We start from the raw sequence: 144179 nt of genomic DNA on the forward strand, positions 1-144179 counted from the left end.
TCGCGGAAAAGGACCTCCCTCAAACTACCAACACATCAGAGAGAATAATCCTGAATAGCACAAAAACTAAGGAAAACGAAAAGAATAACGCCCCACCTGATGATTCGGCAGATTGGAATATGTCAACAAGCTCTGATTCGAGAAAACATCTAAATCCCAATCCTAAAACAAACCAGCTGAGGAAAACAAACCTAACTAACTGCAAACCTAATCTTCCGTTTCCTTGGACCAAAGAGTAGTCATAGCCAAAAAGTTCAATACACACAAATGCCTCATTGTGCATGATGCTTAATTTGACAAATTCGAGCAAGACAAATTCTCACGAGTCTTTGACAATTGACATCAGCCGTCTAAAAGAAAAATCTGCTGAATCTACCATCAAGAACGGAAATCTGATTTCACGGATCAAGTCAGTCAAACCAGAAACTGTAGTTATTCACGTTGGTTTCGGTGATTCTACGTGAGCTCATCACATCTTCCTTCCATGGAAAACACCTGCTTGCTCTTGATACTTCTTTATACTATTTTCTCTGCCGGATGAAAGGGGGGGAATCTACAAACTCACTGACAGTCACACTTACAACTATACAACTTCCAGCTTTTGGCCGTCTTTGGATCTTTGGGAAACTTGAAAAAAGAAATTTCCTACCCTCCACTTTACTTTGAGATTTACCTTGATTATTCTTGCACCACTGCACTGCACAATACACCATGATATAGGCTTTTGTGTAGTTAATAATGATAAGGTTAATAAGTAAGTTTATTTGTGATTATATTCTAAAAGTTGTACATTGATTGTAAGTTATTTACTCCTATTTAGTAATCATGTCTGACAGCGAGAGCGGAACAGAAAATGATGTTACAACTGATGAGGAATGGTTGCTAAAACATTAACAGAGGTATCTGATCAAAGAGTTTTACAAGACATCAGTTTTGATCCTAAAATTCAAGTAAGTGATCATGAGGATGATGCAGAACTCAGCACCAATGGATATGCATCTTGCGACACAGATGAAGATGAAGAAGTTAAAAAGGAAGAATTCAACCTTAGACTAGTCGATATGGACACGTTCATTGAAGTTTGAGGATATTGGTAAATATTAGTGACCCTACTAAATGGCACGATGATGTAAAATGTGTCACACTATAAAACTATATAAACCATCAATGGTTAGGATAATCGTTTCATCCTCTAGATAAACTTTGTCGCATAACGATATCTTTATCAGACGACAATATATCGCTAAAATCCGGCCGGCAGTGAGTTGTAAACTTTGTCACACTATAAAAATGTGACAGAGTTTATATGGACCCCTTGTTGCCGTGTTTGACCAAATTTTCGAATTTCAAATTTATAGGATAGTTGCATATGACTATTATCTACATATTTAGCGACTTTTTTCGTTAAATGGTAGCACCATGTAAACTCAGTCACACATTTAAGAAATTTATATGAGGGATGTTTATGACATCCTGACAAGAAATGCCGAAGAGTCTAGCATTATTTTGTGAGCTGAATGTGTTTGGAATTGTTCACATATTTCATTGTTATAGGCAAATACAAATACAGAAGGCAGAAATAGGTAAATTTAGTCACATAAATTTGTATGATATCTCAACATGTGTGAAATTGAGTAAATATTAGTATACCAACTTAAACACCCTATATTACGTACTATGGATCAATTAACAATATTTTAACCATACGCCGGTCATATAAATTATTATATGGCAGTGATATGTTAACATTGGCAAAATTTCAACACCTGAACAGGGTAAAAATTTGTAAATTTCGTCACAAAAAAAATATTATAACTTTATTTGCTCCGTGTTGGCAAAATAACTAATTTATCGACATAGTGATGGTGATAAAGTAACATTATATACTAATTGAGGTATGATTCTTCAAAATAGGGGCAAGAAATGTAAATTTTGTCACATCAGCCATAGCATTAGTTAGATAGATTTTCTTTCATATCAACTGATCTTATTATAGCTAGAATGGATTTATACAGGAAATATAGAAACCCATGCCCATTTTTCATTACATTGAAATTATACTGTTGGGGCAGGAAAAGTAAATTTCGTCACATTTCGGTAAATTAGTGATATCAAACTCAGTATTGTTAAACTTGGGTTCTGATTTGCTGAAAAATAACCAACCAATAATTCCTGGAAGAAAATTGAATTTTAACTGAGGTATGGTTCTTTAAAATAGGGGCAAGAAATGTAAATTTCGTCACATACGTAATTTTAAAATTTAGATAGATTTTATTTCCTACCAATAGTCCTTATTATAGTCGGAATGGATTTATACAAGAAATGTAGAAACCCATGCCAATTTTTCATCACATTGAAACTATACTGTTGGGGCAGGAAAAGTGAATTTCGTCACATTTTAATAACTTAGTAAAATTAAACTCAGCATTGTTAAACTTGAGTTCTAATTTGCTGAACAATAACCAACCAATAATTCCTGGAAGAAAATTGAATTTTAACCGAGGTATGGTTCTTCAAAATAGGGGCAAGAAATGTAAATTTTGTCACATACGTCATTTTAAAATTTAGATAGATTTTCTTTCATATCAATAGTCCTTATTATAGTTAGAATGGATTTATACAGGAAATATAGAAACCCATGCCAATTTTTCATCACATTGAAATTATACTGTTGGGGCAGGAAAAGTAAATTTCGTCACATTTCAGTAACTTAGTAAAATTAAACTCAGCATTGTTAAACTTGAGTTCTATTTTGCTAAACAATAACCAACCAATAATTCCTGGAAGAACATTGAATTCTAACCGAGGTATGGTTCTTCAAAATAGGGTCAAGAAATGTAAATTTCGTCACATACGAGTACGTCATTGTAAAATTTAGATACAATTTCTTTCACGTGAACAGTCCTAATTACAGTCCGAAATGATTAATACAGAGATACAGGAAATATAAAAACCCCTGCCCATTTTATAATGTATGTAATATGTTAATCACAGACTATTTCATTCTATAATCATTGCTTCCAAATTTAACCTATTTATGATGTCTTATCATTTTGTGACGATGTTTACATCAACTGCCCTATACTTGAATCAACTGTATCCGTGTATCGTCCTTATATAGAGTTTTCCCGCAAAATTTAACTTATTTACGATGTCGTATCATTTTGTGACGATGTTTACATCAACTGCCCTATACTTGAATCAACTGTATCCGTGTATCGTCCTTATATAGAGTTTTCCCGCAAAATGTAACCTATTTACGATGTCGTATCATTTTGTGACGATGTTTACAACAACTGCCCTATACTTGAATAAACTGTATCCGTGTATCGTCCTTATATAGATTTTCCCCGCAAAATGTAACCTATTTACGATGTCGTATCATTTTGTGACGATGTTTACATCAACTGCCCTATACTTGAATCAACTGTATCCGTGTATCGTCCTTATATAGAGTTTTCCCGCCTTCCACACCAAAATCAGATATAAATGATTTCGGAAATTCACCCAGAATTTCAAATTCCATATAATGTGACAGAATTTACATCATTTCCCAATAACCAAGTGCATGTATTAGCTAACTTTTCAAAACAACATATTTTAGGGCTATGATTGGCAGAAGAACCATCAAATAATGAGTTGAAGGGGTTTTGAGGACACCTCACAGTAGAAAAGAGGTCTCGTATTCTGAGTGTGACAAAGTTTACGAAATATTGCCTTAACGCCGTTCGATCCGTGCCCTATAACTAATGTTGTATCATAATTGTTAGATTGACCTAATCTACTATATTTCAGACCAAGGAATGATTATTGGGCAGCTATGGTAAACAATGTCACAAAAATGTGACATTTTTTACATTATAGTGCCTAAAAGCAATACATTTTATTTCTGAGCAGTGCATATGGGAGTATGGGTCACGTGGCTAATGTTCAGAACTTATGAACACGCTAGATTAATAGATGCTAAAATAAAGCCACTATCGTCGAAAACGCTATTTTAGAAATTTACCAATATCCTCAAACTTCAATGAACGTGTCCATATAAGTTAGCTTGGTGCAAGTGTGGTAATTGTGCTGTATCGGGCACGGAGATAGAATGTTATTGCTGCCAAGAAAGTACGCATATCAGCGAAATTATTTTGGATATTGAAAAAGTTTCATGTGTTACAGATTGCGAACTTTTCTCAGCTGGAATCAGTAACCGAAAGATGCTACAAATGTGCTCTTTCGGTATGATGCAGAAAAGTATTCCCGTCGACAAAGAAGGGAACATAAAACCGGAAGGACTCCGTTATGCAGCCTACAGAAACTTTTTGAACATGTGCGAACTACGGTTCATCGGGAAAAATCGGAGATATGTCCTTCCAGCATGTGCTATTATGAAGATTAGATCTCTATACCCGTCAGACGACGGAAAATACAAAGCATTTGTAGCGTCGGAATTTTTTATGAGGATTCAAGTTGTTGGATTTTGATATATAGATTTATTTCCATATGTCAATTTAAATATTATTTCCTATGTCAATATAAACGCAGAAACTAAGGCCTTTTAAGAGTTAACAATCCGATGAGATCTGCAAAAAATATCGAATTTCCACAAATTTTCATGAACTGTCTATATAAATATAAACAATAGTATCTTTCCCCATTATCTTATACTTACTGTTACACTAACTGTTAATTAATTGCCTTATATATTCAATATAAACTATTATAATTCTTACTCAAGAAGTAAGTACATTCGGGTGTGTCAGTTGTACACATCGGACCAGTGGCGTAACGTTGCCTGTTGGCGCCCCCCTGCCGAAAATCATCGTGTAACAAAAACAAAACGTGAACAAGCACTGTCCAAATAACAAATACCAATTCACCAGAGGCGGCTATTGAGGCCAGGGCGTCCAGGCGTCCGTGGACGCCTTAAAATTATTATCTGGTGGCTGGTGCTTAAAATAGAAATAGTAATTAGTAATAGTGTTAGGAAATAACAAATCGCAATATAAAGGTCTTCATTTACTATCATACGTTTTAATGTAAGCGCACGCATGATCTTCGTGAAATTTTGTGTTGTAGGGAGTCCAATTCTACCTCTGGACTACTCAGCCGCGCAGTTTTAACACATAGTTAATTGTAAACGTTACAAAGCACATCGTGCGCATCCCACTACAGGTAATCTATTATGATTTGCCTCGATTTGGGGGTCCAGGACCCTTTGCAATTTGACTGCTATATGATACTGCGCGGCTGAGATCGTACACGTGTGGTGTCCTGTTTCACCCATGTTATAAGTTTTTGTTTTCGTTTGCTGTCGCCTGTATATAAAGTGTTACACATAACATTTACAAGGCCCTGTGTGTAATGTAATCGGTAGTTTGGAGGGATCAGCTTGAGCCGGCTCCCAAGCCCCCCTCCCCCCCCCCCCCCCCCCAGTCCATCGATTGGACCCCAACAAAACTGCCAGCCAGCTCCCACGAGCCGCCTCTGCAATTCACACGCATCATTCTTACTGTAGTATTGTCTACGTCACAAGCTTGTCCCTAAGCCGTAATTAGATCAGCACCTAACTTAGAGTGTGAGTGAGCTAGAATGTTCGGAATTTCACTAAATGATACCATTTAACGAACCAAACAACTGGTTAAAAGCTTAGATAGCAAGTACGTACGGTACAGGGCTTTAAGTACGTACGGTACAGCTACTTTTAAAGTTACGTACCGTACAGGCACTGTAAGGTACAATTTTTTTTCAAATTTTTAGAATCAACTTCAGTGAATTACTTGCAATTTCTGATTAGTATTATCATCATAATTTTTAAGATAGAAGTCGAAAATTAACACAGTGGTTAAAACAATAAAAGATTTAAGAGGAAAATTTGTGTACCGGATCGCTCTTAACCGGTACTACACTACTACTACTTGTAATTATCGTTAAACTCAAAGCTTCATCCTTTTGTTGCAGTATACGAACACCAGCTTTTCAGCTAGCTCAGGTCGCAACCTTAATCTACGCTTGTCCATAATATATTCGTAATCTCTAAAATTGGTCTCACAAATTGACGAAAACACTGAATACTATTTGGGCCAACTGTTTAAGCAGAAAAAGTTCTCCTCCAAAATATTTCCAGTATATTGACGGATTAATAAGCTTCATAGGTTCTGATTCCGCATCAGTGTAGGGTTTTACCCCTTCTCTGTCGCACGTACCGTCTAGTTTTTGTTTCCATTGCTATCAACTGGATTCAACCTTTCAGCCTATTTTATTAAGTACGTACCGTACAGTTAATTTAAAGGTACGTACCGTACGAACTTAAACCATCTTAGGTTAAAAGCTCATGGCATTCTAGGTGTGTCGTTGTGACCCTTCAAAGATAATAAAGTACGATATTGAATCATGTAAAAAGTTTAAATAGATTATCTTTAGGGATAATGTTATTTATTTATGAAACGTATTTCGTTGACAAAACAAGTTTACAAAAATTTCCCTTAACCCTTAGGATACATTTTTACTGAAGGTAAAATGTAAATAGAATTGTAAAATATGAATTAGTATCAGATGTGAAAAGTTTTGAGAGTTCAAGTTGAACAACTATACATGCAATATGCATACGTTGTTGCTTATTTCTCAGTCAAATTAGTGCCCGATTGAAATATTTCTTTCTGGTATGAGTGGTGGTGGGGGGGGGATTTTCCGCACCATCGGCCGATATTTTTCAATCAGATTTGTGCACCTTATGCTGCTGTGTATAATTATAGACCTCAAAGGGGTAAAGTACATATTATTACGTAAATTTAAAAGTACGACTAATACCACGTACTTTTTGGTACCAACATTTTATACGTTTATTGAATTTTTGTACTATGAAATATTGGACACAATATTTTGGAACATCAAGTTTTTAGCCGATTTACAAATCAAAACTCGTATTTTTAAAAAGGTAAATATCAAGGTACTAAACAATCAAGATAATAATAAAAGTCAACTTAGCTCGTATTTTTATTTTCAAACAGTCCTATATCTATTTTCAATCAGTCGCAACTTTTGAATTAGTCGCAACTTTTCAATAAAAATTTAAAAAATTAAAAGTATACGTGTGAGACTAGTCTGTACTTCTCATCTTAGACAATAACTCAACATTAAACTCTACATGAAACAACCACTATATTGAGAATGCGAGCTAATAAGTTATCTGTTGTGCTAAACTCAACAATCTTGTAAAGCAAAGTTATACTACGCTGTTGAATAATCCAACCTGAAATTGCCTAAAGGGTGCACATTTTTGCGAATTGGTCAGCCCGATTGTGGTATTTTTGTCTCCAAATTTGCAGCATATACAAAATCTAAACATGCGCGGAATTGCACTACCTTACGAGACACGTGGACCTAGAGGAATGCGCGATGCTTTTCAGGACACTGAACAGTTTGTAAGAGTGTGAGCTGAGCTGAGCAGGACAACAGTGTTGGCCCCTGCACCAACCAGGAAACGCTATACAATTCTCTGCTTGTCAGTGTGTTTTGTACAATCTTCTATCTTTCTCTCGCTTTGGATAATTTCATTCCGAACTTTGAGTGATTGCCATTTCACCGTGTCTTTAAATTATTTCGGTATACTTAATATAATAATCTCAGTCCTCAGTAGATAGATTTTATACTATTATATACTAGGTTAATAGCCTATGAATTTAAAAGAATAAACTAATAGTATAAATAGCTCGACAGAGAGAGAGATTTTTCACGGTTTTAGCCATGTCCAAGGCGGATATGAACGCCTACTGGAAAAAAATTCTCGGTGGAAAGAAAGAACCCGCCCCTGAAGCCGTTAGTCCTTTTTTGTACAAGAAGTTTCCTTTTAAAATAAATCAATAGAATTATTTTTGGCTAACCTTTAAAGCTTTAAGAAAAAGGAGCCGATATTCAGATATTGCATAATGAACTATATTAATACTTATCGATCGTTGACCATATTGATAATCGAGTACATGTTCCGATTGTTTCAGATTAAAAAGAGTGTAGTACAACAAGACGATATCGAAGAAATAATTGTAAGTTTCTTTAAACAGGCTGGAGTCCTGTTATTTAATAACGTTGATGTTGGTTATTTATTATAAGTAACTGCCAACCATGGTACTTACAATCAGCATCATCGTGTGCGGCTCAAACCTTCTTTTAACATTTTTTCTCCGTCCTCCACTGTAACTTTATTTTCATACCTTACCCAGCAGCCATTCTTTCGTAATAATGTTTATATAAATATGATTATAAAAATAATCGATCACACCGTTTACATTTATAATTCTGGTTCAGTTCGCTTTTAACATTACAAATGGTTTTTAATCGTCTGCATTCATTTTTTGATTGATGTAATTAATGATATGACAACATTGACCCCTCCATATTAAAGATAATGTGTATTGATAATAATTAATAATATGTCCATCATATATTAGATAACGAACTACGATCAACGCGAAAGTAAATGTGAATTGGGTAAGCCAAACACGTAACCTCTAAATGGGCTTGCAGCTATTTGGTTGATTTGTATGCCTCACAAAGTATTTTTGTGATCGAATTGGCATTTTTCTAGTTTTAAATTACCACTACTTTGCTTTAGAGCTCCACAATTAGCCTGTTTTCATATAGAGTTGTAGTTGTTTGCTGAAGTGGAGAATGAAGTGATGTCCTCCGGACGTCATACGATGAATAAAGAGAGTTATGAGTCTTTTGAGACGTCTGAGACAGTAGCTGAGGAAGAGTTTAGTTACCGGTCGGAGAGACGCGCTGTAAGAGAAGTACAATATAGTTTTTAAACGTATAGCTGCATATTCAAGTTCTTATTGAATGACTGCTGTCGATGAAGACGTCAGTGGAATTTGTTTGTCTTCTATTATAGTGACCGTGCTATTGCGCGATTGCAAAGCTATATCGTTCCTACATTTAATTGCAGCTCCATATGTGGACGTGGTGCTGTTTGATTCGCTGCTAAGCACTTATACCACATCGAAATTACTTTTTTTATTTTTCAGATTGAAATCTTGTTGAGCGTGTAAACTCATCATCTATTTTGTAATTTGTACAATATAAGGTGGTAGGTCCCTCAGGATATGCTCTTGGATCTATCACCGATCATACTCCCGGGATAATTAGTTTGACAAGCTCTCTCTCTTTCTCCCAGGAGATCCAGGAGAGCTTAGAGCAACTAAGCTGGAACATGGCTGAGATGATGAAGAGCATGGCAAAACAGCAGAAAGAGATAGCAAAACAGTCCCAACAGCATGGTTGTAACAGATGTGCTAGTAATGCTCATTGTCATTGTAACGGTTCGGACAATGTCCTGCTTGTTCAGCCGGCTCAGGTGAAATAATTTGTAGATTTGAAGGATTTAGGATAAATTCTGAGGCAGACTATAGAGTAAAGGCCTTTTTAGTTCATTTGATGAGTTGATAAGTATATTATTGGTTGTCACAATATCTAAAAAACTACTTCACAGAAAAACGTTCGAATTGCATCACCGGTAGAAACGGTTCATGTTGCCTCTCCAGTGCAGCATGTTAGGACAGCATCTCCAGTGCAGCATGTTCGAGTTGCTTCTCCAGTGCAGCATGTGCGAGTTGCTTCTCCAGTGCAGCATGTGCGAGTTGCTTCTCCAGTGCAGCATGTGCGAGTTGCTTCACCTGTCCAGTTAGTAGCTCCTTGTTCACACCACTGCAGTACTGGCTGCACTCAGAACACTGATACAGCGCCAGCTTCTAAACCTACAACTTGTGGACAATCTAAGGTACAGTTTATATGTTTTAGAGACATTGTGATTTATGGCTTAGGGGGATCGTTCACATATTACGTAATCACTTTTTGAACAATTTTCACCCCCCCCCCCCCCCCCTTCCCCCATATGCTATTCACCAAAGTTCCTTATTTCAGTGCCCTTTACACAGTTGTAACTGTATGATGCCAAAAGAGAAGGAACCAGAGCCTGTATGGGTAGGTCCACAGAATCATGGTTGTCAGCAACAAGGTAATGGAATTTTTGTAAACTTATTTACTTACTTATTAACTTATTTATTAACTCTTACGATATTGACTTTTAAATTCTAGATAAAACTACCCAAGATTATATTATCACATCACTCAGAAAACATTGATCGTGACCGCTAATTTCATTGTGTTACATGGTATTAGTGCTATCTGAATTACTAAAGGAGTGGCTCCATTTCAGCTCCTTGTCAACAACACACACCCTGCTGCAGACCCAAATCACCTCTCTACGTCCTGCAGGAGTAAGTTAACCAGACACGTTTTAATGTGTCGCTCAAATCTTAAATAATTCTTCGGTTTTGTAGATTTTTCGGTATTATATATATATCCCTGCCACTCTGTCAGTCTGTCATTTGTCAATGGATGATTTCACAATGACAAAGAGAATGTCATGAAACTGTATATAAATGTAACTCCCACCAACTAACAGCTCTATCGTCAGCAGCCCAGGGTTAATATCAGAGGATCTACCAGACGATGAGATTTCTGCCCTCAAGGAACGTGTCAAAAAACTTGAAGATCCTGACAACGAGTTAGTTTTTGATTTGAGAAAAGTTATTGCGCATATTTTTGTGAGTTTTTTTTTAAAGAATTTTGTGATGCCATAATTGAGTCTATTTATAATATGGACTATTTAATATACATATAATATGGCCGGATAAATTAATATGTAAATTAAATTTTCCTCAGGCCACTAGGAAAGCTGATGGACGGCATTGAAGATATTAAAAACCAACTGTTGGCCACTGCAGAGGCGCTCAACGACCGGATGAATCAAATAAATGAGAAATGTGACAAGGGAGACATCAACTCAAACAACATCATCAATCGAGTAAGTGGACCCTTCTTCAGCTTGATGTAAACTTGAAACAGTGAATAATTTGATTTGGACATTCAGTGATTACCATGAGACCGAATTTTAAAATCAAAATTATCAACCCAGAAATAACCAGCATTATGAACATCAATAATATCAAGGATTAAAGTTATGTGGTTATATCTCTAGTTAATATAATATAACTATTAGATGTTTAAGTAATGACACAACTTTTCAAAGGTACAAAACAACGAAAACAACATCAATGGTCTCTGCAACGACATTAAAAATCTCAAAGATCTTATATCCAATGGTGGAAAGATTGATTCAGACTTCTTTCAGAGGTTCTATTTTATATTTTAAATTTAAATTCTATTTATCGATCTCTTGAACCATTGTCTTGACATAAAGAAAATTGAAAAACCCCAAATTGACATCCAAGATATTGTTGCAAGGAATACTGTTTAATTCAATTTTCCGAAGGTTGAAGGATATAAGCGAAGTCCATGAGTTCATAAAGCAGGAGCTGCAGAACATCACAATGAAAATGGCAACCATGAATAACCTCGATAACATCGTAAGTACACCATCATTCAGTATCCAAAGTTCCAATTATTTAGAGTAACAATTTTACAATGAATTTTTCCATAGAATCTGCCGTACCACAGCGTTTTTTATTCTTATCTGGGACTTAGGGGTTGCTTGGAACCTGTTATCAGAAATAATGAAACAGAAACCGCAAAATGAAAATATCTAATCGATGATCACAGTGCTGGCAAGCACGACCGTTGCATTTATTGTGGGTATACTATGTTCCCCATTTACTATTATACCCCCTTTACTATTATACCCCCTTTACTATTATACCCCCTTTGGTACACGTTACAAGCCTCTTTTGTGCACGCGAAGCGTGCACTCCGGCCGGAGGCGGCGGCCGAAGGCCGCCGCCTCCGGCAGGAGTTTTCCAGGCATTAAGACTCATCGGAAGTCGTTAAGCAGAATTATTTTTAGTTCAAAACATTCTAATTTGATGTCAAAGATGACAGGAATAAAAAATAGTTATGTTGAGATTTTTAAGAAATTTGCATAAAATACTCGCCAGCACTGTTATACGAAATTCGGTAAAAAACCCAAAATCGCCATATTCAGGTGCCTTAAAAACCATGTTAAAATTGAGTTAGAGATCTGAAATTTTTCAGGGCGTCTAGACGTTGATCAAATCGACTGCAAAAAAAGTTTCAGGTTTCAGGAGTATCGGGAAATGGGTTTTCTAGAACCCCTGTTTTACGACAGATTGTCGTGATATATATATATATATATATATACATACATATTCAGGGATAGACGCTTTGCCAGTCAATTGTAGCCTGTATTTAATTGTCCATAGATTCAAAAGTATAAAAGATAAAGCCATTTCCGACCACAGGTCTTGCAAATAATTGTTTACACTTTAGTTTACATTGTATAAAAAAATTATTTGACGTCATAAACACCCCTTGATGACGTCATCAAGTTAACCGTTTTTAAAACTTGATTTTTGACAAAGTAATAACTTTTAAAATTAATTTTAAACCATTAAGGAGTAATTTTATTCAAAATCTGAGGAGATTTTTATCTTAGATAATTGTTCAAGCATTCTGAAAATCTACCGGAAAGTTTTTCTAGCTTGCTCCTTCATAAAGATATTCGTGATTGAAGTTTGTGCTTTTTTGAAGAATTATTTTATAAAAACGTCAATTTTGCGATTTAGTATTCTCTGGTGTTGGGCCATGCCTTGAGTTGAGGAGCTCAGTTCTGCTTCCTATAGGTATAAATTGTGCATTAGGCTAGTTTTGAAGTTGAAAATCGAAAAGTTGCACACGTGGGGACACGCCCAAATTGATAGAAAATTGCTAAAATCACTGAAAATTGCTGTTTTCGTCATTTTCTGTCAACTTTAGAGTGCCGTTGTGATTACAGTTCTTCTTGAAATACTTTGAAACTTTGCATGCTTATCAAGCTATATATAAAACAATTACATGAAAAAATTTACGGCGATTCAATATTGGATGCGCACGCAACGTCCGCTCAAAGTTTGCACGTGCGAAAGGTGAGAATTTTGCTCATTCGTGATTTCCAACAAATTCTGCTTTGCCACGACAGTTTAATGTCATTATATATGAATTTAATGCCAACTTGAATGAGTATTAGGTGGCATATTCAGTCAGTGATCGACCGATATGCTTACCTAAACACAAGGAAATGTTTTTAAAGGAAAATTTCGAAATCGTTGAAACTTCCTCCTTATTAATTAATGAAGATATCAGTTTATATTTCGACTTTATAAAGTACCCTGACATTATAATCAAAAAGAGATGATATTTTACCAAAACCCATATTCATGGGTAGAGTGGACCGCTGCCAGTGGAAAAAGCGAGCGACCGATTTCATTCTCGGTATCATTTTGCATTTGAGAACGGTCAATCAAATTAATATCATTTCCTTTTGTTTGGGAAAGAGAGACACTGGCAGCGGTCCACTCTACCCATGAATATGGGTTTTGGTAAAATATCATATATGAATAAAAGAAAAGAATGCTTAGATGCTAACTGTTCAAATTATTTATTATTGCTGATAAGATATCCCACTCCCTACTCTTCTCCACCAGGTAGACGTGCAACGTGAGAGGCTGAGTGAAGCAGAAGATACTCTTCGTCAGCACTGTGATGAGGAGACCACTGCTAGAAATCAGTTAGCTCTCCTTCTTATCAGTTTCTTATCTATTGGAGTATTGGTGGTTTTATTGATCGTTTGCGTTCAAACACGATAAACGAGCCAAGCTTGATCATGCCAAGAGATCAAAGTTATCTGCCAGGTACGAATATCGTATTAATATAGATCAATTGACCCAAATCAATTATTTGTAGGTTCCTTCAAAAGCTGCAGGATATTGAGAACGCACTGAAGAAGTTAGAGCAAAATAAATCCGACTCTGACAGACGAACGGATAAGCTAACAGATAGACTCGATAGTCTGGCGAGGTCTATTCAGGTTTGTCAAAATTCTTACATTTTACCGAATAGAAAAAGAAGAAAAAAACCCGATTAACCGTAAACTTAATACTACATATTATAACAGTATAACCGCAGGATCACTGATTTTGAGAACTATCAGCGATTTCTATTTATAGTTATATTTCTGAACGAAGCTCTCACGTTCGATTTCGATCCGTCTCCGTTACAGGAACAAAACTCAAAAGTTGACAGGATGAACTCTGATATTTCAACTGCTATAAAAGACTTTGACAAGCAAATAAACAAACTAGAACCACAATTGGACAGACAACGAGACTTGATAGATGGTAGGTGCTTGCAGCTGCTCGGCAGAGCCTCAAATGTAGTATCAGAACTGTAACAGTACTGATAGGTTGGCATTTTATGGGGGTCACCTCGTTATTTTCACTTACACGATGCCTTCCACTAAACCGGAAGAAAAATAAACAGTAAAATAATGTTATTGATTTTAACTCAGGTTTGAAAAATGAACGAGACAACAACAAAAGTGATCTACAAAGATTGAGAGACAAGTTAGAAGGATTGGAGAAAGTTTTACGACAGTAATAATCTTTAATAACTTTGTTTTAATTTCACTCATATCTGTTTGTTTTTTAAAATCATGCTACAGAAATCCATTGTTCATTCGACCTCTTTTTGAATCTCACAAATTCTCCGTAGATTGAGCGAACTACCTAGTTCAAGTAAGCGGAGAGTTAGTACTAACAACATTGAGGAGATAACAGTAACAGAGGTGGCCACAACTGAATCAGGTAAAAGATAACTGTAACAGTGATACAGTGGTAACTGTAACAGTGGTAACTGTAACAGTGGTAACTGTAACAGTGGTAACTGTAACAGTGGTAACTGTAACAGTGGTAACTGTAACAGTGGTAACTGTAACAGTGGTAACTGTAACAGTGGTAACTGTAACAGTGGTAACTGTAACAGTGGTAACTGTAACAGTGGTAACTGTAACAGTGGTAACTGTAACAGTGGTAACTGTAACAGTGGTAACTGTAACAGTGGTAACTGTAACAGTGGTAACTGTAACAGTGGTAACTGTAACAGTGGTAACTGTAACAGTGGTAACTGTAACAGTGGTAACTGTAACAGTGGTAACTCTAACAGTGGTAACTCTAACAGTGGTAACTCTAACAGTGGTAACTCTAACAGTGGTAACTCTAACAGTGGTAACTCTAACAGTGGTAACTTAGTGGTAACGCGTAAAATAACCCTATGTTCACTCATGGTGACCATTCCACTTATATGGGTCAGTCAAATAATGAGCTTGTTAACATACTTTATTCCCAGCAAGAGGAGGAGGCGGAGGAACTGGAGGAGGCGGAGGAGCTTCCAGTTCATCTGCCCAACAACAAAGCAGCTCCTCTAGCGGCAACTTAAAGGGATTCCTCCGTGAGTAGTCTGATAGTCCATGGATCTAAGGAATCTGATTTTGGGCTCTGTAAATCTACTTTACTAATCATTTTAATCGTCATTAACTCGTCATTAACCGTCATTAATTCTGCTAATCCTATTTTCCCACTCAGAGAACGTCAACAGTGGCAAAGAAAATGATGCTCTGAAATCAGGCGCTATCACCCCTAAAAGTAGACGAAGCTCGGTTCTTGTGATGACCACGTAGAAATGTTACTAACTGATTATTTAGTTAATTGTTACTAACAGCTGCAACGAATCTAGAAACTTCTCTGACATCCTTAAAATAATCTCTACCGAAATCTTTCATTGGCCATGATTTATAGTCGGAACCTAGATGCTGTTGACATGTTAAAGTATCAAGAACACCATATTGACTTTGAGTAATGAGTTACGGACTCTCCTCACGTTTTGAAAAACTTGGTTAAAATTCGGATTTTTAAAACTTGTATCTTTTACTTACTTAATTATGCTATTAAATTTTGACTTATGGAGCAGATCTGATAATTAGGTATACTTATATTTGATAGATTTTAAGTCTAATTCGAATAATTATAACTCGTGCAAGTCCGAAATGGGCCGTGTGCTGCTTCTAGGAAGTACATATGACAGTGCATATCAGCACACTGTTGGCTTTCTTAGAGACCTGATGAGTACCAAGCGGAAATCATGATTGCCTGGTAAGCAAGTTCACACTCATTCCGAATGGCGGTAGACTATTACAGCTACACTGCAGCTTACACTGTAGTGGGAATCGCGTCACTGATATCCTCCGAGCATAATTACCAGGATAAATCCTGTACCAATCACAGCTTGGTGACCTGGCCTGCCTGCCTCAGACGGGGTTTGAACCCCGGTCTTCCGCTTGGGAGGCGAGTGAAATACCACTACACCACCCGGCCCAAAAAATTCGAATACAATTTTGATGTGATATACTCAACATTTTTGTCACTTTGAGCTGTATATCGCATAATTTTATCACGTAAAAATATTAGAACAATGAGGCAAACGATTACAAATTAAATAACAAATAAAAATCATGAAAAACTAGAGACAGGGTGATCTTGGATATAGTCTACCAAAAAAAAGAAACAGTTAAAGAACGTTATGACCGTGCTTTCAAATCAAAATCTAACAAATAACTGGAAAATGGACAGATAGGTCCTGTAACTGGGGCATCGGGCAGGAGTTCAAAACAAGCAACTCCATTAAATTTGACCAATCAAAATACTGGAAGTGCACTGACACGTGGCAAACAACGTGTGTAATAACGTGGCAAACCACGTGTGTTTTAACTCCCTGACGACAGAACCATTAATTCAACAATGCATCAACTGAGCCCTGACTGGGCTAATTTTACCGTTATTGTAATAACTCAAATATTTATCAAATAAGAAGTTTACGACATTATCTAAATTAAATGGCTATTACAGAGCTACAATTATAGCCTTATTATTGATATTAGCATATTCATTCGTCAAAAGATATAAAAACAAAAGTAAAGTTAGAAATTCATGAGGTCCGCTTAATTCTTGCTTCTTTTTAGAAAATAAAACACTACATTAAAAACTTGGATACATTGTTGTTTCTCTAAGGTTTTAAAAACATCTGATTAATCGATAAGTATGATGTTTTCCTAAGTAATGTTAACAGACCCTAATTCTAATATCATTTTCTCGTTGTTCTGCAAGCATCTAGAACAGTTTAAATCAGTCCCACGGACGTATAATGGATGTTCTGATGCTAGTAAATGAATTGCTCCTTGCATTTCCATTGTGAACCTGCCATTTGGTTCCACCGAAAAAGTAAAAATACGTAAATCTATTTTAGTAGAATTCATCTCATTTGTAAATAAGATGACCAGGATATGAGCATCTATTCCTAAGCTGGCTGCCAAGCTGCCAGGCTGCTGGCATGGCAGACTGCCAGGCTGGTTCACCTAGCCGCACACGACATCTCAATATAGCTCCTCAGTCAAACGCGCGTCATCAACTAAAACTGGCCACGGCCAATGATCACACAACTAGTGCAATTAGTTGCTAATTGTGCAATCAGTTGCTAATTGTGCAATTAGTTTCCTAATTGTGCAATTGTTTGCTAATTGTTTGATAGTTTAAAATACTCCGGGTGCAGAGTAAGGTGAGAAAGAGAAAGTGGAGAGGAGGCGTGCTAACCATACTGCAGAGATATAAACATTGTGATTATCAGGACGAGGAGAGAGGAGCTGGTGGTAGTTCCACTGTTTTGCGTGTTGTTGCCCTGAAAGGATGTGAGTTGTTAGTTGGTTAAATAACAACTAATTGATAGACGTTTACTTGATTAATTACTGTGTTTCTTCAGAAATTGATCGTTGTGATCTGGAGTAATACTAACAAGAGGTATAAATGAACGTTTAAATTTTGAACGGCAGATTTAAATCTTGCACGGTCAAACTTAAATGATTGTGTGGCTGTGTGCTTACATTGAGGCGAGCGTTGACGGTAACGGTAATTTCGTTAACGTCCACCACATTAGGAATCTCAGTGGGTAGAAGTGGTGGGGGAGCCCAGTCAGAGGGGGGTATCAGCAAACACCCCTCCCAAACACCTCTACTGATCGCTATACGCTCGTCTTTTGGCTTAGGGCGAGAACCTGAGTTGGAGCAGCGTTACAGAGATTAGACAGGGTTCAAAAAAAGGGGGTTCAAGAAGGAAGTTGTTGAGAAATTGATAAATGGAGGGGAAAAAAACAATGATGATCGCATGAGGACATGATGACAATTACAATATCAGATCAGCATTAAACATACCCATGGCCATGTCAAGTGTTCTGACATCGTTGTAGTTGAAGTCTGAGATGCACCCTCTGAAGCCATTTGTTCCGTACGGAGACTTTCCAATGTAGATGTTCTCTAAGGAGATGATGTGATTAGCAAGTCGTGTCAGTCACACACAATATTTTCATTAAACTCATTACTTTACAGTATTGTATATGATTAAGCCACTAGGTGTCCAGCTGCTTTCCCCAAAACGTGGTGTATAAATAATAAAACAATTGCACACCTGGAGCTGCAAATATTCCGTCTGATGTTACGGATTCTCTGATTACTGTTGAATAATCTTCTCCGTTTACTCTCATCGTTAAATTTCTTCCTTCTCTGTAACGAAACAAACGTAATGGTATTGTTATTGCAACAGGTATTTGTTTACAGATTTGTTTCATTAAAGCATAATTTGTAATAAAAGAGTTACAAATGTGCATCATGTCTGTTGCTGAATCAAGTCTACCTTCAGTTTAACCACCACCTGATATATCAACTTATCAACTCAACAAGATAAGAAGATAAAATAAGAGAGTATAGAATGTTTACCTGATGACTTGTACTCTGACAATATCTCCAGTGGCTGCCATATCTGGGCGAGATGTTACCAGAACTTGTGGATTGTTTCGGCTGAATCTCCACTGAGAACAGAGACAAGGGTTAGATAAGGGGGTACATTTAAAAGCAACATTATGCATTATATTCACAGCAAACCTTTAAAAATGTAGTCAGACGTTTCGTAAGATCGAAAATTCGGGAACATCTTAAATGGTTCTTTTGCGATAGTCAAAACGCGACAACTAGCGCTGGATGGCGACAACTAGCGCTGGATGGCGACAACTAGCGCTGGATAGCGACAATTATCGAACAAATATATTTTGCGCTGGCCAGCGTTATCCAGCGCTGGATAGCGACAACTAGCGCTGGATGGCGACAACTAGCGCTGGATAGCGCTAGTTGTCGCCATCCAGCGCTAGTTGTCGCGTTTTGACTATCGCAAAAGAACCTCTTAAATATCCCAACCTGTAGTTTTATGACGTCGTTGACACCTTTCTCAGATTGGATCTTAATGTCGAGCAGCTGGCCACTCTTCCAAGTGTTTACAGTCAGGAGGGTGGCGTCATTCTGACCCCGCCTAAAATCAGTCATGTTATATTTATGTTATAATTCCGCAATCATGATAAAATCATAATCGAGTTATAACTAATATCATGATCATGATCGGGGCTACAGAGAATGATTTTAAACCCCAGTAATATTCATTTAGCTTTTAACTTTTTTTGTCATCACAGAAGGTGGATGGTTCTATTTTCGAATTTAATAGTGCAGCTTAGGTCGATGATATTATAAATATGGCAAACAAGTATACAAATATTACTTACTGATTCGTGTAAAAAGCGAAGGATATATTTTCTGACATGGTACTATTTAAACTATACAGATCGTGTTCTATGTTTCCCGTACCATCAAACATCGCTGATGAGGCTGAAAGGGAACTTTTAGAACAATCAAATTTAGGTTCACATGAAATTGAAGAGATAAAATTAGGTCTTTATGAGGTGATATTATAATTTATATGGATTGACAATGTAATGGAATCTCAAAACATTTTCTCACGTAATGGTTGGTATTCTAATTTTTTTAAACTTACCACATTTGGGAATGTTGCAGTATCGTCTCCTGCCATTTCTCGTTATACACCAAGGCCCTTTCATGTCCTTGTCGGGGTTCCGACAGAAGTTGTTCTCCATCGTACCGTCAACTGGTTATTGATGTGGGATTAACTTGAGTGGACAAGATACGCAGTTATTAGTAGAGATTAATTAATTAATTCAAGTAATAACAAACAAAGCGTATATACGCGTTCCTTAGTTTGTGGGTACGCGGTGGGCCACAATAAAGTTTCCGTTGTCAGTTTAGTTCACTATCCGCATGGGTCATGGAACACATGTAATTTATGTATAACGGTAAGGTTTGTCAATCTTTGTTTAACTGTTTAAGTTAGATATTACATGATATTTAATAACAGTATACTAATACAGCAATTCTGAGCAAACAAATTTCCTCGTAGTTTTCACCCAAGTCGAAACAGGAGTAAGTGAAACAAAAGTAAAACTTACAGTCTCTGGAGGCCCAGGAAGTGTCCTGCCAGTTGAGACATCCTGCTCCTGTCTCCGTCATGTTCTCACTACCCAAGTAGTCTATGTTATACCCAACCGAAACATAGCAGGTCTTCGCTGAGGTGATTGTGTGTGTTAGTGTGTGTCACGTGCTGTGGATATTGTGCTGTGATTGGTTAGTGTGTGTCGCGTGTTGTGGATATTGTGCTCTGATTGGTTAGTGTGGTCGCGTGTTGTGGATATTGTGCTATGATTGGTTAGTGTGTGTCGCGTGTTGTGGATAATGTGCTCTGATTGGTTAGTTTGAGTCACGTGTTGTGGGAATTGTGCTCTGATTGGTTATATTGTGTACTATGCGTTACCTTACCGGAATTTATTTGGTCGGGCATTACGTGAGCGCTTGAGGACTCAGCGTCCACATCATGTCTGCCCAAATAAGGTTCAATAAGGTAGTACGTGTATTATAACTATACTTATAGTAGGTGAGACTAAAAACCCCATGTAACCTTGTTTGTATTGTTTAATAAAGCTAATAATTTGGATGATAAATGTTTATATTTAAGATTCGAGAATAAAATGAATGTAAAACTATTGTTTCAAATTAAAGTTGGGAAATATTCTGTGAGATTAAATCCATTTAATCTGAGGCTTTGTATTTACAAAATTTGGCGGTAAAAGAAATGCTAAACGCTAAAAGAAGTAATAGTTTAGTTGACTAACCTTTTTTAAAATCTGGATTTGTAGCAAGCACACACATAAAACACACTGAAAATGAGAAATTATTAATTTTTTAAGATTTTTTAAAATTTTATAGTTCACCACGATTATCAAGGTTCTATGCTTTTATTTCAGGTCATAGTTACGATAAAAATCACAGAATAAGTAAGTTTCAAGCATTGAAATTTATAATTTAGATTATCGGATTGGGGGCCCTTAGATATAAGTTTGTAAAGAATATCTCAGAGGAATCACAGGAATGGGGCATTCCTATCAGATACTTACTCAATAAAAAGAAGAGGGATTCCATATCAGGGTGGGTTCACATCTTTAAGTCTTTGCTTCTCCATTGTCAACTACAAGTCATTTTCACTGGAAAATTGGCACTGCTTAATTTATTGTTCTACTTTCAGATCTGAAAGGCAAATCTCGATAGCCGCCAGATAATTTTCAAATATCAATCACATCGGCTGAAAAATCAATAGAAGAGATAGAGGATCAGAAGAAACAAATGAAGCGATCTTTAGATCAGATACACTTCTAATAATTAGCCATCTTTGTATATATTGTCTGGAAGAAGTAAGATTCATAATTTACAAGTAATTATGTGATCTGGATAATGCAAATTAATGGCGAGCGGTTACGAAAGATAGTCATGGAGTAGAAACCCAAATACCGGGTGACCCTCTGCAAAGATATTTTCTCAATCTGCTCACAGAAATATCTCTGTCGAGGACTTATATTCAATTGAAATTTGGTACGAGGCACCGGTCTTATAGTGTATGTCTCGCAAACTCTAGATCTCCAAATTAATGACGTTTAGTAAACTAAAACAATTGTTTGAAGAATGAAAGCTCATTACCAAATTCTTGATATTAATGAGACTTAAGGATTTACTAGTAACCTAAATTATACATGATTAGTAGCTGTAATTAGTGATCAGAATATTCTAAACGCTTGGAATACAGCTGAACCCCCAATAGGGCGCGGTCAGCTACCACACAGGAGGGAGGAGAGAGAGAGAGGGTCCGAAATTAACATGATAATTTTGTTTCTTCACAGTGAGTAAAATTAAAGGGGTATAAAATGACCCAAAACTGATTCCGGTTAAGATGGGAACGGCTCCAATATAAACGGTTTTCTTGATGGAAGATTTCAGACCGCTTAATCAGGTTCATTGAGAGACCTTGTAATTGTATGCAGTATAATTCTGGGGCCCACCTAAATCATTCATCTTTATACTAGTCTAACTTAAAATCATAATGTGAGTTTGATAAAATGGTTGAAAGCCCAATGTAAGATAGCACTTACAATTACATAATAAACCTATCGTAATGATCTCCAATGATGTCAGAACTATTAATAGCTAGTAAACTTCAATCATCTTCTTTTAATGATATTGCTGCTCAGTACTGACACATAACTCAAAGGAGTCGAATGATTCGAAACATGAATAGAGGGGGAAAACAAGAAGATGTTAGTACGATTTAAACTGACTAAGAAAGAGCCAAACGAAGGACACGCGTTGTTAATGTCGGTTTCATGTCTATGCCTAACAATTCCATTCGCTGTAAAACATAATGTTGAACCGCATAATAATTTTGAACCGTATCTGTATGAGGAACAGCTTGAAGTTGAATAAATATCATTGAAATGCTTAAAATGGAGTATGTAAATTCAAACACAATAAAATTTGAAGCGGAGCTTTTAACACTTCATCATCAAAGAAAGGTTATAAATTCAATGTGGACGAGGGACACCGTGTAAAAACATTATGATAACTGTTTGATGATATCAAATAATTATATAGGCTGACAGTATGCATATATACGTGGAAATGGAATAATTTGAGCTGAATGTGTTAGTTAAATGAGACTTGAGACGAGAAAACTTGATGCCTCGCTCATTTGACGGACTAATCAAGACAGGGAGAAAACTGATGTAAAAACTCTAATTGGGTGTCAGCTGAATGGCAATGTCGCAACTTGTATAAAACCTCTACACTAAAAGTTAAACTCTACTTGTAAACCCAGCGAATTAAAACACACAGTCTATTTTACGTGAACCTTGTGAAAATTCAACCAACCAATCATCATGAAGTTCCCATAGAAACCAGCTATCTGGTTGGTTGGTTGTGATAGTAACCAGCCAATGAATGGCCAGCTTCCACCCACCTGTTGAGTCCTAAACCAAAGAACACCTGGGTAAAGCTCTAATTTAGATGGTTACAGAGATTACCCGCAGCCGTCCGGCGAATGAATGAGATCTAACAGACGATGCATCAGCCAATCAAGTGGAGATATGTTGGCAGTGAGCCAATCAGTGGAAAAGGGGCGGCGGCAGGGTTAGCAACGAGGGTCCCGAGGACGGAAATAAGGGTCATATGAGGTTTGAGCAGTTTTCGATGGTGCAACAAATTCCGCGCGGTATCACTATCTGCGCAATCGAATTTTAGATGACTCCACAATAGTACAATGCTATTGACAGTGACTCCACCCAGTGGCTATGTCATTTATTCATTTTATCATCATCTATTGAACTATGTGGCGCTATTCAGCGATAGCCGTGGCTCCAATGAATCACTTCTTTGTTTCAAGTATACCATTAAGACGATGACCACATAGCTTCGTTGAATCTGTTTATTTTATTTAGTGGTACAAATGGAACCGCAAACGCCACAACTAAAATGATCTTAGTGCCATCTTAACATATCACCAAAGATATAGTCTCCCCTGGTTGCACTAACACTGTATTATGATCTATGTACTAAAAAGTCTCAAAATAGTGTCATCGGTCATCCTCGATTCAATATCAAAAATTAAAAGTATAAATATTGAAAATTAAAAGTTAATTAGCTTTGAAATTTAAGCCAGATGCGATATTAGCTCAAGAAACTCTCTTTGTGGCTGTTTAATTTGTTTTAGAGATACAACGTTTCCTTTTTAATCGGCAAAAGAAGAGTTCTCAAATTGCGAGATCAAAAGGCTTTGCAACTATGAACATTCTGTTACCTTGTCATTCGCAAACTAGAGCCGAAAGCTCTTAAAGTGCGCCAATGACAAGGTCATCGATATTTCCGAGTTCATAATCATAAAACCGTGATATGTGACGACTTGGCCAAAGTCTTGATACAGCTGAAAACATGATTGTAAACAGCTTAGGAGCTGTGCAACATCTTATTAAAAAATAGATTATTAAAAAATCTTATTAAAAATAAATGCTTTTTGGCAACATTTGTTCACAAAAATACCAAAATAACAATATAGTCGCGAACTAAAAAAGCGTGTTTCACACGTTGATTTAAGTAAGATTCACACCTCAACAAGTTTTATTAAACGTAACTTTGAGCGGTACAATACCCGCCACAAAGTGGCTTTGTTTCATTAGCAACTGGTAAGATAATTAATTGCAAAGACAGTTCTTGGCATATTATGGTCATTCGCAGATTGGATTTGTTTTTGTGTAATACGGAAAGATACTGCGTTTTTTTTTCGCGGAACTTTTTATTTGAAAACAACTTTAAAATTGAAAATAAACGTTGATTCTATAATGATAACACTAAGTTATCTCCTGACTTGATTATTCTAGAACTTATAAGAGAAAAAACGGGATCCTTACAAAATATATTGAAATTAATAAAATAATGACATAATCATTGGAAATGTTGGTTTAATTAAAGACTATCATAAGTTTTGAGGTTTGACATAATACAAAAATATAAATGTAATTAATAAGTGGGAGGGGCATGTCACAAGCCGCAAACTTCGATATAAGTTTAATCTATGCGATAATAAGTATAACTATTTATATAGCTCTTTAGGACGTCGAGGGAGAAAAAACACAATTTCCTGATCTAACATACAAATTTATGAAGAATAGCCCGACGAACTAAGTACAGCTAACAAAAGGAAGAGGAAAAACAAAGACCGTGAACAAATAACGGAATTACAGAATATCACCGAATATTGGTCGCCAGTTCACCCAGTTAACACATGCTAACACATGTTATGACTCTACTTGCCCGTATCATAACACCGGACATTAAACACTAACCCCCGGATACTCTATACGGGGTGATAACTAGTAAACATCCTCCTCCCCTCCAGTAGCGTGTCCGATATTAGGTATCCTTATTCTCACAGGCTCATTCAGCTGTTCAGGGGCCCTTCCCCGCTGTAAGGTTACAACTCTACAAAGAAAGGTAACAATAACAGATGTGTTCTGATCAATAGCTTTAATGACGCTGACCGTATCGAGAGATGACGTGAGTTGTTTCAAATAAGAGCAAGGGAGGTGCAAACTGCGATGGCTATATTCATCTTTGACTTAAAAGCAATTTAAGCTAAAGATAGATTCATATTTTAGTGTGATTGGTAACAGCTTTTAAAACAAATTCACGTCTCTTCTGGATGGGTGCCGTCATCAATATATGACAATTAGAAATAACACCACGAACTCGATCCATGAATGTAGATTGTAGAGAGTTCTGAATAGAAAACAATGAGATTAGAATAAACAAATAAAAACAAAGAGATCGGAAATTCTACAAAACTGGAGAGAGCTGGGAACTTGATCAGTCTACCACCACCTTATATTATAACGTTTAAAAATGTTATAGATACTGTTTTAAAACCTAACGTTTAACTTATTGTATTATATCGCTGTGATTAAAAAACAATCTGGTCCGTAGTATCACAACATCTAAGTATCGCAAACAACATCACTTATAAGTGGACAAAGTTGCGAAATTCGTGCAGTTATAACCGAGATATATTTATGAAGGAGTCAGATATAATATTGCACGTGTTTTGTATATAACTTAGAGCTGTTTCTTTGTCTACCACGTTACTTAACTCCTGATGAGGGTTCTAAAAACAAGTTAACTCTACAGCTCACAGACACTGCCAACCTATTATACCATATCAGAACGGTAGAAATTCTCTAACACATGTTTCATAACTTAGCTGAGCGAGCAACATAAAGTTAGCTGATGCATTTACTGAACCAATGTGTTAGTCAGCACAATGAATCTAATCGTCACTTACATTGACTTTAGCTTATTGTGGATCCTGCAGGACTACATGAATAATGAATATATGCAGGCCTGGGTATGGACCCATCATAATTTTTTCGTTTCAGTACGTTATTGTATCATGGTAGGGTGCACAAGTATAATTGCGGGTAGGGAAAAATGATAGACCATTACGTAGACTATGTTGTAGAGTATGCTGAATATGACAAGGTTATCATGTTGATTGTTGAGGTTCTCTAATTACTAATAGGGTGTTTATGTAAACACTGGTTTGTTTAATTATCTTTTACAAGTGTGCTGGATCATGCTGTAAAGTTATGTAAATAATGCCCCTTTAAAACCTGGTTAAGTTCTCATGATAGAGCTTAGTATTACTAGTACATAGTAAGGGGAACTTAAGACTCAAGAGTTCGAAGTGGTGGGCTAGTATTGAGTATTGAGTCAGTTACCAGCATGTCCACTCCGAGACTAGCGTGTACGACGTACGTCACAATGGAGATTTACCAGTTTCCTTCCAAAAACATTTATCGCAAGACGATGGACTAGGTACCAGAATAAAAATGTGCTACTAAGCTGTTCTTCAACAAATATACCAAGACAGAAGTATTTAGCAAGTGAAACAAATACTTTATTTTTGGGGACTGTCTCAAATCAGAATCCATACACAGGGTTTCCTAAATTCCAATACGGGTCGAGTGAACGTTCGTTAAATTACGCACGCACTTTTATGACAGTGTGATTACTATTACTCTTCTATAATCACCAATTTTAGAAAATACAAAGAAACTTGATCATTGTATAACAGCACTTATATTCAAATTGCTGAACAGCATAATAATTAGCGGAGATATTTTCTTTGTATTTATACAATCCTATTGTTGGAATTTAGCAAGGGTTCTAAAGGGTTATGTTTACTTCTACAAACTGTGGTTAGTTATTTAATCCAGCACTTGTTCAGTAGTGACGTAGTAGTGACGTAGTAGTGACGCAGTAGTGGAGTAGTAGTGACGTAGTAGTGACGTAGTCGTATTCGAATAGACCCTGTAGATCCTTTCAATAGCCTAGTCAGTAGATTCGTCAAGCAGTTGGGATGGAAAACATGAAGACATTTTCAACTTCGCTTTTCAATACTTTATTGCAGTTGCAAAGACCACAATCACCCTTTGCGTCAGTCTATGTCCAGATGCAATGCTAGAATCAGACATAAACTGGATCGGTCATTATTAAGTAACAAGCGTGTCCCTTTAGTTCGGTTCGGTAAAAGAAGATCGTGGTTCGGCAAAATATTCCTGGTTCGGTCGTTTCCAAACACGTAAGCAGTTTAAGACAAACGCATGCCGCATCCATACAAACTCGATTCAAATTAAGCGATTCAATAAATCAAGAAGTACCAAATCGTGTTAGTATAGCCTCAATTCTCCTCCAAAAGAAATCATAAGTTTTCTTCTAGTTCTGATAGGAAGTTATACGATTACAATTTATATAATGAGTATGATCTTCACACTATATAGATTATAGAGTTGTATCGTTATTTCTCCTGCCTTCTTTAGATATTTGAAACCCCGATGTCAATATAGATCTTAACTTCTAAACGCTTCTTAGGGGAGGTCAAATCCAACAATGTTCAACAACATTTAAATTATACTTACAAAAGTCTCGGACGTAAGATATCTAATCTCTAAAAGTGGAACAATAATTCTCGGTCGCGGTGGAAGGAAATATCAAACCTTGCAAGGTTCTTTGAAAATGGAAGTTACAAACTCTAAAGCGGAGATCTTAAATCTTGTCCATCCTTAGATTACAACTACCCACCAGGAGCTCCCTTGGTCTGACAGCAATGATTCGCATTAAGAAATGTGCACAGGAGACGTGACCAAAACCAGACGTCATCTCATAGTTATACAGAACAGAATTAACCGTCCGTAATCTAACCTGGACTATTGTCTACAAACTGTCTGGAAAGGGATTATAGCCAGTCGTGTATGTTTACAAAGAACAGGACGGTGAATACGAAATATAAAAGTTTTAAAAAGAGATCATCATAGCGGATGCAGCCCATCTTACTAGTACTACAGCTCGGTATGGAGAATGCAAACGTGCGCTTTTACTACTCGGCGTTTTGCTTGATTTAAGTAGGAAATTTAGACTCATCCTTGCTAATTTTATTTCCGTCATTAGGCATAAACATTAAACAAGCACCAGATTGTATAGATCACTAGGGGTTTTTTGCTATTTTGGCAATCAAAATTAGAAATTTAGTGATCGAAAACTTAATCAAAGACAATATTGCCTCCTAATCGAATTGCTAAAAATAGAACCAGAGGAATTACAACTTGTGACATGCTTCAAACAGTGCGTGAGCTAAGAATATCCTTAATTTGAGATTTACTGGTTTAGCCAGTCACTCGATTTGGACCAGGTTAATTATGTCTGTCTGATCTTCTGGGTAACTGCAAAAGTCCTGTCCATTCTTGACTCTCCGTCCAGCAACCGGATAACTGTCTTAAATCAGATCATCCACTGGGATGTGGCCTGGAAATTTTAACCCAACGCGAATGAACATCTGGAAGTAATGAAAATTATACTTATAGCAATTGAAATTGCCTGTTATTAGCTTGAAAACTTAAATATTGAGGCACATGCCACCCCATTTACTACTATAACTACGACTAAAGCTAAAATTCAGTGAAAATGTGAAAACGTTGATCCTCGCCTTCTTAAGTTATAGTGAAAGGATAATAACAAATCACCTCAGAGTGAGCCATATAATTAAGGGCGGTAAATAAAGTCGACTCAAATGAATTAGTGAATCTCAAACTCGCAAAGCAAAGGTAACAAAACCTTTATAAAAACACTCAAGATACGCACTAAACCTCCCTCTTCGCATGGTTCACCTTCTTGTAAACCGTGTCTGTTCCGTTCAAATAGGCTCGGATAAATTAACTGCCGATTGTAATTACTATTAGCCTAATTACTGGAACCGAGAGGACTACAAAAAATTAGCGGTGAAAAACTCGCGGAGCTTCTCAAGACAGTCGTAGGAGACTACACGTGGGCGCCAGGACACTACATGTGGGCGCAACCCTCCAATCAGTGCTGGAGTGAACAGTCGCGTGACCATCACGTGACGTGCCGGTGTAAGCTTTACGGAGCCGAGGTGCTATAACCAGGTGCTATCCCTACAAAGGCACATGACATAACTTTTAGCGGAACCGCAGGTAGTCAGGGCTCAGCCGGCTGATACTACAAATTATTCAAAACCAGATGGTATGAGAATATGGAAACAATTCCAGACGATTTATAGCAGCTGAGAGAGAAGACAGAATATGTAAAAACTAAAACGTGTAATGAGAAAAACCGGAACGTAGAATGAGTAAAACCGGAACGTTTAAACATCAGCTCCAAGGCACTTCAGCAACAGAACAATAAAACGTGCAATAACCCACATCTATTGAAACTAGCTTTGAAGTAAGACTAACGAAGTGCAGTTTTTGAGTGAAAGAAAATAGTGGAACAAAACATGAACACAAAGGGAAGCTCGTCACTTCGCAACCCGAGCTTGTTGGTGATGACCTCCGTCCAGATCGGAGCTACAGGGACAAGGAGTGTTTCATCTACTGTGTTTCCAGCAGCATAAGGGGTAAATATGGAATGCTGTGCGGCCGGGAGGCGACGTATACTTTATTTAAAAGTGGAAGATCTGAACATTATGCTTCAAAAATGAGCTGGAATTTGTTTCGATAACTCCTAGTTCCACCAGTTGTGAAGCTCAAATAACCGGAGGAGCGAAGGTAAGTATAGCTCCGAGAAACAAAGGAAACTTATTGTGTAGTTCCAAGTGTCGTGAGAAGGGTCAGCGTATACCTTTATTAAATGTAATGCAGCCCGTCTATAAGCGTACAAGCAATCCTCCGTGAACCCCGCTCCAACCGACCAATGGAACCCCCTGTACAAGTGAAATTAACCAATCAGAGAGCTCTATATCAATCACGTGACCCTCACGTGGGAAGAGGTGGCGGGAGCAGGATTGTGCTGGGTGCTACAGAGATTGGTACTTAATTTCTCTTACTTACCGGAAGTGATGGAGCAGATTAGCGACTTTATTTGCTGCCTCCCCAACACTCGCACCCTGTAATGGTAATACAGCACTGTGTAACCCACTCTGACACTGCTATACAACTCTGAGGGGCAACAAGCGGTACAGCAAGATTTTAGGAGTTTCTAGGAAAATTTTTTAGGATTCATAATTCATTATGCACCGAAGCGTTTATTTGCCTTCCCAAAGTCGAGATTTCCATATCGGAAGCAGTAGTCTTAGATGACATTGATTTGAAATTCTGGAGTTTTTCTTTATGAATTTCGCACTTGATGGGTTTGATTTCGTCGAAAATCCTCAAGTTTACCTATAGGAGCATAAATTAAACAAATATAAATGAATGAAGCTAACAATAATTAGTTTCCAACTCAAAGCCTCATGGCAGATTGAGTAATTTCGCTTTAAACAATGTAGCTATACTATTACTAGTTTAAAACAATAGGCAAAATAAAATAATAATTCGCGTCTAAAATATACACTTGTTGTTACACCATGAGTAATTAAACATTATAATTATTTATGTGTTGAGACTCTACACATATATTAACGATGCTTCACAGTTTGCACTTGGTAAAATTGTGGATGATTGGATAGTGGCATCGTATTTGAAACACAGCAAACGTTTCTACCACGCCAAATCATGAAGAACACGTACTATAGTTCCGCCCAACCCAATATGAAGATAAACAATTGATGCTAACAACTATCTGATAGTACGTTACTGTGAACAACTCCCTCTCTGAATCAAGGTGCTGCTTTAACTATAAACGTCGAGAAGAAGTACCATCTGAAGTGACATGTGCACCCCAACAGGTACTAATTCTATTGACCAGCCCCAGGTAACAAGCGTGGTCGGGCTTTGTCACCTAGTTTGAGGGCCGTTAATTGTACAGACAGTTCAGATAAATGACTGCAGAGAGGCAATGTAAGTCGCAGGTTCTGTAGTCGCAAAACTATTATAGCAGGCAATATCATAGTCGTTACTGTCGAGATATTGCACGGTAGTATGGGGTGCAAATTTGAAATAGAATTGTGTTCGCAGATAGGATATCCACATTGGTGCAGTTTGGACCGGGACATTTATAAGCAAAGTTGTATTAAACGATCAAGAAAACGATTCAAGCTGACTGATCAAATGTAAAATGAGATAAATCAAGAATTTGTATGCCGCCTGCATGTGACAGACGTTTCTTAAGAAAATAGTGACCAACGTTCTGCGCAGCCTCGCACGACATAAGATCTTACGTTTCAGAATCAGATCACACTAATTGGGCCGGGATCGTGTAACTGTGCTATAGTCTCAACAAATACGGACCATATGACGTCATGTCCACAAGATACATGTGCCTACAATCTACACACTACTACAGGTTCACACTACAGCAGTCAGTGGTCTCAATTCCACCTCCTAACCAGTAACCACGTACCGATCAGAGAGAAAGAGAAAGGGTCTGCAGACCTGCACTGCGAATGTTACATTGAGACCTCAACTCTGCACTATAATAAAGCACTAAGAGACAGTAAAACTATAGTGGGCTGCGATGAGTATAAATTGTCATGTAAAATTATCGTGAATATAGAATATAAATTTTGATTAACATTTACACATGGTGCCTCAATTCTCATTGTAATTTTATTAAACATTTGATAGCTTGACCATTTACGAAGCAAATCTTAATTATCAAGGGCAGGTTTCGAGACGCAAAAATACAAATTATCAAGTGTAATCTTATTTAGTTCTTATACCTTTATACCCTGTTTTCTTGTTTTACATAATTACTGATACCAGAACAGCTGTTTTATCGCAAGTACCGTTATGGTTGTAATGCTGCATAGTGCATATTGTAGAGTGGCTTTATGTTTAGCGTTAATAAAAATTATTCACTTTCATTGTAATTGTAGACGTAAAACCGATCATTTAATGTTTTCACCACAAAATCTTTACAGCGTCAAATATTTGTTTGGAGAATTAACTGGCTTTATTATATCACCATCTCCTCATCACCGGTAAACCATGAAAAAGGTTGCGATTTTCATTTGAGTCGAGTAAAAAATGGTGACCTTAAACAATCGACGTGTGAAACTGAACAAGTGAACACACTTGTGAGTGATTTTATACCCGCTTACGATAATTCTGTAGTCGAACATTTTAATTAGCAGAAATGTGACCCAGATAAAAATGAAGAAATGCAATATGTTTAGCTAACAAACAATATTACCATAGGAGATAAAGTTTTGATCTTCCTGGGTGAACTTTTGGAGTTGAAATATAAAAGTGAAATGTGCTGCTTGAGGCACCAACATGAACAAGCAGATGTGCAGACACAACACAGCTGACAGCTGTTTAGCGCAGAGCTGTCTTGCAGATGTAATGAATTAGTGTGAGTCTCACTGCGCAGCTTACTTCTAAAATTACGGCACTAAACATCACAGCTAATTGTTGGAACGACAAATTGGGTTGATGTTACCACTGTGATCATGTGCAATGTTCGAACTCTAGTTGGCTTGTCAGTGGCGGTGGTGGTGGTGGCACGCGGCGGGGGAATAGCTGTTATTCTGGTATTTGTCAGGGTCTGCAATCAGGGCTTGTGTGTGTCTGGTTTAAGTTAGATTAATAGTTCAATCTGTGGGATTGAGGCCGTTGCTGATTGTGGGAAGCGCTGCTGTGATTATTATTTGAGCCTTAAAACTCCATGTTTAAGCTATCATACAAATCTGTTATCAAGCTGAGCAATACTTGTTTTCATCAAATTATGGTACCCAATTTTTTTTAAATTCGTGATTTGAATTTAAATAAAACATTGCCGATAATGATTCATGAATATTTGTAAAACATTGCACGACAAATAACATTGTAAATCTCAACGAATAGCCAAAGCATGAACAATCAGAAAGCAAACCCTGGAGAAGAACTCCATTCAGGAAGGCTGTTGAAGCGTTCCCGACTTAGTTGGGTTATTGGACACGTGCTGAGAGAGACTGGATTGGGGAACACGCGCCCACGTGACACCGATAACGTGAACACGTGACCAGCACGTGGCACACAAAGTGAGCAGATCGTAGGATTAAATGTTAATATCCTAGTGTGCAAGGTTTGGGGACAATACCGCGCTCTTACTCGCTGAGAACGTTTGCACTTTAACCCTGGTCTGACAACACGAGAACCTTATATTGGACCTCGCAGGGCTATAACAACTTGTGTAATCACGTCACTGGACCTTGAAACAGCTGGTTTAAAGACCTTGATAACATCCCTGACACGATGCAATTAAAATATGGACTCTCCGCACATTGTAAATCCCATTAATATTAGGAAATAGCTTGTGGATTGTCTAAAGGCTGATTTAGTGGCCCCACTAATTATGGACTGAACAGGAATTTTAATCTGGGGATGTCTAAATTATCTCAACGCTCCCACATAATACTCCGTCAGCAATCGTGGATAATGAAGATTAACGAAAAAGCGAGGATGATTATGTTATAATGAAGAATAGCCGGGCTGAATATTACAGACTAATAAACGGGTCTAAGTCTAGGATTCTAGCAGGACCACGTGACGGAAATAAAGCTCTCTGATTGGCTAGTTTCACTTCCCTGATTGTCAAATGACACAGGAGAGTTGAGCTGGAACTGAGTTGAACCGCCTTGGACCGTCTCTCAGTCAACTCAGAACAGCCTGCCTCTATTGTTCCTTACAGACCGGAATATTTGAGCAACACCGGAATATTCGAGCAACACCGGAATCCCTAACAAAATATCCCAATTCTGAGTATCATGTTTATACGGAGAAGGCTTATCAAGATACAGGGTATGACCTAGGTATTATAGGCGACAGTTTCACTGCAAGTGTAAGTAATAGGGCGACAGTTTCACTGCAAGTGCAAGTAATAGGGCGACAGTTTACCTGTATGTGTATTGTGTATTGTGTGCTATGTAAATATAATTCAGCAACGGTTTGGATATAAATGTAAGCAGAATAGGTCGACAGGTTCATATATAATAGGAAATATTGGGAATCAACGAAAACTTGACCTAAAAGTAAAAATATGTTACTAACTACGGATCAATCAAACGTTTTTAACCTACATCATGATTAGAATTAACTTAACCTGTATATAGCTGGAGTCGAGTTTTGAACAAAATCTGAAATTAATCAATAACTAACATTCAAAAATCAACATTAATGATTAATTAATCGATCCCAATTAGTTTTCCCGCGTATCACAGACCACAGTACTGATTGGTCTGAAACAAGTCACATTTTGACACGTAACTTTTCATAAGGGTGCATATAACCTCATCATAATCTGCTTACTAACTATCGTAAATTGGTTTGCCAATCTTCATGTAATTAGCCAATGAAAACTGGTAGCTTGAGGTCACATCGTCCTCTACAGGACATTAATTTGTCAAGCTAAAACTAGACTTAATTTAAACTAGACGATTCAACATTTTACTAGCCTGAAATAAGACAATAAAACAAGATTTACAATGCTATAGAGTTTCCTCAACAACCGACATACAAAAAGCCACTAAATTCGGATCAATAGTTTCAGTGTAAACTTAATCCTGGTCCAGTCATTAGCCCAGACACTATAATTGCGGAACCGAAAAGTTTCAAACGCATCCCAGCGACCAACTGAAAATTTAAGTAGAAATAATTTTGTTGAATTCGCATCTTTTCGTGATGGATCAGTGTACTGTACATACTACATAACTTCAAATCAAATCTAATAAATTTCAATCAAAAGTAAATTAAAACCACAGACAATGACAACAGAAGATATTGCAATGCTATTTTAATATATACAATTACATTATAATTATAACCCGAAAGTACCTAGTACATATAGTACATTATAATTATGACACGAAAGAGAACCGGGCCATATTAAAAAGGGAAACAAATCGCTACTACGGAGACAGAGTGTTGGCCGGTGCGGCCCCGAGAACAACATTACAGAAAGAAGACTCCCAAATTCGAATTTTAATTTCGATAAAATGATATTAAAATCAATCGCAAAGATCATTAAGTAGGCAGACTATGTGGTGAACACAACGACTAGTGTTTTTTAGGCACGTGAAACAGATTTATAGTTTTATAATCTAAATAGTAAATACCACAAATATACTCTCACAGCTTCGCAACTTCAATATCATGATAATAGGCTGGGTATCATTAAACCCCTGTCAAGTCCAACTATACAGTAATAAGTCGGAGCAGGAGCCAATAAAATCACGACAATTCGTCACGTGACTCAAAGAATAAGCCAGAACGGGCCGGGATTTTAGTCCCGGAAACCTCGTGATAAAACACGTATTGTAGAGGGTCAACCTGCACCCAGTGTGCACACGCTGACATATATTAACCAAGTGGTCACGTACCATTGATCCACACGTTCTATGATCAGCAAATGGAAGCATATTGGATTGATCGTTGTATGATCGGTGAATTGAAGTCAAAATGCGCAAGTTTTACAAAAGAAGGAGCGGCTAAAACTATGACTGCAGTACAAGCGAATATTACGATTAAACTGCCGGCAAAATTAGAAATAAGGGTGGCAAACGGTTTAATTAGAGCTGATAAACCTAGATGGCAGTTAACCGAGGTGGACGTGATCGATTAGTGATAATCTCCTCATTTTAACGAGTGCAACTCACGGAAGATCGAAACGTGCAGAGCTAACCTCGCGTTCACGTTATATCGCTTTTAAATTCGAACGGTAAAACCTAATTGAAAAGCAATCGAGCGAATTGATATGATATGGATCTCACAAAAAACGGTGAGCTTGAGAGAAATTGCTAAAAATGTTGTAGCTAACTGAAATGGTAAGCTTATGATGGCGAGTTAGTTTCTTCTACTTTAAGGTATAATATCTTCTAAATCTAACATGTGACCTGTTAAAAGGCTCTAATCGATGCATCAAGTAGACAATTCACTTACCAGCGATCGGGATGACGGGTGATGACTTACATTTGTACGCCTCTAATTCGGTGGTTTCTCAATTTTCAGCATGACAAAACAGGTGAAAGTGATGTGTCGGTGTCAATAATTGTAGCGAGGTGGGTTATCTATTTTTGTTGCCATTTACGAGTAATCTATTTGTCAAAGTGCACTCCGGACTCCCATGAAAGTGAACAATTTCGAAATCTTATAGTGAACAAATTTCTTCATGGCAGTAAAATTACAGTGCGTAATAAAAGTTCAAGCTAATCAAGTACAAATGTATGAAATCAGCTGTGATCATTCGGCTACATCTATTTTATTATACATAAAGCGAGACGGTATATATCTCAATCTGTTGCCATTTTATTGCCAATTTACCGACATCAACTTAAACACGAATTTCCACGGAAACCGTGTAGTGAGAAAAATACCATCATGAAACATTTTTGGCTGGGCTGAATGCTTTTATGGCCTTTTGGCCAGTATGAAGAAATAACAAATGAGCCAAGAAAAAAGAACTTTAGGTCCTGAAATTTATACATAGTTATAAAAATCACAAAATAGACAAAAATGTTTGTCTCTTTCACCACTTTAAGCGGGTTAGCCGGGTGTCTAATAGTTTAAAGAGCTGACAAACATGAAGATAGTTGTACAAATGCGAAACATTACTTTTTCCTCAGCTCTAAATGATTGTTCAATATTCAGTTCAATAAGATAAAGCTAATGTTTCACTTGTACTATCATGACTTAGCTAATTGAAAAAATGTGTTATTATATCATAACCAACAGTAATTGAAAAACCCATTCATATAATTGTAAATTGTAGATAAATGTTTTTAGATTTTTCGAGCAAAACTGAAAATCGATCAAAACTAAAAAATGCGAACATGTTAAAATATGCATGTCACCGGTCGCGTGGCTAAAGTAAAAATGTTACTTGTAGCCCGAGTAACAATGTTACGTTTCCACATCAGTTGTTATGGTAACAAGGTTACTTTAGTCGCTATAGTAACACAGTGGGACCAGAACAAAAGTAAAACTGCAGCAGGGTAGACGTGCTAACATGTTTACAGCAAGGCAGCGGACACTGCACCTCAACTCAACTCTAATTGGTCAGTTGCCAAGTCACGTGACACACCAGATGTTACTTGATTGGCTAGTGTTGGAGTCACAGGACTAATGTTCAGTGCGGGTATTGGTCGGGACCAAATCCCTGGCTGCTGATTGGAGGAGAGGTATTTAGAAGTGAGCGCTATATTACCTGAGACGGGGAGGACAACAGTATTACGTGGTCACGTGACTAAACCCCCTTCCAGCCCTAACCTTAATGTTTCTCTAAGCGGCGTGTAAAATTGTCCCTTCTAACGGACTTTAACGTAATAAGCTCAAATAGATGAACATTACTTTTATATCAAATTCAGCAGATTATTTTTGTAACTCGAAACGAAACCACTGAAAATAGTATATGTTTGACAAGTTAAAAATTGAACAATATTAAGCATATATGACGTGATCACAATAACTTTTGATTAAGTTTTAGCAATTATGATAAGAATTGTCGTGAAGATTAAATTTTCATTAGATTTTTGAAAGAGCTATTTTTTGGGCAAAAACGGCAATGAAAAGGTACTCAGTGACGATTAACAATAACATACTTTAGTTCTAGAGGTTTTAAACTTCCGCGGAATATAACACTGTCACGAAGCTGATCTCCCAGACATAGCCTCACTAAACCAGAATGATAAAATCAAAACAATAAACTCAGAGCCATGAAATCAGGCAATAACTTCGGGGTCCTTTTAGGGTCCTTTACCTAAAAGATTATTGATTGTAATCATCAAAACTTTATGAGAGTATGAGGAAATTCTAATATTTGTTGCTTGCTTCCCCAGAAATGTGCTTAACTGACAAGCACTAGCAGAGATTAATATTGTTTGAAATGGGAGGATATTATATACTATATTATATTAATATACAACTCAAACGTGACTTGGAGATCGCAGGCGTTGATAAAAGCTCGGTTTAGTTTAGATCAAAGCAGATGATTATGATTGACAAATAACTAAATAATAGGGTGACGCATGTTGAAATTGGAGTCTAATTTTATAAAGTCGAATGTAATAAGTAATAAAGTAACCATATTTGTTGCAATCAAAGTACGTATAAAAACAAGCAGAGACTGTGAATGTTTGTGATTCTAGATTCAGACGCTGATTTCACCTGAAAACGTTACAATACGTTGAATTCTCCACAAATTAACTAAAATAAACTAAATCCAACTAAAGAACTAAAACGGGACATTTTAACAAGATTTAGAAGATGGTGGTCATGTAGGGAAAAAGATGGTGGTTAGGACTTAGGGAGGAGATTAGAAGACAATTCCGCGTAGTAACATTTGAGAAGTGAGTGTGTGAGCGCGTGGGTGGTATGTGTAGTTGCGTTAGAATATGTGTCAGCCTACCCGTTACTCCAACGAATAAGCTATCCTGTAATATGCTGTGTGGCAACATAGCTACAGAAACATGTCCTGATGTAGATTGTAGATATTATGGTCACGAGATCATATCATGGCTATTGGCTCGTTTATAAACTCTGTTTTATTATACCTCATACTGACTTTTTGTGGCGGACAAATAACTTTTATTAACATTAATTAATAATTACTGCGTTTATGATCCATCATTTTCATATCTTTAGATTAAAAAAACGGTACGCGATCTCAAGGATTCAAATCATAATGCTGATTTGCTATGCAAATACGGCATGCTCTATACAAGAAATTGACTAAACGTTAAAGTAATAAAGAAGAAAAAATCAATTGTTCAATGTTGATCTTATAGACGTTATTCAGACTTTTGCCGTGCCCTTAAAAAGTTAAAACACAATCTCATGCATCATCAAGTTTAACAAGCTTGAACACGGTCTGAAAACAATGCCTCGTTTGTCCTAAATGTCCCAGCATGGCTACTCAATGGAACTATAAAAATATGAACTAAAAGTCAATCAAACATCATAACAAGGCTAAAGAATGTGGGTGTTCAATACAAGGAGAGTTTAAATCAAAGATACTGCGTAAACTTCACTGCCCGAATTGATACAATGTTGAAATGTTCGGTACAGAGTTCAGGGGAATAACGAGAAAATAGCATTGTTTTCAGAGCACGTGTAGCTATCACGTGACTGTCTACTTGTCATGGTAACCGTACTATCCGGCACGCGTATGCGACAGATTGATACACTCAAATGACAGGAGAGGGGAAGTTTGGAATTCTCTAAAACAGAGGGCACACCGTACAAATTGATATTGAGTAATTATCCTAGGATACAGTGTATATTGAGTTGATACTTTCAGTACTACTTATTAGAATTAAACAATTAAATCGTTAGTCCAATTAGTGCTCCTGAAAATTACAGAGGATCTTTTGAAGAAGAAAATTCAAAATCGTCACAAAAGGTTTAAAGAATTGAAAAGTATGCAACTCAAACTCAAACGGTCCAAACAGACTGATGATGAAACTTAACATGGTTGAATGGTTCAGCGGGTCAGTAATTATTGGTTTATAATCGCGGCTACAACGTATAGCTCTAATCATACCGATCATTGTGTGAAATTTCAGGGGTCGAGGACACGTGACAGTTGACATATCTATAGTGGGTGAGATTGTATTGTGTTTGGATTAATTCATCAGCAATCAGTATAGTACTACACTCCTAGATTGGGTATCAATAGCTACTCCAGTTTAATTGCTATCATTCTAGTAGATACCATAATGTGTATTCGTGACTTTTAGTAAGAAGCTCAATTTCAACTTTTCCCATCTAAAATACCTTTTATAACAGAGAATCAGATAAACCACTTACTATAAGTATAACAGATCAAGGTATTTTATTCAAACTATAGCTTCCACTATTGACTATTTAAGCCATCCATGTTATTGCCTTGATTTTGATGGCTCAAATAATGGGAAGCTATAATACTGTTTGTCACGATCAAAATCTATAGCCCAAGAGAAGATGCGAAACAGGCCGCAGTGTTACGCCTATTATTCGCCGACCACCGGGCGCCGGACCACGCCGCCACCACCGACGTCGGTTGTGGTGGCGGCGTGCACTTGTCCCATGTAAGATTTACAACTTCAAAACCATTATCAAGAAATGCTAACTAGCGCTCACAAGGGGAGCGATCTGCAAGAGGTTAGAGTTTATGGAAGTCTATTGTTCTTAAAGTTGACAATTGTTGGTATGTCAGGAATTTGTCAAATTGTTGTTTGTCCATTACACATTAGCTGGGGTGCAGTGCGTTTTGAGCAGATATACTTGTGTAAGACTGCTCTCATCTCAATTCCTCACGGCTCCTCTATTCTGCAGTTATTTAACAGGGGCAATAGAAACAATGGTAGAGGTTGTCAATAAATCTACTGCCTGTTAACGATCATAATTGAGAAAAGGAAACAACAATTCCAATCATCAAATCCACGTATAATTATATGAGAACTCGTACGTAACCACAGCACTTTTCTTAAATAATGATCTTTCATTCACTCATGGATATGATAACTTTTGTTAGTTCATTTTGACTTATGTGCCTCAGTTGACCAAAACCCACTTTAAAATATTCAATATCGAACAATTTCAAACTATCAGTGAACACTGACAGGGACTGCAACATCAAAAGTAATGAATGAAAACAATTCACAAAAAGTAAAACAGATTGACCACGATGTAAAACCAAAGTTCCAACATAAAAGCAAAGCTAGTGATCAGCGAGGCGCAGGTGGTGGGAGACTTCACATAATAATCACTAAGCTAATTAGATAAGTAAACGGGAACAGGGTCTGTAATTGAAGTCAACGAGCACTCTTAGGACCTTGAGGGTCATTAATCGTAATACTGAGAATATACCTTTTCAGTGATCACTTTTAGATGCGGGTACTCTCACGGCTTACTTGTTGTAAAGTTGTAATTCTGTGATATAATCATGAAACTAGTTCACACTGAAGGAAGATAAAAGGCCTCAATAGAAGTGGATTCTGGTGGAGCGATCAGAGTTGAAATACAATATACTTGTTTTGACACGTGACAGTGATTCTGAGATTTGATTGGTCAATGTTGGAAGCTGATTGGTTAACTGCTGTCACGTTACAGGGAAAATATGTGTCACCAGTATTAAGTAAACAGATCTATTGATCATATTGAATTCATGACAGTTTGGGCTTTGGCCCTAACAAAAATACGTGTCATTGATTTCCGTTCTTGATGACCATATGTTTTTATCAAAATAAAACCCAAAATTGTAATAAAGTAAATTATGAACAGCAATGTTAAACTGCCACAATATTTTGAATTATAAACCTACACGTGATGACTGATGCATTCGTAATTGATCATTTTATAGATGTGGATACTGGCGGGGAGGTGATAATTGTTTGTTTACATTAATAGTGAGCACATGTTAAGCAGGCTGAGGAGGTGATAATTGTTTGTTTACATTTTAGGTCGAGCACATGTTAAGCAGGCTGAGGAGGTGATACATATTTTGTATTATAGAAGGTTTGTAACACTTGTAACGCCTTCTTGTTACCGCCCTTTGAGGACCCCGAATTATTTTCTGAACGAAAGCTCAAAAATAACCGAGAAATCGACCTTCTTATTAACTCATTTTGATGACTGTTTCTGACCTAAAATTGCACGAAAAATCGATTTAGCTAGGTTTCAGAACCTATAAACACTTCCTTATCCCTCAAAATTGCTTCAGATAGCCAATAGAGCGTTACACGTGGATGCGGGCGATGCTGACTTTCCTACTGGCTGCTACTTCTTCCGGCGTGAACTGAATCTTGCCCCACATCCCCGCTGGGATGTTTAGTGTAACTCCTGAAATTTAATTCGCTTTTTATTCCGCTTATTCTTAACTAACCGGACGATGATTAATCACTCTACACACAACTAGACTGTTAAGTGACGTTTCAACACGTTTTCTAGCTGGCTCTGAAACCTTAACCACCCAGAATGATCCTAACCCTAACACAAACCCGATTTCTAACTTAAGCGTATGCTGAAACCTTAACGAGAAGATGTGGTAGAGATAACAATGTGAACAGAGGGTCAAATAAAGATAAGGAAAGTAAACACACGATATCGATCTGCTCACTTTTCCTGTTTGTGATTGGACGGATCGGTGTCACATGACATAACACCTCTATTACAAGTGGTCGCTCGTTGAGGACCACGGAGCACATCAGGGCTGCCCGTCGTCAGAATACATTTAATTCAGTTGTCAGTATGATTGTTATATTGTGGTGTTGGTAACCTACCTTCATTGTGTTTCTTTTGACTTTGTTACCATGCTGTGCTCTGGAAATTGTGATAGTACCTGTTCGATTTGTTAAGGAGACGATCTCCCTGTTCATATGTTACAGGATCAGAATGTTCGTGAGGAACAGTCACCAAAAGTGAGTTGCTTACCTGCTGTGTGTTTTCGTACTCTGGTCTTCACTCAAGTTGCAAAGCTGCAATAAACGTATCGCAAAGAACATTTATATCTGAAAATTGTGTTAGTACCAGTTTGATCAGTTAAGGTGAGGATTGCCTCAATCTGTCGGGTTGAGCTTAACTGTCTAGGTCATGAGTAGAACCGAAGGATCAAAATATATGGGGGTCCGGACTCTAGGGCGTAAGACTCTAGGGCGTAAGACTCTAGGGTCTTAGGGTTAGGGTTAGGGTTAGGGTTAGGGTTTGGGTTTGGGTTAGGGTTAGGGTTAGGGTTAGGGTTAGGGTTAGGGTTAGGATAAGGGTTAGGGTTAGGGTTAGGGTGATGGTTAGGGTTAGGGCGCCGCCCTAAAGTCTCACGCCCTAGAGTCTTACGACCTAGTTGGTCGTATTAACTATAAAACATCAATTTTGAGGGATAAGGAAGTGTTTATAGGTTCTGAAACCTAGCTAAATCGATTTTTCGTGCAATTTTAGGTCAGAAAAAGTCATCAAAATGAGTTAATAAGAAGGTCGATTTCTCGGTTATTTTTGAGCTTTCGTTCAGAAAATAATTCGGGGTCCTCAAAGGGCGGTAACAAGAAGGCGTTACAAGTGTTACAAACCTTCTATAATACAAAATATGTATCACCTCCTCAGCCTGCTTAACATGTGCTCGACCTAAAATGTAAACAAACAATTATCACCTCCTCAGCCTGCTTAACATGTGCTCACTATTAATGTAAACAAACAATTATCACCTCCCCGCCAGTATCCACATCTATACTCTGGTACAATTATCCATTATCTAGTCAGATTTCTTTTAGATATTGCCTAATTGCCTGTTTTACTTTGAAAAACTTGATGAGGCGCTCAAATTAAATCAATCGAGATGGAAGCAACACAGAACTACAGAATATGTAATGACGTAATGTACCACTTTTTGTACGGTCAAGGTAGAATAAAGAATTCAGATACATTGATGGAGTAGCATCACCATAAGTGACGTAATTATGTTCCTTCTCCTTCTCCTTCTCCTTCTCCTTCTCCTTCTCCTTCTCCTTCTCCTTCTCCTTCTCCTTCTCCTTCTCCTTCTCCTTCTCCTTCTCCTTCTCCTTCTCCTTCTCCTTCTCCTTCTCCTTCTCCTTCTCCTTCTCCTTCTCCTTCTCCTTCTCCTTCTCCTTCTCCTTCTCCTTCTCCTTCTCCTTCTCCTTCTCCTTCTCCTTCTCCTTCTCCTTCTCCTTCTCCTTCTCCTTCTCCTTCTCCTTCTCCTTCTCCTTCTCCTTCTCCTTCTCCTTCTCCTTCTCCTTCTCCTTCTCCTTCTCCTTCTCCTTCTCCTTCTCCTTCTCCTTCTCCTTCTCCTTCTCCTTCTCCTTCTCCTTCTCCTTCTCCTTCTCCTTCTCCTTCTCCTTCTCCTTCTCCTTCTCCTTCTCCTTCTCCTTCTCCTTCTCCTTCTCCTTCTCCTTCTCCTTCTCCTTCTCCTTCTCCTTCTCCTTCTCCTTCTCCTTCTCCTTCTCCTTCTTCTCCTTCTCCTTCTCCTTCTCCTTCTCCTTCTCCTTCTCCTTCTCCTTCTCCTTCTCCTTCTCCTTCTCAGCTTCTCCTTCTCAGCTTCTCCTTCTCAGCTTCTCCTTCTCAGCTTCTCCTTCTCAGCTTCTCCTTCTCCTTCTCCTTCTCCTTCTCCTTCTCAGCTTCTCCTTCTCCTTCTCCTTCTCCTTCTCAGCTTCTCCTTCTCCTTCTCCTTCTCAGCTTCTCCTTCTCCTTCTCCTTCTCAGCTTCTCCTTCTCCTTCTCCTTCTCAGCTTCTCCTTCTCAGCTTCTCCTTCTCCTTCTCCTTCTCCTTCTCCTTCTCCTTCTCCTTCTCAGCTTCTCCTTCTCCTTCTCCTTCTCAGCTTCTCCTTCTCCTCCTTCTCCTTCTCAGCTTCTCCTTCTCAGCTTCTCCCTCTCAGCTTCTCCCTCTCAGCTTCTCCCTCTCAGCTTCTCCCTCTCAGCTTCTCCCTCTCAGCTTCTCCCTCTCAGCTTCTCCCTCTCAGCTTCTCCCTCTCAGCTTCTCCCTCTCAGCTTCTCCTTCTCAGCTTCTCCTTCTCAGCTTCTCCTTCTCAGCTTCTCCTTCTCAGCTTCTCCTTCTCAGCTTCTCCTTCTCAGCTTCTCCTTATCAGCTTCTCCTTCTCAGCTTCTCCTTCTCAGCTTCTCCTTCTCAGCTTCTCCTTCTCAGCTTCTCCTTCTCAGCTTCTCCTTCTCAGCTTCTCCTTCTCAGCTTCTCCTTCTCAGCTTCTCCTTCTCAGCTTCTCCTTCTCAGCTTCTCCTTCTCAGCTTCTCCTTCTCAGCTTCTCCTTCTCAGCTTCTCCTTCTCAGCTTCTCCTTCTCAGCTTCTCCTTCTCAGCTTCTCCTTCTCAGCTTCTCCTTCTCAGCTTCTCCTTCTCAGCTTATCCTTCTCAGCTTCTCCTTCTCAGCTTATCCTTCTCAGCTTCTCCTTCTCAGCTTCTCCTTCTCAGCTTCTCCTTCTCAGCTTCTCCTTCTCAGCTTCTCCTTCTCAGCTTCTCCTTCTCAGCTTCTCCTTCTCAGCTTCTCCTTCTCAGCTTCTCCTTCTCAGCTTCTCCTTCTCAGCTTCTCCTTGTCAGCTTCTCCTTCTCAGCTTCTCCTTCTCAGCTTCTCCTTCTCAGCTTATCCTTCTCAGCTTCTCCTTCTCAGCTTCTCCTTCTCAGCTTCTCCTTCTCAGCTTCTCCTTCTCAGCTTCTCCTTCTCAGCTTCTCCTTCTCAGCTTCTCCTTCTCAGCTTCTCCTTCTCAGCTTCTCCTTCTCAGCTTCTCCTTCAGCTTCTCCTTCTCCTTCTCAGCTTCTCCTTCTCAGCTTCTCCTTGTCCTTCTCAGCTTCTCCTTCTCCTTCTCAGCTAGGCTTCTCCTTTTCCTTCTCAGCTTCTCCGCACGATCAGTGCGCGGCCTTCCCCCTTTTGTCTGGTTCCGGGCAAAAGACCAGGTAGCTTCGATGAGGCCTGGCATGTGGGTCTGGATGTGCTGGTTGGTGGTTCCCAGTGTGGTGTGTGCTGAGACTGGGGTGGATGGCTGAAGCCAGGGGACCGCTGGGCTGAGTGGCGAAGCTGGTGGTCGTAACGGAGGCAGTCCACATTGAGCACCCAAGCGACGAAAGTCGCTAGGTAGCTCGTGGGGATAGCATCCGGGTCGATAGCTGGCGGCGTTGTCTTAGCATGGCGTGCCACTGGGTGTAGGCACTTTGTTCTGGGCTCGCATGCATCGCGTCAGGGGGGTTGTCGGCTGGGGCGTCTGTCACACGTGTAGGTACTTATTGATTTAAAGTACAGCGGCAGAGTCAATCCTGAGCACTAGAGCACCACTTATGACTCTGCCCATTTGCTCTGGAGTTACTGCCCAGGACCCAATCCTATCCTGTTTCTCTCACCTATAGTGATTGGTAATGGTGCTTTATCCAAAGCAAATGACCTTGCCGTGGTAAGGGGGCTTAATCGGCATCACAAGACCAGCCGAGACTAAGCTGTACTGTTCAGCTGAGCAAAACTGAACGTAGGTCGCACGTGCCAACCGTCTTCCTTTACCTCATTTGATCCCTTTTTCTTTTGGAGCTCTCACAGCCTTCACTCACACCTGAGCATATAGGGTTTTAGAAGTTCAGGGTGTGTACTTCAAGGTCGGGCCCTTAATACCGATCATTAGCACCCGTTTTACCTTTACCTTATTAGCGGCATATCATTACTGTCGCGGTAGTAAAACAAACATCTTTCTACGATACGCAGAAAGTGTTAAAACTCTCACTAATACACTTGGACTACAACACCGGATTACCAGTGGAGGAGGCAGGACTGAGCTGGCCTCGTGTGGGATTGGCACACTTGCGCAGGCTTCACAGCCTTGCTGCGATGGTGCTGGTTCCTATCGGGGCTGTGCTCGTTCAGCAACCACCAAGGAATCCACCACTACTACACCTACACTACAACACCGGATTACCAGTGGAGGAGGCGGGACTGAGCCGGCCTCGTGTGGGATTGGCACACTTGCGCAGGCTTCACTCAAATCAACCTTAAACGCAAGTACAACGCTTGGAAAACCCTGCTGGTGAACACTCATGGCAGGAAAAATCCTATTGTACTAGCGACTGAACCATACACTAATAACAAACACCTAATTCCACCAATAAGCAAAGAACTAACCGAGTATTATTACAAAGTTGGGGACATTAGGCCCCGTGCCGCCATAGTAATACACAAAAACCTAGCTGAAAAAAGTTGGGAACTATCGCAATTCACAACCCCGGATCAAGTTGCTATTAAGATTCAACTTAGCTCGACAGAAGTAATTCTGGCAGCTTCGTACATGGATATTAATGGACCAGCTCCATCCCACGAAACCACACCTCTAGCCAAATACGCTATAGACAACAAAATACCACTCATAATAGGCTCTGACACCAACTCCCAACACACTCTTTGGGGTAACAGGTTGTGCAATAGAAGAGGAGAGGAACTACTTGATTTCCTCTCGTCGCTAGGGCTCTCCTGTTCCAACAAAGGTTCAACTCCAACATTCCTCAACTCACGAGGTCATAATTCCATCATTGACCTCACTATTACCAACCAACTGGGGGCTGAACTGATCAGTAACTGGCACGTTAGTGATCTTTACTCAAACTCCGATCACAGATATATCATGTTCGACATTACTTCTGGTCCCAAAAAAGAACCAAGACAAATACGCCTAGTCAAGAACACTGACTGGGCGAAATTTGACGAGATTCTTTACAACAACAATGATCTCCACAACACCTGCGTTAACACACCACACGACATTGATCACAAAGTTAACACCATTAATACTGCTCTCCGAGCGGCCTTCGAGGAGGCATGTCCCATTACTTACATCTCCAGCGCTGTCAGAAAACCACCCTGGCTAACTCGAGAAGTTGAGGAAGCACAGAGGGGTATAAGACGCAAACTCATCACAGCTCGTCGAATCAAAACTGATGCTTCGTGGCTCGCTCTTAGAGAAAGCAACAAGCAATACAACAAGATCCTGTCCAACTCCCAGCGCAATGCGTGGCGGAAATTCTGCGCAGACACAGAATCGGTTAAGGAATCTGGAAGGATGAACAAGATTCTGAAAACCTGTACTGACACCAATAACAAACTTGAAGCCGTTTATAAACCAAATGGCGAACTCACCAAAAACGCAGAGGAGACACTGGAGGTCATGACACAAACCCACTTCAAGGAGAGTGTTACTGATCCGCCAGTTCCGCCTCTCTGCCCCTTACCCATCTCCACAGACTTACTAGACAAAATCTACAGCCTTGAAAGAATCGAAAAGGCTCTCCTATCCTTCGATCCCTTGAAGGCTGCAGGACCTGACACTCTAAAACCTATCATATTCCAGAAAGCCTGGGCTCATATCAAAGACATAACAAAAAACATTATGACAAAAAACCATGAAACGCAACACATCCCAACTTTGTGGAGGGACTCTCTTGGAATCTTTCTCCCTAAGCCTGGAAAAACCGACTACAACAAAGCTAAGTCATTTCGAACGATCACTCTTTCGCCTGTGATGTTAAAGTTGCAGGAGAAAGTGATCTTATGGCATATGCAACATGACCTCAACATAGCTAATGATATCAACAAACGACAATTCGGCTTTAAGAAGGGCTGCTCCACAGAAGCGGCACTTCATAAAGTTACTCACACCATTGAGCGCAGAATAGCCAAGAAAGGATATGTCCTAGGTGTCTTTCGAGATATAGAGGGCGCCTTCGACAATGTCTCGTTCAAGGCTATCTCTGAAGCAGTCAAGGCTACGAAAGTGGACTTGGCTACAGCACAGCGGATCATCAACATGGTAACCAATCGATTCATCACACTAAATCATAAGGATAAGTCGAGAAGGGTACGGATCAGGCGAGGTTGCCCCCAAGGAGGCATTCTCTCTCCTTTTCTCTGGAACCTGGTAGTCGACGATCTCCTTTCCTTTACCGCAAAAGACATCCCGGGTTACCTGCAAGCCTTTGCGGATGATCTGTTGTCTCTAGCGGAAGGGGATGATTTAGACATCATCTGGGACCGAACATGCAAAACTATTAAAACGATAGAAAATTGGTGCAGAACCAAAGAGCTATCTATTAGCGCCCTTAAAACTCAGATAGTCATGTTTACCTGGAATAGTAAGTGGACTCTAAGACCTATAACAGTTGGCAACAACATTATAGGTCTTTCCAAGTCTGCTAAATTTCTAGGAGTGACCTTGGACAGCAAACTCAACTTCAATGAACATATCATCAACACCACCAAAAAAGCCACGGCATCCCTCATGCAATGTCGAAGAGCTGTCGGCCCCACATGGGGTATGAGCCCCAAAACATGCAAATGGATGTACACGGCTGTCATCCGTCCAATCCTATCCTACTGCTGTAGTATATGGATCAGGGCCACTCAAACGGACTATAACGCGAAGAAACTCAAACGTGTTCAGGCATTGGCACTCAGAATGATGTCTGGTGCTATGCCAAGCACACCTTTTATCGCATTGAATCACCTCACCGACACTTCTGACATCATACTGTTCCTGCAAGGTGAAGCAGCAGAGGGTGCGGCCAGGCTACAAGCTTATGGCAGCCTCACTCTTGAAACTATCGCCTTCAGGAAGGGAACTATCAAAAATCATACCACTATCAACAAACAATTCATGGCAGACCTCATTATCCCACCTAGAGCAACAAGAGACCTAACAACACCAACCATGATGCTGGGACGGCACTTCACCGTCACAACTCCTGGAGCCGATACCACTGAATATAGAAATTCACTTCAAAACACCATTGACAACATTACCAGTGAAACAATCACCTGCTACACTGACGGGTCACTCACAGACTCAGGATGCGGGGCTGGCTATATCATCACAACTGACAACAATAACACCACCCTTGAAGAAAGATCATTCAAGCTCCCTGATTATTGCACTGTTTACCAAACAGAGCTCACCGCCATCATTGAAGCTTGCAAATATCTCTCTACCTATACCAACACACATATCATCATATGGTCTGACAGTCTCTCATCTATACAAGCTATCTCTGCGCTTTCAACGCGGAGTAGAACTACAAGAGACTGTTACGACTCTCTTAATGCACTCGGATCCAACAACACGCTAGAGATACGATGGATTCAAGCACACATCGGATTGTGGGGGAACGAAAAAGCAGATGAGCTGGCCAAGCTTGGTACAACCAGTGAATCCACTTTAAAGTGTCCAATTCCACAATCCTACATCAAGCGTCAAATCGACAACAAAGTCAACAGACTGAATCAGGAAACTTGGTTAACTGACGGTCCCAGACACACCAAACTGACACTCGGCCACAAGCATGCCAAAATCATCAAAAACCTCAACACTACACTCAGCAAAAACAGACAAGATTACAGAACTGCAGTTCACCTCATCACGGGTCACTGCGGCTTAAACAAACACCTTCACACCATTTGCAAATCAAACACCAGTGCTTGTCCTATGTGCGGCGACGGAGAGGAAACTGTCTCACACTTCCTTGGACAGTGTCCAGCTATTGCCCAAATTAGAGGTCAATATTTCCAGGACTACTACCTCTCTGTCAATGACATATTCGACAACCAACACATCACCACAATTGTCAATTTCGCAAACCGCACCAAACGCTTAATTGCGCCGGAAGAGCTGGATCAGACCGGGGTGACTTAAAGTATTATCTCATATGCTGTCTCGTCTCGTTTTACTTTTCCAAACCCAGCTGGCATTTAAGCGTATCATTTTGACTCATATATCATCTTACACCATCCTCCACCAATCACTCTGATTTCACCGGCAACCTTCCCCAAGGTTGCCACACCCCAGAGGTAGGCAGAGCATCTCAATGCTATCCTCTCGTGGGCTATCTTGGCCCAGCCTCTCTTAAAAAAAAAAAAAAAAAAAAAGTGCGCGGCCTTATCGCGACGGTTTATTAAATGAAATGACGATGAGGATCACGAAGTGAGAGAAGTCAATTTCATGTTTAAATGCTTGTACATAATTACTCGCAATGAGCTCATTGATTGACCGTGACGATGTCAATATTTTTAAAGTACATTATAATTACTACGATAAGGTGGTTAAACTTAATGCATCATATAATGCATCATATCCAATATCATGGTTGCATCGTTTGCGTTGCATGCATGTTGCAATAATCAATATTTTTGATGCGCGGCTCAATTATAGTGCAACAAGCTACATGTTGCATGCACAATTTGTTTTGGTTAGAAAAACAATTTGGTATTAAATTCAAGATAAAATGTTTGACATTTAATTAACGGGTGCCCAGAAAGCTTTACTGCGCTGGGCCGGGCCTAACTGCTAATTTGAATCGGATAGTCAAAAATATATACTTTCGGTTTTTCATGCAAAATGTTCACCGTGTAAAAATAACCCTTTCTCCCCAACAGAAAAATCATGGACATTGTAGATTTTGAGTTATTATAAAATCTCCAAAAGAGTCTCATTTTTGCCGATTAAACGTTTGCAACTTTAATTTTGCGGATTCCTGTTATGTCCTCTGCTTGGCTTGTTATACGTTGTATAGTATGACCTGCTGCGCACGAGTGCGCGACTCCCCCTATAGTGAAACGACCGTGGGGGTCACAACGTGATACAATGATTGGCTAAATTATGTTACGTGCTGGCTGCTTAAAAATTGGAATGTGCCACGCGTGCAAATAAATTAATGTCGCGCGAGAGCTCATTAAGCCATTTGCTTAAATTAAACCACTGCACCTTCTGTAACATGGCCAGCCAGTAAGGTTTGCTAAGTGAAACTTGTAAAGAATTTTCATACGTTGTATGACCCGCCGCGCATTTGTATCAGGTTGAGACCCCCACGGTTGTTTCACTATAGTGACGATACATGGGGAGCCGCGCACTCGTGCGCGGCGGGTCATACACACAGAAGTGCAAAGAAACTGCCACAAACTGCTACAAATTGCTACTAACTGGCACTCACTGCTACAAACTGGCACTGACTGCTACAAACTGCTACTAAATGCTGCAAACGGCGCGCGAATGCATGGGCGCGATTGCAGCAGTTAGTATGTAGTAGCAGTTTGTGGCAGTCTGTGCCAGTTTGTAGCAGTTAGTAGCAGTTTGTGGCAGTTAGTGCCAGTTTGTAACAGTTTGTAGCAGTTTGTAGCAATTTGTAGCAGTTTGTGGCAGTTTCTTTGCACTTTGCTCCTCCTGAGTACAACGTATGACAACCGCGCACGAGTGCGCGGCTCCCCTGCATCGTAAGAACGATAAACTTAGCGAAACGACCGTGGGGTTCACGACGTGAGACAAATACAATTTGCTTTCAAATATGCAAAACTGTTAACGAGTCCAACCCGGCGCGTGTTGACGGATGTTACTCGTCTAAATTTCTTCGAAGTAGCGCGCGCCGCTTTCTTCTCGAAATGTTATGGCAAGTGCTACGAAGTAGCGCGCGCCGGGTCAGACCATTAACATTGGTCAAGGCGTGTGGTTTGATTTACTGGGCCGCGCTCAGCCTGTCATTCCGCCTAATCTCTATTTATTGTTTACCAACATTAAAGCCTGGGGTCCTCAGGTAAGGTTTGATAGGTTTTATAAACCTACAAATTTTAAATTTACAGAAACCCAGGAAACATAATTTGACAAGGAGTTTGGCTCACCGGTCACTTAATGTCACTTGGCTTGTACTATCTCTAATTGGGTATTTCGTCACAAGTCATGCGACTCGATATACATAAAACCAATACAACGAGCAGTTTAAAGACTTTCGGTTTCATTTTTAAAAGCATCACTTTGACAAAGCATAACTCGCCATCAACCCCCCCTCCCCCCCCCTCCCCCCTCCCCCCCCCCCCTCTTTGCAGCTTCTCGGCTATCTCATCTACCCAGGAAACCTTACCGGCTAGCGATTTACTACAGGGTGATCGCCTTTTCACAGCTTGTTGATCTCCGCGCGCGCTCGTTAGTTCATTGCATTTGCACGCTTCAATTATTCCAAGAATGCAATTGTACCACGCACCACGTGATACGATTCAGCCAATCAGAGAACAAGAATCTGCAAAGTTAAAGCTGCGCAGTTTTATAATAAGGCCTAAAATATGACTTTTCGCGATAATTCAAAATCTACATTGTTTTGAATTTTCCTCCTGGGGGAAACTTTATTTTTACAAGGCGAACATTTTGTTGAAAACCAGACTTTTCTATCTCTTTTACTTCCGAAGTTAGGCCCCTACCGGTAAGAGTCCTGGGAATAAATGATATTGTAAATCAAGCAAAAAACTTTTTTAATGCAAATTTTGCACAAAAAACACGCGCAGCTACTTGATTCACGATTTCAATCATTTGCAACTCGGCGAGGTCCAGTAGTGCATTTCGCCGATCTACTGTGATCGCGAGAAAAATTATTTGATGCGCGGCGCGGTCCAGTAATGCATCACGCTACAAGCAGCGACCAATCACAAATAAAAGCAACGTGCAGCAGTTTTTCAAAAGGTACAAAATAAATTAAATTTGCTTCCCGGCGAATTTATGTTTATTACATTTTTAAATATTTTTGACATACCGATCGCGATTACCCAATATAAACTAATTTTTATTCTCCAAGTGAAGCATCATATTCCTTCGCGCTAGTAGCGATATACAGTCGATCTTCGAGATTGTTCTAAAAGGGCCCCCGACAGTTGATCGAAACCAACTTCAATCGATGTATTTTCGGGCGCTGATTCCGAATCACCCCCATGACATATCACATAAAGTTAAAATACTCCCTTGACGAGATATTGGCGAAAAACTGTTTCGATCACGTGGTATGACCGTATAAGAAAGTTGATATAATTTCTCGTTAGGGTTAGGGTTTCAGCTTATGCTTTTGTTAAGGCTAGGATTGAGTTAGGGTTAGGATTGGGATCAGATTAGAGGATTAGGGTTTCGAATAGTCGTTTAGGGCCAGCTAGAGAACAGGTTGAAAAAGTCATGTGACAGTCGAGTGTAGAGTGATTAATAATCATCCGCATGATGGTTGTAGGTTTATAACCTACCAGGACGCGCGCCGAGTTGGACTCGTCGACGGTCCTGATATATTTGAAGCAAATATTTTACGAGTATCACCCGTTAACATAATGGCCATGGTTATTATATATCAGATGATCTACTGATAGAAACTTTATGCTTGAAAATGGATATTAATCTCACAGCTCACTGCAGATCATAAATATATGACAACGGAAGAGAGAAGAAAACGTTCAATTTCAAAAATCAATTTATATAATTGGGATATTAATTTCAAACATGAGACCCCTCTATTAGAAGTCTCGTACAACCTCATCCCTGCCCCGATGATGGAGTAGATGTGTTTTGAAATTTTATGTGTATATAGCTGATTGTTTAAAGTTCAATACAAGATTAGCCTTGCTAAAAGTCGCCTGAAAAGGGCACTTCTAAAGCTGCAACATGCTTATAATGATTCAGCATGGACCTCAAGCGATTATGACATAATGCAGCTATCATTTGAAAACAATCCCCTTCATCAAATTTAATCCATTGTTCTCGGCCCACAGGTTCCTCCTATTAAACAATTTTTGATTTTGGTAAATGAGTGCTGACTCCACCACCTATGTATTTAACCTAATATTTAGTGTATTACAGGTAGACATTGACTTAGGTAGGTATTTTTTCTCTTAGGAAAGAAAAAATTTAGGAAAGAAAAATTTTTATTTACCACAAAACAATCAATACATAATGTTATATTCATAAATAAATTCAAATTTCAATTTCAAACACATATACAGTACGCCGCGCACACAGCCACAATTTAAAATTGTTCAGAAATTCGTAGGTCAGCTGTAGGCGCCGCGCACATGATCTATTTAATTGTTATCTTACAATACATGTCAATACATATCTTACAATTACATGTCACATTTCTTAATTTCTAGAGCCAAAATTTCAGAAGCAAAATAATTTAAAAGATATTTCTGTCGTTCACGCAGTACAGGCCGTGAACACTGCGACCTAATTAATATAATAATGGAGAGATTCCAAAAAACCGCGCGCTCGTTATTTGTGATTAAATTGAGTGCGCGCCACTGTCAACCGCAGTACCGCTCAAGCATGAGGTACTAAGCGGTACGCAGTTTTGCGTGAGGCGTAGACATTTGTAGCACACGTTTCATTCAACTAATCCATTATGTGACATGTAATTATATTAAAGCAAAAAGAATATTAATTTTAGTAATAATTGACGTAAACATATGTGTTTAAATAACATCTATAATCTAGCGAGTTACTAATACCATTTGTTTGTATTATTGATTATATATGTTTACACTAGCCTATATTATGATGGAGATATACATTGCATTATATAATTGCTCCAATATTCAACACTGCTAAACAACAAATACCTACTCGCCCATCGATAAAGCAGTCGCCAAAACAAAGCTCAAAGTTAATATATCCTCGTACTTCGTTTTGGAAACTGTAGAATTCCAATAAATAATTAGTGTTTCAATTGTGTATTCGATGGGCAAGCACTCGCCACTCGAGGCCGAGACAAACGGCACCAGCTCCGCCCTGCAACCATGAAGTAATGTAAGCAGTAAGGCGGGGCGGTGGTGTGCGCCGTTTATACGGCCCACAGCACGAGACATTTTGAGCTCCAAGACTTAAGACTATCAAAGTCCCGAATTAAACATAGCGACTTACCATCGTCAGCCATCAAAAATTTAGAATTTGTATGTTATAAACTCTACACCTGCTATCATATACACCTGCTAATCAGTATAACATGTAATTTAGTTTGTTATTGGCTAAATTTTCAACTCGATTAAGCGATGCAGACGGATGAACTAGGCTTCTCCTCCGTCAAAAACACAATGAGAGGGGGTTGTGGAAGGACACGAACACTATTCGTTAACTCGTACCCCGGGTACCCCCTAGAACCGTGTCCCATCAGAGAGAGCCCATCACCCGTCAGATCGAAAACAGTGTTTTAGTTTTGATATATGCTGTACCAATTACAATAAATGGTAAGTCAAGGCTGACGTTGGTAGCAAAATATAAAGTGACACGTCACAACAAAATAACCACTACACACTACACACTATATATACGCTATAACTATTGTACACAGTACACAGTATAACTTAAATATAAAATATAAACAAGTTACAAGAGACAAAAGGGTTTACAGAAGAGTTTTACATCGGCTCAGCACCGCCAGGACATTGGCTATACACGTGGATCAATTAGTTTGATTTGGTATGGCTCGACCGGGAAAGTGGTCGAAATTAGTGCTCTTAATGAGTCATCACTGTCGTCTGAATATTAGAGCGGGAACTTCCCAAGTTTCGGCCGACAACGCGCACAGCATCGGCGCGCAATGCTATGCGCGTGCCCATATTACTGTGTCATTCGGCGGTTGCGCTCAGCGTAACTGGGAATGAGTTGTATGTTGTTTACCTAAATTCAAGCATGGTATTCATAGATAAGCTTGTCAGTCAGTAAGTGCTTAAGTGGGAATAACGGGCAAATGAATATCACTTCATAATCAGAATTCAGTGAAATTTCTGTCACACCACTCAGTTCCATACCGGTTTTGAGCTCTTAGAAGTGACTGTTTAAGTAAATTCTTGACAGATCCGCATGTGGAGGTGAAATTTAACGGGCCAAATTTACGGAATTCGTTCCAAAGCCATGCAGATTTATAAATAAATTGATTAGTTGGAGAGGGTGTAATGAACAGATTATCTTTCCTATTTGATATGTTGAATAAGTAGTATAACGAAATTGGTACTCGTGACTTAATGATCTTGAAAAGTTCCATTAAACAACGGTATCGGTACAGGTTCTCTGTAACAAGTAATTCATGTTTTGTGAATAGAGGCTTAGTGGACTCTTTAACATAGAATTCAGATCCTAGACGTTGAGAATTAATTGGTCTTGCTCTAGCACATGTCTTGAATTTGTCTACATAAGCTTCAAAGTCTCCAAAGAGAATCCTGATACACTTCTTTTGAGTAATAAATAGCGGTTTTAACTGATTATTGGGAATACCTCCCCAGACAGAAATAGCATAACCTAGGTGTGATTCAAAGAGGGAATGATATATTTGCTTATATAGTGATTCTGGTAAGCATTTCTTAATACGGTAGATACGTCCACAAGCACTTCTTAAATTCTTGTTGAGGGATGATATATGTGGTTTCCAGCTCAATTTATCGTCCATGATTACTCCGAGAAATTTTGTCTGACTTACACGTTTAATTATTTTGTTATTAATGGACAAGTTTTGGCTATCTATATCGGCATCTAATTCGTTATTATTACGTTTAGAGGGAGAAAAATACATGTAACAACACTTCTTTACATTAATGTGCAGTAGGTTAACTCCCATATACTTGTTTACGGCCTGTAGTACTTCATTAGCCAATTCGTATACTTTATTTCTCGAATCGGCAGCGACAAATATATTAGTATCGTCTGCAAATAAGACAAATTTACCCTTTTTAGTTATATTGCATATGTCATTGATGTACAGTAGGAAAAGTAGAGGTCCTAATACACTACCCTGAGGGACCCCGAATTCAACCGGTAATTCATCAGATTTGGTATCCAAAACGTTTACAAATTGTTTCCTATTAGACAAATAACTAGAGATAAGATTCAGAGCATTTCCTCTTATGCCATAGTTGTTTAACTTTGTAGTTAGTTTACAGTGGTCTAGAGTGTCAAAGGCTTTTGAGAGATCGATAAAGACCCCTAGGACATGTTGCTTTTTACTAATTAACGATTCTATATGTTCTACAGAGTAGTTCAGTGCATGGCTGGTGGAGTGTCCTTTTCTAAAGCCGAACTGGTTTTCATGTATTATACCCTTGGAAGTAAGGAAACTATAGAGCCGCTTATATATTAACTTTTCTAGAATTTTCCCGAATACAGGTAGAGTTGATACTGGTCTATAGTTTTCTAAAAGCTGTTCGTCTTCTTTTTTGTAAATGGGGCTGATTCTCCCAGTTTTTAATTCATCGGGAAAGTGGCCTTCTTGCATGCATTTATTAAAGTATCTAGCTAAGTACGGTGCAGTAATTTGACACGACTTCTTGATCACATGAATAGGTATGTCACTAGATTTCCCGTTTTTTAGTTCGTTTATGATCTCTTTAATCTCAATACAGTCACAATCACAAAGAAAAATACTGGACGTAACTGATGTGGGCAGGTAATCAGTAAATGACGGCAGGGAATTTATTCTTAAGAAGTCACCAGAGTAAGCTTCGTTCAAGTTAGCTGCAATAGAGGCAAAGTATTTATTGAACTCATTTGCAATTACACGCCGATTAATCACACGCTCGTTATTTATCACAAAGTTAGGTTTAATCTCACGTCTCTTCTTACCACGCAGTTCATTAATTATCTGCCAAGTTTTCTTACTATCTCCAGCGCATTCTGTAATCTTAACACCATGATACTTACGTTTTGCAGAATTAATAAGGTGGTTTAATAACTTCCGGTGTGCCTTAAATTCTTCATGACGTGTTACTTTATTTGTACAATTAAAACAAAGGGTAAGACAGTCTGCATGGTTGGTTGAAGAGGCGTTGAGGCATTTCTTCTTAACTGCCTTTTTCCACAGGTCATAAAGCTCATGTTTTCTATTTATAGAGGCAATCAGGCCTGATGTAATCCATGGATTATTCTTAGCAGTACGTTTAGAACACTTAGGCTGGTTTAGTTTACATGCACTGTCTAGTTGATGATTAAATACAGTGAAAAAATTACTGAAGTCTTCTGGTGGATCACTAGTTAATTCATTGTCTAGTACTTCCACAAATTTGTCCACATTTTTTGCACAGTAGTCATAGTACTGGAAATAGTTTTGTTCATGAACCTCAGTAGTGACTAGGGGTGAGTTGAATATGTTAAATACAGCATGGTGGTGACTGATGCAGGTACTAATTGTTCCAGAGCAGATAGAGTTCTCTATGTTGTTGGTGAGTATGTTGTCAATGCATGATTCGTTACATCCTGGTTTATGATGCGTGGAAGTAGAAATAAGTGGTGATAAACCTAGACCTAGAATAAGGTTTTCAAAGTCTTGAACAAGTTTACTGTTTTCATCATGGAGATTAATGTTAAAGTCACCTAGTATGTAAACATTCTTTTTTGGGCATGATTCAATAATTTTTCTAAGTTCATTTAGTGCCTCTGAGGAGTCCCCACTAGGAGGACGGTACAGTACTCCTACATGTACAGGTTCATCATGTTGAATAGTAATAAATAGGGTTTCAAGATTTTTGGTTACCCATGATAATTCTTCGTTTACAACTCCGTTAAGTTCGTCCTTTAAGTACAATGCTACTCCACTTCCCTTTGCTTTATTGATATGTTTGTCCTGATAGAAACAATTGTACCCCTCTAGATGGTAGACAGTGCTTTCCTCTATTCCAATATTGGTTTCAGCAAGTCCAATAATTTTAAATTTTTCGGCTAATCGGTTTAGTTCCATGCTAAAGGCATCAAAATTTGTTTTATTACCATCTATGTTCTGGAAAATCGTGGAGCAGTTGCTTGCAAAACACGGTTTGATATGTGTGTTAAAGTCCTTAATTGTATAGGATCTACAGTTTTCCAAAGCATCGGACATCTTTTGGATACATGGGTCACAGTCATTAACTTCAGGATCGGTCATTACTTTAAAAGGATTATATTTTTTAGATATGGAATGTTTACACTCGTTGCAGTAAAAGTTGTCATTGATAACTTGCGCTTTGGAAGGATTAAAACATTTGGCATGGAGAATACTATTGCAGTTAAAACATTCAAAGTGGGGAAGCCCTAATCTAATATTCTTCAGACAGTGACTACAAATTTCCTTTTGAACACGATTAACCATACCTGTTAACCGTTCCGTCCCCTCCGCTGCAGTGCAGGCGGGCCACTAGCCACGTTGCTGTATAGCCGTCCATTGACTTTGCCGATGTGTTTTCTTCTGTCTTCTCCGCCATTTAACCTAATAAATACAGATTGTTTAATGAGTCCAGCAAGGACTCTTGCCCCTAACTTGTTAAGATGAAGTGTATCAAGTCGACCATGTCTGTCGAATTGTTTCGACCCGGTGATTATAAAGATATTAAGAATTTTGTAGATTTATTAATTGTATGACTATTTCCATTATTGAGACATTTTTAATATTTAATTTAAGAGGATTTTTGAAATTTTTATAGGACTGGTTCACAGTGTGAACAGATTCCACAATTTTTGATTTTGGTAAATGAGTGCTGACTCCACCACCTATGTATTTAACCTAATATTTAGTGTATTACAGGTAGACAGTGTGTACCATATGTGTACAGATACACGAGTATTCCATAATACTTGCACTTATCTCCCACCCCAGTATAAAAATTGATTCCAGATTTATATATTTTTAAACTGATATTTAATAAATGATTAAAAGAACCAATTTTAAAGTTGCCATACTAAAACCTTTAGGTCCAAAAATATACCCATTATGCTCACGGCTGTCACTATTAATGCACCACACCGCTACCTCCACTGCACTAAAAGTTATACAATAAATTCTACAATCCTAAATTTGTATCGTGATGGAGACCGGTGTCCATACAAAACATTTACTACGTTGCCGTTTGGTGTGAGCAATAGCGAACAGCACGCACACTCCTTTGCCCCGTCAACCTATATCTAATCTATTTAAAGAGTGACAACCATACTACACATTGAATTAGGATTCCTTTAAATATCAAATTGATTTATTGTAAACTTGTTTACTCTGTAATGAATGGCATAAAATTGAATTTTGTTAAACTGAATTTTTGTTTAACTGAATTGGTAGCAATGGACCATTGGTAGCTCTGGTTTGCCAATTTTGACTTTTTGAGTTAAATTGTGAATTTTCAGCAATTAGAAATCATCTCGTACTTATGTATCTAGAAGCAATTTTAGATAGTAGATAGTAGATACCCGTCTAATTACGGGTAAACCGCCCCTAAAATGTCACCCACCCCTAAAACGCCACTCTTGATTGACTGGATCCCATCTTCTTAGAAAGTATCTTACCTAATCATTTGTAACTCCTAAACATAAAAAAATATCATTCAGACCCTGCCACATCCTGAAATTGAATCTAAATGATGCCATAAGAGCACTTTTTTCACTTTGTACAAATTTTTTACTTTTGAAAAAAAAAGCGCACAATTTTATAACTCTGGAATTCATTAATATTAACTCAGTTTTGGTCTAGGATAGTGATATTTACATATTTTAGCAACTTTGTACATATGACTGGAGATATGGAAAGTTATACATTAGTCAATATTACTACCCTCCCCTAAAATGTCACCTGGCCGCCCCCTAAAATGTCATTTTATCAGATTCTGGCTTTGAGACTACAAGCAGCATAAAATGGAGGTACCAGCCTATTAAACATCATATTTAACATCTAATGGTAATATTGGAAAGCTTTGGCAGCTCAAGGAATTAGTTTTATTTTATTAATCGCAATAAACATCCCCTAAAATGTCTAATTATCCCCCCTAAAATGTCATTTTAACCTGATCAAATTACTTAGGCTTTTCCTAAGATGCAATGCATACTCACATTTCGTTAATTATAGTTGATGTTAATAATTAACAAGTGCCAAAACAAGAGCTATTATCGCACACCATGCGAACAAAATACAAATTTGACATTTTAGGGGAGAAAAAATGACATTTTAGGGGGCATATCATAGGTTTACCATAAACTAGTAAGTACCAAAAAACCGTAGTTTTTGACATTCAATTTTGCTAAAAGCAGTCAAATCTAGTCTATAGAGAAGGTCAGATCGATTACTGGGTTGGCTTAGTTAACTACAGGTCACTAAAATTGCCAAGATGCAGGATGATGTTAAAAATCCCAAAAAATGCAATTAAAACATGCAATTTGCACAAGGTTAAAATCACATTGAATCCATTTCTTTTGTGCCAATTGTTAGTTTATAACTAGATAATCTAACTACAGGTGTAAATTTTGTTGACTGAGTTACTGTTTTGCCGTAAGTTCTGGTATTAAAAAAAAGTCCCCAAAATGTCACAAAAAGTAAATTGACTAAATTCCACCATTTTTTTTCAACAGAGAGAGAAATTCTGGTCGACACCTCTCAGAAATAGGTTATATTTGTCCCAGAAGTGGTTAAAATTAATAATTGAGCAACATTCTGAGTGCTACACAACCTGTTTTAGCTGACGTTTTAGGGGTGGTGCACGTGACATTTTAGGGGGTGATTACGGTTTTGAGGTACTTCCTTTAGTGAGTGAATGTTTTCAAGTAGCTTAATGTTTTAATAAGACAAAACAAATAGTACTAGTGACAAAAGATAAATCAGGCCTCCTGTACATTTTGTAATTATCACACATTATATAGAGTTGACATTTTAGGGGTGGTGTTTTAAAAGTGACTCCATTTCAACGTCAAAAAAAAATTGTACCTGATTTTATTTTCAAATTTCCAAATCTTCCTTGCAGGCTAGAAAAAGGTTTAAATATTATTCCTAGACACTTCAGAACCCTGTAAATTTAGCCCTAACTCGGCAATCTGGGCCCAAAAAACAGGTGACGTTTTAGGGGCGGTTTACCCGTAAATAATAAAATTGTCTTTTCTCAAAAAATTTTCTTTTCTCAATTATTGGACACCGTGGATTAAGCATCTTTATGGTTACACTGTATCTTGTGTGGGACCATCCCCTGAGCAAATAAAACATATCGATAAACATTTACTGTGGGTAGTATCGATATATAACTAAATTAAGTAGTATATCACATTACCACAGTTTATTTAAAGATCAATTTTACACCATGCAGTTTTGTTTTTTTGTTTTTTCAATTATCTCAATTATAGTTTATTATTTTATTATTATTGAACTACAAAGAAGATTTTTGGCCAAAATCTTAGGGGGATCAACCCCCCCCCCCCCCCCCATCCACCTGAGAATTATGGCCCAGCAGCGGTCACTTAAAACACAGCTGACACAACGCACGGTTGGCCATTTATTTTTTTGCTATTAAATTAGCAGGATTCTTTTTATTTTTTGCCAAATGTTAATGGTCAATGTTCATTGTAGGGTGATGGAAAAGAGGAAACTACTAGGAGTCACGATACTAATTTTAGTGTTAGCAGTTTATCTGGTACAGAACCCTAACTTCTCGACACTGCAACTCAGAGAGAAGCTAAAAGACAAGGTGATAGTGATATGTGGTGCCTCCTCTGGTGAGTACATAATCAGTAATCAGTGATGTTTTAGACTAGAAGATAAAGTGAATTTTAAGGCACTATTACCATAGAAAGAGATTAGGATATTTTTTTAAAAATGTTATAATGATTTTCGTGATCAGGAATCGGAGAAAGGATAGCATACAAGTATGCTGCAGCTGGTGCAAAAATTGTTCTCAGCGCTCGAAGCTTGGACAGACTTGCTAAGGTTCAAACCAAATGTTCTACCTTGGGAGCCTCATCTGTCCACATAATCCCACAAGATTTCTCAAAACTGACTGGAATAGAAAACTTTAGAAATAATGTGCTAGAGATTCACTCTAGTATTGATACACTTGTTTTGAACCATGCTGCTATTCCACTAGGACCTTGGATAGCACTACCAAACCAGCAAGATCACCAGTTCACTACACGCACCTTCAACATTAATGTGCTGAGCTATATAGAACTAACCCGGGTCTTCCTTCCAGATCTAGAGATAACATCAGGTCAGATCCAGGTGACTGGATCAATATCTGGATGGTGCCCCTTCTACCAGGCTGGACTCTACACCTCTACAAAACACGCTGTTAACGGCTTCTTCTACAGTCTCCAGCAGGAACTACTTGCTAAACAATCTCCCATAACTCTCACTGTATTCACTCTGGGATTGATACTGACTCCCGAGATGGACACTCTGATCTCTTCCGAGACTGATACTGCTCTCATCCCTGACCTCTTCAAGGGAAAGGTGGACGAATGTGCTGATGTCATTGTATCCTCTGCTCTCACTCGCCCACGTAATGTTGATTATCCTATCTTCAGTGTGAAATCTAACCGTTTTATGGCATATGTGTTTCCGTATTTTCATGAATTAGCTACTTTTACTTATGGTTTAAGTTATGACGATATTGTGCAGACACACGAACGGATCCGCAAACTCGGAGATAAGATTGGCTATCAGTTGGGGAACAAATAGATAGATCACAGTCATCATTAATTTAAGATGAAAATTGTAGGTTTTGTTTTGTCAATAATTTGATAAAATAGTCATACAGCCCATTGATTTTGTGTAAATGGCAATATTAGTTTTTAATTCTGGAAAATATTTTGTATTTTTTTTCTATTTTAAAATAAGTGAATTGATTTTAGCAAGCAGTTTTTGATGCTTTGTGAACAGTTTTTCAGAACTTTATACTTAAATTAAGTTGTATTATTATTTTACTTCTTGAAGATTTTTAGCCTGTTATTTAGTGTATGTTGATTTTTAATTGTATGTGATACGCTCAGTGACCTTTCTCAAAAAGGGCTTTATGTTGTTATGTATGCCTTATCAGTTATGAGTTCATGTTTATCCATTTTGATTGTTTATTGTTGAAGTCAATATTTAGTATTTTTGTAACACATTTTTGCAATTATTTTGTACTAAGATCATAGTTGTGATACGAAATGATTTGGTTTGATTGATTCATCTTATTTTAAAAACCTCTTAATGCAGAACGGTGATATAATCGTTGATTATTTCAAATGAAAATATTTCTGTACTTGAAAACATATTGTTACTTATTCCTGAGACTCTTCCCATCGTTAACTGGTGACAGTTATAAAGTGAACAGGTTTATTATACAAGTGCTGTGATTTGTAAAGCATACTATATAAGTAAGATCTATTTAAATCAAAATGTTAGTAAAAAATATTAAGCACCTGCAAGCAAAGTCGCAAACTTTGGTACTCTCTCGCATTATCAGTTAGCTAATTCTTAGGTCTATTAATTATAAAAATAATTTCTACAATAATGTTTATCAGTAAATTTGCTAATGAGATTAAGATAACCTGTACCCTGAACCACATCGATGGAGCGACGTTAAATTCAAATATTTGGATAACTAGTTTGTCAGGGAAAATGTCAAAGTAAGTGTTCACAGTGTACAGAACTGCAATCAAGCTCAGCATAAATCTATTCTTGAATACTGGTTCTCTATCCATTGTGTAAACAATCGCTGGAAAAGTCATTTGAAATATGATCAGTAGAAATATGTAAGTTGCCTCCATGGATCCTTCAGTCAACTCACTTAACGTTGTCTCAACATGAACATACCAAGGCTGATCCAGAAGGTAAAGTAAGAACGATATTTGAACTGCAATACAAACTGACAGGAAACAGAACATTGAGAATAGTCTCAGTGAATTGAAGAACCGACTGGAACGTCTTGAAGTTGATATCGTCTCCCGACTCTCACTGTAACCCAACATGAGATCAATACTCATGACCAATATCAGATCAATATAAATCCATTCAGCTTCACTAAGCTCGTAGAAAAAGCTGTACATCAATGATTCTGCAACCATGCCTAGGATGGAATAGCAAGCCGTGAACATGAAGATGGTTAGTAGTTGTGATCCAACTGTTCTCCCTTCATTTAGTAAAACTGGAACTGATCTGATATCTTTTTCTATACTGTAGAATTCAGCTGCTATGCCAGACTCTGAGTTTTTGAGAGAAATTCCAACATCAGCTGCTTGAAGAGCTGCATTATCGTTTGACCCATCTCCAACCATGCAGGTTTTATGCCCCATTTTCATTAGGAGCTGTACTAAATGTTTCTTCATTTTTGGTGTCATTTCAGCAAAAACTTTACCAGCCTGGATCACTCTGTCTAATTCAGTGCCCCCGAAGTCATCTAATATCTGAAAAGTTTCACCATTGATCACATAACTAGGAGGATCCCAGTAATCTCCCCAAGCAGAGGAAAGTTTATACTCTGAACCATCATCATAGTCTCGAGCTTCCACTATTAATCCCCCATATTTATCTAAAGAAGCTTTGATTTCCACGACTCTATCCTGTTCCCTCACTTCTTTGGAGCTTGGTAAGATGCTGATTTGTCGTGCAGTGTATACAGCAGTATCCAGATTATCTCCAGTACACATCAGTGTTGTAAAGCTAGCTGCATTCAGAGATCTGATGACTTCTTTAGCTCCATCTGCCAGTGTATCCCCAAATACTAGTAATCCAAGGAACACCAGATCTTTTTGTAAATCTTTCAAATCTTTGTGTCGTCCCTTGTCCTCCTTAAGGTTTTTGTAAGCCATTGCTGTTACTATATAACCTTGCTTCGTAAAAGCCTGTATCCTTTGCAGCGTGAAAGGAGGAACCGTTTTTGGTTTACAGCATTCGATTACCCTTTGAGGCATTCCATTAATGTAGTAGGCCACCCTATTTTCATGTTCGATTTCTGCTACTACACTCTGAGTCCTTTTGTCTGAGTGAAACGGAAATCTCCTCAGAAAGCTTATCTTGAACTCACCTAGATTATCAAGCTTACCAGAATACACTTTTAAGTTTCCATCTTCGCCTTTCACCATGTCCCACTCAGCCACCCTAAACAACTCTTTATCAATTGTGTGTTCCTTGGATTTCATAGATTCAGGGGTCACAGAGTGGCATGTTGCCATTAGATACTGAATATCTCCCTCTGATATATCAGTAGAAGTGTCTATCCCACTCAGCTGAATTTCTGAATTCTCACGGTACACTGCCAGATGTCCGATGTATTTTACTTTGTTCTTTGTAAGGGTACCTGTTTTGTCAAATACTATGTTATTTACTTGGCCTGCTACAGGTATCCTTCTAAAGTTTCGTGTTGCTATCATCTCCCGAGCCAGTCTTCTCATTGACCACATGAAGGCGATGGTTAAAGCAAGTGGTAGAGATGGAGGTATGGCTAACGTTACAAGTCTCAGAGCTGCTTGTAAAGCTACCAAACCCTCCATAGGTTCATCAGGTAGCCACAATAGTACTAGCAGTGCTACAAAGAATGCTATTGTGCCTATTACTATTAGGAATTTGAAGTATGTCATAGAGTCTTTATCAAGGGAATACGAATAGTTCTCACAGGATTCCTCCCGTATCGCACACCCCTTTTCTGTAAGGAATCCTATGTTCACAACAAGTGCCTTAACGTCCCCTTCCGACTGAGGTGTTATCATGTTTGTACCTGCAAATATGGTGTTGTTGTGGTTTGTCAGTGTAAGTTTCTCCAGCCTCTCTTGAAGGAGAACATCTGGATCAGGATACCGATAACTGGGTCTAGTGACGCCTGTGAGAAGAGCATTGTCGACAAACGCAGAACCCTCGACAAGGATACCATCAAACGTAAAGTAGTGTGAACTTTTGTTTAAAATGACAATGTCTCCAGGTACAAGTTCTGTATGGGACACATAGTACTCGCAACCATCCCGGACCACAGTCACTGAATTCTCAACTTCCAAGTTTTTCTCAAGCTTCTCAAACTCCCTCTTCTTCTTTCTCAGAGCAATAGAGATTATTACAACAGAGATAAGAACTGCTAGAGCTGAATAGATGTAGTAGCCGGACCACACCCACACTGTTATGGTAAACAACTGGAACACATAAAACGGATCTACTATGTTTTTAGCAAATATTTCTAGATAAGTTTCACTGTTAACTTTCATCTCGTTTGGTCCATACACCTTCTGCAGGGTTAACACATCATCTGCTCTGAGGCCATCCAGTGATATCTCTGGTCTTTTGAGGGGATTATCGCCATCAAGCCCAGTTAGGGGATAGAACGAGTTAAAAGGCTTGCTGAAAATGTACCGACTGTATATGAATGTTAAGTATTTCAGCTCAGTGACCTCACAAATGCTGTTTAGCCTTGTTTTCCCAGCTCTGTTCATGTAATCTCGGCTTGAGTTGGCACAACTCTTACCATCTTCGCTGCCGGACAAGGCAGTGTAGTTATCGCATGAATGTTCTATTTTGACAGTGTTAATTTCACAGGCTGTGTATGTGTTTGTTACCACGTCTAGTACTAAAACTAACACTGCTTGGTCCAGGGAGACTGACTTGTAGCGGATGTGCATTGCCCAATGAGGCGAGTATACTGAAATAATGTACCTTTATATCAAGTTACAGAAGAAGAGCATCAATATTTCTCAGTTAAAATTCACTTTAAATGTTACTTAATTCACCATGTATAGCACGATTCACTTAAAACATTAAGTCTTGTTAGTCAGTTGTTTTGTCACGTGACTAACCTTTAAAGAATATGTATGCCAAATAGAAGAGCCCAAATGAGAAGACAACAATGATCCAAAACACTGCTTCACTACAGGGGTCATGTTTGAATCCCTTTACTGGGTTTTCGTGTCCATTTCCTCGGTGCAGAATACCTGAGCCATTGGATTACGGGGTCAGAAATACAAGACGTATTGTGTCAGTATTTTAACATTTATACGGAAGTCAAAATCTAGGAATCTAACGTGGGATGCACCTTGTTTATATTCGATAGAAACAGCAGTTAACTGTGAACAATATCGAATAGTTAAGAACAAACCTTTAGAAGCGGACACCTCATCATCGTACAGCTCATACTGCTCCGAGGATGACATCTTCACTCATCTTCTTACATAACCAATCTGATATGCACAGCACTAGGTAAACATATGTCACATTATAAACTAATGTAACAAACAAAATACTGAAAACCTAGAACACAGGTACTGTGTAAGCTGGTCAGCTTGCAGTTTCTTTTGTCCAGTTTGCTTACTATTTACATCAGTGAAACAACTTCTTTAGCATATCATTATGACAACTTGTCTTTATTCAATTTAGAATAAAACGGAATTAAAAGTACTTCGACGGTGATTTGAGTTATTTATAGAGAAGCAACAAAGCGTAATATGCAGGCCACTCCAACGATTAGGAGGAGAAATTTTCAAGTACAAGTACAAGAACCGAATGAGCCTAAAAACATTAACGTTAGAATTAACGTTATTACTTATTAGGCTACATAAAAAACAGGACCGTCAAAAAAAATCCCAATAGAGGAGACAAAGATGAGACTTACCGTATTTATATGTTATGTGGGCTACAAAACAAGTCACATTACAGTTACAGAAGGTTTCCTATGAGGCTTAACTGAAAATGTGTTCTACTGTTTTGATATTGAGATAAAGGACAATCAAAACCAAAAGGACAACTGTCTGCTAACGTTATCTTTTCAGGATTTAGAGGACATGACATTCTATTGCACTTTCATGGGCTTACAAGTTATATAACAACACAGCATGCGAGCTTTTTATCCCGATTAAAAGTCATAACCCACAAAATTCTATCCATATTTGTTCTCTTGTTTCGACTGAATTATCTGATATCAAATTTATGTACAGGATGTCTTCTCATTCGAGATACCAGAAGTTTTTTGCTGACTACTTCAAAGGTAAGTAAAAAATTGATTGTGTGTTAAAGATAGCGAATTCGAACATGGATCTATCGTTTTGTTGGTTAAAATTAATTTACTGAAATTTAGAACATGTCTGTCTGAATAAGTAGATTTGATTTCAACGACTTTTAAAGTTTCAGTAAAAAAATAATGCCCCATTGTTCAGATAGCTGGCAGAACTTTGAAGGCTTTGAAGAATACTTTACTAACGTAATATGCAACCTTACCTCTGATAAATTCAGTAAGTCAGGATACTACATAATATTGCTCACACGAGAATAAGTTTATTAATTAAAGATTCTTAGAATAAGTTTATTAATTAAAGATTCTTATCTAAAGACGAAATGTTGTGAAATCAATTTATCGTGATCTGGATCAACAGGATAAATAATATCAATACTGTGGAAATTGAATCGTAAGAATATAAAACAATCTATTTTAAATTCATGTATGATAATTATCAGGCCGAGAAAAGGAGAAATGGGAGGATGAAGAAAGGAGACTGCTTACAGAGCAGAAAAACTTAGCGTTCAAACACTACCAATCCTTCGTGTCAACAGCAGAGTGTAGCAGTGATATCAGGCAGTCGTTTGACGGGCTGGAGGTAAACTTGGACAGTGTCATTGAAACTGTTCCCGAGCTACAGGATACGTTGTACAAGTGCAGTAAACTGGCGGTGGAAACTAATAAAATGTAAGTAAACTAGCGGTGGAAACTAATAAAATGTAAGTAAACTGGCGGTGAAAATTAACAAAATGTAAGTAAACTGGCGGTGGAAACTAATAAAATGTAAGTAAACTGGCGGTGGAAACTAATAAAATGTAAGTATACTGGCGGTGGAAACTAATAAAATGTAAGTAAACTGGCGGTGGAAACTAATAAAATGTAAGTAAACTGGCGGTGTAAACTAATAAAATGTAATTTAACTGGCGGTGTAAACTAATAAAATGTAAGTAAAATGGCGGTGAAAATTAACAAAATGAAAGTAAACTGGTGGTGTAAACTTATAAAATGTAAGTAAACTGGCGGTGTAAACTAATAAAATGTAAGTAAACTGGCGGTGGAAACTAATAAAATGTTAGTAAACTGGCGGTGTAAACTAATAAAATGTAAGTAAACTGGCGGTGAAAACTAATAAAATGTTAGTAAACTGGCGGTGTAAACTAATAAAATGTAAGTAAACTGGCGGTGGAAACTAATAAAATGTGAGTAAACTGGCGGTGAAAATTAACAAAATGAAAGTAAACTGGTGGCCTATTATATGGAAGACTATTGTTCTTAAAGTTGACAACTGTTGATACTCAGGAATTTATCAAATTATTGTTTTTCCATAATTAGATGGTGTTGATACGTTTTAATTTTCAAGTACATATTATACTTGTGTAAGACTGGTGTCCTTCAATTCTTCAAGTTTTATCTGCAGTTATTTAACAAGGACAAGTAGAAACAATAACAGTTGCCAATAAATGTGTAGTTTGTTGAAGTTCAGTTATGGTCCACATCTAGGTAAACTATAGGTAAAAATATAATATTAATCATAAGCTAAAATGTACTAATCTTTGTATTCTAAATGGGGAAAAGAAGAAACATTGTCAGTCAGTCGAGAAAATTGTCAGTCAGGCTATATGGCAGCTTTGTAGATGTTGTGACAATGCTAGTAGTGGTCCCAGGCTTGCGACTGGAATTGCGGTGTTAAATCGATTTAACGGTATACCAACGATCCACCTCCCACTTGTTGTTTGGTACTTAGCATACATAGTATCGATTAAGCTTCTCAAACAAAGGTGGCAACAAAACAGAACTCCATGGAAAACATCATCAACTAATCGTTACGGATTGTTCCCTATGGGGGCCAGATTATAGGGAACATAATGGTCGGACACCGTTGGGAACTAACAAATTGTAAGTCTACTGGTGGTTTAATCTATCAAAATGTTTACTGGTGGTGGAATCAAAATCTTAAGCACGTTAGGGGAAATCTCTACAACCGATTAGTAAACTGTAACGAATAACGATATCTCTCCTACCATAATAACCTATAACAATATCTTCTCCACCAGGAGAAAAGAAGCAAATATCAGCATCTCGAAACACCCCCAACTACTTGAGATACTGGAACTACCTCAGCTTATAGACACCAGCATTAGAAACAGTTACTTTGAGGAGGGGTTGGAACTGCATAGTTTCGTTAACAACTTAGCCGTTAAATACAATGACATTCCTATCATTCAGGTTTTATGTAATTTTAGTTTAGCAAATTAAACAAATATTGCAACATGATATTCCAAATATGTTGATTAACCATGCCAAGAGTCTACAACATATGCCTCTATGTATGTGCACGTGTTATATTCTTTTTGCCAAGTTTAGGGAAACGATTAGATGGTTTTGTTTTCATTCACATTTAAAATTGTTCATCTGGTCATCCTTATATTATCAATTCCATCTCAACACTATTTGTCAGATGATCAAAGAAGATAGTGACGCGTGTATAAAGCACATGGAAGACATCTTGATAAAACAGCTACAAGGACAGATAACATTAGCTCAGTGTCTGAAGAGTGTCGGATTGTTGAGGAGAATTGGAACTTATACTGACACTCAGCTTAAGGTTATTATTAGGTTTAGAGGTTTAGAGGTTTAGAGGTTTAGAGGTTTAGAGGTTTAGAGGTTTACATTGTTTGAGTTATTTGTCTGATTGTCATGTTTTGTTTCTTATTGTTCACGATTATTTCTTTTACTGACGACTTGACGAACGCTTGATTGTGTGCTGAATAGTATTTATAGTCGTCACAATGCGACTATGTAAACTATTCGACTATCAGGGCTAAAAGTTCCAGTTCTTAAAGCACAACCGTTGGGGAATATGCACGGTTTCCAAGTACCGCATAAGAGATTATAGCTTTATTGTTGGTAGTTTCTCCTTGATTGTTACAAGTACACAGTTTAGAATATAAATATTGCAGGTGAAATTTCTGCAAGTACGTTCAGAGTGGTTTCGAGGGATTATTGATAACTTAAATAAAGGAGAAAGTAAGTTTATATCATAATCGTCCCTCGCATATTTACATGGTAGATGTCTTTCTTCGAGAATAATTTGCAATGGTTAAACGCACAAGAAATTATATCCTACCAATGGAGCGAGAATTCTGACTCTAATGCTTTATTTTTAAACGTAATTCTATATTTCAGTTCAGTATTACATGTGTAAGATGATAGACAGCTACAGAGTCAACTTATTCGACATTATAACTCAGTACAGATCAGTCTTCATTGAGGATAAAGCTACAAGTTTAATTTTCAACTCTTGGCTTCATAAACAGGTAGGAACTAAGGAACTAAAATGAGATCTTTTTATTGACTGTGGGCTAGATCCTTGACGGGGCCAGGGAGGTCCTTTTCAGCCGGATCTGTATGTTTAAAAATATCTAGGGAATCTTTTCTCACGGTTCAGAGATGCTAATTCCGATCGGCCCCCGAAGGATCTGCGTGGCATGTTTACTGTCCTCAATTTTCTGTTAGTTTACGTGACGCGCCAAACTTTATATCAGGTGAAACAAAGATGACCAATTAACGAGATCGGTGACAGAATTGCGCGCGCTCTAACATTGCGCGTTTCCAATAATCATCATGCGCTGCTTGCTATCATGCTATGGTACCAAAAAGTAGCTGCAAAGCAAACATCTCTGAACCAGACATGACCAGCCAACTTTTATGTTAAACTCGATATCATCAACTGTTTTACATAACATTGTCTAGGTTGAATATTTCCTGGGAATTCTGAACGAAAATCTACCACGCTGTAACGGTGCCATACTGGATTCAACTCTAGCGCAAGCTATGTACTTTGGCATGTCACTCGGTAAGAGCAACTTCATATTATTAAGTTAACATGGTTTAGTGGATTTCCCGTTTGAAAGATTTTTGTTTTAAAGTCAGACGTTATTTATTTTAAGTGCATCGTTTAAAGCCACCATCAGCTGTTAACCGGTTTTAATCAGGTTGCAAGTTCTGATATTTTATAGTGATCGTAATGATTTAATAGATTACCAGAATTAACTATCAGGAAGAGTAGGAACAGATTTCCGAGGAGCCCTGGTCCCGATATTCCAACAGAGAATACTAGAGTTGTGTTTGAAGACTATTCAGAAAGCAACTGATAGGTTTAAGAGAAAATGCGAGACTTTGCTTGATGTGGCTTACCACGGTAAGAATATTTTATCGGCACTCCATATTGTAAATATAACTAAACAGCAAGCTAATCACACAAAATTTGTTGCAGTTTCAACTTTTCTCGACTTATTCGAATACAATTTTCAACTAGTAAGCAAATTTAAAATTGCCCTCATTATATTATATACTGGCCATACATCGTAGTCATCAATTAACTTTCTTCAAGAGGCCTGGTGTACTATCTAATAACGAAAATAGTTAAAACCCAATTTCAAACTCACATGCTTCAGGGGAACCAACACTAGTGAATCTGACTCCTCTGGCTGTGTACACCAACTCAATTGCCAGCATGTTTAACGAATTGAGACACTGTGCCCCTGTCTCTATCTGCCTCACCGTTGTGCAGACGCTGCAGACCTCACTGCAAACTGTCATCGACTTGACTGTCGGGATCTTCAAGTGAGTTTGTTTCACTACGACAACATTTTGGTCAGCCTTTTAGAGACATTTTATATATCTGTAATCGATTTCATGAATGGCTCAAAAGTTTCAATCGCTTTCGTTTCAATATATTTAATCGTACTGACATCTTCAAACTATTTCAAACTACTTTTTTAGGTCAAAACCAAAGATAGCTGAGAGGTTCAGTACGATCATAGTTCTGGAAATGTTACCGATGATCGATTCTTATTTGAAGTCTGTGTTCAAGACACTACCTGAATTGTACAAACATCGATCCTTTTCTGGAAAAACGTAAGTTTATCGTCCTGTCTTCAGAAAAATCACTCTTCAAAGGATATTTGGTTATCTTTTTTAAGTTGAAATTCTCGAAATATCTTTCTAATTTGATCATTTTCGTCGCAGGTATATGGACAAGAATCTTCTCTCCTTGGACCTAGTCGCTCTGCAGGACCAACTCCTTCCTTTTCTCTCGTCAGCAACTAAGATCCTACTGGCTGACAAACCTTTCTCTGTCGAGAACGGAACGAGCGAGGAAACTGCTGATACTGAAGATAACGCTGAGATTGAAAACGAAACAGAAAGTGGAATTCTTGGCGAAGAAAGTGACGATAAACTTCCTGATGATGAAATCGAATTTCCTGTTTCTAACGATGAAAATAAAAATGTAATTGAAGTTGCTGGTAATGAAAGCGAAAGAGGGGTTCCTGATGATGAAGGTGATAATATAATTTCTGATGTTGACAACGAAAATAGAAATACTGTTCCTGATAACGAAATGACAGTTTCAGATATTGAAAGTGAAAGAAGAGTCCCTGAAAATGAGACTGTTCGTGATGTTGCTAGTAATGAAAGCGAAAGAGGAGTTCCTGATGATGAAGGTGATAATATAATTTCTGATATTGTCAATGAAAATGAAATTATTGTTTCTGATAATGAGAGAGAAATGACAATTTCTGACATTGAAGGTCAGGGTAGAGTTCCTAACTCTGACAGTGGAACTATTGGTGGTGAATCAGAAGACCAGGTTGTAGTTCCTGATGAAGGAGTAGAAAATGAGCTGGAATCAAAAACAGAGACAGAAAATATGGATCATAATAATGAGACAGACTTATTAGAAAGCGAGAGTAGAGGTGATGCTCAAACAGATGCTGTAGAGACGACTGATGTTCACGAAAGCTCAAAAGTTGAAATAGCGAGTGTTATTCCAGATTTACCTCTCGAAACAATCAACAACGAGCTAGAAACATCAGATAATGTTCACTCTGTTGAATTACATAGCGAAAATCTTGAAAATGATAACACAACGTTTAACGCTAATGACAGAAGTGAAGTGTCTGAAAATAGGACAGCGGAGTGTATCGAGAATGTTGGGGATACCATATCAGTTGAAGATGAAGTCGTGATGAGTTCTGATTTAGTTAGTTCTGGGGATGTTCGAAACATCGGTCTAGGGGAGTAATGAATTTTGTGAATGCACAAAATGTATTTTTTGCTTTTGTTTAAGAATAAAGAATTTAGGTTTAATTTTGATTTTTGTTCTGACTTTAGTAATATTCCTTTTCAAGGCTTAGGAATTATATTATGTCATGGTTTTGACTATGGGCGGATGAGTTAACACAGTTTGTCAAGCAAATTTTATCCACATCCGTAAGCCGATATTTTAAAGGATATTACGACATGTCAAATCAGGTGTTTCGCATTTTGTTCATGTTGGAAATCTTTGAGTGTTTTGGTACTTCTTTTTGAGGGAAAGCTAAACATATTTTACCGTACTATTGTCTTTAGTTTATTTGACTTCGACTTAGAACCTAATTTTCTTGCTCTTAATTGAACAATTGATTTATGAATGTATCATTATGATCTCGAACTAAACCTGATCATGGCAGTATATGAGCTTAGTACAAAATGATGCCTTGTACATTCATTCCAGTGCTCTTACCCCTAGCTACGCCCCGATGTATCATTTCGCATGTTAATAATTTCTGAGTGAATTCGTCGAAATGCAGTTCATGCTATAGCTTAGTGGGCTTACTTAAAACTTTATTCAATCCAGAATCACAACAGTTGCATGATGTTGAAAAAACTATTGAATCACAAATTATTCAGTGCAGCTTGCAGTATCGAGCAAACAAGTTGAATTTAGATTTAAACATGTAAGCTTTTATATTGCGGCAATGAAGCTTGTCAAAGGGCTCGGCATTGAGTTGATCAAGATATTTGATATTCTGGGTGTGATAGACTAAGGTTTGCAGCCAGACAAGTGCAACACTTGACATATGAGATGATGTTTTCCAAGGTCCAAGATAACCATTATCACCACTCACCTTAACCATGGTAGTAATCGGTTAACAGCTTACAGCCTCTACAGCTTCTAACTTCTGGTCTCTGTATCGAGCAATGTTGGGTGTTGCCAATAGCATCACCGGATATTAAAGATGTGACAGCTACAAGTACAGTAACTTGGCCTTACTCCAGTAAGCATGTCACCGTAAGATTGTGAGAAATCGCGGCCATAACTTTGATGTGATGACGTTTGGAGGCGCACCGGTCCTCTTGTACTGATACTTAGCTGATAAGCTGGCTTGTGTCTAGAGAACTTATCGTGGGTTTCCCTCGACGTCAAAAGCTTCTTAAGTCTCCAATAGGAAAAGATGATTTAGAATTAGCAGATTGGCTTACCGCTGTTGCCATGGAAACGGTGGATTTAATGATGCTCTGATCTACTCTCATTTAGAAGAGCGAGCTCAAGTCACGTGAATGGTGCGCGTGACCTCCGAAAACCAATGGGGGCGCGCGAACAAAAGCTCGCATCAAGAGCTCGCACGATATTGCAAGCTTTTGTTGCGAGCTTCTATTTCCTCTAATGAGAGTGCAACCTCCATAGCAACTAGCGAGTATACAAAATTTTAGCCGTTGTACTCTGTATCATTTGTCGAGCATCCTTTGTCTATTCAGTCCCATAAAACCAGCTGTGTCCACAAGCTCTATATCATTAATTAATTCTAGTCGATAGTGCACAGTTGTCTTTCCTGTGTGTCAGGCCAAAGCATCTCCAAACACGAGAAATCTCTTCTCTGGAACCCGGATACGACTCAGATATCGCTGCTATTATCTACTTCTATTAACTGTAACTGATCCGTAACTTAACATAGCAATTGCCTTTGATCCATCGTCGTTAAATACAGTGGCGTAACGTTGCCTGTTGGCGCCCCCCTGCCGAAAAGGCGCCCCCCTGTTGGCGCCCCCTCCCCTTTTGGTGCCCCCTCCCTAAAATTGAACAAATTAGGTGATTTTTAAAGGATACCCCGTAAAAAATCTCTAAAAAAGTGTGTATCTAGAGCAAAACGCGCAGTTTTGCTAGTACTTTAGTTAAGTTTTCATAATTGTCCCCACATTCAAACGACGATTTGGCGCCCCCCTAAGACGGCGCCCCCCTGCACAGCGGGGTCAGCGGGGCCCTTCGTTACGCCACTGGTTAAATATTTACTGTCGCTTTCCTCTTTTACTGTGTCTTATTTCTGGTTTGTGCCTTGTTTGCATTGTCAATCATGGCATTCAAGATCATCATCTTTTAAATCTTGCACTTTATGTTCACCTCAACTGGCCCCCTTAATATTTGTATATTCTTAGCAATGGCTGGTGCCGAACGAAAAGCAGTAATCAAGAATGCCGACATGGCAGAGGATATGCAGCAGGACGCTGTCGAGTGTGCGACTCAGGTAAGCTCATCTGATGAACAACCTATTTTCTCCCCTGTTATTTCCTGTAAACTGTTTGATAGTTTCACGATATTTTATTTGTGGCCACCACCTGATTGAGTACATTCGGGTAAATCTAATGCGATCAAAAATCGTAGTATGAGAGTTATTGCTGATGGCGCGCCGCAGTTAAATCCAATATTACCACACCTGCCTCTCAAGCAGGAGATGTTTACCAGATGTTTAATCGAATTGATTATCGAATGCATCTTTCAGGCTCTAGAGAAGTACAACATTGAGAAGGACATTGCCGCCTACATCAAGAAAGAGTTCGACAAGAAGTACAACCCAACCTGGCATTGCATCGTGGGACGAACTTCGGTTCTTACGTCACCCACGAGACGAAACATTTCATATACTTCTATCTGGGACAGGTCGCTATTCTCCTCTTCAAAAGCGGATAAACTGACGTAATCATTCCTGTCTAATATGACTTGCTACTTTCGATGTCTTACTTTCCCTCCCGAGCCTTCCTGACTTGGCATGAACGAAAAACTCTATCAGACCGTGCTCATTTTAATGTATTCCGATATTTCCGACCCACCTAAAATCCAAACCCCGTGCCGGTCCATGTTATAATCAGATGAGAATAAGAATTTTGCTTATAACGATTTATTATATTATCATGTTAATATTTATGATGACATTTTTATCCAATTGTTGAATGTTTAGATCCGCTGTCTTTCACTCGACTTTGTGAAATATTTATCATGTGAGATCATTGCATAGGCGTAGCATTTTCAAATATCATTGCTGGTATTTAGTGAGGATAATTTGGTTTGGCAAATTCCTTGAATAATGTCATTATTTCTACTCATGATAAGATTGCATTTTCAAAATTCTTAACGAATACATCCTTAGCCAAGACGATACCATGGCTGAACGAAAAGCAGTGATCAAGAATGCCGACATGGCAGAGGATATGCAGCAGGATGCCGTCGAGTGTGCCACTCAGGTTAGTTTATCTCGTAATCTGATCTGTAAAGTCTTATTCTGTGAGATCTTACATCATAATTCTTGCGTATCCTCAATCCTGTGATCACCCTCAGCATGATTGCAATGTTTGTTGATAGGCTATTACGGTTCATGACAGGTCTCAGTCAACACAACTATCAGATAAATGGGATCAATGATAACCCTTAACATTATTTCAGGCCCTAGAGAAGTACAACATTGAGAAGGACATTGCCGCCTACATCAAGAAAGAGTTCGACAAGAAGTACAACCCAACCTGGCATTGCATCGTGGGACGAAACTTCGGTTCTTACGTCACCCACGAGACGAAACATTTCATCTACTTCTATCTGGGCCAGGTTGCAATCCTCCTCTTCAAGAGTGGATAACTTGTTCATATTGACATTGAACACTTTTCAACTCGTAATATAGCACCTACTGTAAATAAATATGTGTTCCCGATCACCGATTATTTGATATTTATGAAAGATCAGAACGCTTTGAAGCCCTTTGCCTCCTTGAACATATTTTTGTTTTAAGCTGGATTTATTATGTTTTTGTAAGCGAGCTCTGTGAGCCGGATTAGGTTAGTGCGGTGGGTCTTCCAGTTTTGTCCCTGTGTATATAATTTATTTGCCGTACTTCATACATATACACACTCGTCAGAAATTGAAAAGAAAAAAATTGTTTCATTTGTTTATTTCAATTGTGACTAACATGTAAGTACTAAGTAACAAAGACCGGTCCAATCTTAGATTTGCTTTGAGACCTATGCCTATTGTCCAACATTCAATGAACATGGATTGTGGAATGTATTAAAATGTAAAATAGCGGTGAAAGATGCTGGTGCAACTGCAATATAGTTAATCTTACACTTAATATACTTTAATCGGATGATGATTGAACACTTGCACCTACTGTACCCGCTATCACAGATTAAGTGATCATGATTGATGATATCAAAACTTCGTTGCATTGCTGATTGCATTTGCAAGACAACAAATTAACTCTAACTCAGTACAGTATTTACATTGAAAATAACAACTCCAAACTGTGTACTGTGTACGGCCCAAAATAACCTGTAACCGTGAATTATATTATTGAAGAAGTTGCGGCGCCCAGTACAGCCTGTCATCAGTCATTCCGAATCCGCCGAATCTCTTTTGTCTATATTTATATGAACAATGAACATTATACTTATAGTTATATTATAGCCTGGGGTCCCCAGGTAATTGCGTCTTTACTGATTATATATTTGATATTACTCCTTAGTCCTTTAATTGCTTATATTAGTTTGATTGACGATGTCAACCCATCGAGATCGTTGCTCTGCGAAGCAGAGCAACGATCGACGATGCGAAGCAAGAATGCTAGTTTGCGCGTCGAAGCGGCGAATTAGTCCTCTAAATATTAGTTTGGAGGAATTTGACGTCAAATTAGGGACATTGTTGAAACCATTGTATTGAATTTGATGCAGGTGAAATAGAAGGGAGCCTACGTTACAGCTTACCTGAGGACCCCAGGCTTTAATGTTGGTAAACAACCGAATAGAGATTAGGCGGAATGACAGGCTGAGCGCGGCCCAGTAACGTTACAGCCTACGTTGCAGCTTACGTTACAGCATCATACCACCCGGCCTAGAGATCAGTGAATTCGTTGAACAGAAATGCCACATGCATCATCGGGGACTCAAACACTGGAGGCTAGAAGTTTGGTACTGATCCTGCTTTAATAAGTCATTCGGCAAGTGGTAACCTGGCAAACGCATCTTTGCTCGGTCATTGATATACATATAGATAGTAAAGATCCTTATATGTCACGTTGTATCACGTGGTGACCCCCACGGTCGCTTCACTATAGTTTCGACGATACAGGGGGAGCCGCGCACTCGTGCGCGGCGGGTCATACAACGTATGACAAATGTCACGTTGGGGTATAGAAACTGTGTTATATTGTGCTGGGTCAACGAAAAGGTCAAAAACTTGACATACGTTGCATGCCACTTTTCGCGCCGCTTTTTTCTCGAAATTTTATGGCCGCCCGATGGCAAGTGCTACGAAGTAGCGCGCGTCGGGCCAAACCATTAACAATGGTCAAGAACCAACATGACATTGAAAATATTTACAAAGTATTAGCTTAAAAGATTGCACAGATACAATTTGTCAACCCGTGTGTACATGTTTTTTGTTTGATTCACGATGTCAATCCTTCGCATCTCGCCGATCTGCTTGCTCTAACCAGAGCCCTCTCGCTTGCAGTAGCGCGCGACCGCCGGAGTACGCGTAGGCACATGGCTATGTGAACCGATCTGCATACGTGGTTGCGAGAAGCATATTAGATGCGCGCGCGACCCAGTAGTGCATCGCGCTACAAGTTTTTTGTTTGATTCACGATGCCCACCCTTGGGGGGGCCTCGGTGGTGGGGCACAGTGGGCTTCTCCCCGTTTTCTCCCGAAGGATTGATGCATAAAAACAAGAAAACGCGTTTAAAGGGAACGCGCTTTTTTCTGAGTGAGGGTTAACGATAGTTTTAAAATTTCCTGATGTCTTTTTTTTACCCGTGCCCCGGTAATATTTTTAAAAATTCAAAGGGAAAAAAAATTTTTTAAATTCCCAAAAAAAGGAGTATCATTTTTACGGTTTGAATTTTTTTTATATCAAAATAGATAAGGGGAGGAATTTTTTTCCCCCTTTAAATTCAACCCAAACTAGATAATTGTTGTAAAACTTAGTTCAAACTATCAAAAAAAGGGGCTATTTTCAAAAATTTTTGGCAAGGCGTCATTTTTCAGTGAAATAATAATAAGATTTATTAAAATAAATGCCAACTTTAGAGAGGGTAACCACATTAAACTAAAGTTTTCCCAATAAAAATAAAGGGTTTAAACAAAAAAAAAGGGTTTATGCCTAGACGCGAGAAAATTTAAACCTTATGCAATCCCGGGGTTAGTTTTAAAAATATTATCGGCTGATTTTAAAAATTTTCTGAGAGTTTGATCCCCCAAAAAAAAATTTATAGGGCCTGTGTCTGGAAAATAGCTTTTCAGATGGCTTCCAAAATTGGGGCGGATTTTTTTAAATAAAAAAACAAATAAACTATAATAAAAATTTCTGAAAATTAATGTTTCAGTACAGTTTATACCCCGAAATCAGGGCACTTTCAAAACATTTCTCTAAATTATCTTTCTTAACACCGTTTCAATTGTAACTTTAAATTAAAATATTATTGATGATCCGGACGATGATAAATATTAAATTACAACTGATTATATTTATGATTTCGGCCTGTCGATGCTGGAAGCTGATCAGCTAATCGTTAATCGTTACCATGTGACAAGAATAGTATGATGAACCTCCAATCAGTATCTATGTATCAAAAGATAAATATTGATCTAATTCAACTCGTCGGGAGCCCTTTTGAAACTCTCGAAGTTAGAGTGCAGAGTGCATGATTACTGATTATCAGCACGATTGGTGAAACAAAGACGAAACCGTGTGTGATTAGAATTAAAAGAGGAAGATATTTAGTGATAAATTGTGCACTCTTGCATTTAAGTTTTAATTGTTAGACTTGTTCGATGTAGGGCCTTTAATTTAACCTAATACTATGCAGTTACTTAGTACTTGGTAAGTCTAGGGAAACAGGTGCTAGTTGTCGGAAATGAAAGGAGTCTGTTCCTGATCGAAGTTACATGATGCTGATAGATTTGATGAGCTCAGCACTCAGCAGCCACTGTCTTCAATAGAGTGTTCCAGTTCTGCAATCTGCAGTCTCAAATGTTTTCGCCCAGCTTTTCTTTTCATCGTTGGTTATAGAAGACAGACCTGAAGAAATACTAGTATAATGAATAATATAGGGTAACATGTCCAGAATGAGTAAAATTGTATTATCGGCAAATTTTACTTATGTGAAAACTCCCAACAGGGTGGCGCGGCCCAAAGTAACTGCACACAAGCAACCCCTTTAATGATCACGCACGTAATTTGTGTGAAAATAAGTACACATTTACGAAGTCAGTGAAAAGAACCTACCTTTATTTACCAATGTCGATTTTTTGCTTGTGATGAAGTAGTCCTCGCAAATGTGAGATATGTAGGTAGTTGTTTTTAAAAGTAGGATTGTAGTCATAGGTCGATGTATAGCGACGGTAGTTTACCAGCAGCAACCCCTGTACAAATAGAAATGTGGTTTTTATATAATTTTTCTAGTTAAATTAATGAGTACAATGCAGGAATAAAAAAATGTGTCTTAAATGTTTATATTAAATGTGTTATAATTATATTAACCTCCTTATATTCGTATAATATGTACTCACAAACAATGATAGTCCAACTTTTTTAATTGCTTATAATTTAAACCTTCTTATTAAATAATTAGATGACTGTGTCTGATCTAAAATTGCACGAGAAAATAGAGAAAATTAGGTCTCAGACAGAACTCGACCGGGATATATAACCGGCGCAGCCGGAAATACCGGCTGGTATTTGGCGATTTTGTACGGTACCGGCCGGGATTTTGGTTTTAGCCGGGATTTTTCCAAAATAAATTCAGTTTTTCTCAACGTTAATTTGAGTCCAAAATTAACAAATCTGTGAACATTTTCCTAAAACATTTTGACGAAGTCATTGAACAATGGAGACTGGAGTCAATCTATATTTAACATAATCATGGGTGTACGAATTATGGACTTCTTTCTGACTTATGACTTAATTATTGTGACTAAGTGTCACGGCTCACGGTCTGTGTACCGAGGGACAAGTAAAACAGAGTTCTCCGGGTAAAGAAAGCATTAATAAATGCTATTCAGTATTCATCCTATTCAATTATTCAGGTAAGGTGATGTAACTGTAAAGTGATAAGCTCCAACTGTCAAACACCATGTTCAATTAATTAAGTTTAAGTAACCAATACCAGATCACAGGATTGTTTTAGTTACGGAGACTGTTGGAACGATGCAAACCAGATCGGACTCCTATCAGAAAATAGTCGACCACCGTCCAGCCTCCCTCAAACTCAAATGCCCTACCACTACCCCAGACCACATCCACCTCTCCCAGCCGGGAAAAACAGCGCCCCCAAACTTTTAAAAAAATACCGCTTTTCCCTACCGCCTAAAGGGATACACTGCACGTGCCCCGTTTTTTCCCATCCCTCCCCTTAAAATGTCCAGTCCATGATCCTATTTATAAGTGGAGTATTGGGAAGTGAAAAAAATCTCAGCTCTTATTAGGAGAAAAAAACCCCATTCTTAAAACCGTTTTTTGACTTAGGGAAACGTGGCTCAACCCTTTAAAATTTTCAGACAAATAAAAAAATTGACCCCCTCTTTCTCCTGCTGAGCAGAACCCCCCCCTTAAAAAAAAAAATCTGATCGCCTCCCAACGACAATCCAGATATTTTAAGCACAGAGACAATCATTTAAGGGACTTCGTTATCTATCAGGATAAAGTTTTTTACTGAAAAACTCTCACATTAAGGATAAAACCCCTTTAAAGGGGGTTTTCTCGATTAATTTAATTTTTTTTAGACAAAAGCCGTTAGATAATTGGTTTTAAAATTAATTGGATAAAAATTTTAAATCCCGAAGTTTGTCTGCGAAAAAAAACTTGTGAATTTCTCCCCCCAAATGCAAAAAAAGTAAGGGTTCCCCAATATAAAAAACCCGCTCGCCCCGTACAGTGTACACGACAGAGTTGTGCTGCTTTTTACAAATTTTTTTATATATTGATGTGTTGCAGGGGTTACATCACGTCTTCAACCCAGGGGGGGCAAGGGGGCGAAGCCCCCTGCGGGGTCCAGGGGCGGAGCAGGGTGGCGAAGCCCCCCCAATAGCAGGGGTCTGGGGGCGCAGCCCCCCAGTGGGTCAAGGGGCGGAGCACCTTGTCGGGGGATAGGGGGGCGAAGCCCCCCGGGAAAATTTTAAGGAAATTAGACAATTTTAAGCTTTTCCAAATACTTGGGGGAACTTTTTAAATTTAAAACCCATGCCCGGCCAATAAAAGGGTTCACCCCTGCACTAAAGGGAATCTTTTTTTTTGGTTAACGGTAAAATGGGCGGCGAAAATAAACCCTTAACCGAAAACCTTTGCTGGCCCCCCTTTCCTCCCCCCCTCCACCCCCTTTTCCTCTTAACCCCTGGGGGAAATTCCCCAAATCTTTTCGGGAAACGGTATGGTTTTTAAAAAATAAACACAATGTAGGGGGGGGGGGGGGGGGGCTACAGTGCATTGGGGTACAGAGCTTTTTGGGGGAATAAAAAAAAATGTTTTACCTTTTGCCCTGGTTTTTTGTTTTTTAAATTTTTTTTAAATTTTCTTGTTTTTTTTAAATTTGTTCCCCCCAACCCCGGGGGGGGGGCACCCTGCCCCCCCCCCCCCCGGGTTTTTCCCCCTTTGTTTTTGCCTTTGGAAACCAAAAACCCCACGGAAGTTGGGCCCCAAAAAGGCTTTTTTTAATGAAAACCCCAAAAAGTACAAAAATTGCCTTGAAAACATAGCAACTTTCCCAGAGATTAGATTTTGTGTGTGAAAAAAAGTTTGTTAAAAGAAATTATACAGCTGTAGAACATTCCTTTTAAACACATGGGGGCCGGAAACCAACTTTTTAAAATTTAAACTCCAAATTAACACAAATTTCTAAAATTTTTTTCGTAGATTTAAAATCAATTACAGAGGGTGTGGCATTGGCCAGCCCCCCCTATTTAACTATTTTTGGTTGAAACATAAATTAAAATTTAAAATTGAAACAGGTTTTTACAAAAGTCAAAAACAGTAAACACAAATTTTTGGGGTTATTTTAAAATCACCCAAAAATTTTGGGTTTCCCAAAATTGAAATTAATTTTTTAGGGCGTCTTTTCATGAAAAAAGGCCACACCCTTTTAAATTTGTTTTTTAAAAAAGTTTACAAAACCCTTTGGGAAAATAGTTATATAACTTGAAAATTTTTAAATTTAAGAAAATTGGATTTATCCCAAAATTTACCCTTATTTTCCGATAAAATATATATAAACCCACTATCCCACAACCAGCATTTTTCCCTCCCGCCTCGAGGATACACGCACGTCCCCCTTACCCCTCATGCCTCGTCAAAAATTTTCCCAGCCCCATAATTTTCCTGTGCACAAGTCCCGGAGTATAGGGGAAAATTTGCCAAAAAATTCAGCCCCTTTTTCCAAGAAACCAAAAAACCCCACTCTTTAAACCGTTTTTTGCATTTAACAAAAACGTGGCTCAAGCCCACTTGTCAGAAAAATACAAAATGTGCATCACCTTTTTTCCCCTCTGAGCAGAACCCCCCCCAAAAAAGAAAAACAAATTGCTTGCCCCCCAAAGGGACAATCCAGATATTTTAAAGCCCGAAAAAAAACTTTTAAAGGGAGATTTTCGAAAATTCATAGGATCTTGATTTTACTGCCTGAAAACTCAGCACTTCAGGATGAAACATAAAATTTTTGGTTTTTCCCTGATTTCATTCATATTTAGACAAAATTCCTTTTAAAAAAAAATTTGGGTTTAATTAAAATTGGAAAAAAATTTTATGCAAGGGTTGTGTCGGGCGAAAAAAAACGGGGAAACTGGCCCATCCCCAAATTTGCGAAAAAGTAATGTTACCTATCTTTAAAATTTTAACCGACGCCCGTACAGTGTACACACAGATTTGTGATTTGCGTTTACAAATTCTTTTTTAATTTTGATTTTTTGGGCCTTTGGCAACCAAAAACCCCCTTCGAAGATCGGCTGTAAGGTTTAATCATGTTAATACACAGTTTTAAAAACATTGCCATTGATTTCATGAAAAACTTTCCAGAGTTTAAAGATTATTGTGTGTAAAAAAGGGATGTTAAAGTATTTCCCGTCTCCCTAAAAACATTGGGTTAACCATGGTGGCCGAAAAAACTTTTTAAAATTTATCTCCAAATTTACACACAAATTTTGAAAGTTTCGTAGACTTAAATCAATTCAGGGGGTTTTGGCCCTTTTGGCCACCCTTTTTCTATTTCACTTTTAGGGTTTTAAAAAATTTTTAAAAATACAGATTATATTGTTAAAAGTGTTTTTAAAAAAATTCAAAAAAACAAAAACAAAAAATTTGGGGTAGGCCCTTTAAATAACCCCAAAAATTTGGGCCCCAAAAAGGCAATTAAATCTGAGGGCGTTTTTTATGAAAAAGAGGCCCACCCCCCTTTTAATTGTTTAAAGTTTACGAGCCCTTTTTAAAAATTTTGATTTTATAAAACCGAAACAAAAAACTAAAAAAATTGAGTTTTTATATCAATTTTTTCTTATTTGCTTGAGAAAATAATATAAAATACCCCTATCCCAACTACCGCATTCCAAAGCCTCAGGGGATAAACTGCACGTGCCTTTTTAATTCCTCATCCTCTTTTAAAAAGGGTCCGGTCCATAAATCCTGGGGCATCAATTTGGGGGAAAAATTTGGGAATGCCAAAATTTTCAGCTCTTTTTCGGGTGAAATCCCAAAAAACCACTCGGTACCTTTTATTGCACTTACAAAACGTGGCTAAAGCCCCTACATGCCAAATACAAAATGTCCATCCCCTCTTTCTCTGCGGGACAGAACCTCCCCCTTAAAAGTAAACAAATCTGCATCGCCCCCAAACGGACAACCAGTTATTTTAAAGCACAAAAAATCATTTAAGGGGGACTTCGATATCAACAGGATAATGATTTTTTGCCGAGAACTCAGGCACTTCGGAAATGAAAACATATAATTTTTGGGTTTTTTTCTTTTTTTTTTTTCATCAAAATTTAGACAAAGTCCGTGAGAAAAATTGGTTATGAATTTTTGGATAAATTTATCGAGTTTTTGTTTGCAAAAATTTTTAGGGGGTAAAACGGGTCATCCCGAAAATTGCTAAAAAATAGAGGTTACCTATCTTTAAAATAACCGCTCGCACCGTACAGTGTACAGGGACAGGGGTTGTGACTGCGTTTACAAATTCTTTATCATTTTGTTGTGTGAAAAGGAACCGAAACTCCATCAAATTAAATGGGCCGGGTTAAGGGCTTAATCTTTAAAATACACAGTTCAAAACTTGCCATTGATACTTTAGCAACTTTCCCCGGAGATTAGTTTTTAATTGGTTTTAAGGGAAAATGTATTTTTAAGTTATTATACAGCCCTGCTAGAACATTCCGTTTCCCACTGGTGGCCGATAACAACTTTTTTAAAATTTATTCGAATTACACAAAATTTCTGAAATTTCTTTAAGACTTAAATAAAATTAAAAGGGGTTGGCTAGTGGCCAGCCCCTCTATTTAAACTATTAGGGTTGAAACTATAAAAATAAAGATTATTTTTGGTTCAGTGTTTTTAAAAAACCCCAAACCCGTAAACACCAATTTGTAGGAAAACAAAAAAATTTAAAACCCCAAAAATTGGAACCCAGAATTTTTTAAAAATTGAGGGGTTTCTTTTCAGTAAAGAAAGAAAAAATTGGTATTTATACTAAAATTTATCTTAGTTGCATGAGTAATATAAATTACTACTTTTTTTAGAGCAAACGAAATTTTTAAAGGGCCCTAAACAAAAAATTTCAAAAAAAATTTGGGCTCGATGGGTTATCCAAACTATCAAAAAAATGAAAAAAAGAACCCCCTTTTGAAAAAAAAACCCAAAAAATTTTGGGGGCGTTTTTGAAAATTACTCAAACCAGTGGGGGGTATTAAGTCATACCTAACCCAAAATTTTTTTTTTTAAATTTTTGGGCCCCAAACTCAGGGGACTGGCTAAAAAATCCCAAACGTTTGAAACACGTTTTTTGGGCCCCACCCTTATATTTATAAAAAACGGTTTGGAAAAAATGAAACGGGATATCCCCCACAATGTCCAATTTTTAAAGGGTTAAAAGAACATTTAGCCAAAAAAAGTCGGTTGCTATTTTTAAATTGGTCTTTTAAAATTAAAAAATTAAAAGAGTTAAGACTACAAAAACGGTCGATAGAACTAATTATAATACCTGTATCGAGAACTCGACTTCAATGCACTGATAGCGTTGGTACTAACATTCTATCAAATTATGTCATATTACTTACTTTGGTTACTTTGGTTGTGTTTATCCTCGTAGCAGGAAGGGTCATCAGATTTTTGACACCTCGATGGCGAGTAGTCTACCAGGGAATTAGACCAGCTGCAGCTATAACCGGAAAGTCGGAGGGTTGTCCGGTATCAAAGCAATAACTTGGACAAACTAACTTTAAACGACTCAAACGTAGCTTCAGCTTTAATATTATCAGGCACTTTGTCCACAGTTTTGGTCCTCTTACAGCAAATGAGCTGTCATAGAGTGTCTGGTTGCTCGAGGAACTCAACCTAGACAGGGAAGGGATGATTGCTCGGGTACCATGTCTGGATGTTTTTGAGACTTGAGACTTGAGACTTGAGACTTGAGACTTGATAGCTGCCTGAAACAGTTTTGAGTCAACATTATCGTGATATTCTAGAAATTGAAACCAATTCTCAACTTTAAAAAAGCAGGTTTCAATAAATGCCATAGAATTAAATTCTACCTTTTTAAATTTTAAGATTTTGTTGATTTATTAAAATTCTGTCTCAATTAATATATAAGGGTACATGCAATGTATTTCGACACGCACTGTAGACTCACTTATTGGATTCGTGCTAGATGCTGTGTACGTCACCCTCTTAACACCTCTATGGCGAAGATGAGGATGGTAAGTGCAAGTACAGTATGTGAGGAGAGGATGGGTATCATTTAGCACATTTTTGCTGTAGGTGTAAAGTAGCTCTTAGTCAAGAGTATATAAATGACGCACACAAGGTTCTGCAACAGATCTCTGAACATGTTATCTTTGTGAGCGCCGAGTGAACACTTATAAGAACAAGGCCGGCGATGTAAGACAGTATCATTGACTTAGTCCATGCTGGGAGGAAAAAAGCAAGTACAGACGACCGAAAGGAGTCGTGGTTTGGGATCCTGAGTGGGTCTCGATATTGGATAGTGCTTTTATATATCGGACCTTATGATATTCTCAAGGTCACCAAGACGGCACAGTCTTATGGCGGGAGGTAACGGTACCATCTAAAGAGCAGATTGCTGAATCATACAAGTAAAAACTCTACCGGTACAGCAGTCTTACAGCAGACTGAGATTCAAGCGAAAGAATTGTGCTGTTATAATTATGCGGTTAAAGTTCTAGCACCGGGAGTAGTTGTTCACGGTTTGGAGAGAGCTGAGTAGGCTAGTACGGGATAGAAGGGAAGAAGCAGCTCACTGTTCCAGATGGATCTACTTCTTATCAAGGAAGAAGGAGTGGTAGGTATGGTAAGGAAGATTGGAGCCTAAGAGTTAACTTAACATCTAGAGGTACCACAAACTTTATCTCGTCGCCAATTGCGAGCTTTAACGGGTTTCCTCAAGTGACTCGATGGTTTAATTGTGACAAATCATGATACGAACTTTGATGAACCCATAATAGTATAGTGCAATAATACTATGATAGTATTCTCATAAGTTCTACCCTTGCAACCGAGTACAATGTACATACTAAGTGATATCAAGCTGCAATCTAAAATTTATTAATTGAATAAAAAATAACTTCAAATTTTACCTAATAATTGCGACATCGTTGGAAGTGAGAAATAAAATACATTAAATTTTAATCCAATTCTGCGAGAGAAGATTTGCCCAGACAGCTGACAAGAATGTATTACCATACTTCCTGTAAATGTGGTAGTTATTAGGTCATATCAAACTTGAAAATTATGTCAAAGTTTTTCTCAGTCTCTGGTGTCAATCACCAGTAGAGTGCCCAGCCGCACCAAAACAACCTGCGATTTTTACGTGGGAAACATCGTATAATACACATGCTATACACTCTAGTTTTATAGCAGCTACTGATATCATGCGGCAGTATTAATAAGCATACAAATTCAGCGCAAAAAATTGTAAAGACGACACAAATTCATGCGGGATGTTAATAAATGTGTCCATGTTGAACTCAAACTCCGACAGAATAATATTTCAAATCGGATATATTATAGTGGGTCGCAGCACCCACTCCCAGAGAATAGGACCATAGATATTACTGTCGATGGAAACTCTGCAAAGCAGGTCACTCAATTCACTTATTTGGGTGCCAAAATTACATCGGATGGCAAGATCGATAAAGAAATAAGTGTCAGGATTGGAAAAGCAACCGGAGCTTTTAACCAACTCAATAACATTTGGAAGAATAAGAACATAAGCATTAACAACAAAGTGCGAATCTACATCGCAGCTGTTCTTACCATTCTGACCTATGGAAGTGAGATATGGAACACGACTCAAGTGCAGGACAAGAAGATTAGAGTCTTTCCATCAGTACTGCTTACGCAGAATCCTGAGAGTGAGGTGGTTCCATCGAGTAAGAAATGAAGATGTTTTAAGAAGGGCTTCAATAACTGCTCTTACTGACATAATAGCAACAAAACGGCTACGTTGGTTTGGACATGTCAGTAGAATGCCTGAAGATCGGTTACCTAACTATCTACTTGAATGGAAACCCAAGCATGGGAAACGATCAAGAGGCAGGCCTAGGAAGAGCTTAAATGATGTATTTATTGAAGATGCTGAGCAGAGATTGGATCGTAATGGACTCACGATTGATTGTATGAGAAGATTGGCTGCAGATCGAAAAGGATGGAGAAATATTACCCGCCGAAGTTGTATAATACAAAGTAATGACGCAGTCGACGCAGACTAATCCTTTTGGATGGAGATCTCGCCATGTAACATGTATGTATGTATATTATAATTAATCAAATGGTATCTGCTCATGTTCCGTCTATATAAACTACAAAACTTAATAAATTAGTGAAGTTCTGAAACAAAGATCACGACTAGGTTTTATCAAAATTGAAAAGAAAAACCGATCGAAGTGCACTAGAGATATAGTTTAAGTTTAAAGGGTCATCATTACTAAAATCTCTTCCTAGCTCCTAGCAATCAAGTTGTTAATCCTAGTTCTACACCTAAACAAGTACAAAATTACAGCTTACATTTTGAAATTTTTCGATACCAGCTCAACATAAGGCTTCGATACCAATAATGCATAATGGGTACATACCGATGATCGGTGTTCGTAAATATTTGATTATTTATAGTATTGAAGTTTAAAATCTTCCTATTATGTAAGAATAACAAAAGGAATCACGTACTAGTGTGCTGTTACGAAAAACAACTATTTAATAAAAATAAATTAACAGTATTCGAGTACAAAATTAAAAATACAAACTCCAACATAACCGATAGACAAACTCAATAAATGAAGATTTCGTCGTAAAACGAGCTATATATACAGCTATAACGTAGCGCTCGACTCCAGTCTGAACCAAAATTAAGTCGCGTTCGTAGGAAATTGACCACCAGCTGCTGGTGGTTCGAATGTTGGTTTGCACACTACTGTGGTTGCGAGAAGCATTATTTGATGCGCGCGCGACCCAGTAGTGCATCGCGCTACAAGTTTTTTGTTTGTCCAGAAATTCCTTCTAAACGTGCTGACTTAAATATTAACCTAGCTAGCCATGAGTCTACGCGTACTGCGTGACGCGCGCTATTGCAAGCGAGAGGGCTCTGGATAGAGCAAACTTAAATAGAAAGCTTATATATTTTAACAGTTTGATTTGATGGAGGCTGCTCCCGTCCAATTTTAGTGTCAGTTATGTGGATGGATTTGATAAGTTCTGTGATAGGGATGGTCTTCTTGACCGCTTTCTCTCTCTCTCTCTCGCGACCTCAACACTCAACAAACACCAAAAACCACATTTCCTTCACCTCAACTGGCTAGGGTACTAGCAAAGTTAGGTCAATTATTCGTACACTGTTCTTCTCAGGATTAACGGTGGTATCCGACAAAAGGAAAAGGAGGTCCACAAGGGTAGACAGTAAATCCTACGGCATACGGGTTGCTCTATCCAGAGCCCTCTCCACTCTCTCTTGCAGTAGCGCGCGACCGCCGAAGGCGGCACAGGATTTTATTAAATTATACTCGTGAAACAAGCGCGTCACGCAGTACGCGTAAACTTATGTCATTGCATGGCTAGGTGAAGCATACGCGGATGTGACTGCTGGAAGAGAAACTGGACCTGTTGCTGCTGCTGCTAGTACGTCTGGGGCACGTGGATGGCTATCAACCACATGACTCCCCTCATTAAGGAGGTATATCCTGTCTGTTCTAAGAACAAAGTCATCGGTTGAATGTTTCCACTGTGACTGCATGCATAATGCACCATACATGCTACCACAAATCCAATCCAAATAGCCAATCTAATGAGTTTTATTGTAGCGCGATGCACTACTGGGCCGCGCCGCGCATCTTCTCGCAACCAGATCGGCAAAATGCAAAGGATTGACATCGTGAATCAAAATTTTACTGCACTCGTTGTGTCCATTTAGACAAGGTTAAATACAACCCATTTAAACTACTCACTGACAATGACGACGACGACAACAACCTAGACGAATACACAACCAAAATCTCGAATTACTTTATAAATAATTGTGAATTGTAATACTCATACACTGCATCAATATTCTCTGCAACCAAATAAAGAAGTAAAACAAAATTTTAGTAAAACAAAATTTTATTTTATACCCACAATCAATTCATATTTAGTTCAAATATTTATAGTCAAAATAATCATTTCACAAAATTGGTTTTATTATAATAATAAAATAATTTGTGATATGTGTACAATGTACAAGTGATAAGATGAGTAAGTGGGGCGTTGTTTAAGAGTCGCATGACGTTATGTTGATAGGTGAAAATTCTGTTTTTCCTCCACTAGCGAGCTCATCGTGTAACTAGAAGCAGTATATGCAAAGTAACTTTGGTGATAGGTGATAGGCAATATGAAATTACACATCTTACTTTAACTTTATCCCGTCACCCATGGACTTATTAATTAACGGCTGGTGGTGGTGTCATCGTTTGTCGGCCCATCGAGGAAAATCTTTTTACTTTGTATTTTAACCATTTTAAAGTATGATTAGTCGGATATGGTACTGAGTTCAAACAGTCCCCGAAACGAAAAAGCAAACATTTGATTTTTGTTTCGGCGACTGAATCGTTGATGGGCCGGCAAATATTTGTTGTCGAGTAGTGTTGAATACTCATATTAACATGATTATTGATTTAATTTAGGAATTGTATATAACTATCTTTGACCAAGTTTAATTGTTGATGAGAATGCACCCCAGCACTGGGCGCGCGCGGCGGCTTTGATGTTAGCGGCTACAAGCTTGAAGCTAGGCAGCTGCAGAAAAAACGCCGCGCGCGCTCACAGTTCAGCGTACGGCTTTTCGTTTTTGATTTTACAAATGACAAAGCAACTTTTAATGATTATTAATGGAATTATCGGATATTTATAATTCAATATGTATTGATTCTTCTGTGGAAAATAAAAATTGTATTTTAAAAATTGTATTTTACTCAACAAATGAAACAAGCAGTTAATCACACAAAAATATTTTCGATGGTCTACATCTTCATCAGTCCTGAAATTTATTAATTAAAATTAAATATAACGACAAGGAACATATGTGGTAAAACTCTGACAGAAAAATATATTAAATACTACGATACGAAGAATTATGACATACACTGATTACAAAACTAAACAAAACATGAAAGTACTAAACAACTACGAATTGGAAAACTAACGTCACTTAAACTTAATCATAATACAAACTGTAGCACAGGTGCAACTGTTCAACACTAAATTTAGTCCAAGTAAATCCGGCTAAACTGGTAATAATCTATTCCCCATTATACACAAATTATACACACAGTACGATACACACTTATCCGTGTAGCATTTAAACTTCATTGTTTCTAATAACTCTTCCATCGTTTGAATGTGGGACAATTTTGAAAAACTTAACTGAGGTACTAGCAAAACTGCGCGTTTTGCTCTAGAAACACACTTTTTTAGAAATTTTACTGGCGCATCCTCTAAAATCACCTAATTTGTCCAATTTTAGGGAGGGGCGCCATACGGGGAGGGGCGCCAACAGGGGGGCGCTTTTTCGGCGGGGGCGCCAACAGGTAACGTTACGCCACTGGAGACAAAATTGTTTTAAATGAAAATTTCTTGCTTCTTTGTCACCCATTCAGCCTTATAAGACTGCACTTATGATGGTTACTGATTCACACATATTAATTATTGAAGGGATTTCTATGAGGAACCTGCCAACACAGATAAGCCTGAAAAACACAGCATCAATGCAGATTAAGCATCCAGGAATTTTAAACATTTTAACCAATTTTTCCCTGTTTAGGTCAATGGACCATGGTCATCTCTCCCATCACTGAAAAGGAGTACATTGATAAGCTCATCGCCTTTCAAGAGGTTTTGAAACTCTTTTTATCAAAGATCATTATCATTGTTATTTAATTACCTTACTCGGGATTATTATAACCGGGATAAAGTGGTGGGTTTTGAAAGATTCCGCCATATTTTTCCCGGTCAAAAATTTTACCAGTCATAAAAAAACCCGCCGACTCAGATTATGGGGTTCCAAGGGGGTGGTGATCATCATATTTTACCTGAAGTCTCATATGTGCTAGAGAAGACTTTTGAAGCAGTGGATGGAGGGCTGTAACTTTATTGGCGGTTACAACCATAATTCCGTTATAAAAATCACAATTTGGTTATAGAAATCAGATTTCAGGGTGGACCGTGATTCTCACTTTTCTTGCCCATGAAGTGAGTAAACTGTGCCACTATTTCATGGTCCACGGTGGATTGATTACTGGAGCAGTTGAAGATGCAAAGCCAATACGTTCCCCAATATCAAGCGGTGGGCAGGAAATTAAGCTCCGGCTGACCTTCAGAGCAGTAGCCCCATTAGCGGACAAAATGAAAGTCTTGTTAAAACAACAATACAACTTCGAATTTGACGGTCAGCAGCAGGGGGTTATCAATAATGATAATGGAGGGGACATTAGCGATAATGAGAATGAGAATACGCTTTAATGAAGATTTGACTTATTATTGCTATAGATTTATTTTCCTTTAAATACTAGACGTGTCTTTTTTTCTAAGTAATATCAGTAACTGTAAATTGAAATAACTTCTTTAACAAGTAACAAAAACAGAAATTTCGGTTGAAAATTTGTTGACCTCTGAAAAAAAACTTGAAAGGTTGGCCACCGGTAAATACATGACCGGGATAATTTGGCGGGTTTTGGAAAATTCCGCCATATTTTTCCCGGTTATTAATTTTCCCAGTCATAAATTAACCCGCTATAATATTCCCGAGTAAGGTAAAGTAAATAAAGTAAAAATTATGACATAAAATCATCACTAATGTCTACAAAGTATCATCACACTACATGGAATAATAACTATTCATCAAATTTAAAGGTAATAATTTATCAAATATTAATCATGAATAAAAACAACATTAAAAAATTCAATTTGTCAGAGTACGCCTTGGTCTACTAGTTCTTTTTGACTTACTGCTTCTTCTAGTAACTTATTAATGCTTTTCAAACAAAGTAACAACGAATTCTTCATGAAGTGCATCCTGGGTTTGGACAGGATATATAATAAAACAAAATCTCTCAGAATGCACGAGATTTCAACAGTTGGGCTAAAGTAAAAAGTTTACAAAATAGTGCAGTAAGATGTGCAACAGCACAGAAAAAGAGGTGAGACATCTCTACCTGAAGAACCATACAATTGAATACAGTACAAGTTATTAATATACTCAAGAGTGTCTACCTCATTATGCAAATGTTAACAAAAGGGTTTACAATTTTCTATTTTTCAGAAGCGCCCGCCAGTTCAGTAGACTACTTGCAATTGGTCTTATAGCTTATTTTTGCTATTGGGTTAGTTACTTTTCTTAATCTTGTCATCCCTCACTTTATTGTACTCTATTCATCTGTTGAATTATTGCATACTTTATAACTTTGAAGAAATTGATGGAAAATCGAAATCTGCTATTGATAGCATTGCTGATATTGTGTTCAGTTAAACAAAAAATATGTTAGAAAAGATACAGTGTTAGGGGTATTAAATGCAATTTAAAAGTATTCAAATTGTCAATTTATGATGCTCAGTTGGAGTTGGACGACTTGCTTATTAATTCTGACTGTCTGCTGCCGGGTAGTGAGACTCTACAAGATATCTTTAGACCACAGGTAAGTTGAATATCAGTAATGCTCAACAAATAATGTCTTCAGATATCAAGATGTTTAGTTTGAACTACCATTCCCTCTACAAGGTTGAGAATTTGTTTGCTCATTGAGACGAAGGTTATTCTACACAAGCTGTTTAATTAAATCTGTAGCACAAGTGCTTAGTGCAAATGTGAACTCATTTGATACCTTACATGTTTCCTTATTATACTGCCAGGTAGAATAAAAACGCCCAACATTAAAACCGTGAGAATTTTCGGAAAGTTTGAATAGTATTCAGTTGAAATTAAATTTCGTTTGAATTTGAGTCCAATCAAATTTATTTAAAATTAGTGTACTTATTCGCTTTTTATTTCAGATATCAGACTGCAGTTACTGTCAAATAGATTCAATTCACATACGCAACAATTTGACAGATGAAGAGTTTTATGATAAGTATGCTTATACAGGTTTGATATTTTCAATCTCAAGCAAAAAATAAAGTATGTTATTAGGACTAATAATAAAATTACTCTAAAATAATTAAAACATAAATTTCAAAACAAGTACATTAATTTCAATGATGCCATTTCAATGATTAACAAAATAATGGTTTCTTTTCATTTTGTAACATTGCATTTTCAGGTATACCACTTTTAGTATCAGATGGTATGAAGGGTTGGAATACGGATATTTTCAGCTTTCACTATTTTAAACAACTCTATCAAGATAAAACAGACGGTTTACATTCAATATTTTCAGATTAAATATTCGTTTTTAGTTATCCTTTCTGTAAAATCCGGATCGGAACATTATTTATGAGTCGCATAGTTGAAATATTTCTTGGATAAAATTTGTATTGATCCTGTTTGATGCGACAAACAGGAGAAAAAACATTATCCTTTCTACAAACATGGTCATTAGACTGAAACTTAGTTAGGAATAACCAAAATGACTCCAATTCTAAGATATAGCTCAGTTACTCAGAAGATAAGATGCCATGCAATTTCAGAGGATAACAAAGGATGCCAATTCTTCTCTTATAAAACCAACTTCAACTCACTGCAGGATGTCTTCAACATGGACGCAGATAGGGCTGCTTTCAAACCGGGCTCAGAACCCTGGTACATTGGCTGGTGAGTAACCAGTTGGTTTGGCTTTTAGTAGTCAGTTAGTAACCAGTTAGTAACCAGTCAGTAACCAGTTAGTAACCAGTTAGTGACCAGTTAGTGACCAGTTAGTAACCAGTTAGTAACCAGTTAGTAACCAGTTAGTAACCAGTTAGTAACCAGTTAGTGACCAGTTAGTAACCCGTTAGCAACCAGTTAGTAACCAGTTAGTGACCAGTTAGTAACCAGTTAGTAACCAGTTAGTAACCAGTTAGTAACCAGTTAGTAACCAGTTAGTGACCAGTTAGTAACCAGTTAGTAACCAGTTAGTGACCAGTTAGTAACCAGTTAGTAACCAGTTAGTGACCAGTTAGTAACCAGTTAGTAACCAGTTTGTTCCTACTTATCAATCCCTTCTAGCTCCTTCTGTCATCTGAATGGGATGGCAAGGTCGTCAATAAAATTGTGTTGTATAATAAAATAATAATAAAATTTGGTAGCTTAAACACAAACTCTAAGCCCAGTGGATAAACCACAAAACCTATGCTCTATTGTGTGAAACAAAGATACTAGATCAAGATAACTATCAAGGAGTGTATGCATAGGACATAAAAAGTTTTGGAACGAAGATGACATGCTTATGAAGCGAGCTATCAGTCTAATTGTATGTCGATTGTCGCCCTTGTCGAACATTTAGGTCTTTTCTCAACCCCGATATTATTACCCATATATATATGATTCTGAACCTGGGCCCTGCCACACGAGTACGTCACAGTTGCTATCCCAAAATAAAGTTCAGGCTGATAGGGCCGAGTGTTGACTGTTTGCTGCCAAGTATTTAATTTACAATTATTTAATTAACAAGAAGTATTTTATTAACAAGAATTATTGTTAATAAGGTGATACTTAGCTTGTTAAGCATCCACATCCCACGGTTTTTCTACGATCACTTCCTTCAAAACTGCTTAAATTCAGCAAAATAGGCTTTCAAGAATGTGACAATTTGTACATCACTTAGTTAAGTGGCATTTTTTAAGTGCGATAGAAGTCTTTTCAAAGTGGTAGTACTGTTTGATTCAGTTTGAAAAAGGTTGACAGTTTTTTAATGTTGATGAAAGTTTTTTAATGTTTCAGAACAAATAATTGGTGAAATGGAATTTCAAACATCTAAGTGTTATCTTTAGCAAGTATCATAATGTTATAATTAATAGCTAATGTTATAATTAGAATGAGGTTTAGCCGATAAGTTAGTAAATTAGCAAAACACATCTATAACAGCTATAGAAATGTTTTTTTAAGATGCTCGGACAATAAAATATTTAAAATCGTGGTTATCTAGATACATGATTAAACTTGAAAATAATTAAAATATTCCAGTTTTACGGTGTTTTAGTCTAATAAATTACGGTAGTCAAATAAGTTAAATATGCATCGATGAAGTTTTTCTAGTTGAGGTCTTCCAGAAGATTATCGAATAGTTCCAAACTGTCCTCGCTCAACTCATCCAAACTCCTGTATGTTGAAAATATATTAATTAAATTTGTACACTGTAATATTTAATTATTGAGTAAAGATGTAAGTATTGAGTAAAGATGTTTGATTGAGATAGTTTGGTGGAAATATATAATTGTTTCAAGAGTGAACCGGCATGAAAATCAACGTAAAACTTAAAAGTAGCACAAAAATGACAAAATGACTAAGTCATACTAATGAGAATTACAAAATATTACTAATAAGAATTACAAACCTCTTTTCCAGTATTATATCCACTTCCATATCTTCCTGAAGTCCAAAAGATTTGAATTTACGGCCTGGTCCTCCATTAGCTGTAATAGCATCAGTTTCGTGAACACAAACTGCTAACATCAACACAAGAAGTCTGAAATATCGGGCTGTTGGTTGAATAATTATTTTAGACGATATACTTGGTGTTCCACTTAAAATGTGACTTTTGTCCACTATAATTTTTGACAAAATCAAACTTCACTGTTATTTTTATGCACAAATTCCGCACATGTTGACACTTTGTGATATATAAAGAGTGTTAAGCAACTGCTCCTTCATTAAACAAATTCTTTTTTTTTAAAGTCACATTTTATGTGGTACACCCTGTATTAGGTTTATAATTGCAAATCTACCACATATGAAGTTGTAGTTAGTTTGGATCATCATCAGGTGAGAAAGTGATACTATCGTTTTTATAAGCTAAGAATCAAAAGTTTCTTATTACCCGACGGTGAAAGTAAGCTTCATGATCTGTACTTGCAGGGAGGTTCTATAGCTAACATGTTATGGTTAATGTTACTACAATGTATCTGGGTAAATATATTTAGAAACTTAAGGTATATTAATTAATAATAGCTGTGCTGAATCAGATGTAACAAATGGACAGGAGTTTATGATTATAAAAAGAGAAATCTCCTCTTAATCAAACAGTAACGCAAATCATGTCGTAAAATTAAAGTTAGGACAGGGTCAAGCAGTGATGAACCAAACCACTTCCCAAACTAAAAACTAAAGTTTTGCCACAAATATTTACTACCCGGAGCAGTGATGAACCAAACCACTTCCCAACTAAAAACTAAAGTTTTGCCACAAATATTTACTACCCGGAGCAGTGATGAACCAAACCACTTCCCCGACTAAAAACTAAAGTTTTGCCACAAATATTTACTACCCGGAGCAGTGATGAACCAAACCACTTCCCAACTAAAAACTAAAGTTTTGCTACAAATATTTACTACCCGGAGCAGTGATGAACCAAACCACTTCCCCAACTAAAAACTAAAGTTTTGCCACAAATATTTACTACCCGGAGCAGTGATAAACCAAACCACTTCCCAACTAAAAACTAAAGTTTTGCCACAAATATTTACTACCCGGAGCAGTGATGAACCAAACCACTTCCCAACTAAAAACTAAAGTTTCGCCACAAATATTTACTACCCGGAGCAGTGATGAACCAAACCACTTCCCCAACTAAAAACTAAAGTTTTGCCACAAATATTTACTACCCGGAGCAGTGATGAACCAAACCACTTCCCCAACTAAAAACTAAAGTTTTGCTACAAATATTTACTACCCGGAGCAGTGATGAACCAAACCACTTCCCCAACTAAAAACTAAAGTTTTGCTACAAATATTTACTACCCGGAGGCCCCTTTAAAGCTCTCACCAGGCTCCACCACGTGGCCTCCCGCCAGCTAGTACCCCAATTAGCCAGACCCAGGACTGTGAGAGAGGGGGCGGGTACCATGTGCCCCACATCCTTAGTAACCACCCTGAACCACTCCTTAGTAACCACCCTGAACTAGACCACTCCTTTACCGGGTCTACGTGTCTACACTGATTATCTTATGATGGAGTAATTGTGCGTGTTTTGAAGAGGGTATAAGATACTGTTTAGTGTGGGACCCCCCCCCCTGATCAGGGTCGTGGTTAATTAGTGGTTAGCGGTTAGACACGAAGTTAGTTCAGGTTTATTAGCGGCAGTTTAAAGTGCTGAACTAATAACCGTTACATAGTTACTTACCTGATCACGTGGTATGATTACAGGGGTTATGGCCTTGGAATTTGGATGGAACGATAAGAAGGCGTGTTTTGAGCGCTAAGAAATACGTCTCGGGTAATAAAGCAGCATACAAGGGGGACAATATAACAAGACTAATTGATCGTAATGTTCGGTTATTTGGGTGTATCTTGTAGAGACTATAGAGCTAGATTCGACTTGTTATCTTAACTACTTTTCTTTAAAATAAATCAGTAAGCGTGTATTAACACGAACACTATCCATCCAATTAGACGGCTTCGAATAAAAATCTGCGAGAAAAAGAACCGACTAGAGGATTAAACAGAAAACATCTTGCATCTTCAATTAATGTGCGCAAATTTAAAGCTGTAGTGCTGTTGCAGATTATGCCTGTATTCGATCGGTTTAAACGGTTTGGGCAGTTTCCGATTAGTCAACAAATGAGGTCTTTAGTCAAATTTAAACTCAATCACCACCCCTGAATCACCACATCTTCACTGGGGTATTGTACTGGGGTATTGTACTGGGGTATTGTACTGGGGTATTGTACTGGGGTATTGTACAACACTGATTATCTGCGGAACTAAGAGGGAGTGTTCACTGGTCACGTGATCTCTACACTCTCTCGTCCAAGTATACAGATTTAAAAGGGCTATATTTCGAAATAATGATGCAGACTGTGTTTGCAGTCGAGCATTTTCGGGCATATGCATTCAATCGTTTAACGGCGTCTGCAATTTCGTAAACCAAATTAATGCACTAAAGTAATCAAGTAAAATAACCGAATGAAAATATGTTCGTGTCACTAAACAGGACTGTCACTATGCAGCTGACGCACTCTTTAGTGACAGACGTCACAAAATATTCCACTTTGTCACTATAAACATGGGCGTGGCCAGGTAGGTACCAAGCTGGAGGTAATTTGACAATATTTTGATATTGTGAACCTCCCTAATATATAATGGCGTCACTTAAAGGTGTGGGAAAGTGGTGGGACGGGGGAGGGAGGGAGGGGTGGGGGGCTAACTTAATTAGGGATTTCCGAGAAAACCATGCTAGTTCCGTTTTTTAACATTTGGTTTCCGAGATAAAAAAGCCACGTTGAAGTTATACCTCAGTGACTATTGATATGCTAATAAAAGCAAATGCAAAGAGCAAAATGCTCTAACTTACCCAGTCTTGAGAGTTGAGGGGGGGGGGGGGTTCTTCCCCTGTACTCATTACTCCCCCTCTGTTCATTACTCACTGCTATATACTTGGCATAATATTGGTTGAGCTTGGTGGTTTTTTAAAGGAAAGGTTTTCAAATTTCATTGTGACATGCTATTTGCTAATGAACCTTGAATGACCATTAATCACAACGTTTATCAATCATGTGCAATAAGGGGGTTCAGGGGGATGAACTGGTTGCATAGAAATATTGAAAAATATCTCAAAATTTCATTCTACATGGGGAGTGGGGACCGATCCATTGTGAATGATATACTCATTATTCCTCAAGCATATCCAAGCTGTGTGCACACTTTTAATTTTATTTGTGAAAATAATACAAAAAATGTACGGAAATTTGCTTTGAAAAACAACTTCTGTCAAAGTCAAATAGCTGTTACGAAAAATTAAATTTTACACAACAATATAGTGTTACTACTGATGCAAAAAGGAGATCAGGCCTGTTAGACGTCTTTAATCCATTATCAAAAACTAGATAAAGCCTTTTATTGTGAACCAAGTTGATGTTTTTGATTTATAGTAAGAAAAGGCATTTCAAAAGTGAACTTTGTAAGAGCAAAAGGTTACTTAGAGCGTGGTCATGCTTTGTTCTAACTAAAAATACATATGGCTTCATTAAAACAAAATAATTGTCTGAGTTTACTCCGTCATTCCATTTCGTGTAAGAGAAGAAGCTTGTGAAGCTTCAATGGTTACCAGACAAAAGTACTTTGAACTGCACAAATATAAACTTGCTTAACAACTGTTCTCCAATCATCTTAGCTTCACTCATACTACACATCCAATTCAATTCCCCAAACAATATATGCACTTGTCAGTACGCATACTTGGGCTTGTGGGATGTGGGTCGATATAACGATTGGTTGATTATATTGATAGGGTTCCCATAGTCATAATAGGGTTAAAGATTTGTTGTAATGACAATTGACATGTGCCGCGAATCGTGATTGCTTGAACTGACAATTTAACTTATCGACCAAGAAAGTTGGGTATAACAATAAGCTATAGATAGGGAAATATACCACACCCTGCAACAAAAATTATTTCTAGCCATGCTTTGATATATTAATATAGGGAGCAAGGGATTTATTGCAGTATTTATTATTCCCTACAATGAACTATAAGTTAGTAGTACTAAAACTTATACTATTGTATTACTATTCAATGGATAAATGTTGTCTGTAAAACTTTTCCTCGGATTTGATCTAAGCATATTAATTTGCCACTAGTTCACTAAACCTATTTCTACAGAGCTGCCCTCTGATTTTAACATAAAAGTGCTATACCGGGCTAAAAGAGAGAGCGAGACAATTCTTAATGGAGATCCGGAGCTGTGAACACAGTACCCGACATGGTCAGTATGTCTAAAGTCAGCGTGTCCCTTTCTAAAAGAGGCAACAAACGCGGGGACTGAGTGGTTTTATGCCGGCTAATATGTGGCCGATTCAGGATATGTCGAGACTTGCACACGTATTAGTATTCCTGCGATAATGTACTAGACTGTTAATTGCACTCATATTCAATATTAAATCAAATGAGGGGTTAAACTTAACTGAATGCCCCGCGAAAAAAATGCGGGTTATTTAATTATGGAAAATAATTATGGCTTTTAAGATGGAAAGCAATTTATATTACAATCCGAGTTACTAACTATTTTGTGTGAATGAAATGACGCATTTTGTCTTTAGCTACATTACTATTTAAACAGTTGAATTATTAACCACCTTAAATCCTTGTAAATTGCATAATATTCAGCTAACCACGCGAAATAGCGATAATTATAATTGAGTATTTTGATACAGTTCAAACCGTTTAAAATAATGCAAACGGAGAGCTCAAGATTGCCAAATGACACGCTCTAAACGTTTCATGCAGGTCGGTTATAAAATTCAAAACATTTAAATGGTTTTGAATTGCCACTATACCACACAACATCATCGTTTTTCATTATCAAAATCACCGTTTTTCATTACTGCGATTAAAAAAGATCCAATGTGAAATAACATACTCTCAAATGAAGTCCAGAGTCTCAAGCCTCGTGTTACGACTGTAACTAATTTGGAAAACTCATGGGATAAAATAACGTACGGCAGTAACTATAGTTATCTTGATCTAGTATTTTTGTTTCACACAATAGAGCATAAGTATTGTGGTTTATCCACTGGGCTTAGATTTTGTGTTTAAGCTACCAAATTTTATTATTATTTATTATTATATAATATAGTCCGTCTTTAGGCTGATGTAATCCATTGTTTGTACGTCCTGAAATGAACGTCCTCATGATAATATCTTGAAAATATCTTGATAATATCTTGAAAATATCTTGATAATATCTTGAAAACAGCCTGAATACCTGATGTCTTCTAACCGTGTGTCCTCCAGGAGTAACTGTATCCCATCCGTATCTAAAGCTCTGAGACAGCACTATAAAGTGCCCTATTTTCTGGGGAAGAGTGAGAGAACACGTGACGACTGGATGTTCATGGGATCTCCTGGTTACAAGGGGGCTCCGCTACATGTGAGTTAAAATAGGGGGGGGGGGGGGGGGGTTACAAGGGGGCTCCACTACATGTGAGTTTAAATAGGGGGGGGGGGGGGGGGTTACAAGGGGGCTCCGCTACATGTGAGTTTACATAGGGGGGGGGGGGGTTACAAGGGGGCTCCGCTACATGTGAGTTTACATAGGGGGGGGGGGTTACAAGGGGGCTCCGCTACATGTGAGTTTACATAGGGGGGGGGGGGGGGGCACAGTGGTCCGGGACCTAGTCATAGGATTTTAGGTCACCATCTTAGATTCCTTTTAGTCCAGGTTAACCTGTTAGAAAAAATAGATGCCGATGCAATGCAAAAAACCATAATTAATTTCACAAAAAGCTCTTTTTTTGACAGCGCGTCAAAATCGCGCGTTTTAGAAACCTGGTCAAAACTCTAATAAATTGCCCAAAATAGGTAAAAGTGAATTCTAAACTGTTTAATTGTGTTATCTCAGTTCTCTATAGGCTATATTAGACTCAATTCTATGCAGCAATCCTAATACACTGCAAAAAAAATTATTGTTCTATCTTATAAGGTTGATTTTTGACCAAGCTTAAAATTTTTATCGAATTTTTAGGAAAATTTTTAGGAAATTCGAGAAAAAATAGTTAAGATGCCATCATATGCCACAATATTCCTATAGCTTATCTGAAAGAGGAGACAAATCTCTAACAGATTCCAAAAGGAATAAGGTGCCAAATGGTGCCGACAGAAGTTACGATTTTATAAAAAACCTTGACGTCAGTAAAAATGTGTGAAAAATGAAAAATATTTTTTCTCAGTTTTGCCTTTTTTGGAGGAAAGGCATCGTTTTAGAGTCTTAAAATGTGTTTTAAAGTTATCTTTGGGTATGGTTATGCCTAAGAAGGACTTTTTTGGACCTATTTTCAACAACTGCCCGAAAGTGTTGGTAATTTTATCGAAATTTGGGTTCCGCCAGGGCAAAATGTGTCATATTTAGACCTTAAATCACAAAAATAATGATTTTTAAATGAATGAGGACATCAAGATTGATTTCAAAGTGTTTTACAGTCATTGTAAGGTCTGGCAACACTTATTTGAGTAATTTAAAGGCTTATTCTCAGAAAATATCAGCAATTTGGGGCTAAAATTACCTTATTTTCTTGTCGCGTTACTAAATTTTGCTCAAAAGAGCAGTGTTTTTGTCCCAAAAAATTCTAATTTTTATCAAAAACCATGTATAGAGGCATCAAATTAAAGCTCTTGATGACCTGTTCACATTAAAATCACAAAGAAGTAGTTTAGAATTGATATAAGTGATAAAATGGTCTAAAAATGGATTCAAAAAATTCTAAATTTCACCCAATTTCTGTCTAATCATGAACCTTTGAGAGCTCATAAAAAAATCATGCCACAATATTACACTGTAAATTTTTCTAGGATTACTCTAAATGTCCTATACTTACAGATAGATTAACTTATAGATGCTTACCAAAGTTAATTTACAACTTATTTTTGTAATTTGTCCTAAAAAATGGCCAAAAATGGTCAAAAAATGCAATTTTTGACAAAAAATCAGGTAAAATTAATATTTGAGGTCAAATATCCATTTAATTACTCTGGAAACCCTTTTAAACGTTATTTTGGGGCAAGATACCCCTAGAAAACATGATTTGTGGTATATCAGAATTAGTTATGGATAGTAAGCTTGATAACATTGAAGCATTATGGGTGAAGCTTAAGAATAGCAAGATCAATGTTTGCTGCTTCTATCGCTCTGGAAATTATTGCAGTGTTGATAACTTTATTGAATACATTCATTTTTGCATGAAAAAATTGAATGGGAAAAAGGTTATCTGGATTGGGGATATAAACATTGACCAGAATAATATCTCATCCACCCAGTACAAAAAATTAGATATGACCTTGAGATGTTACAATTTAGTTCAAACCATTCAAGGGATAACTAGAGTTGCTAAACGTGGAGACAATTTTACCCAGACTACTATTGATGTAATATTCACTAACTGTTATGCAGATTTTGTCCAATCTTCTGTTCTTGATGAACGTATAGGAGATCATCAAGCTATTATGTGTGAGATAGATTGTAAAGTACCTATAGCTCCTAAATTTGAGAAGGTTGAAATTAGAAATCATTGTAAACGTAATGTTAAACAATTCTTAGACTATCTAGATACCTGTTCTGATTACAGTCCACTATTGGAAAGTACAGATGTTGAAGCTATCACTGCTGGCCTTTGTCATCATATTGAACAGGCATATGCAACCTTCTTCCCTTGCAAGACCATAGAAAGGCATGAAAAGTTCATACATAAACCTTCTACTGAACTTTTAAATGCCATTAATCATACACATTTTCTTCTAAAGAAATTCCGTAAAAAGAAGGATAAGAGAGACAATGGAAATTGCAATGAATGTGGTACATGTAGCAAATGTATAAAGTGTAATGAGGCCTGGGATTGCTACAAGATTCAGAGAAATATTAGAAATAAATTAGCTAAAACCTGCAAAAAGGCTAATGTAATCGATGATCTACAAGTTAAAAGTGCCAAGAATGATCTTAAAGGGATATGGAAAACTATCAAACTGGCATCAAATATGACCCCTGGTACAACTAATTGTCAAACTATCAATGAGAATGATCCTGAGCTATTTAACTTTCATTTCGCAAATGTTGGATCAAGATTACAAAATCAGGCCCCCAATATTGAAAGAGTTAGTTTTGCTGATTTTTTGCCTCCTAGAACTTCTAATATCTCATTTGATAGATTCCAAGAAATAAATGAAACTGATGTCCTAATGTGTGTCGAGGCGCTCGGGAATGACAGGGCCTCATGTGACGGTGTGCCTCTATTTTTACTTAAGCAGGCTGTACCACACGTAGCTGGGCCACTGACCCACGTTGTCAATCTGAGCCTTAATGCAGGTGTTGTGCCAACCCTTTGTAAAAAAGCTAGAGTGACTCCCATCCATAAGGCAGGAGTGAGAGATGATCCTAATAATTACAGGCCAATATCCATCCTTCCGCTTGTAGGAGAGCTTATAGAGTACTTTGTCGGCAAGCGACTCACTGGTTGCATGGAGGAGAACAAGCTTTTCGTCCGGCATCAATATGGCTTTCGGAAAAATCACTCCACAACTTATTTGATGTACGATCTGATGGACGAGATATGTGTGAGTAAATCTAAGTCTTATAAACCAGGAATCATCTTTCTTGATCTTAAGAGGGCCTTTGACACAGTAAATCATGAAATATTGCTTAAAAAATTGGCATGTTGTGGAATTGGTGGCGTTGCTTTGGCCTGGTTTAAGAACTTCTTGTCTTGTAGATGTCAGTGCACTGGGATCGGTGGCAAACTAGGTTCATTTTTAGAAGTTCTGAGTGGTGTACCACAGGGAAGCATCATTGGGCCTATATTATTTAGTATCTTCATAAATGACATCATTTATGCCTGTGACCTATCTGAGCCCTTTCTGTTTGCAGATGGTGGTGCGCTCTTCTTTGATCAAACCTGCAGAAGCACATTTGTAGGCATGAAGGTGGAGCTTATGACAGTCTTTGGGTGGCTCAGTGTAAATAAATTATCACTCAATGAAAAGAAGACTGAATTCCTGTTGTTTGATTCTGTTGATCAACGTGATGAATTAACCATTGAATGTAATGAGGTAACTTTCACAGTCAAGGAGTGCAAAGAGACGGAATGTCTTGGCCTCATTCTAGATAGTAGATTAAACTTCAAAAGCCATGTAGATTATATTGTTAGGAAGGTCATGGAGAGAATTGGTGCCATGTATAGAAGTAAAGCACTGCTACCCATTAAATATAGGAAAATGTTTGCCAATGCACTCATGTTGCCACAGTTCGATTGTTTGGGCACAGTCTATTGTAGAGCTGGCAAGACAAAACTTGCTGAACTTGACACTCTGTACAAAAGGGTAGCCAAAATGGCTCTCAGCGTTCCACAAGCAGAGAGCAGCCTTAATGTTTATAGAGACATGAGATGGTTACCACTCCGTCTTAGACGACAACTCCATCTGTCAAGTTGTATGTTTAGAATCATCCGTGACAATTGTCCTGCAGACTTTATGAACAGATTTAGTTACATATCAGGAGGTAGTAGGAGCGGCGAAAGCTGCAACCTGTGTGTTAATAGATCAACATCACATAAAAACTTTCAATACTTGGGGGCAAAATGTTGGAATAATGTTCCAACAGATCTACGAAGTCTGCCCGATGTTGAAGGCTTTAGTGATTCGTGTGGGAAACAGCTGCTCTCATCTATAACAACAGACCCTAATTGTGCCGTCGGCAGTTCATATGACAAATTTTACACTGCAATCATAGTCGACGGTAACTGGGTATCTTCTAATTCTTTTAAATCTGAGGCATATATAAGTGATGTATCGGGAGGGTTTTCCCTTTTTTACCACCTTACCATTTTGATTGGTTTTGCGCATGGCTGGCGTGTTTTAGCTGGAGAGAGGGTTCGCACAGTGGTGGTTTTATAAACCACTTTTAATTTATTGACCTATTATACCTAGTGGTAGTTTTATAGACCACATTTAATTTATTTACTTATTATACTTAGTATTTATTTTTGGTGACTGTATCACCCAGTTTTAACATTTGATAATTGTACAGTTTATTGACGACACATTGACTGAATGTTATTTTATTCTAATTTATATTCTAGATATTTTATTTATTTTTCAACAGACGACAACTTCCTGTTTTTTCTTCTATATTAGTTACTCATATCTCTTTTACAGACTTTTTTACAAGGACATTGACAGATGATACTCACATTAGGCATTCTTTATTGCATCTAAATTATTTCACTTGCATTAGGTTTAGAAATTTATTCTCTGGTTAACAGATTTCAAATGTTTAATTAATTTGTAGTATGACAGTAAGGTATATAAGAAGTTATTTAATTTTGCTTGGGCTATTATATTGACTATTGAGGTTTAATGATGATATGGAATTTGAATTCTATATAAATTTACACTATGTGGTTGGGGCATTTTGCATAGTAAATATGGTTACTACTCCTATATATCATATTATTTGATTGGTATTCGATTTCTGATTATTTCTCTAGGAATATGATTATTATATCTCAATTTGGCTTTAGGTAGGGTGCCCCGCTAAAAGAACTGGATTCTTCCAGGAAGCATCCCGTGCACAGACCTTGGTCTACATATATATTAAATTATTAACCATTCATTCTGTATGTGCACGAAAATTTATTTCAATCAATATCATACCCCTAAGTCATGCCTATGTCTACCTCGCATGGGCGCCCGGACCACTGTGGGGGGGGGGTTAAGGGGGCAGGGGGGTCTTCATGGAAATTTTCTCAAAATCGACTTTTTAGTTGTTTCTGATAGATGGGAGTGATATCTATCAGATGCTTTTAATCCGATAGAAAAATATTGCTCCTAGCAGAAATTATCGCCGGTAGAAGATCAGCGCTTGTGTGTAACTGTATTGCGCGAGCGATTTTTGATCGCGTGCCCTGAAAATCGAGTCTAAAAATCTATATCCTCTTACATTTTTGAGCAATTACCCTCAAACTTTCAGGATATGTTCTAGGGATCATTTAGAAGAGATTGTCCAGGCAAAATTTCGAGATAGGCCTTTAAACATTTTTTATTCGATTTTGAAAATCTTGGACCTGGTTTTTTGACAAGATTTTTAAAATCGAATAAAAAATGTTTAAAGGCCTATCTCAAAATTTTGCCTGGAGAATCCCTTCTAAATGATCCCTAGAACATATCCTGAAAGTTTGAGGGTGATTGCTTAAAAATGTAGGAGAAGATAGATTTTTAGACTCGATTTTCAGGGCACGTTATCAAAAATCACTCGCGCAATACAATTACACACAAGCGCTGACCTTTTACCGGCGATAATCTCGGCTAGGAACAATATTTTTCTATCAGATTAAAAGCATCTGATAGATATCACTCCCCTCTATCAGAAACAACTGAAAAGTTGATTTTGAGTAAATTTCCATGAAGACCCCCCCCCCCTGCCCCCTTAAAAGAGGGCTCCACTACATGTGAGATTAAATAGGAGGGGGGGTTACAAGGGGCTCCAGATCCAGCCTCCACTGCTCGTGACTTTAAGTAACTTTGAAGAAGGTACAATATATTCATTCGCGGTCTTTATGATGTGGAATTAGTTTTAAACTGAGTAGATAGTGAAACTGAAAATGTTTTCTAGGGACAACTTTTCCACAGTTCCACAGATGATATATCTTAATTCTCTCTCTCTCTCTCTCCAGATAGATTGGGTGGAGTACAACTCCTGGCAAGCTCAGATAAGGGGACGGAAGAAGTGGACCTTCGAGCCGCCTCCTGAATGTTGGTACCAGTGTCCACACACTCACAACGTAGTAGTGGAACCTGGTAACATTTGTAAGTCACGTGGTTATATTTGTAAGTCACGTGCCTATTTTGCGATAGTGGAACCTGGTAACATTTGTAAGTCACGTGGTTATATTTGTAAGTCACGTGCCTATTTTGCGATAGTGGAGCCTGGTAACATTTGTAAGTCAAGTGGTTATATATTTGTAAGTCACGTGCCTATTTTGCGATAATGGAGCCTGGTAACGTTTGTAAGTCAAGTGGTTATATTTGTAAGTCACGTGCCTATTTTGCGATAATGGAGCCTGGTAACATTTGTAAGTCTCGTGGTTATATTTGTAAGTCACGTGGTTATATTTGTAAGTCACGTGCCTATTTTGCGATAGTGGAACCTGGTAACATTTGTAAGTCACGTGGTTATATTTGTTAGTCACTTGCCTATGTTGCAATAGTGGAGCCTGGTAAAATTTGTAAGTCAAGTGGTTGTATTTGTAAGTCACGTGGTTGTATTTGTAAGTCACGTGCCTATTTTGCGATAGTGGAGCCTGGTAACATTTGTAAGTCACGTGTTTATCATTTGAAAATCACGTGTTTATCTTGCATTCTTACGTCTCAAGATTTTTGGTGCATACTACTACCATGTACGCCGTACGGTTCCCGAGTGTAAAGTTGATAGATTTTATATTAAGTTATTGTTCCTTAATCTCAAACTTAATCGAATCTAATACCTAATGTCGCGGTTTCTATCTGAAGATGACAAACAATTGTGTCACGGTAAAGCAACCTTACTAATTTACGATATGATAGATCATGCTTGATGTTTCTACTTTCTTAGGCTATAATTTGAACTTTAATCAACTCGACTACGGGCCAGTATTGTTAAATAGCACTGCACAGTGGGAGCTGAGGCTATAGGGAGTTAAGAAGAACACCTTTTTACACTGCATTCAATGTGACACGTGCTCTTTAAAACGAAACATTATGTTTATGGTGTAACTTGGAATGCAACGAATTACGCAACGCCGAGGCAGAACAGTCTCAAATAAACCATATTTAACTGGATTTTTCAAGTGCCATTTGTCAAGTAATGACGAAAATTTGTCCTTGGCAACTATTTCAATTACTTTCCTCTCTTAATTCAATTTCTGATGTACCTGTTGTAGACGAGGTATTGGATTTACGGTATTACTTTGAATTCAACGAATTGCGCAACGCCGAGCCAGAACAGCCTCTATTAAATTAAACGAAATAGTACAGCATATTTCGAATTCCAGTTGGCGTATTCGGTCCGTTAGGGATTCAGCCTCCTTACCCTATTTGACATCAAGTAGGTTAAGATATAAATTTGTCGTGGTAAACTATCTCAATTAATTTTTCGCTCTTAAGTTCTTCAAACCGTATGTACCAGATTATAGCTTTATAGCCGCTATTATTTTACACCTGTTAAATTAATTGTAGAATGTTCTATATATTGTACTATTGTAGAATGTTCTTTATGTTGTAGAATGGTCCGTAATACAAGTTGAACTGGTAATTACGAGGACAAATGAACACCACCTGCCTCCCTCCGTGCTCCCTCCGTGCTCCCTCCGTGCTCCCTCCGTGCCTTTATTCCAACATTCTGTACTCTTCTAGATGATCAGCTAATAGAGAATATGCTAGATTGAATGTGAGATAATAGAGAGAGAGTAATACGTTTCAAATGTGAGTAGCAGCAGGGCGGACTGCTGGGCTAATCTAAGTAGCCCCCCTAATTTACCTGCAATTTTAAGATCACGTAGCTGTTCCCTTCCACACGTGTATAATTGAGACATTAGGGTCTTGATTACTGAGATTATTGTTCTGTTCTGATTAACTGTCAATTAAATGATTAATGACCATTATAAGAATAGGAAGGTGACTTTGTTACGACGTCACAATTTTGGAGGGTACTTTATTGGCCCTGAGTATGTTTCCTTTTATCATTAGCTGAATTACTTGACTTTTGGTGGTTTCAGAGTTTCAGTATTGATGCAATGTCTCCACCTTATCTGCCATGTGTCCTCTAATGATTATCATAATTATATAATTTGGAGCTTCATCATGAGCTCCTTAGATTCCAACAAAGTGGTCTTGTAATTACAAGTTATAAATATAGCTCTGTGGTATCTGCACTGTGGTAAGTCTGTGGTAAGTCTGTGGTAAGTCTACGTCTGTGATAGCTCTGTAATATTTGATACTATTCAGGGCTGAGGGCACCTATCTACCTATTGAACCTTTCAGTCTAGTTAAAATGCTCCGTGACAAAATGGTAACCATGGACTAAACTAGCCCCTCACATTAGCCTCACTGTTTACTGTAATATAACATGTCCTAATATTGATACTCTAGTCATGCATACCACTGAAATAGCATGTATACCACTGTCCTCGGAAATATAGCAACATTTCTCCTAAAAGCTGCGTGATAGTCTAGTCTGCAAAATAGTGAGTTTAAGAGACAATGTTTAAAGAAGACATTGTAGGGTCGGGACTAAAGTCAGGTCGGATAAACCAGACGTAAAAGTGAAATAATGGCTCCTCCCTCATTAATGTAATCTCCGTAGACGTAACATGTTTAGTTAATTATGTTCACAAGGCTGGGCCCTTTGACAACGTTTACCGACCCAACGCTGTTGATATACACTATTGCAGCCGAACATCTATTCGGCTTTATTGGACCGCCCATCATTAACGTAATTTTAACAAGTGAGATGTTTTTGACGTTTCAATTGAGATGGTCAGAATAATGCAGCTGACCAGTGAAAGTATTGCAAATTAGTCAAGAAATTTTCGAACAAATCTCACTTACCATTGTGATTGAAGCTTTGATATGAATAACTTGAACTGAAAGGAAGAGTGTGGACATTTAGAGTCCGCCCAACCCCACTTAGCCCTTACCAATAATACCGCCAAATGTTAGAACACTGAAATCAAAATAATAACTTCAAGACAACATGTCTCATCAAGGATGGAAATTCGTTTGTCTAACTTTTACGCAGTCGAGTATAACTGATACCCACGAGTGTAACTGATACACACGAGTGTAACTGATACCCACGAGTGTAACTGATACCCACGAGTGTAATTGATACCCACGAGTTTAACTAATCGTTATAGTCCACCTTGTTAATGATTATCATTATCTTATGAAGTATAGATAAAACGACAATTTAAGAAATATACTCAATGTACTTGATACGTGATGTGAATAATTTAAAATGTATATTTCAGTTGTGTTTGACAGCAACCGCTGGTTTCACTCAACAGAAGTGATGGAAGGAGAATACAGTTTAACCATAGGAGCTGAGTACGACTAGTTGATTAATTAACGATTAATTAAAAATTGATTAGTTAAATTATTGACAATTTGTTCATTACTAACCTTTATTTTATGCGATCCTAGAAATTCGTTCATAATTTTCTTATCAGCATGATTATCATGACTATTGATCGATGATTTCTTCACCTTATTCCTGAAAAATATGTTCGTGAATACGCTTTTGATTTGCTTTTTGCTAATTGCTGATTATAATGGAGACTCCAACCAAGACCTTAAACACACATATTAAATTATTTTGTTCCATAACGAAATGATTTAAACTATCATGACATAATGAGCTACATGCCTGCTACTTGCTGGAAGGTAATACCATATATGGCCTATATTACTAATGGATTATGATCGGTATTATTATATAGTGATGGAGATTATATTACTATACTGGCGAATACAGATTTAAAAGTTTATGAATTGGTTATTTGAAGATTTTTTCCCGATCCATGACTCAAAGTGCCGAAGGCACAAAAGAGTCAAGGACAAGGGTTAGCGATCGAGGTTTTTTTTTGATATGGTAGCTTTGCGACCGTGCGACCGTACGTGCGTGCGTGCCTGCCCTCGCGCACTGTTATCGCCCACGTGACTACCTGCGCAAAGTTATTTTGCGCACAAATCTGAATTAAATAATTGTTGGCGCGCGGCGCTGAACTGACCAAGTACATTATTAATTTGACAATGTACATATCCCACTAGGCACTAGTTGATAGCATACTATTATTATTTTGAGTTACTATTACTATTTTGCACAGATCCGTGTCACTGTCGGGTGTCAGGTTGCATAAACAATAAGCATATATATACACGATTTTCAAATTCAATATGGAATTATATTAACTTGGTGGCGCTCGGCCTGTCACTCCGCTATATCTGCATGCTTATAAACAGTTAAAACTGGGATCTCCAGGTTGTATGGAATATGATAAAATACGCCATCACGGATCGGGAAATTGAGCGGCCATCCACAAAAAAAGCGGCCGCATTTCTTGTTAACTTAAGATTTCAACAACAAGTTACAAGATATAGCTGAAGGTTAATTAAAATCTGCAGAAGATATTGATTCTAACATTCTTTATTATTACAATTTAATTCTACTATTTTGATGTATCATATTATTGTAATATTTAGATATCATTACTCTTATGATACCTTAGACAAAATTTCAATGTTTTTGGTGGTTAAATAACAGTTCCGGGGGGGGGGGGGGGGGGGGGGGCATATGTTAACAATTCATATGTTAACAATTCAATGTTGATTGGGTGTGGCCAAAATTTACGACGGAATCCTCGAATAAGTAGTTGTATAGTTGTATACCATCTGCAAATTTACAGATCTCAAATATGAAAAATGGTTATGTTATAAGCCCCAACGTATATCTGTATATATACTGACTTTTGGCCCACCCCTGGCGCTGTTCAGTGTACATTTATATTAAATGTACTGAGTCAGAAGTCTAGAATGGTCCAGATCTGGCATTTGTTATATATGATAATGCGAACAGTCCCTCATTGGTTTTGGCGGGTTACTAAGGAACCTGAGGAAAACTAAGTTCAGCAAGACCCAATGTAACAGCCAAGGTAACAATGTTCGTACACCCGGGTTTGATACACGGCGTGATATAAAGAGGGTAGCATTATTATAAACTCTGAAGAAAGCTCGTAAGAAATCCGCAATCAGCTTTATTTACTTCCTTTATTAAGGCCAATTTTCATGTTACCTCAAATCCTGGCGGCGACCTCCAACTGTTTCGTATACGATATAAGCCGCGCTGCACGTGTCAAAGCCAAATCATCCACATTTTTATATGAACATTTTAATATTCCTGGTCACGTCTTCTCAGATGCTTCCATACAGATTGTAGATTATGTTGATTCTGACATGTCCACCGATGTCAAAAATGATTTACTTCTCCTGGAGGATTACTGGATAGAGAAGCTTGGGACAGCATTCCCTCTTGGTCTTAATGACAAGAAGAAAGGAACGGGCAACATCTCCCAAGATCGGGTTATGAATTATTTTAGTGGACAGATTGCTCGATACAAACGTGGCAGAGGGAATGGAAAGAAGAAAGTTCAGCCTAAGAAGTCTCTGGATACCATAGAGTCTGATATTAACAGGCTGAAAGATAACATCTCTTCAGAACATTCCATATACAAAACATTAAAATGCTATAGCTTATCAGATTTAGACACTCTCTACTCTTTGAGTCAAAATAATTCAGGATTGATTTACAACGTATGTTCCTCTTTCTGTTCAACATTTTCCCCCAAATACCATCAGAACAAATCTGAATCCAGTAATAGAGAATTTATAATTGTTCCATTTAATTGCAAATTCATTGATAATCTTAACCTAAAATCTATTTTCTCTGACACTTCAGTCATTGATTTGCTTCCCATTTTGATTCAGTCTTTTACACCATTACAGATTTATTATGAGTATAATGATCCTATAAGTCTTTCTATTTGTAACTATGCTTCATTCTTAAAGAAACTTTCTATTTCTGATATTAAATCTATTTTAGGTAGTCCATGCGATTGTCACTCCTCCCCTTTCAATTATCCTCCTCATGGACATGTAGTTACTGGTAATTTAGATATTGTTGATAATGTTGAACTTAGGGAAGTACTTTCCTACGGTTGTAAATACAGGATTCCCACATTTAAATCTCCAGATGAGATATATATGTCAGTTACCGAAGCTGTCGATAAATTTATAAAATCAAAAAGTAGAAAATACTGTCAAAAAGAAGTAAAGTTCAGCGATTGGAAGGAAAAAGTGTTATCAATAGTTTCCAATCGTATTGAATATTACAAGAAAAACTTTCCTGAAACATTTGAAATAAAAGAAAACACACTGGAAAAAGATGATGTTAAAAGAAGTCTTAAATTGCTGAAAAGTAAATACATTATTTGTAGTATCGACAAAGCTTCTGGTAATTTTTCATTTATTTGTAAAAAGTTTTATGTAAAAACTCTTGTCAATGAAATGGGTTTTGATCCTAATACTCTAGAATGTATAGGTAATGATCATATAAACCCTGTAGCGAAAACGAGACTCATTATGTCAATAAAATATCTGAGAGTCTAAAGGAGAGATTTAATGTACAAGTTGAAGATAAAAACTTGCGACTAGCACGCATCTTCTGGAACCCTAAGCTTCATAAGAACCCTTACAAGGCGAGGTTCATTGCAGGTGCCCGTTTTTGCGTTACGAAACAACTTAACGTCCAAGTTAACTGTTGTCTGAAACTTTTGAGGAAATACTTCAAGAAATACTGCGAGGCAATCTACAACAACAGCGGTATAAACATGTTTTGGAGCATAGATTCCTCAAGTGAATTCCTTGAAGCTATTAAAAATAGCGATGTTTATAATATACAAGTATATGATTTTACTACTCTTTATACCAGATTAGACTTGATTGAAGTAGAGAATATGATTAATGAAGTTGTTGATTTAATATTTTCAGACCGTAATAGATATATTTGTATTTCTAAAAGAGACAGTAATACATGTTTCTTTTCCAATAAAACCTATAATTCTCATGCCTGCTTTAGTCAAGATGACCTAAAAGAGGCTGTTAAATTTATTATTTATAACACTTATGTCGTCTTCGGTGGGATTGTATTCATACAAACCAAGGGTATTCCTATGGGTGGAAATTCAAGTTCCCCTATAGCTGATCTCACTGTTGGCAAAAAGGAATTTAATTATATGAAACGTTTACTTCAGGAAAAGAAAATGGGATTAGCAAAGATATTATCCAATAATAAACGATATGTTGACGATTTATCTATTATTAACTACCTTTACTTTCATAAATTGATTAAAGATATTTATCCTAATTCATTGGAGATGGAGCGAGCTGGTTCCAATAATAAAATCATTAACTACCTTGATTTAAATATTAATATTTCCACAGAAGGACTAGAAATATCAGTGTATAACAAAACTGATGATTTTAATTTTCATGTTGTATCCCTTACATTTCCTCACAGTAACATCCCAACCGAGGTTGGCTACAACGTTTTTTCAAGTCAAGTTCTTAGATATGGTAATGTTTGCACTAGATTGGATATCTTTACCTCCCATCTTCACAAAATATTCAAAATTCTAATTGATAGAGGATATAGCCGTGATAGACTGATTAAAGGCATTAAACGTTGTCTGAGGAAATATGATAACGTTTTCAGGAAGTTCGGTATTCTAGATGACCGTAACATTATTAAAGAACTCCCCTGATATCTTTTGATTTATAGAAACACGGGTACTAACTCTGCTAAACTGAACAAATTCTGAAACTTAGGTGAATAAGTGTACAACGTGCTAAACCGAAGTTCAGACTGACCAGTGAAAATGGGCGAGCGTACCAAGTGTCATTTTAATTAGAAGTTTTAGTCAGTGATTTATTATTGAAGCTTGTAATTACAATATCTAATACTCCTATAAATACTTTAATTAATTGTTTGTCCCGTTATTCTTTTTCCTTCCTCTTTTCCTTGTCATCCCCTTTAGTTTTAAGATTCTTGCTATAAATGGCTACAGCTAACACTATTAATGCTAAGTACCAAACAACAAGTGGGAGGTGGATCGTTGGTACCATTAAATCGATTTAACACCGCAATTCCAGTCGCAAGCCTGGGACCACTACTAGCATAGTCACAACATCTACAAAGCTGCCATATAGCCTGACTGACAATTTTCTCGACTGACTGACAATGTTTCTTCTTTTTCCCCATTTAGAATACAAAGATTAGTACATTTTAGCTTATGATTAATATTATATTTTTACCTATAGTTTACCTAGATTACGTCCGTATCATGGTATCAAGTACTGGTGGTCGGTTCTTCCGCCCCGTTGGATACATAATTGATAGCTTTTCTTGATATTGCTCTATAATTACATTTATATCTCTCCCGGCCATTGGTTCCGAGATTTGGTTGATCTTTGTTTTCTTGGGCGCCCTCCTTGAAGTCTTGTTGTTGTACATTCATCTCCTGATTTATCCTGTATTTACCTGTTTATTTCATTTTCTGGCGTGAGCTGTCCGCCATGCTACGGTACGAGAAACAGCGGCAGTGCAAGATCCGGTTCTAAGAGATTTTTATGGTCGCGAAGAATCTCGCCAGGCTACACTGCGTCGGTGGGAGAACTATTTAGGTTCATGACATCTAACGCCCGCCCAATCATGGCAGCCCCATGACAATAGGTTGATGTCCGACCCGTTGTCCTTGGCCTATCTCGAGTCGTTGGGTCTAGGCGGAAACGCCGAAAGGGATGATGTTACCTTCTTGACTTAAACGTAATGGTAAATTTTTCTCAAAATCCTTGAATAAATGGGTAACCCCTAGTAATGTCTTTTCTAGCACTTTTAGATGTTGCAATGGTAGAGGTTGTCTCACTTGCAACAGTTTTAATCCTGTTAATACATTTAGGAGCAGTACTTTTAATAATGATTTTATCTTTGGACATACAAATTTTATATTTAATTGTAAAACTAATAATGTTATTTATGTTATTACCTGTTCTACCTGTAAAAAACAATATGTTGGAGAAACAACTCAACCACTTCATAAAAGAGTCAATGGCCACAGAAATTGTGTCAAAGCCAAATCATCCACATTTTTATATGAACATTTTAATATTCCTGGTCACGTCTTCTCAGATGCTTCCATACAGATTGTAGATTATGTTGATTCTGACATGTCCACCGATGTCAAAAATGATTTACTTCTCCTGGAGGATTACTGGATAGAGAAGCTTGGGACAGCATTCCCTCTTGGTCTTAATGACAAGAAGAAAGGAACGGGCAACATCTCCCAAGATCGGGTTATGAATTATTTTAGTGGACAGATTGCTCGATACAAACGTGGCAGAGGGAATGGAAAGAAGAAAGTTCAGCCTAAGAAGTCTCTGGATACCATAGAGTCTGATATTAACAGGCTGAAAGATAACATCTCTTCAGAACATTCCATATACAAAACATTAAAATGCTATAGCTTATCAGATTTAGACACTCTCTACTCTTTGAGTCAAAATAATTCAGGATTGATTTACAACGTATGTTCCTCTTTCTGTTCAACATTTTCCCCCAAATACCATCAGAACAAATCTGAATCCAGTAATAGAGAATTTATAATTGTTCCATTTAATTGCAAATTCATTGATAATCTTAACCTAAAATCTATTTTCTCTGACACTTCAGTCATTGATTTGCTTCCCATTTTGATTCAGTCTTTTACACCATTACAGATTTATTATGAGTATAATGATCCTATAAGTCTTTCTATTTGTAACTATGCTTCATTCTTAAAGAAACTTTCTATTTCTGATATTAAATCTATTTTAGGTAGTCCATGCGATTGTCACTCCTCCCCTTTCAATTATCCTCCTCATGGACATGTAGTTACTGGTAATTTAGATATTGTTGATAATGTTGAACTTAGGGAAGTACTTTCCTACGGTTGTAAATACAGGATTCCCACATTTAAATCTCCAGATGAGATATATATGTCAGTTACCGAAGCTGTCGATAAATTTATAAAATCAAAAAGTAGAAAGTACTGTCAAAAAGAAGTAAAGTTCAGCGATTGGAAGGAAAAAGTGTTATCAATAGTTTCCAATCGTATTGAATATTACAAGAAAAACTTTCCTGAAACATTTGAAATAAAAGAAAACACACTGGAAAAAGATGATGTTAAAAGAAGTCTTAAATTGCTGAAAAGTAAATACATTATTTGTAGTATCGACAAAGCTTCTGGTAATTTTTCATTTATTTGTAAAAAGTTTTATGTAAAAACTCTTGTCAATGAAATGGGTTTTGATCCTAATACTCTAGAATGTATAGGTAATGATACATATAAACCCTGTAGCGAAGACGAGACTCATTATGTCAATAAAATATCTGAGAGTCTAAAGGAGAGATTTAATGTACAAGTTGAAGATAAAAACTTGCGACTAGCACGCATCTTCTGGAACCCTAAGCTTCATAAGAACCCTTACAAGGCGAGGTTCATTGCAGGTGCCCGTTTTTGCGTTACGAAACAACTTAACGTCCAAGTTAACTGTTGTCTGAAACTTTTGAGGAAATACTTCAAGAAATACTGCGAGGCAATCTACAACAACAGCGGTATAAACATGTTTTGGAGCATAGATTCCTCAAGTGAATTCCTTGAAGCTATTAAAAATAGCGATGTTTATAATATACAAGTATATGATTTTACTACTCTTTATACCAGATTAGACTTGATTGAAGTAGAGAATATGATTAATGAAGTTGTTGATTTAATATTTTCAGACCGTAATAGATATATTTGTATTTCTAAAAGAGACAGTAATACATGTTTCTTTTCCAATAAAACCTATAATTCTCATGCCTGCTTTAGTCAAGATGACCTAAAAGAGGCTGTTAAATTTATTATTTATAACACTTATGTCGTCTTCGGTGGGATTGTATTCATACAAACCAAGGGTATTCCTATGGGTGGAAATTCAAGTTCCCCTATAGCTGATCTCACTGTTGGCAAAAAGGAATTTAATTATATGAAACGTTTACTTCAGGAAAAGAAAATGGGATTAGCAAAGATATTATCCAATAATAAACGATATGTTGACGATTTATCTATTATTAACTACCTTTACTTTCATAAATTGATTAAAGATATTTATCCTAATTCATTGGAGATGGAGCGAGCTGGTTCCAATAATAAAATCATTAACTACCTTGATTTAAATATTAATATTTCCACAGAAGGACTAGAAATATCAGTGTATAACAAAACTGATGATTTTAATTTTCATGTTGTATCCCTTACATTTCCTCACAGTAACATCCCAACCGAGGTTGGCTACAACGTTTTTTCAAGTCAAGTTCTTAGATATGGTAATGTTTGCACTAGATTGGATATCTTTACCTCCCATCTTCACAAAATATTCAAAATTCTAATTGATAGAGGATATAGCCGTGATAGACTGATTAAAGGCATTAAACGTTGTCTGAGGAAATATGATAACGTTTTCAGGAAGTTCGGTATTCTAGATGACCGTAACATTATTAAAGAACTCCCCTGATATCTTTTGATTTATAGAAACACGGGTACTAACTCTGCTAAACTGAACAAATTCTGAAACTTAGGTGAATAAGTGTACAACGTGCTAAACCGAAGTTCAGACTGACCAGTGAAAATGGGCGAGCGTACCAAGTGTCATTTTAATTAGAAGTTTTAGTCAGTGATTTATTATTGAAGCTTGTAATTACAATATCTAATACTCCTATAAATACTTTAATTAATTGTTTGTCCCGTTATTCTTTTTCCTTCCTCTTTTCCTTGTCATCCCCTTTAGTTTTAAGATTCTTGCTATAAATGGCTACAGCTAACACTATTAATGCTAAGTACCAAACAACAAGTGGGAGGTGGATCGTTGGTACCATTAAATCGATTTAACACCGCAATTCCAGTCGCAAGCCTGGGACCACTACTAGCATAGTCACAACATCTACAAAGCTGCCATATAGCCTGACTGACAATTTTCTCGACTGACTGACAATGTTTCTTCTTTTTCCCCATTTAGAATACAAAGATTAGTACATTTTAGCTTATGATTAATATTATATTTTTACCTATAGTTTACCTAGATTACGTCCGTATCATGGTATCAAGTACTGGTGGTCGGTTCTTCCGCCCCGTTGGATACATAATTGATAGCTTTTCTTGATATTGCTCTATAATTACATTTATATCTCTCCCGGCCATTGGTTCCGAGATTTGGTTGATCTTTGTTTTCTTGGGCGCCCTCCTTGAAGTCTTGTTGTTGTACATACATCTCCTGATTTATCCTGTATTTACCTGTTTATTTCATTTTCTGGCGTGAGCTGTCCGCCATGCTACGGTACGAGAAACAGCGGCAGTGCAAGATCCGGTTCTAAGAGATTTTTATGGTCGCGAAGAATCTCGCCAGGCTACACTGCGTCGGTGGGAGAACTATTTAGGTTCATGACATCTAACGCCCGCCCAATCATGGCAGCCCCATGACAATAGGTTGATGTCCGACCCGTTGTCCTTGGCCTATCTCGAGTCGTTGGGTCTAGGCGGAAACGCCGAAAGGGATGATGTTACCTTCTTGACTTAAACGTAATGGTAAATTTTTCTCAAAATCCTTGAATAAATGGGTAACCCCTAGTAATGTCTTTTCTAGCACTTTTAGATGTTGCAATGGTAGAGGTTGTCTCACTTGCAACAGTTTTAATCCTGTTAATACATTTAGGAGCAGTACTTTTAATAATGATTTTATCTTTGGACATACAAATTTTATATTTAATTGTAAAACTAATAATGTTATTTATGTTATTACCTGTTCTACCTGTAAAAAACAATATGTTGGAGAAACAACTCAACCACTTCATAAAAGAGTCAATGGCCACAGAAATTGTGTCAAAGCCAAATCATCCACATTTTTATATGAACATTTTAATATTCCTGGTCACGTCTTCTCAGATGCTTCCATACAGATTGTAGATTATGTTGATTCTGACATGTCCACCGATGTCAAAAATGATTTACTTCTCCTGGAGGATTACTGGATAGAGAAGCTTGGGACAGCATTCCCTCTTGGTCTTAATGACAAGAAGAAAGGAACGGGCAACATCTCCCAAGATCGGGTTATGAATTATTTTAGTGGACAGATTGCTCGATACAAACGTGGCAGAGGGAATGGAAAGAAGAAAGTTCAGCCTAAGAAGTCTCTGGATACCATAGAGTCTGATATTAACAGGCTGAAAGATAACATCTCTTCAGAACATTCCATATACAAAACATTAAAATGCTATAGCTTATCAGATTTAGACACTCTCTACTCTTTGAGTCAAAATAATTCAGGATTGATTTACAACGTATGTTCCTCTTTCTGTTCAACATTTTCCCCCAAATACCATCAGAACAAATCTGAATCCAGTAATAGAGAATTTATAATTGTTCCATTTAATTGCAAATTCATTGATAATCTTAACCTAAAATCTATTTTCTCTGACACTTCAGTCATTGATTTGCTTCCCATTTTGATTCAGTCTTTTACACCATTACAGATTTATTATGAGTATAATGATCCTATAAGTCTTTCTATTTGTAACTATGCTTCATTCTTAAAGAAACTTTCTATTTCTGATATTAAATCTATTTTAGGTAGTCCATGCGATTGTCACTCCTCCCCTTTCAATTATCCTCCTCATGGACATGTAGTTACTGGTAATTTAGATATTGTTGATAATGTTGAACTTAGGGAAGTACTTTCCTACGGTTGTAAATACAGGATTCCCACATTTAAATCTCCAGATGAGATATATATGTCAGTTACCGAAGCTGTCGATAAATTTATAAAATCAAAAAGTAGAAAATACTGTCAAAAAGAAGTAAAGTTCAGCGATTGGAAGGAAAAAGTGTTATCAATAGTTTCCAATCGTATTGAATATTACAAGAAAAACTTTCCTGAAACATTTGAAATAAAAGAAAACACACTGGAAAAAGATGATGTTAAAAGAAGTCTTAAATTGCTGAAAAGTAAATACATTATTTGTAGTATCGACAAAGCTTCTGGTAATTTTTCATTTATTTGTAAAAAGTTTTATGTAAAAACTCTTGTCAATGAAATGGGTTTTGATCCTAATACTCTAGAATGTATAGGTAATGATACATATAAACCCTGTAGCGAAAACGAGACTCATTATGTCAATAAAATATCTGAGAGTCTAAAGGAGAGATTTAATGTACAAGTTGAAGATAAAAACTTGCGACTAGCACGCATCTTCTGGAACCCTAAGCTTCATAAGAACCCTTACAAGGCGAGGTTCATTGCAGGTGCCCGTTTTTGCGTTACGAAACAACTTAACGTCCAAGTTAACTGTTGTCTGAAACTTTTGAGGAAATACTTCAAGAAATACTGCGAGGCAATCTACAACAACAGCGGTATAAACATGTTTTGGAGCATAGATTCCTCAAGTGAATTCCTTGAAGCTATTAAAAATAGCGATGTTTATAATATACAAGTATATGATTTTACTACTCTTTATACCAGATTAGACTTGATTGAAGTAGAGAATATGATTAATGAAGTTGTTGATTTAATATTTTCAGACCGTAATAGATATATTTGTATTTCTAAAAGAGACAGTAATACATGTTTCTTTTCCAATAAAACCTATAATTCTCATGCCTGCTTTAGTCAAGATGACCTAAAAGAGGCTGTTAAATTTATTATTTATAACACTTATGTCGTCTTCGGTGGGATTGTATTCATACAAACCAAGGGTATTCCTATGGGTGGAAATTCAAGTTCCCCTATAGCTGATCTCACTGTTGGCAAAAAGGAATTTAATTATATGAAACGTTTACTTCAGGAAAAGAAAATGGGATTAGCAAAGATATTATCCAATAATAAACGATATGTTGACGATTTATCTATTATTAACTACCTTTACTTTCATAAATTGATTAAAGATATTTATCCTAATTCATTGGAGATGGAGCGAGCTGGTTCCAATAATAAAATCATTAACTACCTTGATTTAAATATTAATATTTCCACAGAAGGACTAGAAATATCAGTGTATAACAAAACTGATGATTTTAATTTTCATGTTGTATCCCTTACATTTCCTCACAGTAACATCCCAACCGAGGTTGGCTACAACGTTTTTTCAAGTCAAGTTCTTAGATATGGTAATGTTTGCACTAGATTGGATATCTTTACCTCCCATCTTCACAAAATATTCAAAATTCTAATTGATAGAGGATATAGCCGTGATAGACTGATTAAAGGCATTAAACGTTGTCTGAGGAAATATGATAACGTTTTCAGGAAGTTCGGTATTCTAGATGACCGTAACATTATTAAAGAACTCCCCTGATATCTTTTGATTTATAGAAACACGGGTACTAACTCTGCTAAACTGAACAAATTCTGAAACTTAGGTGAATAAGTGTACAACGTGCTAAACCGAAGTTCAGACTGACCAGTGAAAATGGGCGAGCGTACCAAGTGTCATTTTAATTAGAAGTTTTAGTCAGTGATTTATTATTGAAGCTTGTAATTACAATATCTAATACTCCTATAAATACTTTAATTAATTGTTTGTCCCGTTATTCTTTTTCCTTCCTCTTTTCCTTGTCATCCCCTTTAGTTTTAAGATTCTTGCTATAAATGGCTACAGCTAACACTATTAATGCTAAGTACCAAACAACAAGTGGGAGGTGGATCGTTGGTACCATTAAATCGATTTAACACCGCAATTCCAGTCGCAAGCCTGGGACCACTACTAGCATAGTCACAACATCTACAAAGCTGCCATATAGCCTGACTGACAATTTTCTCGACTGACTGACAATGTTTCTTCTTTTTCCCCATTTAGAATACAAAGATTAGTACATTTTAGCTTATGATTAATATTATATTTTTACCTATAGTTTACCTAGATTTTTAAAATGTTACTGGATCGAATTGAAGAACTACGCATTGATTTGTATATTAAACATGCATGTTAACGGGTGATACTCGTAAAATATCTGTTCCAGGACCGTCGACGAGTCCAACTCGGCGCGCGTCCTGGTAGGTTGTAAACCTACAAACATGCATGCCGCTCCAGTTATTATATATCATATTTTTGCTTGGATTCTGGTTCGTGCGGCCTCAAGCTTATTTCTCTTCGCCATTTAAGTTACAGAGTACAGATGGGTCTTGTAGCGAGTTGATGAATCCAGATTTTTGGAACATTTTTGGAACATGTGCCAAAATTGTGCCAAAAGTGTGCCATGCATTTATTTGCCCTAATGAGCTCTAAATAGTGCCAAAAATAATTGTAAATGATGGATATATTTGCAAGCTAGGTCTAGAGGTCAAATTTTTCTAAACTTTATAAAGGTTAACCCCTATAAGTCTACTAGCAACTTTTAGAAATTTTCCAAAGTTAAGGTTGTCTCACTTGCAACAGTTGCGCAGAACATGGACTTTGATGAAAAGCTGACACTAAAGCACTAGCCGAAGTGTTTACACACGGCTGCTACGAAGGGTCTTTAGTATCTCATGTGGAAAATCCACACACCTAATGCCGTCCTCTACGTATATTCTCGGTGACTGATACCATCAAAACACGAAAAGAACTTCGTTTAGCAGGGCATGTTCTACCGTCTAACAGACACCTGTCAGCAACTCCTTTTCTGGCACCATCTTAGGCAAAAGGTATCGAGGACGACCCCAAAAGACCTTTCCGGACGTCCTTCAAGAGATAACTGTTTAGAGCCCCACATGATTACGTTGTCATGAGTGATAGAGATAAAAATGGAGACATGCGTTGACACGAAAACCGTTCCAGATTTTCATCTGACCGACCTTGGCAGGAAGGCAGGACAGCACCAAATGGTCAACTGCATCAGGAATGACGCACATCTCTTTCGCTCAAAATGGCAGAATTCACTTAAAAACTGTGAGTCATATATTAATCCCTCGGTTTCAATCTGACCATAGGATGTTCAAACGACCATCAAGCACTGTCAGTAAGGACCAACATCGTCCGACGAAAGGTTATCCCAATAAGACTGGGAGGAGTTTTTAAAAAAGTAACACTGCAACTTCAACAGCCTTCCACTCCAGCTTCACTTAATGGCGCAGGGCCGCAGCAGAGAAAGTACTTTCAAAAGGAAGAAGACTAGTCTAACTGTCAAATTTAATTCAATCCGGACTCCTGAGTACCGGGCTGCTGTCAAGGCACGAGATGCTGCGTGAAAGAGTCACAAAAAGAAGGACACGAGCTGCTAAAAAACCTATAAAAGCCTAAGTGATGCACCTTGAAGTCCTAGGAAGGTCCAAACAGCATACAAGAAAATCGTTTGTTAATAGGGACAATTGATCAAGTAGATCGCTGTTATTCCGCAACCCGCAACCATCAGGGTATGCAGCATGCAGACGAAGGTCAAACAGCTCTGGTATTGCGTGGAAGCTTATAATTGACCTACCAATCTAAGCCTAAAATATATGTTCCATTACCTGGACACAGGAAACAAGGCAGATCGAGCAAAAGGCGTGGACTGGACCACTAATTCAAACTGCTTTAATATTCCTGCTGACAACAACAGAATGGTTGTTTTGAAGTCCAAAAGCCAGAACTCCTATTGTGAACGTCACCGTTCTCAGCAGATGAAACTATCCTACAGCTCTTCAAGCAGATTAGGGACACGTTACGGTTATGACGGAATTCCTTCTCTGCTGTACAAGTGTGTTGACTTGGTCACTACTTTACAATTACTGTTTACAACATGCTAACTACTGGTAAAGCCCGGAGAGCTTCTTGTCACTGCCATTCTTCCTATACCAAAGGAGCTAAATGTTTTCCTGAAAATAGCAGAAGCATCTCCATCCTCAATGTTGCACGAAAAATCTACGACAGGCTGCTATCTAAACCGCGAATAGGAGCACAATAAAACATCGCCTCCGATACTACCAGAATGGTTTCGGCCTGGGAAAAGGGACTCGTGAACGATTCTGGCTCTTAGAGTAACATCGATGAGGTTGTGATCGGCTACCTTGTGTCATCTCTTCATTGATTTCTCAAAGGCCTTTGACTGATCTTCTGATCTCACCTTCCGACATCTGGCTTCTACGGTTTTCCTGATATAATCTAAAAGCCATTATGTCACTCTACATCAAACACTAAGCTAAAATCATGACCCTGAGGTATAACCTTAGAATTCCTTACCACCTCGGAATTCTCAGGGCGATGTTTTTATCATCGACTGGATTTTTTATAAGACTGGCAATAGGGCCACGTGATGGGTTTTAAAAAGGCAGTAACTACATTGCTGATTGGAAACTTTGCCAATGAGCTAGCAACAAATCTACTGACAGCTTTTCAGCGAAAATGGCCGCCTTTGCCAAAAGCATTCTGGACATAGCAGCCCCGTTATGGTCTCCTTATTTACATCGAAAAAGGACCAAAATACATGTCCAACATAACATCCCGCGACCCTGTTCAACTCAGACGAAATAGTCTTTATTACACGGCATCCCTTTTGAAGAAGTTCATGACTTTAAGTACCTAGGATCTTTTGATAGCATCAAACAAGCAGGAGTCATCAATGTCAGGAAAGGCTCGCATGGGAAAGCTTTAACAGAGTCTGGATGCTTTTGGAAATCTTATATGTCTATGAAGATCAAGATAAAGACATTTTCGAACTGCAGTAGACCTGTTCTGCTCTGTATTGGCGCAGAACCTAGACTTTTAAAAAGGCTGATAGTTAGAGCACTGACGGTGTTTATACGAGAATGGTAGATGGGTCTTGGGTATATCATGGAAAAATCACATACACCTAACTCGTTCTTTATGGAAAGATACCATCGTTGGACAGATACTTAAAGAACAAACGGACTTCAATTTTGCAGGGCATGTCTACCGTCTACAGGACCACCTGCCCAACAATTCCTTTATGGGGGGGACAACCATCCTACGGCCAGCGTTATCGAGGACGACCATATAAGCCCTTACCTGATGTTTATCGAAGACACTCGGAATGGCACCTGACAGTTGCGTTTGCTTTCAGGTGTGATAGAGACTAAATGGAGCAAGCCGTTGACACGAAAACTCGTTCCTGATTTCATCGAGATCGACCTAGCAGGGCATACCTGTATTACTAAAGCAGTGGAGCAATAATGTCCTCTTGTTGACAGTTGTGCTCCAAAATGCGTAAATCGCAATCTGATATGTCAATATCAATTCTCTTTACAGCTTACGTCATCAATTACTATTGACATGTCAGTTCGTTAAGCCAATCCCTAATTTTTTTTTTGTTATTTTTTTTTTTTTTTTATTTTTTTTTTTTTTTGGTGCAGATTGCAGGGATTTCGATATTCAAAATAGCAAAAGAGAAACAGCTTTTCCATTTGCAAACAGAAACTAAAAGTGTTGACCCATTAAATCAAAAACTCACTCAGGAACATATTTCATGTTTCTGGATTACTTCCCATGTCAGAGAAAGTGATTATCAATTGTCCAGCAAAAAACGCTGTGCGAATAACTAGTTAAACGCATCCTTGGCAAACTGTTCCATTTTTCACCATTACCAGTTTGCTTGTTAAAATGGTTGCGACAAAAGTCCCCCGCTATCACTAAGTTTTGTTCCAGTCCACCATGTTGATAAGAGATGCTCTCTCAAACTCCCACACACGCTCTTGAAACGATAATGATAACAGTGAGTAAAAGAATCGTTATTTTTTGAAAGAGCGAATGTACCTCATTTCAAACGTTCATTGAATCTACCATGACTGGTTTAATAATACACGACAATCGCAGTTCGGATCAAACAATGTCTAAATATAAATTTATATTGCACTTCTTACAATAATAGCATTGTACCCAATCTGTACTAACTTACTATGGGGTGGGGTACTATACTACCAAAGCACTAACCTATATTATTAATAAGAGGTAGTGTGCCTGTACTTAGCTCTATTCTGCTCACTTTCTCTTCCCTATAAGTGTTCCTTTTACATAACTACCCTACGTTTCAGATGATGGTTATGTCGCTTACCTGTTTTTCCATTGCAATATATTTTATCCTTGTAGCACGTTTCTCTTCTACCCAGTGTTTATCTGTTCCTGTAGGTAGACTCTGGAAGGGAGTGTAGCTAACTGACAAACGTGAAGCCAATACTTACACGAGTACTGAACCGGATCCAATACCTCCTACTTCTTCTCCTTCCTCACTATAGAAATATATCCCTATCTCCTCCCCACTACGACAGTGCTGTCTGTTCTCAGGTGCAGGTAAGAAGTATTCCAGTCAGAGGGATGCTTTTGTAATTAACCACGGGTCCACATATTGTGGATTTGTAAGTTATGATTAAACTGGGTAGAAATGTTTTGAGCTGCACACGGATTTAGGAAAATGTCGATTATTAGAATTATAATAATATTATTTAAGATATATATTTAATATATTATTTAATAACTTTCAACACTACTATATAACAATAATTTGAGATACGAGTTTAATAAATGATACAAAGAATTTAGAAGATCTAATCAACACGACTTTTAATGTGTAGGAGTACAGGCAACGAATATATATATATTATATATAAGTTTTTTAAATATTTTCAACACTACTACATAACAAAATAATTTGAGGATGCTGTTAAAGGTACATTTTACCGACAATTGAAGTCAAGCGTTTTTTATGACAGTTGGGTGACTAACAATATATATATGAGAAGACTGGTTTATGAATATCTCAGTTATAATTAATAATTTGTTTATACGGTAGATAGGTGTGAGTTTTTTTCAGAGAGCAAATTTTAAAACCATAGAACCATCTTATAATGAACCCATTATGGAATGGATAAAAGCGCTTATCATTGGGTTGTCACGGTCCAAGTTACAGTATGGAAACGTTGCAATATGTATATCGTAATATACTGATTTATATGTGTATTACCTAATGCTTTTCATACAATGATTACAACATAGTCTTCATGAACCATGTTATTATTTTCTGGGTTTGATACAGGAATTACTTACTCGATCAAATTAATTACATAGCGATTCTTAATACTAAATAAATTTAATGATTTGTAGTGTTGCAATTAGTTTTTTAGATTATATATGAATCAGTAATAACTGGCAGGAACCCGCCTAACCTAAAGTGGTATCAAGACTCAGAGACTAAAATAAATTATTACCTAATTAATTTCGCGTTTTTGACCACCACTTGGGGAGTCAAATTCTGGGCACTAAAATTCTTATTCTCGGCCATTTTTTATTTTGTCATGCGCTGATTTGAAGGCCATTAAGTATTTGAACAGTCAAAAAAATATAAGTTGTATATATTTTACGTTAGAAATTCATCACGGAAAAGTTTTAATATGTGATTTGTTACGAGCATTTTTTATTTGTCGAATTATTTGTTTTTCGCCCCTCAGGAATGAATAAACCCTTTCAAGATTCCTTTACTGCATAATTAAATTTTATCTTCGTCCGAGGGGTTTCCATAAATCATTTTTTTAGACTTATTAAACATGTACAAAGGCCTCCATCTTTCGCCAGCGCTTTAATATCCTACCTTGAAGATACATTTTATATCATTGAACTACACAAATAAACTAAGGCATGTTTTAGTGTTGGCTTTTGTCACCAACAAGACTGCAAACCTTAATAGTAACAATTATTAAACAGATACCCCTTATGTCTACTCTAAAAAATTCGTCTTTAATCAAATAGAGGCATTGTCTCTAAAACTAACTCACTAGCGTTCTCGGTGAGCTTGTGTGCAAAAGCTTTCAGGCACGCGCATTCCTTTGCCCCTGTGAGTTACACTGTCCTTCCAAAACCAAACAGCAGTCAAGGACAAAAAAAGTCATTACACCCAAATGGGCATTATATTTTATGAATTGTTTTACATCTTTTTATTCTGTAAAATGTGCAAAAAATTAAATTTCTTCTTTCATTGAAAAATTTCTTGTTTCATTGAACACTTGGTCCATTTATTGATGTTTCATTTTCACAGCCAGTTCCGTTTCCCTGTTCAGCGCAAGGATCTCCGAAGTCCGATCTTAAAGTTGGATTTCAGAGCCAGAAAGAGGAACCTAAGCCTTGGTTTCTCTCTTTGAGAGTCAAACAGGAAATTCGGTGTTATCAACTTAAACTCGGATTCGTAGCCCAATTGAAAAACCAAAGAATAAAAATCTTAATGAATTTCCCGACATCCTAAAATTAATATCAGGTCGTATTCGATTCAGTGGCCCAAACTCCAGTAGGTTACAAGGCTTAAGTTCACGTCGAGGAACACTTCGATTAAGCATGATCCTTGTCTAGTTGGAGTTTTCGCATATCATGCAGTATTTATCTACTAATCACTCCTAAACTGAGCGTTGTAGAGTCGAATCTCGAACCCTGCCATTCTGCCAAGTAATCTTAATCTGAAGTTCTAGAATTACAGTTCTAATGTCATGTTCTAGTACTAAAGTACTAATGTATTAGTGCCCTAGTAGTGTCATGTGGTAAGCTGATTGCAGCAGTTTAAGTGTAGTGATATTTTAGTTAGGATATTGTAGTTTAGTGAATAAAAACCGTTAGGATTAGTGTTAGATTAGATTAGATTAGTGTTATAGATTAAGGATGATTTTGGAGGACACGTGGTAGTCAGGTTGGTTAGTTAGGTTATGTTATTGGACAGACTGAGCCACGTGTTGCCGCGTAACGCAGTGCTGGTAATTCTCATCTTCCCCGTTACAAGCAGTTCTTCGAGTGGCTTGTTAGGTGCAGTTTAATAAGTTACCGCTGCCGAAAAACACTGTAACGTGGCCGGCGATTCACTAGTTTCGTTTATTGATTGACTGTAATTTATCACGCTTCGAAACTTGTTGTTCGAATACACTGTTTCCTTTGTTCATACCTTACTTAGGATCCGATCAAGTCATTCGATCATATTGAAAGTAATATTCAGTACCCTGTACGAGTTAAAGTACAATAGTTACCGATACTTGAGTATTATCGTATTATTCATTTATCACAGCACGTGTTGCTTGCAGAGCTAGAGGTTTGTAAGTATCCGTGTGCGACACTTTATTATCGTACCCTTATTATACCTTATCGGACCTTATTTGGACGGACATTAAGGGGGGGTTCACCCTGATTTTTTTGTGAAACTTGGTTTCGAGATAGCAGTTGACCAACAAACTAGGACCAGTGACCGAACTTTTGAGGGGGTCCCTGACCCCAACCGCCAAACGGTGCCTGCGGGGCAGCCACGCCCATATTTGGGTCAAATTAGGCCCAATTTAGCCAAATACCGTGAACATGCCCAAAATCCAGATTTTAGGTGCTCTACTTGTAGCTAGTGGTCCCCTGAACTCGTATATGAATTTCCATCAAGGTTGGACAAAAAATGACTGAGTTATGAGCAAAAAACCATATGACCATATTTGGGCATACGCACCAAATTTGATCGATTTTGGCCCATATATCGGTCAAAAATCAATATTTTTGAACGAAACCAACTCTATATGGAAGGTAAGCATATACTACCAATTCTCTATGATTATCAGCTCAGTATCTACCTAACTGTGGGTTCTGTGTTCAAATAATCGCAAAAAATGAACAAAATTGCCCATATCTCAGTTCGCGATATTTGCAAAACTGATTTCGCTCAAAACAATAGAACTCAATAGGGTTTCAATATTTTTACATGAAATTTTCAGAATCAACGTAGAATCGCATTTCGACCTTAAGTTTTGGTACAGAATTTTGAGTTAGGCCTTTAAAAAAATTTGGCGGCCAAATTCTGATTTCGCATCTAGCTACAAGTAGAGCACCTAAAATCTGGATTTTGGGCATGTTCACGGTATTTGGCTAAATTGGGCCTAATTTGGACCAAATATGGGCGTGGCTGCCACGCAGGCACCGTTTGGCGGTTGGGGTCAGGCACCCCCTCAAAAGTTCGGTCACTGGTCATAGTTTGTTGGTCAACTACTATCTCGAAACCAAGTTTCACAAAAAAATCAGGGTGAACCCCCCCCCCCCCTCCCCTTAAATGAACGGACATTATTATGAACGGACATTAATATGAACGCTAGAAGGCATTCAAAACCATTAAATAAACATAACATGGAACATAACAACACCCTCTCCGCCCTCCACGAACCTGGTATCGTGTGTGCTGTGTCACGTGAGACTCACAAATCGTATAGCCCAAAGCGGGACGCCCTATTAGTACGGGTATTGTAACTCTACGGATGATCTTGAAGTTGACGGCACATATTGCAATATTGTTTGTTTTATGGATCGTTTCAATGTTATGATAGTACACACTCAAACCAGAAGAAGCTTCCAAATGATAATGAAAAACGGTGAGAATGACGTCCTGGTTGATAAAGACGACCAGCAACAAACAACTTGGACAAGGAATGATAAGATGTTGTTGATATGTTGTCTTCTATGCGACTTTGCAGATGGAACAGAGCTGGATTTGCCTGGTTGGTGTAACTTTCAAAGTTGTGTCCCGATTTATTTTTGAAGTGAAAATTTTTAATTTCACATTGAATTTTACAAGATAGTCTTCCTTGTATTGAAAACCTCACTCCTAATCTGTAAAACACACGAAGAAGCCTGATAACCATATTTCCTCACGTATCAGGAATGTTAACTCAACAAGTTTCATGTGACATTGGACTGTCTCATTGGAAAGAAGGATTATTGGATTGCATTCTGTTCTTCTCCTTAGCAGTTTCAGTTATGATTTCAGGACCATTGGCGAAAAGGTAGGGTCAAACTATTTTTCTAGACAATTTTATTTGTAACCATCAAGCTGCAGTGAAACATTTGCTAGTAGTAGTACAGAAATTACTCCTGGGCTGCACCACTAGCTTCGTTGAATGAACTTGATATTGCTCATCGCAAACACCTCCGAAGAATCCTCAACATCAGATGGCCTACTGGGGTTATTTCTAATGAGGCACTCTATGCTCGTTGTTATGTCACTCCCTTGTCTGTGAGAGTCTCTAAGTTTCGATGGAGAATGTTAGGACATATCTTAAGAGGACAGGAAGACTCACCAGCATACACCTCTATGTTATTTGCTATAAATTCTGATATTTTTATGGAAGGGAGACGGGGTAGACCATGTTTAAACTTATTAGATGTTATTAGAAAAGACTTGACTAGTAGAAATCTTGATATTAGACTTAAGAATTTGACTGATTTCGAAGACCTTAGATTTTTAGCTTTAGATAGGGAGGAGTGGAAGAAGTTAGAAGATGGTTGATGTTTTTGTTTTCTTTTTTATGCGTTTTGATATCTATAAGGTGCCTAGGATGCTCTTTTAAAGAGATATTTCGTACTTTGAAAGATTTACTACTACTACAATAGTACAGAAATTCGAAAAATAGATTTAATGATATTGTGTCTCAGGTTCGGAAAACGGAAGACGGTTTTAACCTCGCTATATCTGAGTGTATGCAGTTTAGTTATCTGTGGCATAGTTGCAAACTTTACAGCTCTTCTTGTCTCTCGAGCCCTCCTTGGCTTTTGTTGTGGACTTAGATACAACTGTCTTTATGTTTGGGCCGCTGACATAGCTTCCAATAGAGATATTCTAGACAGGATTTTATTTATAACACACATATTCTTTACTGCCGGGGCAATGTGGTCATCAGTGTTGGGGTTCCTACTACTTGATTGGATTGGATGGAGGAAGTTTCTACTTTTCTCGACATTGCCCGTACTCATTCCTCCGATCATCATGGTTCACTTCTGTGTAAAAGATACAAAAGGCCCACAAATAGAAGGGTCAGAAGACGAAGCAGAACAGCAAGAAACAGTGACTGTTTCAAACTTTGCAGCTAGAACCACAAAATTGGGGCTGCTCATTGCTTGTGTTACTTTTAATGGCTGGTCGATCACCCTCCTCGTTCCAGCGTTGATCCAGCTGCTTAAGAATAAAGATGCAGGACCAAATATTCATTGCTCAGTTACCATGACTCAAGGGCCGGAACTCTTGTTACTGGCACTTGTTAACTTCGCAGGTATACCCTCTTTATTCCTTATGCACTGGATAAAAGACAAGATTGGATTTCGTAAACTGCAGGGGTTTGTTTCCCTAGTATACGTAGCAAACTTTGTACTGATGCTCACACAACAAAACCTTGCGGTAGCGATTTTAACTAACTTCATAACTAAGTTTTTGGACGGGATAATTGCTTTGGGCTACACCTATGTCCTCTACGACGTGAATTACTTCGGAACGTCAAACTTTGAAGTAGGAGCTAGCATCGCAGCCTCAATTGGCTTGATTGGTGGGATGGCTGGGTCGGGCATGGTCTCATTTGCCTCCACATCATCTGTTATAATCACTGCTTTGATGGTCAGTGTGGTTCAGGTTATGGTTGTTGTTTCTATGACAGAGGTTCAGTAACAATATCAAGCTGAATAGGTGAGCAGGTTTAAATAGACACGGACAGAAGGCTAGATAGAAAAGTGCTCAACACATTAGGCCAGGTTTCAAAATGAGGAAGTGATCTGGAAGTCCTTTCCGAAACTTTCTTTAGTTAGAGCTGAGGAATAATCTGAAACTGTTTATCTTAGATTCCGTATCAACCATGACAGCTTAGAATTCTAGACTTACACTTAGACTTTACAGTTATGAGTTATATCACTACAAACTTTCGACCTAATATGACCGTTAGACACTCTCACTGCAAAGAGACACAAACATTGTCCACTTTTAGCAGAACATCCCAGATTTGCTGCATGAAAGCGAAGGTTATAGGAAAAGACGGAGACTAAAAACACAAAGGACTGGAGAATAACAATCAGAGAGTCTTCTTCTCAGCCTATCTGGGAACCATCCCGGTTCAATCCCTTTGTCATATTTTCAAGTAATTCTAGTTTATCCATATTCCATAAATGTATAATACTTACATAAATACATCTGAGTAACAAGATTTGAACTTTATTTAATTGTTTCAACCATGTAATAATGTGTTGAACTAAATTAGCGTAATTCCTTCAATTTATGTGATTTATTTCTCATTCATGATACAAGTTTGATTGTGTGTTGTTTTACTGAGAAGCATGAGAAATGAGAATCATGATCAAACTGTGCATCATTAAACGACGGTCGTTGCCTTTGCGAATTGAAAATACTGTAAAGATGTAATTTATAGTTTGCTTAACTTTCAAATATTGATAATTCCAAATAACTTCTCTTATAGAATGCAGTGATGCACGCCGGTTCATTTTTCGCCAACCGGCGGCGGCGTGCCCAAAATGGCCCGGCGTGGCGGCGTTCGGCGGCGTGGAACATAATTTTGTCAAAATTTAGGTTTGAATTTCCAGGCCCACAAAAATTGTGGCGTACGTGCGTGCATGAAATAATGATGTAATAAGTGTGGTGTTTACAATTATATTTGGTGATTTTTACAATTATATTTAAGAAAAATCAAATTCTTGACAATGTTGGACAATTTGGATCTCCTAGAGTTCAAGATCAACCCTGACTGGCTCCATACTCTTTATATTTCCTTTCACGCCACGCCGACTTGAGAGGTATCGGCGTGGCGGCGTGTGAAAATGTGCCGGCGCGGCGGCGTCCGGCGGCGGCGTGCATCACTGATAGAATGGAAATGAAAGGTACCGTTTAAAGTTTATTGTTATACAGAAAACTGAGTTTCTGGTATTTAGTGTATGCTAGTCAAGCTCTAGTCACGTAACAGTAACACAAACGGCAGGGCGTACCGTATGGGTAGAATAGAAACGATGTAAAATAAAATGGAGAAATAATTAAATAGCTAATATACAAAGGTGAACGTCAACAATAAAAGCTCCTCGATTCGCTTCAAACGATTGGGTAACACACTCCTGTCCGACAGCGACATCCTGTCCGACAGCGACATCTGTCCGACTAAGGTATACCAGAAAAAAAAAAAACAGACCAATTCCCTGTCCGAAATTGTGATTTGATTTCAATACACACATGTTCCAATTAGAGAACATATCTGAACTGTTACTTTTCACAAAATTTGTATACGTAACATTGCCAATTTGAGCTATGATCTGAGCCATAGTTTACTAATAGTTTATTTTCGACCTATGCAGGCAGGCATGAACAATTGCAGGTTGTGAATGGCAGCTCGTATCCTTGAGGATGATTTGTGGTTGTAGCCCCAAGGCCCAAGAAGCCCAGGGTCTAACTCCTCGAACATGGTTGCGGAGAGGGTCGTCGATTTTCCAGGAATGAGTTCATAGAAGAGGGTCAGGAGTGCCAGCCTCATGGAAGAGTCCGTGAGACTGTGAAGAGCTGATGGAAGAGATTAGGTGCGGATATGAAGGTACCGTCGACTACCCAATCTCCGCGTCCACCATATGATCTGCGGTTCCTTAGGAATCCCCCAAAGGAAAGAATCGACGCAGCTCTGTTGATCGTCCCATCCAGAGTCCCAGAGCATCATTGGACTGTTGTCGGTAGAGAATGTAGTTGCAAGGAATGATAGCGTTTCCAGATCTCTCGGCTGTTTGCTGCAGATCTGGGTCTGTTTACTGAAGATTGGTTGATTTTGTGATTGCCGATAACTGATCTCCATACGGGGCCCGCTGTCCTATATGTACCATTAAGGCTGTTCCTGTGAAAAAACCGAAAATTACAATATGATCCGAAATTTCACAGATGTCGCCAAAAACGACTCCTTTCCGACAGCGACAATCTGTCCCGACATCCAAATTCGGCTGCGGACAGATGTTCCGCTGTCGACCGATATGTCTCCCAATCCTCTCCCCTATCCTCACGTCCATCCCTCCTCACTAGCCTATCGGAAATAGATTACATCTCGCCTTGAGATGAGTCCGTTTTTTAACTCCATATCACTGCTAACGATTTTAGAGCAATGTAAAACAGTCTCTATTTCTCAAAAATTGTTCCTGACCTATCTCTTAAACTTTCCAATGTAACACTTTCGTCTCTTCTACCATGCATATCTAAAGACATACAAGTGATCGTTATCTTCTTGAGATCTTATAACGGGCCAAACCAACCGAGAACGAACTTGTGCTTAGGGCAATTTATCAAACAAACGCTTCCCCCTCACCCGCCTCAAAGGAATGGTCCCTTAACGTATCTTATCGTGATCTCTCTGGCATAGAAAAAAAAAAAAAAAAATCACGCTCAGCTAGGACCCTCACCATTCCTGTGATAAACTTGAGATCTTGTACAGCTCGACGCTCAACTTCAAACTCATTCTCCTTCCAAGGCTTGTAACTCGAAATCCTTACGATTCTCAGCTAGCCAGGCTTAACGGTGTGTGTAACTCACGACCGAAACACCAATCTTGCCTAGAATAACCCGTGTGTCCGAATCGCAATGAGTTAAGGTACGAAGACTACTCTAATTAACCAAAAACCCAGTATCGTCCCGGGTGGTAAGCTGGTTCTCAGCAGTATTGATATTCAACGACGGTTCGCTCTCTCAACTCTTTCCTGTACATCAAATACTTTCGTTGGCCATGATGTATTTGCAAACTAGGCTTGAGCTATGTCCTCGAAATAATGAGCCAAAAAACCCGATATGATCAGCCATCATAATCTTGTTGCCAAAACGATCAATCCAAAACCTACGAATCAAAAGACAATGCCTCCTCCTTTAGCTGTCTGGGTCTTAGTAGGAATAGCTACACATAATTCGACCAAAATCGGTTATAGTCAAAATATGTTTGTAACTTCTTAGTTGTAGCACCAACCTTCTCAGAACTATAAGATCGAAACATTTGCTGAGTTAAAGGAGTGGAACAATATGTGCTTGAGGGGTGCCTTATTGTTTGGCCTAGTATTATTACATGACTGTGTGTTACACATTTTATGTAGCTTTGGTATATATTACACAGTGTGAGAGAGAGAGAGACAGAGAGAGAGAGAGAGAGAGAGAGAGGAGAGAGAGAGAGAGAGAGGAGAGAGAGAGGAATAAGAGAGAGAGAGACAGAGAGAGAGAGAGAGAGAGAGAGAGAGAAGAGAGAGAGAGAGAGAGAGAGAAGAGAGAGAGAGAGAGAGAGAGCCCGTAACTCTTACCGTTTTCTTGCTCAAGCCATTTTATGTAACATTTGTGGTACAAAACCATCAATTAAACCACTTACCACCGGCTGATTTAAAAAAATTGCTTATGGGCTTCGTCCGAGTTTTGTCGGCACTATACCGAAAAAACCAGTCCCGTAACTCTTACCGTTTTTTTTGTATAACCGTTCGGAAATTAACACACGCACAGACGATCAGACACACACACATTCTTAGATTATTATTTCTGATAATATTTTCTTTACGTAACACTAACAGGGGGAGTACCAGTGCAGAACTCAGAGTAAACTATCCAACGTACAGGGATCAGCCAACGTTTTTATACGAGGTTAATCGCATTTTTTATCGCATTTTAGCTGTCTGACTGCATTTATTAACTGTCCTATTAAATTAAATAGTTGCTGCAAATTCTTCTAAACTTACAATATTAGAATCGTGATTGGTGACTACAGTTCTTTTGTAATCTTATTCGGACAAAAGTCGCGTGTTACCTAGCACTGTTAACCTCCGGTTAAAGGTCGCCCTGGCAACCAACCCCCTAACTCCTCAGACATACCACAACTAAAGAACACCACATCACGGGTAGTGTTGGTCCAGCAGGGAGGGCAGGCTAGGTTCAGTGTGGATATTATTCTACTTTCTCCTCGAAAATCATCGGAATTTTCCATATCCTGGTCTAGAGACGGTGAGTGGTTTTTGTTCGTTTGTTTATGTGTTTGTTCGTATGTGTTTGTTCGTATTATTGTACGTTTGTTTGCACTGAATTAAGGGCATGACGACCGTTTATCTTTGCTTGCGTCTTTAAAACTACCCCTTGTAAGTGTAGTGATGGGTGGTAGTAACTTTAGTAACATATAACTTTACTAAATACTTAAATAATAGTCAATACAGATAACTAAAGAGTAGGCTGTATAGTGTAGATAGAGGATGAGTACAGCTGTTATCATTATGTTGAGCGATTGTACCAAACTAGCTTATTACAGTTAATCAGAGTTTAAAATACTGCAGAATACGTTAATTTATACAATTCTGCTCTCCAGACTCACCAGCCTTTCCATGATAGTAAAATGAACAATGATATTGATAAAAATGATATTGACTATATCAGCCATTAAATCAGAAACATCTGCTCCTTGGCCCCTTACTTACATATCGATTATGAAACCATCACACCATATTTGAGATTATATACGTTTAATAACGTACCAAAACCTCTGTATGTGTACACACCTGCTTACTGCTTAGCAAACAGTAATGTCACAGTAATGTCACGTGATGTTAAGAGTGTTTATCATCACATACTGCATATCTGTTATATCTGCTAGCTAACAGATATTTGGGATTACCATCGACCATGTTAAAATTGTGGTGCCACCTGGTGAGTATTATTATAGAGGGCACACAAATGCAACTAAATTGAGCATTTACAGTTTAACAAGTACCCTGTAGCTTAAATTATGTAACATCAACACTTTATAGTGTGTACCTGATGACGGATGACCTGATCTCTAGGAAGTTTTGTATAGTTTAGGTCCGTTAGAATATAGTTTAGATCCGTTAGAATATAGTTTAGATCCGTTAGAATATAGTTTAGGTCAGTTGGAAATGTACGGATAAATGGTCCTTATGATCAGGTTTTTGTCTTATTCTTCTAAATCCTCTCGATCGGGAAATGAGCTGAAGTTCACTGGCATATTGAATAAGACAGTCAATGAGAGACACACTACTCACATTTCTTCAGATAACATAAAAGCTAGAAAGAACATCTTATGTCTAGAAACAGTTATACAATCACTCTAAACATAAAGAACACATCATTTTACAAAAAACACATTATTTTACTCCGCAAGAGTTTTCTTATCTAAGATGAGAGTAAAATAATCATAATATTACTTGTAACTCCACGACGTACAACGCAGTGTGTTGCATATAAAACATACGTATAGTGACCCTGAAACTGTTGTGCCAGCGCGCTGATTGAACTACCTTATATGGCATAAACTATATCTGTCTCGGGTTATGGTCACCTCATATAACATTATGATTAACATTATTAGAACATATAACAGGATAGTATTATAGTATTATAGTATATCATAGTATTATATAATATTAGTATTAGAATATACTGCATTGATTTACAGTATCTAACTTGTTAGGGACTAGCTGGTAGATGAGCATTAAACTTTTACACATGTGAGGCCGCTCAGTGGGATGATCCCTATTAAAACCACATAACCCCACGTATTTGACCTCTATACTACAACCCTACTTAATTTAACTTCAACTTTAAGTAGGGGCGTGGAGGTACCTGGGGTTATGTGGTAAAATACGTGGGGTAATTATGTGGTTTTGATAACAGGAGAATAATCATTTACCATTACACATATTGTTGTACCAGACAAAGCGGCCCATCAAAGAAGAACTCTTTATAATAATAGTGGCTGAGCATACCCATAGCTCTGTGTGTGAGCAAACCTCAACCGTTTTAGTGTGACATAATTACATACATGAATGAATGAATTGAATGAATGGATGGATGAATGAATTAAGCTATATTAGGCTATATGAAGGTCTGTTAGGCTATATTAACCTACATTAACTTACGTTAACATTTTAAAACCTAATATTGCGATGTATAACCTACACAGCAGTATGCACGTTATAACTTTGACTCAAAGCGATTGGCAACCTTTTAAATGACTATTAAGTGTATCAAGGTGCCAACCAGCCTTCCCTCTATTTTTAATATTGTACGTGACTAAGATTTGTACGTGACGGTTTTGGAGACGGTTAAAATTTAACCGATAATCTGAGGACTATTCCAGAATTAAATTATGTAATATTAAATATAATCATACTGTTTAAAAATTATTTTAATCAGTGACATGTTCTACTAAGAGTAGGTACTGTAATGTCACTAATGCTGCTGTTAACAATACTTTCAAATAGC

General features: G+C 37.7%; 9 protein-coding genes and 1 long non-coding RNA gene across 13 annotated transcripts; 7 read left to right on the plus strand and 3 right to left on the minus strand.

Annotated features, from left to right (window-relative positions):
• Window positions 1–7706: 7706 nt before the first annotated feature.
• Window positions 7707–15849, plus strand: LOC134821542 (uncharacterized). 2 transcript variants are annotated; one of them, XM_063832248.1, is made up of 17 exons: window positions 7707–7809; window positions 7989–8033; window positions 9164–9343; window positions 9479–9766; window positions 9910–10003; window positions 10205–10265; window positions 10466–10555; window positions 10714–10855; window positions 11081–11184; window positions 11324–11417; window positions 13488–13570; window positions 13747–13870; window positions 14063–14180; window positions 14351–14435; window positions 14554–14645; window positions 15187–15288; window positions 15423–15849. In XM_063832248.1, exons 1-17 carry the CDS (start codon window positions 7738–7740, stop codon window positions 15515–15517), a joined length of 1869 nt encoding a protein of 622 aa, XP_063688318.1. In that variant the 5' UTR covers window positions 7707–7737; the 3' UTR covers window positions 15518–15849. The 2 variants fall into 2 exon arrangements, with proteins under 2 accessions (XP_063688318.1, XP_063688319.1); XM_063832249.1 differs by having other exon boundaries at window positions 10469–10555.
• LOC134821544 (dynein light chain 2, cytoplasmic-like) lies at window positions 9347–78033 on the plus strand. The gene is given in 4 exon segments (XM_063832252.1): window positions 9347–9356; window positions 77293–77383; window positions 77639–77732; window positions 77735–78033. Coding segments are annotated over 3 exon segments (273 nt in total). The 5' UTR covers window positions 9347–9356; window positions 77293–77296; the 3' UTR covers window positions 77827–78033.
• LOC134821543 (uncharacterized) lies at window positions 16334–21320 on the minus strand. The gene is made up of 11 exons (XM_063832250.1): window positions 21232–21320; window positions 20950–20994; window positions 20230–20346; window positions 19761–19871; window positions 19492–19594; window positions 19133–19244; window positions 18659–18750; window positions 18351–18445; window positions 18098–18199; window positions 17771–17940; window positions 16334–17568 (listed from the first exon to the last, which is right to left on the minus strand). The coding sequence occupies exons 1-11, from the start codon at window positions 21254–21256 to the stop codon at window positions 17479–17481; spliced, it is 1062 nt and encodes a 353-aa protein (XP_063688320.1). The 5' UTR covers window positions 21257–21320; the 3' UTR covers window positions 16334–17478.
• Window positions 62604–64228, plus strand: LOC134821819 (hydroxysteroid 11-beta-dehydrogenase 1-like protein). The gene is made up of 2 exons (XM_063832607.1): window positions 62604–62799; window positions 62925–64228. Exons 1-2 carry the CDS (start codon window positions 62628–62630, stop codon window positions 63758–63760), a joined length of 1008 nt encoding a protein of 335 aa, XP_063688677.1. The 5' UTR covers window positions 62604–62627; the 3' UTR covers window positions 63761–64228.
• On the minus strand, window positions 64325–68272 carry LOC134821818 (probable cation-transporting ATPase 13A4). Its single transcript, XM_063832606.1, has 3 exons — window positions 68142–68272; window positions 67843–67977; window positions 64325–67688 (listed from the first exon to the last, which is right to left on the minus strand). The coding sequence occupies exons 1-3, from the start codon at window positions 68194–68196 to the stop codon at window positions 64534–64536; spliced, it is 3345 nt and encodes a 1114-aa protein (XP_063688676.1). The 5' UTR covers window positions 68197–68272; the 3' UTR covers window positions 64325–64533.
• LOC134822451 (conserved oligomeric Golgi complex subunit 8-like) lies at window positions 68964–75613 on the plus strand. 2 transcript variants are annotated; one of them, XM_063833540.1, is made up of 12 exons: window positions 68965–69026; window positions 69196–69270; window positions 69494–69722; window positions 71090–71261; window positions 71494–71640; window positions 71996–72062; window positions 72222–72352; window positions 72789–72891; window positions 73096–73236; window positions 73493–73661; window positions 73821–73955; window positions 74067–75613. In XM_063833540.1, exons 1-12 carry the CDS (start codon window positions 68969–68971, stop codon window positions 75121–75123), a joined length of 2484 nt encoding a protein of 827 aa, XP_063689610.1. In that variant the 5' UTR covers window positions 68965–68968; the 3' UTR covers window positions 75124–75613. The 2 variants fall into 2 exon arrangements, with proteins under 2 accessions (XP_063689612.1, XP_063689610.1); XM_063833542.1 differs by lacking the exons at window positions 71996–72062; window positions 72222–72352 and having other exon boundaries at window positions 68964–69026; window positions 74067–75610.
• A 233-nt stretch (window positions 78034–78266) lies between the features above and the next one.
• Window positions 78267–78901, plus strand: LOC134821545 (dynein light chain 2, cytoplasmic). Its single transcript, XM_063832253.1, has 2 exons — window positions 78267–78377; window positions 78577–78901. The coding sequence occupies exons 1-2, from the start codon at window positions 78297–78299 to the stop codon at window positions 78763–78765; spliced, it is 270 nt and encodes an 89-aa protein (XP_063688323.1). The 5' UTR covers window positions 78267–78296; the 3' UTR covers window positions 78766–78901.
• Window positions 78902–94680: 15779 nt separating this feature from the next.
• Window positions 94681–114849, plus strand: LOC134821546 (uncharacterized). The gene is made up of 10 exons (XM_063832254.1): window positions 94681–94750; window positions 95972–96054; window positions 96177–96237; window positions 96469–96549; window positions 96905–96995; window positions 97171–97266; window positions 97538–97661; window positions 104776–104911; window positions 111198–111330; window positions 114531–114849. Exons 1-10 carry the CDS (start codon window positions 94691–94693, stop codon window positions 114614–114616), a joined length of 951 nt encoding a protein of 316 aa, XP_063688324.1. The 5' UTR covers window positions 94681–94690; the 3' UTR covers window positions 114617–114849.
• LOC134821547 (uncharacterized) lies at window positions 98733–99913 on the minus strand. Of its 2 annotated transcripts, XR_010161024.1 has the most exons (3): window positions 99865–99913; window positions 99382–99513; window positions 98733–99146 (listed from the first exon to the last, which is right to left on the minus strand). It is a non-coding gene; the product is annotated as an uncharacterized LOC134821547 (long non-coding RNA). The 2 variants fall into 2 exon arrangements; XR_010161023.1 differs by lacking the exon at window positions 99865–99913 and having other exon boundaries at window positions 99382–99620.
• Window positions 114850–135408: 20559 nt separating the features above from the next.
• Window positions 135409–138214, plus strand: LOC134822238 (4-hydroxybenzoate transporter PcaK-like). Its single transcript, XM_063833146.1, has 3 exons — window positions 135409–135645; window positions 135807–135930; window positions 136580–138214. The coding sequence occupies exons 1-3, from the start codon at window positions 135450–135452 to the stop codon at window positions 137580–137582; spliced, it is 1323 nt and encodes a 440-aa protein (XP_063689216.1). The 5' UTR covers window positions 135409–135449; the 3' UTR covers window positions 137583–138214.
• Window positions 138215–144179: the final 5965 nt, after the last annotated feature.

The sequence above is a fragment of the Bolinopsis microptera genome, chromosome 10 (assembly GCF_026151205.1).
Source record: "Bolinopsis microptera isolate Bmic1 chromosome 10, MBARI_Bmic_1.0, whole genome shotgun sequence".
In the NCBI taxonomy this organism is placed as follows: Eukaryota; Metazoa; Ctenophora; class Tentaculata; order Lobata; family Bolinopsidae; genus Bolinopsis; species Bolinopsis microptera.

Coding starts and splice junctions, on each gene's coding strand:
- LOC134822451 (XM_063833540.1), top strand. CDS start 68,969: ATGTACAGGATGTCTTCTCATTCGAGATACCAGAAGTTTTTTGCTGAC. Junction 69,027..69,195: donor TTTTGCTGACTACTTCAAAG/GTAAGTAAAAAA, acceptor CCCATTGTTCAG/ATAGCTGGCAGAACTTTGAA. Junction 71,641..71,995: donor ATACTGACACTCAGCTTAAG/GTTATTATTAGG, acceptor TAAATATTGCAG/GTGAAATTTCTGCAAGTACG.
- LOC134822238 (XM_063833146.1), top strand. CDS start 135,450: ATGGATCGTTTCAATGTTATGATAGTACACACTCAAACCAGAAGAAGC. Junction 135,646..135,806: donor AACAGAGCTGGATTTGCCTG/GTTGGTGTAACT, acceptor CTCACGTATCAG/GAATGTTAACTCAACAAGTT. Junction 135,931..136,579: donor TCAGGACCATTGGCGAAAAG/GTAGGGTCAAAC, acceptor ATTGTGTCTCAG/GTTCGGAAAACGGAAGACGG.
- LOC134821545 (XM_063832253.1), top strand. CDS start 78,297: ATGGCTGAACGAAAAGCAGTGATCAAGAATGCCGACATGGCAGAGGAT. Junction 78,378..78,576: donor CCGTCGAGTGTGCCACTCAG/GTTAGTTTATCT, acceptor ACATTATTTCAG/GCCCTAGAGAAGTACAACAT.
- LOC134821543 (XM_063832250.1), bottom strand. CDS start 21,256: ATGGAATCCCTCTTCTTTTTATTGA. Junction 20,995..21,231: donor ATCCCTCTTCTTTTTATTGA/GTAAGTATCTGA, acceptor TCTCATTTTCAG/TGTGTTTTATGTGTGTGCTT. Junction 20,347..20,949: donor AAATCCAGATTTTAAAAAAG/GTTAGTCAACTA, acceptor CAATCACCTCAG/CGAAGACCTGCTATGTTTCG.
- LOC134821542 (XM_063832248.1), top strand. CDS start 7,738: ATGTCCAAGGCGGATATGAACGCCTACTGGAAAAAAATTCTCGGTGGA. Junction 9,767..9,909: donor CAACTTGTGGACAATCTAAG/GTACAGTTTATA, acceptor TCCTTATTTCAG/TGCCCTTTACACAGTTGTAA. Junction 11,185..11,323: donor GATTCAGACTTCTTTCAGAG/GTTCTATTTTAT, acceptor AATTTTCCGAAG/GTTGAAGGATATAAGCGAAG.
- LOC134821818 (XM_063832606.1), bottom strand. CDS start 68,196: ATGTCATCCTCGGAGCAGTATGAGCTGTACGATGATGAGGTGTCCGCT. Junction 67,978..68,141: donor TGAGGTGTCCGCTTCTAAAG/GTTTGTTCTTAA, acceptor CCAATGGCTCAG/GTATTCTGCACCGAGGAAAT. Junction 67,689..67,842: donor GGCATACATATTCTTTAAAG/GTTAGTCACGTG, acceptor ACATTATTTCAG/TATACTCGCCTCATTGGGCA.
- LOC134821546 (XM_063832254.1), top strand. CDS start 94,691: ATGGTCATCTCTCCCATCACTGAAAAGGAGTACATTGATAAGCTCATC. Junction 96,055..96,176: donor GCAACAGCACAGAAAAAGAG/GTGAGACATCTC, acceptor TCTATTTTTCAG/AAGCGCCCGCCAGTTCAGTA. Junction 96,238..96,468: donor TAGCTTATTTTTGCTATTGG/GTTAGTTACTTT, acceptor TATGATGCTCAG/TTGGAGTTGGACGACTTGCT.
- LOC134821819 (XM_063832607.1), top strand. CDS start 62,628: ATGTTAATGGTCAATGTTCATTGTAGGGTGATGGAAAAGAGGAAACTA. Junction 62,800..62,924: donor GATATGTGGTGCCTCCTCTG/GTGAGTACATAA, acceptor TTTCGTGATCAG/GAATCGGAGAAAGGATAGCA.